This window comes from Genypterus blacodes, unplaced genomic scaffold, assembly GCF_046128005.1.
Source record: "Genypterus blacodes isolate CSIRO-AG114 ecotype Tasmania unplaced genomic scaffold, CSIRO-AGI_Gbla_v1 ptg000028l_1, whole genome shotgun sequence".
NCBI classification, from domain to species: domain Eukaryota; kingdom Metazoa; phylum Chordata; class Actinopteri; order Ophidiiformes; family Ophidiidae; genus Genypterus; species Genypterus blacodes.
In genome coordinates, this window is record NW_027466841.1 from 2,337,084 (window position 1) to 2,464,886 (window position 127,803).

A 127,803-nucleotide genomic window follows, 5' to 3' on the forward strand; every position below is an offset into this window, starting at 1 on the left:
TCAGACCCAACACTAGCCAATCAGACCTTCTTCTTCTACCCAGTTACCTTTCAGCCGTGTAACTCTCCCTCCTCCTTCCTGCCCTTTTTTCTTCGTTCTTACCTGGCTGCTGGTATTTTTTTCCTCTGCCTGGGACAAGATTGGTGTCAGCAACACTCCTTTGCTTGGACCAATTCTTGTGGATTTCTTCTGTGGTGCCCCTTCTGCCTTCTGCCCAGCCCCGGCATGCAGATGGCTCTGGCGCAAACAGTCGTGGCAGCGGGAGGGGTCGAAGATGTTGGGCTGGAACTTAGGGCAGATGGGCTCATCGCTGCAGAGAGCCATGGTGTGTCTGGAGGGGAAACTTGCCCACTCATTGCATCCTGATGAGAAAACTGAGACAGTGGGGCAAGAGGCAGGAAACTCCTATAATGAGGTCTATGAAGCACACATGACATTTATGTTCAGCTACATGTGGTATTGATTTTCTTATCAGCTGAGCAGAGGCACAGAAGGTGTGTCACTGCAGGAGTTGTCAGGTGTAAGTACTGAGCAGTTGCTTACAATGAACAGTAAAAAGGATCTTAAATTAACATGGTTCATGCACAATCTACAGTGGAACAGTTAAAGTAGGTGTTAACTAATCACACTAAAGTACAATGAAACACAAGTGAGAGCACTGCTACACAGTATAATTACCACCAACCATTCGGTGTGAGCAAATTCAGCAGCCATGAGTCATCACTGCCTCTAGCAACTGACTACATGTAACTAAAGCTATTAATACAAAGGGAAAGTGAAAAAGTAAAAATGACCATATCTGTGCTGATTGAAAATATAGAGAAATTCTTAACACTACCTGACAAGAGAAACTCCTCGTCGTCAGCTCCACTCCACACAGTTCAACCACTTATTAGAGGATGAACTGTCCATTAGACCCCCACCAGGCACGTGCCTCTCCCCCTGCTCTCTGTCCCCTCAAGCTGCTAAAGCCCCAAATCAATCTGATTGGCTGCTCTGACAATGTGTGAAACTAAAGCACTCAGAACCGCCATGGTGGCCCTCATTCAACACTAAAGAGGCCTTGAAGCAAAAGACGCAGCCAGAGCCAATATGAAGTCAGTGGCACGTCTGCCTCTCTGCTGGGCATTTGTATTAAATATCATGGGCTTTAGAAAGCGAAATGAAGCACTGATGCTAGTGACAGCTGCCACTGGCTCAGTTTAACGTAAATAAATAAACAGAGCAGAGCTGTGGGTGTGACCATACACATACTCAACACAATGCTATGAGGAAACGCAGGGCTAGAGCATGAATGTCCTGATGATCGAGACAGGATGTGGACTACTGTTTCCTATTAAACAACAAAGAGAGACAAACACAGACACACAGACAGCTGGGTGGATGGACTGCAACATGAGGTCATTCAGCATTGTTGCACCATTTTAATCAAAGATCATTAAAATATGAAATACCCAAAAAAATACATTATTATTATTTGCTATGACAAGATACACAAATCTGACAACCAACTGCAGCGACTGTGGAAATTCTGATGTCGTGACTGAGTCCATATCAACCTTTCAGCCATACTCAGGGGCATAAAGGAACAGGTGATCTATGCGCATGTGTTATTTAGATAAAAGAATCCCAAGTTGTTCACTCCTGATGATGCACCTTCTTCCCTGACTGTCGCCGTCTCTGCCACTTGCTGGTCCTGCCGGCTCTGCTCTTACGCTCTCCCGCAGAGGAACTCTTGTCTGTCTGACGTCCGTGTCCTCCTCGGCCTTCTTGCTTCCCTTTCCTTTTCCTCTTACTGGTGTAAGTGCTGAGCGAAGCCGTTAGGGAGCGGATCCTACAGTGGTGGGGGGGGGGAGGAAGAACAATGCAGCTGGATGAGTGAGGCTGGAGGACGGAAACATTAAACTAAACCAAGAAGTGATAAACGTTACAGTAGGTAAGACATAAATTATTGTCACACATCCATGTTATGTCCAATCAGTGCAGAGCCCATGATGGGAGGAGTCCAGTGGACACTACAGCAGAAAGGAGAAATCCACTCACTTTGCCTTAAGCACGACATTGGGCATGTAATGAGCAGAGTGGAGTTCTGGGGCTCCGTCATGTGTAGTTTCAATGTGTACAAAGAGAAACGTTCACTAGACATTCTCTGGATTTTTTTTAAATTGGCACCTCTGTTTTCTACCCCCTTGTCACTTTTCTTGTGATGCAATGTCTGAGCCAATCAGAGCATCATACGCCCATCCGACCCTATTGAGGGTGGAGAGCAGACATCCAACCAAGCAGCCACTTGTCTGCGATTCAGCCCAATTGCTGTTTTTCACAATGGAAAAACGGCAATTGGCTACAGTCCCTTCATTAAGGATCTGTGTGTGTGTGTGTGTGTGTGTAGGGTATTGTATGATGAACAGCTTACTTCTTGTTCATGATGGGATTTCCAGCTTTCCTTGGCATTGGCGTTTTGTTCTCTTCTTCATCTCCTTTTTCTTCAGCCTCCCCCTCACTGTTTTTATTAAGCTTGAAAGCAGAGTTTGTTCAATCAATATTACTGTACCTACAGTACTATATTGTACATATAGTATATTGGCATTCAAACATAGAAACAAATCAACGCTATTTCATCTGCCATGTCTGCGGATTAAAGCTTTACCTGATTGGACGCAGGTTTAAGGAGGTGAGCTCCTGTGAGATCAAGCTCACTGATGGTTGTCACGGTGACGGTGTGGTTGGGGTGATCATACTGCAGAGATTCAGTGATACCTGTAACTGCGTCTTCCAGATCATCTTCATGTTCCTCTGATGAAGGGAGAGAAAGTCCATGATTAGTATCACTTCTGAGAACAAGAACCTCCATGAACAGCATCGCCATTTAAACTCACCGAGAGCATCTGTCCTCTCCTTCAGCATCTTTATGTACTCCTTATGCCTCTGAAAGGAGAGCAGCAAACATGAGTGGACCGTTTCCACACACACACACACACACACACTCACACTGTTCAGTTTGTGGATGAAGACCTGCTGTTCTTACCTCCACTCTAACTCTGATTTGCTCGTCCTTGATCTTCTTTCTAATTTCTGCCACAGCCGTCTTCCTCCTTTCCACCTTTCGCTTGTGGAAGCCAGTGAGGTAATCCCTGAAGAAGCAAACCAGAAAGAAACTTCAGGGTTGTGCTTAAAGCAATTAAAACAATTAACCCATTAAAGTGGCAATTATAACAAAATCATAATTTGTGTAATCTATCAAGTAAAAATCTCATAACTGCTGCTGTTGCGCTTTTGTTTTGCAGACAGACACCCTTGAGTTTTAACTGTTATTCAAACAAAACACAACATTCTGGGCTTTGGTTATGATTTTCGAGGACATTCTAAAATCTTAGATATCATGCAATAAACGATGACTTCATACAATTATGCCATAATAATGTGTTGTCTTTGTAATGGCCAGGTGAGAGTGTATGAAAATATGAGGTGAGCAGGGTTTGCTTTAACATATGTTACGCATTCATTGTCCTTTTATTATTCACAACAGAAATAGAAGAATACACACAGCTAAGGACACATGGACTCAACGGTAGAACTAACATGTGAGTTTGTCTCCGTGCTTCTCTGCGGTTCCTTTAGTCAAAGACATTTAACACATTTAAAGAAAATTACAGACTTGTTTTATACAACGTTATACTTTATTTATGGATAGATAGGTGTCTCTAGAATAATTAAAATGACGTATTCTGATGCTGGATTAATACGTGCTAACGCTAAAAGCTAAATGATACTTGTTTGATGAAGGCAACGATATTTGTTGACAGAGTCACTTACTGTCGGTCTTCATCGTTAAACGACACGGTGCATTTATTTTCCCTTTTCTTCGACCCTGGTTTGAATTTTGCCTTTTTCGACATGTTGTTATTTTTCGTATTTTTCATGCTGTACACGTGAGTTGTTCCTTTTTCCGGCGTCCTCAGACTATTTGTGCACCGTTCAAATCCGTCCGGCTAGAAACAACTGTAACAATGTACAATACTCAAATAACACTTCCTGTTAACCGAAATAGTTCAGACCAATGTGTTTGTATTTGTTCGATAGTTGTTCACAGAGCACATGAGGTCACGTTTGACTGTCAAATATATTCGCGGTTGTTGCTGTTAGATGTTACTGCTGCTTACAAACTACTGATACCAAATATGCCATTAATCACACAGGCGTGTCCAGTGTGTCTGAGTGTATGTGAAAGAGGAAAATAGATACAACCTTGTTATTCAATTTACACCTTTATACGAGGCCACGTGTTCACTTAAGATTATCTCCGTTTTGATGTCGGTTATCCCTCATTTTTAGCTTTCTATTTTATACATTAACAGAACAGCTGTTTTCATTAAAAAAAAAATTTAAAAATCCAGAAAATGACAAGACAAAATTGAGGAGATGATAAAAATCTTTTGTAACATTATCATAACAGCAAAAACGTCTTCATCTGATGGCTGCTTGTTCATCTCATCTCAGTTGTTCCAGTCTTGCTAAACATCTATGATGATAAGATGGTTCAAAGACTCTTTATGTGACAGACTGGGTTGAACTGGAAGATGACATTCACACATAATTGCTTGGGTATCTTTGAAGTACCAAATATGGTATTTGATGTGAAGAACCAATGAGAGAGCAGTCCTGAATTGGTAAGCTAACTTGTTTAATGCAGTCTTCAGTCATTCAACAAAATATACATCTTCCTGTTTAAAATTCACCCGCTTAGTTTCTGACTGTAGGCTGCCTCGCTATATTTAAAAAAAACTGACAAAATAGCTCATAAAAAGAGCACATTTAATGTTATGAAGCATTAAATAATATAAGCAGAGCACAAAAACAGGAATGACACAAGTTGCATACATCATGTGTAAGTTACAAGACAATTACATATGAAAAGCAAATTGGACAAGGACTCAATGATATCACTCCTCCATCATGAAGATCCAAACAAGATAAAACATTCAGATATATTTTTTACACAACCTCATCAAGGCAATTCTGCTTGAGAGCTTCCCATCATATAACAACATTTTCAAGAAATATCAATCCTCACTATTTATCACGAGTGGCAAAGTATGAGCAGGGCATTTTCACTTCTATAAACACAGATGAAGAGAAAGTCACACCTGTACTCCTCTTCCTCTCAGGCATAGGTTAAGTGTACCCTGTTCACTCTACATGAGACCACTGTTTCTATCTATGTACAACGTATATGCAATCATACTATGTGTTTGTATAAAATGAACCCTAAGTGTGTGTGCATTTGTGCGCGTGTGTGAAGGAATTCAATCGTTTGTTTTACTTTCTAATTGATCAGGAGGAGCATGCTCGCATTACCTGTGACATTGAGGAAGTGCTGCACTGCTGCTGCTGCCTAAAGCCTCTATAAGCACGTTATTGTTGGAATGACACTTGAACCATAACTTAATGGTCCCTTGACTTCACTTAAGGATAAGTGACACGGTGCTTATGTATCCAATGTTGTTCAGTACAATGTTGTCATTGTACAGTGAGTGAGGTAGATAATAGACACTACTCAGCACTGTACATTTCAGGGCAAGCTAGTCCATCTGCATCCTTCAGTACAGCTTCAACTTACAAGACCTCAGCTGTTTACGCTTGGATGCTCTGAAGCCCTTTTTTGCAGCCTGCATTGTTAATGGGGCATCAGTGTAGCACTGCTGAGTACAATAATGATTGTACAACTTTGTATCCTACTCCAAATGAATGCAACACATCATTGCATTATCTTAAACAGCCATACGATAATGGTCCCTTTTCCTTTGGGGGCCTATGTAACCTGTATTTCCCTGTAGTGTAGCAATATTAAAAACAAAGCTGTAAGCCAGCAGTACACCCTAAATGTCCAGCAGGTGGCTGAGTTCCACTATGACAATGCAACAAAGCAATGGATTCATGCATAGCCCTCAAATTTTTGGCTTCCCTGTAGTTTTCACTGTAGCCTTTATGTGAGCATACCACCTGTGGCTGCAGAATCCTGTGATTGGATGTTAAGTGTGGCAGTGAGATGGAAATGCTATGAATTACAACCTCTGATCAGTATGTGTTGAAGATTTATAAATAAATTTAGATTTTGTGTTGTTGGTGACAGTGTCAGTAACCTTGTCCCTCTTTGTATCCATCATCTCAAATCTTTGAATCAGGGAACTATGTGCATTGCAAGTAGCCCTAAAATATGATGTACGTGTGTTTGGGTTTGTTCAGTGTGGCTCTTTAGGAGGCAGCTATCGTCGTGCCACCGCTGAGGCGCAGCAGGATCTGCTGACAGTCCTGCAGGGACCGACGGTCTCCCACCCGTTCCAAGGTGCGCTTGGCCTCGGCTAGCAGGCGGGCGCGGTGCCCAGGTGGGGTTAGCAGGGGCATGGGCAGGTGGCGGCAAGCCAGCAAGATGGCATGAGCCCGTTCTCTCTCCCCAAGGATGCACTCACCTTCTGATGAAAGCAGTGGCAAACAGAAAGGGGGGAGACAAAGGTAAAAAAATATGCAGATTAGTGGCGAGTGTGTTTGTGTGTACTACACACTACTCCAGGTGTATTCTGGTGTTCACTTTATAATGGGATTGATTCATCCATACCCGCAGTGTAGGCATTGTTTGTCCTGCGTCGGAGGCTGTAATCCAGCAGCTGGTGTGTCCTTGTAGGACTTGCCCCAGCCATCAGTCTCACTGTGGTCTCATGAAGAAACACCTGGATTAAAAAAAAATAATCAATGTGTTTTAATAAGTGCAGACATATTGATCCCATTCAGATGCACTTGGCACTGGACTGGACCGTCTATTTCACTTCAAAATGATAAATGATTGCACATCAAGACAAGTGGAATGTGGACACTCACTGCAGTTTTACTTCAACGTCGATTTCACTGATGTCATTAATTAATCCATATAGCTCTGTATACAATGAGTGTACCTCTGAGTGCAGGTGTACTTCTTGTAACATATCTGACAATGTACCTTGTGTTGCGCCTGCCTATAGCACTGTCCAAGCCTTCTGAGTGCACTTAGGTCCCTCTGGAAACCGGCCAACTGTGATCCAGGTGCAGGGCCAGGTTCTCCATTGCTTCCGCCTCCCCGCTGCCATAGGCTGGTCCTGATGGTCAGCAGGAGGTCACACACCAGGAGCTCCACCCCCTTGGAGGACAAGAGTGATGGTGATTTAAGAGCTGTTTGGTCCATTCACATTCAGAAGACTGGTAAGTACATACAACGCAAAAAGGCTATTTATTCCCCTCTCTGAATCATCATGAGGACTCACCATGCACAAGGGGAGGCATGAGGGTTTGTGCATTGCCAATAAGGCAGAAGGCAAAGGCTGACCGCAGGCTATGAAAACTGGCATTACAGCATGGACATGGAATGTCACATCTCTGGTTGGAAAGAGCATCTGCATGAGGTCGATACTTGGCCTCTCCTTACCTGAAGTTGGCCAGGGTGAGAGGTGCCTCTATGTCAAGTATCGGTTTGGAGTACTCAGCCTTGGTGTCCTAGAGGGGCTTCTACTACAGTCTAAGTGGTCCATGTTCCAAACCTCCCGCAAGGGGATGAACTTAATTAACACAAATATTACAGTGTGCCGGAGAAAGGAACACAAGAAAAGAACTTCTGAGCCCAACTGACATTTTCTCCCTTATCCCAAGATGAGCCAATGCCAGGGTGCTGGAAGGAAGGCAGATTGTGGAACCTCAGCGCAAAGGAAAGTTCACTCCCACAACAAGCCATAAATGGTCAATGCAAATGAGTCAATGTAAGCAGTTTGGATGAGGACCTAAAAGACGACTAAGGTGCAGCACAATAACCCAACAATCTTGATTAAAAAAGGTCACCATCAAAAACACTGTAAATATGGCATCTGAAGAAGATTTATGGGTGTGAAGATCCGTGTCGATGGAAGTGGTGGAGTGTGTAGCAGGTGTGTGCAGAATGAAGAGGCCTCTGTACTGTACTGCAGACACATTGCACTGGGCTTCAGGATCATGCAATGCAACTACAATGCACCACAGCCACCTCCTGCCACCCACACCCACGCACACACGCAGACACACTCAGACAAACATATAAGTACATGCACACACACACAGTACAGTTACATGCACATTAAAACTTACTGACTGGCTGACTTGCTTTGCATGTAAATGACTTACTTTTTCACAATTCCAGTTTCCTCTTGTAAGCTGCTTAAACAACAAATCATGTACATAAGTACATGTTCTTAGTCTACCTTGTTAAGCCAGTTCCCAGACGGTGCTAGCGGCAGTGAGATGCTTGAGCACAGGTAGTTGCTGGCTCTGTCGCACTGTGACAGGCAAGCAACAGCATTCTCTCCCTTCATAGGGGACAGGCTCATCTGGACCGCTTTACAGAGCAGCAACACGGCCTTAGGCAGAGGATGGCTGAGACAGAGGAGTGAAGAAAAATACAGTGATGAGTGTGTAATCATCATTTATCCTTTCACTTTAAGTGATACTTTTCATATTAAAACTGAATTAAATGGCATGAAATGGTTGCTTACTGAGAATCAACCAAGTATGTATCGAAATCAAAGTTGCCAAGTTTATTTGCCTACACTTACTCAAGTGTGTGTAGAGTCCTCGGCATTCTCTCTGCCTCTGCCAACAGCAACCTGACAGTTGTGTCATCACCTTGCAGCCAATGGACAGCAGCCTTCAAGACCACCGCCCACCAACGGCTCACTGGATCTCCAACTGGCAGAAAGAAATGAGGGAAAAGATGAAGAATTAAGACTATAGTCACACTAGACTTTACTGTGTGTGTGTGTTAAGACCCCCATCTCTCCAGAAAAGTGTTTGTCTGTCTGAGTGACAGTAGTAACTCAGACAGACCATCTGGTTTATCTTCACTCAACACAAGAAAGAAATTCCAATCAAATCTCAGCCCCAGACATCCCATGTGACTCAGCTTTCTAGTGATCAAACAGGGAGTGCCCGAAAATGCCATCCATACCTGGGGTGGTGGTATGATTGGGAGGAGCAGAAAAGGGAGGAGGAGGAGAGGGAGAGTCCTCTGTGCAGCTGTTCAACAACTGAAGGAAGTCCAGGGCACTAGAAAACTCTCTGTTGGAAAATGAAATGGACAGTGAGAGAGAGATACCGAAAAATACATCAAAATACACTCAAGGGGTTTATTGATGTGAAGCAACCATTCATTCACTCCATACTAAAGCACATCAGCACTTCTTGATAGTAAAGAGCTTTCAATCTGCCCTCCGACAGGCTGCAGACTCCCGTCTTACCCAGAGTTGTGTTTGTGTTTGCCTGCCTCGGAGTCGCTCTGTGGCTGGATGAGTGTGTGGACTGCTCTTTCCAACAGCTTACGGCAGAAACAGCGGTGCAGCTGGGCAATGGGGTCCGCTGGATAACAAATAAGGGGGGGAGCAGTAAAGAAAATGACGTATACGTGGAAGATTTGTTTTCAATGTGGCAATACAACGCAAAAAGCTCTAGGGCAGCACCAATCCAGAAAATCCAAAATTATCTGTATTAATATTGTAGGCATCTCCAGCAGGCCTCCCAAATATTTTTTTATGGTTTGGGGGGCCTTTAGTTTATAGAATCAATATGTGGATTGAATGAGGACTACATACCTGGGTCTCTCTTAGAAGTATACACTTCCTCACTGCTCTCAGACCTCACAGACCAATCACAGCTTAAGAAAAACTGCCTCCCCAAAGGTGTGAAAAGCCAACGCAGGTAGTCGGGGATCGGCTTGGTCTCTGATTGGTTGGCCACACTCTCAGCACAACTCAACAGGTAACCCTGCAGCCAATGAGATCAAAGTGTGAATGACTGCAAAGACAGATGGGAGAGATACTGAGGACAACACACAGAATATGGACAATGTAAGAGACTAACGGAGAGGCAGGAGAGGTGGTGGCCCAGCACTGTGCGCAGGGCGGTCGCTGCTGTCACATAGATCTGGGAAAGCTGGGGGGAGGGCATCTTCCCCATAGCGCTCTCACTGAGGTTGACTGCGCTCATAGACAGAGACAAAGCCCACAGGCTGCTACGCTGAGGAAGCTTCCCTAAAGAGAGAGAGACAGAGCATGTTTTAACATCCTGCTGTAATACCGTATGATGAAGATGAAGGGGAAATGTATGTGTCACATCAGCAAGTCATTACAGAAGAAAAGCAGTGGAAATAATGGTTCATAAAAAAATATCAAAACAATCATAATAAAGTAACCAAAGAACCAAGAACCAATTTGCCTTTGTTACTTCAAGAAAAAATAAATAATGACAAGATGTGAGGCAAAAAAGCAGCTGTCCCTGGAAGTCCCCTTAAACTTCAGAGAAAATTGTTGAAAAGAATCAAATCTGAAAGCCCTGTTGTCTGGCCTTGCAGTTTTTCATACTAATAGTAATACTACGACCCTCTCTGTCATTCATAAATTTTTCCATTGATTATAGAGGAGGATCCACTGGTAGACAGGCTGATATGGACTACAGACAGGCTTTGGGCTTTAAATTCCATAATAGAAACAACAGATTTTTTATTTCTACCAATTATTATTTCATTTCAGTTCAGCTTTTATGCCTCACACTTTGAAACCATACGTTGGTTTTAGTTTTTATCACCTGTGAGTTGCAGCTGGCTCAGGCGGTGGTAAACCAGAGCTGCATCCCTTGCACTCGTTCCGGCCTCCTCGCCCTCATGCTTCCCTCTGACTTGGTGGACCAGCCAGCCCAGAGGGGTGGGACGATGTAAGGAGTAGCGAATTAGATTCCACGTCAGGGAGCAGATCAGGTCTAGTTTAGTTGACGGGAGAGCTCGGGTCAAGACTGACAGGCAGGTCTCTAAGCTGGCCAGGGCTGCTGCGTAATCCCCCTGCAGGGAACAAGACAGTGCCGATAATAAAGCAGTGAGTGTTAAGCATTCAGCAGAGCATAACGGCAAAGATAAGAGGGGATGTGGTCTGAACAATTTTTGAAGAGAGAACAATAAAAATCCCCTCACACACAGAAAAAGCTATAAAAGTGAGACATCAAAATAGTGAGAATCAAAACAAATAGGTCAATGCTCTTAAGTGAGGAGAGATCACATCCAATTCTCTTGGCACATCTAGAACTTGAAAAACTGAATTTCACAGGAAAAACATTCTTAGTAGATGCTTACTTGTCAGTGCCTTTGTTGTATAATATGTGTTCTCTTCTTTTCAGGTGCCGTCTGTACTCACCCTCTTGAGATCCAGGTCGGCTTGTTTGCGATGCCTCCAGAAGGAAACAGATTTTGGGGAGTGAAGAGGTGTCACCGGTTCCCACAAGTAGAGCACTCTGACGAAGCCCCACACTGCTCCCACACCACTCAGCACCCACACCATCACCCAGGGCAACAAACACCTCAGCCAGGATGCTGGAGGGCATGAAGGGATAAACACAGGGACGGGCAGAGACCTCAATTACAGTTTCACCTTTGATAATATTAGTTGCCTGTGAGAAATAAACCAATAAAGAAAAGCAGTTGTTTTGGCCTTGCTCACCAATGTCCTGTGTGTGGCCTGGGAACCAGACCAGCACTCTGGATGGCCCGTGGCCCCCACCAACGTTATGGTTCCCGGCGTCCTCAGAGCCCAGCAGTGATGGTAGTGGGTTCAAGGACAGGCACAGGAAGGTTAAAGCACACAGCAGCAAGCGAGAGCGATCCATCACCCCAACAGAGGAGGGAGAATCTGGCTCGCTCTTTACCTGCGAGAGAGTGAGAGAGAGAGAGAGATTAGATACAGATTAATACATTAAGACTTCATTACAGATCCAACCACATAGCAAAGAAGAGCAATGTAGGAATCGAAACTTACACTTACATCATGACTCTATATGGATATACTGTATATTATACAAATGCATCCAGACTATTCCGATTACCTGATCATGCTCCATTAAGGGGCTGCCTGGCTCTGAGTCAACACAGTAAGGAGAGAACTGGTGAGGGGAACCAGAGTCTGAGGCGGGAGGTGACATCATCACCCCCTCTGGTTTAAGCTCCATATCTTCAGACAAAGTCACAGGCTCTGAAACATACAATAAGCTCTTACTACACGCTCCAGTTTACCACAGGTCAGATTTGGAGGACAGCAAAGAAAAGCTGCATACTGTTCTTGTGGTTGGCCATCTTAAGGGCTAGGTTCTCCTGTCGTAGTTTCGTGTTGACCTGTTGCAAGTGCCTGATGTAGTCAATGGCTTTCCTAAGCACTCCCGATTTATGCATCTAAAAGCACAGGAAGGAGGGAAACGTGAGGATTCTATTCAAGATACTAGTACCAGAATTAAAACAGTTTTTAAAAAATGGATGTTAAACACTATCCCTTAACCATTCATGTTTGAAATTCCCGGTATTAAAAACACTGACCTTTGCGTCATTGCCCATGACCAGGTCTCTGAGCTCCACAATCTTATCATTGATGGAGGAACGGTATCTTTTCTCAATGATATTGTGGGTGGTCCTCCTCTCGCCCTCCTTCATCACCCCTCCTGGGCCTATCAATCCCCCTGATAGTTGGCTCTGCTCCATGAGAGATCGAGTCATGTTTGAACAGTGGGAGGAGCCTTGCTGGAGCTGCTTGATTGGCAGCTTGTCTCCGCCTCCCATCACAACAGGAACTGTGGTGAGGATGTTGCTGCTCATCAATGTCTGTGTGTGTGGGGGGGACAGAAATCAGAATTGAAATCAGGATAGATTTGTGGGACCTCTCAGTAATGTTTTGAGTGACCAATACCACATACTGGGACTTGCAGAGCTGTGTTCTGGATAGGTGTGGTTAAGGTCGTAATCCCTGTGGGGCTCGGCATGGTCGACAGAACCTGCGTGCCGTCTGGCTTCAACGTTGTCAGGACTAGTGAGTCTGTCTTGAGAATCTGAGGCTGCTGGACCAGAACCTTAGAGAAAGACACCTAACCGTCACCCAGAGGTTTATAAATCACGTGGTGTAGTATGGGCATTGGAGTATGCTGGTTCAACATGAAGGTGCTTTACAATCTAAAATTGCATGGCATGCAAAGACATCGCTTTTGCTAAAAAATCTGTCTGCAGATTGATCAGAAAATATTAGCAGTGGCTGTCAGAAAGCAACAATAAGGTTATTTATACTTGTTGGACTTGCTGTTGCACAGTGTGGACTGTGGTGGGCGTGGATAAAGTCTGGATGGTCTGACCGGATGGGGTTAGGACTCGCTGGTGCTGAATGGTCATTGGTTGCAGCTGTGGTGATGTCATTATACTCTGCATCTGTGGTTGGAGAACTGGGAATACGAGTGTAACGCAAATTTATTACACACGCAAAATCCATTCACAAATCCACTTTGTGTCTTAATATTCCCTTATCACCTTGAAAACTAGGGGCAGGGCTATGGTGGCAGATGACGGGGTTCTGGAAGAATCGATTGCCATTGGAGGTAATCATCACAGTTTGGGCTGCCTGGGTCTGGATGGGCATCGGCGTCTGGCTGTGGGTCTGAACCAATGTGTGAACTGGGAAGCTCTGGGTTTGCATGGGGATCGCCTGGGTGTGCATCTGCAAGATAAAAAAAAAAGTACTCAACATGCATTTTTCCTAGAGAGAACATTAAGATTTGTGGCAGTTGAAACACAAGTGAATGATACCTGGATGGTGGGCTGGACTGTCTGTTGGGGCTGGGGCTGGATGGCTTGCATCACCTGAGGCCTAGGCTGTAGAAGAGGAGGGCTACGGGTGACCAGCTGCTGCACAGTGGGGGTGTTAATGACTGTGGGGGTCTGGGCAGGGGACAGAGACTGTGGAGACAGTGTCTGGGGGGAGCTGAGCAATCCAGAACTCTGGAAGACAGCAGGGCCCAACGTCTGGGGGGTTTGTGGGGTCTGAGTGACAGGTTGCGGGTTGATGTTGGTGTTGGTAGTGCCACTCTGCATGGAGCCTGCCGACTCCTCAAACAAGTCTGGGAATTCCCCTGCTTGGTTGCTGACAAACTGGAGCATCTCTGAGAAGATTGGGAAGATTGAGATAGCATTTATTCATTTAGGCTTATCAAGATAAAATATGGTAAAAACAGCAGCAAGACAAAAGTAATTACAAGAGACTGAAGCCTTTGACTGGTGATAAGCGATGACCCGATCTCTTACTGATACTGATAGGTTCAACCAATGTGTCAAACAGCTTGCAGCCTTGAACTTTCCCTTACTGCACCACAGATCAAGGCCACACACACCTAACACACAACAGACCTAGTTATTATTTTTGTGAAATTTTTATGATTGATTTATGATTTTGCTGCAGTCATTTCCTGAATTTTAGGGTTTTGGATTTTGTTTTTTTCCCTTAATCACAACTTTAACAGTTTTAACTCATCTTCACAGTTTCTATAGCTCTCCTTGACAGACAATATGCATAAAACAATCTCTATTATTCTTGTGTCACTGTGCCTAACAATTTCTTACACATTATCAACATTCCAAACTTCATCTAGTGATCACAGTTCCGGCTTCGCTCGCAGTCATAGCAGTACTTATTGAAAGGTGAATACAAATGCGAACTAGTCAGAAAAGCAATTATAACACCTGCTCACCATCACACTGCGGCAATTCATACTTCTGCCGTGTTTACATTGCAGGTTAGGTCAGCATGAGGTGTCGTATTTCTATTGCGTCCATGCCATCAATGCAAGGGGAAGTATAGATAGTTTCACAACGTCACAAAGTTGAGGTTGGTGGTGAAAAGGCCTTAAATAAACTTACTTCCTCATTGTTCCTCCTCACAGGCTTCTCATCTGTGCCAACAATGCTAAGACGTCAACATTTGTACACTTATTTTTTGCCCAATATACTTAAATTAGTTACATAATTACTATTTGGTGTTGTCGTTAACTGATCCTTATTTTCTGTCTGTTGTCATATTTCAGGGGCCACAGGCTGTCAATCAATGGACACAGAATCCGTTGCTAAGAAAAGAAGGTAATCCCTGTTAGACTGTTTACATTATGTAGGTGATCCTGTACTGCAGAGTGACTTGAGACACCTTTAACATGCCACAACTTACTAAACGTATATATACTGTATATTCAAACATTTTAAATTATTTCCCCCCCCCCCCCCCCCCCCAAAAAAAATTGTAAAAATAAAATAATTGTGACAGCCCAACAAATGCCACAAAATGCAGTCGCATCAGTGCCCCTCTACAGCTTCCTGGGGGGGGGGCACACTGTTCATGAGACACAGGGACAAAGCAGCCCTACTCTGAGCCTCTACTGCCTCCAACATGCCTGAACAAATCAATGAAGCTTCCTTAACTGCTCAGAGCAAAGAAAATAGGTTGTGTAACCAAAGTAGCTGCAGGTGCTAAGGGAATAACAGACAAAGGGACAAAATTCTGTTCTTATTTTACAAAAGATGTTATCTGTGTTTTCAGAAACTGCCACATGTGTCTTCAGTCATTGGCCCCGCTGAATAACATTGACCTGTGCATTGGGTCTGGAGCAAAGAGAGACTCAGTGAAGCATAACAGACTATGTGTAGTCTGTCTTTTGTCCCCTTGGCTCCCCTGTGAACTCAGCCACCATTTCTCTCTCACACATACTGTCATAACGATTAAGGGAAACTGATTCCCCCCAAATGCACCCCATGAAAAAAGAATGGATGTTAGATATGCCAGGTGCAGGTAGATATTTAACTGTTACAATACTCTGCAGCATTACAAATACCAGACATTAATGCTTGGGTGCTTGGTATTCCCAACTATGCCAAACAGCTCAACACAACAGTGCATCAGCGTGGTCTGTTGACTGAGCATTTGCTAACATGCCATTCTAACTTCAATCTGAGAGGAGTGGATTTCTATCTATTCTCTCTATTCATTCACTGAGCGCTACTCAGCCAAAAACAATTCACAAAGCTGTTCCACAAAAAAAAGTTTTTATAAAGCTATAAACAATTAGTCCACAAAAACATTCCTCATCAAGATGAGCAACAGGGGGGTTGGGCTACTCGACAACAATGTTTACAGCAATAACCCATTTCAGCCGCAGAGGAAAGTCACTCAAGTCACATCCTACGCGCACGCACCTCAGGTGATGTTCATGTAGACACACACCCATCCCAACTTCATGACCTCAGAACTTCACTTACTTTTCCACTGAAACTCCTTATTTACACCCAGCGATGGCCGAAATGAAAACTTAAGTCTAAAACTATCTATCTGGCAAATCCAAACGTTGTAATTAACACATTGTGTGGCGATACCGTAATAATATGCAGACTTAAATGACTGAAAACAGACATCACTGACAACACCATACAGTACTGAATCGAACTATGACACACTTTAATGTTGATACAGTAAGTTCACAAACAAACACTGTTAGCAGTCACACTAACCATCGATGTCTCCCAGGGTAAACTCGTCCCCCAGCTCCGCTAAAGTCGGGTCCATGTTGGCCATGGTGTTGATGTACTCCCCGGTGTCCATCCTGTCTGTCATCGCCTCGCCTCCCGGCTGTCACCGGAGGCTCGCACGAGCAAAGAAACCGCCCCGCAGGTTATTCTACAGCGCCTTGGATATGGTAATCTTATCAAGAAGCGTGTTGTTTGACTATGCAATAACAGAACAACGCCAGTGCCTCTAGAGAGGCAGAGCTATATCCGGATAAACTCATCCACACCGATTTAAGACGCCATCTTGTCTTACGCTCATTACGTCATTCACAAACAGACCCTGTGGTTCAAAGCGAGCTCTGATTGGCCCTCACCTGACCGTTGTTGTCATGAGACCAGTCACCGTCGTCCAATGAAAAGGTAGCGTCTACCATGGTCTGATAGTACGTCAACCATCAGAAGCTTCGGTGTCATTTGAATAAACCGTGCCCCCATTTTTGTGAACACAACACAAATGGTCCCACCTGAAACAGTCCTGAAAAAGCTGAATAATTTTCTAAAATGTAGGTAATAGAAGAAAATTGAAATTGCTACAAGAATAAAGTAAGAATAATTTTTTAGTTTAGTTTGAGTTAGGTAACTTCTACAAAGTTGAAGGATAACTTACACGTGTACACTTTCAAGCATAGATTTACTTATTTGGTGCAGAATAGTAAGAAGTAAAAATTGCCCCTTTCAGAATTGAACTCTTGTTTACACCTGTTTTCCTGATATCATTTGCTGTCTGTGTTTGTTAAGGATTGCAATTGTACTATTGCACAATGCTCAAAACCTTAAGTTAACATTTAATCATCACAGGACAGCACCAAATTAGTTCAACTTCATCTGTCCATTTAGGAAGCTCAAGTGCTTGTGAGTCAATTCCACCTGCTTTGGTGCAAATGAAAGTGACAACAGGGGCAACGGAGAGGCAAAAGGAAGAAAGTCAAAAGAAGTTTGTGGAGGGGGAATCTCTCTTTGAAACCTTCCCTTTTACCTTATACATTACATTAACCCTACATATTTCCACTCAGCCCCTTTATAAGACTAAACTCTCCTCTCCTCTGTCCATCTCTCCACCAAAAGACAACCCTCCTCTAGAGCCCCCTGGAGGCTCCTTCCTTGCCATCGCCGCTGTCCAACGCCCTACCTCCAGTCCTTTTATTTCCTACTTGTTCTCCCACCTCTGCTTGCTCTTGCTCCTTCTTACTCCATTCATAAATAATGTGGTCCAGGGAGAGACGGAGACATACATTTGGCAACTTCAACATGGGTCTGCTCCACACTGAGGTGAGTGTCCCCAAAACCACGTGTGTCAACTACTGTGATTCCTCTCCTCCTCCTCAATGTGACAGTTTGACCATCCTTCTCGACCTCAATGAACTCAGAGCTCCCTTGCTCACAACTGAGTGAGAGCCAACACTAATCTGTGACAGAAAATTTCTGTCAAAGATAGTGTTTGCAGAAGCACGCTTGACAGATCGAATCTTTCCAGACAGAACCAGACTTCTGCACTCCATCTGGTGTCATAGCCATCACCTCACTCATCATATCTCTGAGCTCCTGCTGGAAAGAAATACACCATAAAGTTGTATTTACGGACGCTTATTGGGTGACAAGTTGAATAGTCTAGACAGTATTGTATAAAAACAAGACATTCGCTACAATACATCCTCTGACTGTGGCTAATACAAGCACACACACACACACACACACACACACACACACACTAACAATTTTGTTATTAGAGTCACTTTATTTCATTAAATTTAACAAAACTGCTTCATTTTGCAGCAATGGTAGTCTTTTTATGAATATACATAAAGTTTTATAACAGTCATAATACTATTTCACCAATTATCCCAATTTTATAGAATCCATTCAAATTTCCAGCTAAACATAAAAAAAAGACTACCTAGAAAACTAAATTCACCCTAAAGAAGAAGTTGGTTGACATACATCATATTTCTGGTGATTCTAACTTACTCTATTATGAGTTAATGGTCATGAAGGGGAAAAACAACCACATATGTAAAAGACAATTTCACTAAGGGCCCTGTTTGATAAATTATGGATTATTTAAAGACATACAAAATGAACAACATACAGTATACTGCATATATTCTCACAAATCAAACATACATCCAAATGTTCTGAAATGAGAAAGGAAATCTAATTACTTGTGAACATACTTCTGAGTTCAAAGAAGGAAATAAAAATAAATAAATGGATAAAAATTCATTTACATATTCAAGCTTTTCCTATTCAGATGTCTTTTGATAAGGTGATGTCAACTCCACATTTGGCAAACCACATGTATGGGGTTCAAATACTATAATTTAGACCTAATACAGTGGGGTTTTGCAGTGTTTTGAAACAAATTAAATATACTAAAATCACTTATATTCCAAAGTACATTTAATCCTTAAATTATCAAAAATTAATTTTCCCTTATCAAATCCCATTGTTATAGGACTTTACTTTTTTCAATATTGTATTTCACTGTTATAATACAACACTTCACAGAGGCCTTTGTGAGAAACTGACCACAACCTCCAGTAACACTTCATTTCATCTCCTCTCAGTTCTCCAGGGAAACCGAGGTGTGGCGCTATAGCTCAGTGCGAGAACGGGAGATACGAGGACCCTTCCTGATTTCTTTCCGCTTCTCTTCCTTTCTCCTCCTCTTCTCCTCCTCCCTCAGGATCTTCTGGAAAGCCTCAGCAGTGTGAAGCACCTGAAGGAGATGAGAAGACGGATGAGAGGTGAAACGTCTTCAAGCCTTAAGCAGCAAGTCCAGTTGCCTAAGATTTACTTTCCTTGGACACTGGACCATTAAAAGGATTGCAAGATGACAAATCTTATTTTATCGTTATTTGTGATTACTTGGGTGTTTAAGCACAATGGCTAAGTCAATACCAGAGGTTACAGTGCTGCAAGATTTACATGATTTACATAGTTGCGCCCACCAGCTTGCAGAGGTATTCACAGACATTTTCAATCTGTCACTGTCCCAGGCCACCTTACCCACCTGCCTCAAGTCTGCCGTAATCATCCCAGTGCCCAAACAGAGTAACATCACTTGTTTGAATGATTACGGACCAGTAGCACTCACTCCCATCATCACAAAATGTTTTGAAAAAGTGGTCCTACAACACATTAAATCCAGTCTCCCTGACAACTTCGACCAGCATCAATACGCCTACAGAGCACACTGATCCACAGAGGACGCCATTGCCCTTACCCTCCACACAGCACTCACGCACCTTGACAAGAATGGGACATATGTGAGAATGCTTTTTATTGACTACAACTCAGCCTTTTATACCATCATTCCCAGCAGGCTGGTCAACAAACTGCTTGGCGTTGGTTTCGATAGCTCCCTTTGTATGTGGATTAAAGACTTTCTTTCCAACCGCACACAGACAGTCAAATTTGGTTCACAGCTGTGTCCTCAGTCCAATGCTGTATTCACTCTACACCTTTGACTGTATTTCCACACACCCAACTACCACAATAATCAAACAGGAAAAATAATTGGACTTCCCCTGCCCTCTCTGGAGGACATTTTTAAGACTTGTTGTCTCCGCAGGGCCAACACCATCCTGAAAGATGCATCCCACCCTTGTAACTCCCTGTTCTGTCTGTTACCCTCTGGAAGGCGATACAGATCACTGAACACGCGCACCACCAGACTGAAGAACAGCTTTGTAAGGGCCATAAATGAGCTAAACAAAATCAAACATTAGACAAATTAGTACCCCAAAAGTCAATTGCAATATTGGGACAAATTGGGACACATTGGGACATGTTGGGCATCTTCAGCTATGATGTCATGTGATGTCATATGGGGCAAGGGACATGTAATGTCATTTGGGGTGTGATGTTGTGATGTCATGATGTCATATGGTATATCGTGATGTCATGTGGGATGTCATGTGATGTCATATGTGATGTCATGATGTCATGTGTGATGTCGCGATGTCATGTGATGTCATATGTCATAATGTGATGTCATGGGATGTCATATGTCATATGTCATGTGTGATGTTATGTGATGTCGTGATGTCATATGGGATGTCGAGACATGTCATATGAGACATCTTGAGCTATTGGGACATCTTGAGCTGTGGGACTACTTATGTTTTAACGTATGAATGGAACTGTGTGTTGTTTATTTATAGCTATTTATTATTTATTTGTAGTTGTTTATTTATAGTTTGTTGCTGTTATTTATTACTGTTCAAAGATTCAGGCACAGCACAAATGCATTTTGTTGTATTATCATATACAATGACAATAAAAGCTGTTCTATTCTATTCTATTCTATTCTATGATAATGCAACAGGGGAAACCTGTGTATGTGTGTTTTTACAGCAACATTGGAACTTTCATTTTACTCACGTCGTCTCTCTCTGTGCGGTACGGGTTAATGAAGTCTGAGGATTTCTCTGTTATTCCCAGTTCCTGTGACATCTGAGGAACAAGGAGGCAGGTAACAGAACAGAGGAGGAGGAGGAGGAAATACAATTATTTTCCAAACAGAGACAGAATGTCACATTGTCACTGACACTTATTCATGCATTGTGATTGGCAGGCAGCAACCAACAAAGTAAATTTCCCCCAGTATTTGTGTTTCTACACAGTTCAGATATTTTACTGAGGCACAATAAGGTACACATAAAGTCAGATTAGTAGAGTCTGGATTGCATATTTTCAGGCTTCTTGAAATCCACTATAAAATGTATTTGGCACACTGCTAAAGTATAAATATACCTGTTACATATTTGTGTTTCTTCAAGTGTTACATTTATACAACTGCACCTTCCAGCATTGTTTTGTTGACTTTTATGGGGTTTTCATGTCTCCATACACATTGGATTCTGCATATATATTATACAAGGCATCAGTGACTTGTGGGAGTATTGTCTCTGATATGAATTACTAGTGGCAATGAGGACAGGGTAGGTGATTGTGATGCGTAAAGAACAGTGTAGAACAAACATTACAAAAATAGCTTTAAAATGGGCCAGTAGCTGCAGAATAGAATCATGTTTGTACTCTTCTCTTAAAATCCCACTAAAATGTGCTGTACACTGAAGGTTGGCCTAACAGTCTTACGAGCGTGAGGACGTGTTGGTGGGCTCCTCCGGTGAAAACCCCTGTCTGGTTGCAGAAGTTCAACCCCCAGCGCAGGAGTCCCCCCCAGTCAGTGTTCCGATCGTAGTAGTGGTGGACAATACGGGGAAAACGCAACGCCACATCGCCAAAAAACGCTGTGTTCTCCACCACGTGAGAATAAGCTGCAGAGTCAGAGCATAAAGACAAACACGGATGTAATTAAATAACAGAGGAGAAAAGGGAGAAGACCAAATATGTTGACAGATAGAACACATACAGTAGAAAATCTCACAAGATATTTACAGTATATACACACAAAATATTTGTTTGGAAATGGTTACTGACAGGTGCTGAAGCCATGAATGAGGAGAGAGACAGGTGGCAGAACACAAGATGAGGAAATGAGACATTAGAAAAGAGGTTGGTAAATCAAGTGGTTATCATTGAAGAAGAGAGAGAGAGTGTGTGAGAGAAAAATGATGAAAAAATTAAATTAGACCTTCTTTAATCTTATCGTCCATAGGAAAAGGGTCTTCAGGCTGCATGTTGGCTGAAACCAGGATTTGCCTCGAGTCCTCCAGCACCTTGAGAGAGGGGAGATCAATATGTTTGCATCACTATATGCAATGAAATATAAATGTCAGTTGTTAGGGTAAAGGTAAAACCGTATAAATACCATTAATACATGGACACAAGCCCACTCCAGTAGTCCAAAACATGCAGGCTAACTGAACTGGAGACTCTGAAAGGTGTGTGAGAATGGGTTTGTCCCCCTGTGACTTTGCAGTGGATGAGCTCACTAGAGTATGCCTATAATTTATCCGATATGTTGTACAGAATTTTTCTAACGCTCAAGTTCAGAGATTTCACACTTTCATGCTGAATGTGCAGAGAACTATTTCAAGATTAAACAGTCAGTGCTTTCACCTACCCTCTCTCTCACACACACATGTACACTATAGAAATGTTGACATGATTCTTAGCTTGGGTTGGCTATGTTTGTTGTCTTTAAGAAGCACACATACACATAGATACTTTAACTGTCCTGTGGGAAACAGCAACACAAAGCCGTCATCTTAATGGAACAGCACTGAGCAGCTGAGTCAGAATTTATATTCAAATGAAGGTGAAGAATCACGCGGATGAATGAAATCGCTGGATTGGAAGCATCCAAGTTTCTGTTGGGGCCTAAGAACCTTCTTAAACTTTAATCTACTGAGAGCGCCGCAATTTAAGATCTCAGAAATAACTGTTGCTCATACTATTTTCTGACACCAACTGTATGTGGGGAGTTTTGCTGTTGTCCACAGGCCAAAGCTGCAAGACACATTGACACACACGCACACACACAACCTTAAAGAGGCCTTTGAGCATGATGTCTATGATCTTGTACTGCTGGTTGATGTCATTCAGCTCCACTAGATTCTTCAGGGCATTCAGCTGATCCTTCCTCTTGGTCTCAAACAGCCGCTTGTCTGACAAGTGGAGGTCAGGAGGATACACTCTTCACGGAAATGCACACTCACGGCCATTAAAACACAAAGTTCACTCTCCAAAATTGCATAAATGGCATGGACACGTAATACACACACACACGGCCATGGATTTCTTCACACTACACCTGACAAACAAAAGGATACAGATCTCAAGGTTGGTGTCATGTCTCGGCCGGTGTGTGTCTGCTGAGCTGAGGGCAGCAGCTGACAGAGCCAGGAGCACCACACACACACTCCTCATGGTCAGCAGGGGGCAGCACAGAGGCACTTTTCTGAACATCAAAGCTGTCAAAGAACACATTTGGAGGATTAGAATGCAAGTGAAACTCTCGCTGTATGAATATAAATTCAAGTTGAATGAGTCCCCTAGAGAATTTATTTCACACTAGAGGGGAAAAGAACATTCACCTAGACATCCATTCATTCCTTATGTCAGACCTCTTTTCTGAACATCAAAGCTAACACAAGAAGGGATGTAAAAGAAAAACATTAGACTTAAACACAGTCACACGGCATCAAATCATTTAAATTCATTCAGGTTACAGGAAAGAGTGCAGATTAATTCCTCATTAAAACAGAACGATCACACCTCTCATTCCTGTTCACTTTCATCTGAAGATTAGGGAAAAAACACATCACTGAAATTGATTTGTGATTCACAGAGAACTTGATGATAAAAGGCTCCCTTCTGAGATAGAATATGTAACCTACAGAAACATGCTGGGATATGTGATCAACACGGAACAATCAGGGGGGGGAAGCAGGCATGAGGAACGAGGATGTTCCCTTTAAGAAAAGATCTGATGTCACACGAAAACCCCCAGGGGAACCGTGCCGGCCACTCTCTGTCTCTCGCTTCCCCCTTCTTGGTCACTCCGTCCACAGCTGTGATCTTCAATGTTTTCATTCATTCTTTCGCCCGAGGGTATTTTCTGTATACATTTGAAAGGTCGAGATGAATTGAGAGGATAAATATGGCAGCTGCAGTAAAGCCTCTTTAAATGAACATTTAATGAAAGTCTTCTGCAAAAAACAAACAGACAAACAACGCAGGCGATATGGAGGAGGGAGGAGACGCCAATAAAAATCTACACATCATTCATTCCTAACTTAGAAACGCCTTCATCAATGAATTTAATCGATCTGATCTAAACTCGCTGCCTTTTCCTACATTTGGAGGATTAGAACGCAAGTGAAACTCTCGCTGTATGAATATAAATTCAAGTTGAATGAGTCCCCTAGAGAATTTCTTTCACACTAGAGGGGAAAAGAACATTCACCTAGACATCCATTCATTCCTTATGTCAGATCTTGATGGCATGGATCATCTCTCATCTCTCTTCCTCTCTCTTAGAAGCTTTTTATTCATACAGATAGTTGTTACAAGAGATGATTTAAGCAGTCAAAGCTTCCAATATGACAGTTTGAAAGACTGAAAGTAAGACGGAAGCTGACAACCTTCCTCTGTAGTTGCAGCTGCATTGATCTCAACTGCTGCTTCTGAGTGGTCGCTGAAAATCAAACCATGGCTGTGACTAACTTTTTTACACCGTCAGCGGAAACAAGTGCTCCTGAAGGCAGCTGAGCAAAGACAATGTTCGATTAAGACCAATTTGCAGATTCTGAGAACATGTTTTGGAACTCTTCCCAGCTTTCTGAGAAATGCAGCCCTAAATATCCTTAAGTGCCGAGTCCAAAGCCACATTATTTCTAGATAACACCCAAGGCGGGCAGGGGCAGGGGGGGGCGTCTGATGTTCCCATTCGCTTCCAAAAAGACAGCCCACTGACACAGTTTCATGCAGCCAACAAATACTGTATACCCAGCATTGGCTTACATTTCCACCTGATAGTTTTAAAAGCCTATGATAGAATGTCAATCATGTCTTATATGGCAACACAAAATTGCGACTCCAAATGCTTCCATTAAGTGTAAGCAGGCGTTGGAGTATCTCAGTAAGGCTCTCGTGTTATGAGATCAGATTACATGTCTTCCTTTAACAAAATTACTGCAAGCATTTACAGTGCTGATATGATACTGTGGCAGGTGACAGATATGTTTGTTTCAACTGCCTTTTAAACATAACAACAGACCCCTGACCTGCTGTTCACTGGGCTCAGTAAGGCTTGTGGCTATGACAGCGTTGAGGATGGCATCCCTGTCTGCACCATTGTTACCTCACACTCTCTCACACACACACACACACACACACACACACACACACACACACACACACACACACACACACACACACACACACACACACACACACACACACACACACACACACACACACACACACACACACACACACACACACACACACACACACACACCAGCTCGATGCCACATGCAAGAACATGTAGCATTAATACATCACAGCTGCACTTCTCCTCTCCCTGAGGGAATCTGTGGTTGGATCGATTTCCCTCCAGCAGGCTAACGGATGTTTCAGTATTCACGGTGGGTGAGCCTGCACCTCTGATTGTCCGTTACAGTGGCACTCAAGTTAGGCAAGGAGGCATCTCTGCCAACGGGAGGTCTTAAGGCAGAGTAGTTCCTCTTGAAGCTGTCTGAAGCCTGCATAAATCTCTCCCGCATGAATTTCTGCCAGCAAAATTCACCTGTGGCCGAGAGGATGGCGTTTGAATTCCCTTTGTAGGAGTTCAGGCTCTAAGCTTTGTTAAATAGCTTCCATGTCTGATCATATTGCAGACACATGAAGTCAGCTTGGTCTGTGGCTTAAATCCGTGTGGTACAAAAACATTCAGTTAATATTCAGATACTGGCATTCTGGCAATATAATCAATTCTGGCCAAAAGCAAGATGAAACTGATGCTTAAATCAACATATTTGCATATTAAACACCCCGATCTGTCAAACGTGACATTAATTCATTGGGGCAAAACTTACAGAAAAGCACACTCCTGATATTCCAGAGAAACCCAGATGCTTAACACCCAGGTGGATTGTGCAGCAGGACTGAATCAAGATGCCCTCAGGCTGGAAACCTGCCGCGGGGAGCTTGAGGTAAGAGGGACATCATCATGTCTCTGGTTACATGTGTGGCTCTCTGCCTCCCTCATCATCCATACAGAGGCAGACACGGAGCTGCGTGACGGTGCTGATCACGGTCAGTCATATGGTCATTCAATTAATAAGATGCTTAAATGACTGCGTGTCCACTACCTGACCCTGATTATCCTCAGCCAAAGACTATATGCAATCACCGTAGTTCATTTAACACCATCGACAACTCCACCTATGACAATGTCCGTGTGATAATCACGCAGCTAAGCTTTACGATGGAGAAGAATACATCACAAGGTTTTCTATCGGGAGTCCTGAAGAGATTCGTCTAAGAGATTGACAAATATTTTAAGTTGCACGTCAACATATCTACTACGCTTGTCATGGGATCCATCAACACAGCTGATCCGACCGATACATCGCCGGAAATCACATCCACAAAGTCGCCGATCACTCACCGCGTTGTAGCGAGAAACGGCAACGAATACCGGCAACGATTAAGAAGTGCAGTCTAACCTTTATCTCCCCACGAAACTGTTGAAGGTCCCGGTCGCCGTGGAGGAAGACTAGACGTGTAACATCCCTCGTAAATCCTCAGGTGACAAAAGTACGGAGGGGGAAACGTTCCTGCTTGCGCCGCTCCACTCCTCCAGCGCCACGACGGCACCGGTAGGCTGCCACGGACGAATGACAGCGAGCGGCGGTAAACACGGAGGTTTCCACACGGAGGGTTTAGAGAGTCACACCAACACAGCCTGGAGGTCCTTTCCGTTTCCCCCAACGCGTTTCCTCACTGATCGGCCCCAAAACCTTTTAAAATGGATGCCAAAACACGGCTCAATATACAGTAAATACATCCTATAACATTACCTCGGGGACGAGAGAATCGCTATGTAAAATAATAACAGCAATAATAATAACAATAATAACCCAACCACCAACAGAAATAACAATACTAATAATATTACTAATTATTATTGAGTATTGAGTATTTGCTGGAGTAGATTTGACAGCTTTAGATGGAATAATTTGTTAATGGCCAACTGCTTGTTGGACACAATGCATTATTTTCTGAGGACAGAAATTATGCTGAGAGGACGCTGATTCCTTAGTTTGAGGGAAGATAACGGCCAATTTAAAATCACGGATGACCGATAAGAGGGTTTTCTAATAAGGTTCACAGGTTTACTTTGTCATAGAGGAAAGGAAGGAGAGAAGCAAGATCATTATTCAAAACAGACCCCCAGATCACACCAAAACAGTGGTATCTAGTTAATTGATGACACACAAGATAAAAAGGTATGGTGGACAAATACCTCCCTTCCTTTTGAGATTGGAAAGTTAATTATTGCTTTACTATGTATGATCTTTACCCATTCATCTTGGATTTGAGTAATTAATTCCTCGTTTTCGGCAGTCGAGGTTGAGTGGCGGGGACATCATGTTGATGCCTCATAAATCATAATGCCTCGTACATTTACCACAATTACATGCACTATGCACAAATGTAATGTGTTGTACTTTCACCAAATTCATCCATATTCAGCAGACAATTTCTCAAATAATGTTTTAGTCCTGATGTGATGTCCATTCCTATTTTTTTATTTTTATTTATCATAATGGATAAAAGGCAATTTTGTTTAGTGAAGGATTTTTGTTTCCACTTACATACGAGCAAAATGATTTTCCATGGTATTTCTTACATGATGCTGATTTACCTCATGCTTATTACTGAGTGAAGATCATAATATACCCAACATTCATTTATTTCAGCCTGTATTTTTAACAAGACTAATTACAAATAAGAATACAGAAATGCTCCAGGAGCCAGATTACACAGGAAAACACGTGGAGGTGCAAGGAATAGAGCATGACCCTCTAGTCAAATGAATGAAACAACAATGTGTCAAACGTTTGACATAATCTAATCTAAATGATTTTCTAAAACATATGTATCGGCCTTCCAGAGAATCCGCCTGCTGCTTTCACTGTGAAGTCAGATAGACAGATGGACATGTCCCCCACACATCTGTGGAAATGGATTAGGGAGAAACAAAGCAAAATGAGACAGGAGGTCAGTGTGTGAGTGAGACACAGACGAAAAGTACTATTGTGTGGCTGTTGGGGTGGGTCTGGTTAGTCTGATCGACTGACACAAGTTGCTGGCGATAAATCAATCAAGAGGCTTCATGTGCATGTATAATATATGTGATACATTTGCCAGATATCTTTGCCAACGAGGGAAGCATAAATTGAAGGATACAGGATGTTATTAGGCAAACTATGGCTGAAGCTCTCTGTGGATTGCTGTGAGTTGAGGGACAGCAAGATCTTCTTCATCCTACACCAGAGCTCCTGTGATGGTGGTGGTTGTACGACACCACTTTGGATCTGATAGAAATAAAGACGGACACATCTTTATGTTGAGGTTTACAGGCCAAGAGTCAAGCAGGTGTGGAGAGAATTGAGTTAGAAAAAGAAGCTGAATTTGGACTTACTCATAATTTGGAACTTACTCATAATTTAAGAAGAAGAATAACAAGAACCTTTTTATTATCCCATAACTGTGTGAGGAGCTGCCTAAGGGCCTGAGATGTTTCCTGGCTGAGCTCCTTCACTCCCCTCCTTTCCACTGCCTCCATTAACTGGAGAAGCTCAGTCTCCCACAACACCACTGCATTGTCCTGCCACAGCAGCTGCAGAGGACAAAAACACACACAGATACACATGCTCAAATTCATACAATCATAAAAAGTATATGAACAAACAAATGCTCATGCCCATAGTTACACTGGCCTATAGACTAGGCTTGTCACCGTCATAAGCCAATTCATCTGCTGACAATTTCAATTATTGCTGCTGCTGGAATGATCGCACAACAATAATGAAGAGAAGGAGAGAAAAGGCTCTCTATGTGCTTTGGTGAGTTAGTATTTGTCATATATTAACAGGCACTAATGATCCACATTTCTTATCATTTCCATAAAAATGTTATACTTGCAATATCAATACTTTATTACTACACAGTACGTTGTCTAAGAAATTATTTATAATTTGAATAGAGTGTGCATTTCTTCAGGTGAGTGTACGTGTACAACAACTTACAAGTGTGACAAGTGTGAGAGTGGCAGGGTGCAGAAGGCAGCCCTCTCCTGAGCTGAGCAGAGAGTACAGGAGGAATCGATTCCATGGTTGACACATTATGTGCTGGGCTAAACACACAAGCACAGACACACAGACACACACACACACACACACACACACACACACACACCACCAAAGCACAGGGAAGGAAAGTGACAAGTAAGCCTGCCTTAATTAACTAACTAACTAACTATTTATCTATTATTCATTGAATATAAGTCCTCTGATGGAGGAAAAAAAGAGAATTCATTAGGTGAATGGTTAATTACACACATAAACTTTCTGTGCCTGGTACCTGTAATGGGATGTCTTCTGTGCAAGAAGCTCAGCAGGGAGGCCAGGCAATTGACAGAGGCTCTGAGGATCAGCTCATGCTTCTGAAGAGATGGTGAAACATAAGAAATGGTCAAAGATAAGGATAGAAAATAAGGTGGAACGGGAAATCACATGGGAGAAACTGAGCTAAAGTTACACTCATTTCCGTCAGTGGCAGTGCCTGGTGTCTGAAAATACTTAAGTGGGCCAAGAGGATCTATACATGATTGTGAAGGGTAACACTGTAAGCCTGAGGCAGACGGAGACAGAGATGAACAGAGGGAGGGGATTAGAAAGTAAGGGAGGTAAGAGACAGAAAGGACAGATGTGATGAGCATAGAGGAGGAGATGAAGATGAAAGACAGCAATTAGACAAAATGGGAGGAATGGGTTAAGCTGGAGGAGAGAATGACAAAGGAGCAAAATGGCATACTCAATTCCCAATTACCTGATTGCTCCTTTGTCTGTATATTTGTGTCCTGTTTATTTTTAGAATCGAAAATTAAAACTGAAAATTACACTGGAACCAATCGGACATTGGTTCCATTGTTTGTGACACACACAAAATCCCCAGAAGTACAAGAACCTTCATAATGAGTCCACAGAGAGCAGCTGTGAGGCGGTGGGCCCCTCGGGATCCAAGTGGGTACAAAGCACCGTCTGGGACCTCCAGGGGTCTGGGCCCAACCATGGAAGAACTGGTGGTCACACACAACACTGCAGATACCAGGTCAACATCGAGGAGAGCCTGCAGCATCTTCAGGGAGCTGACTTGAAGGAGAGAGAGACGGGATAGGAAGAGGGAATGACTAATGTGGAGTTGTGCTGCCTAAACACAGAATCCCAAGAGAAGCAAGAAGCAAACACGTATACACAACATAGAGAAACAAGTGAATGTTAGGAGCAATACTCAAAGAGCTATGGGAGAGAGAGAAGAAAATCAAAATGGCTAAACCAAGTGTGTGAGGTAGTGAGAGAGAGGGTCACAGAGAGGATAGCAACACAGAGGGACAAAACACTAGACACAGATAAAGAGAGAAACAGGGCAAAGCTGCCGACCAATTGACTTGCACTTATTTCATATATACACACTGAGATTAGTGTTGTTAGAAGGAGGAATCAATTAGTGAGAGAGAGAGAGAGAGAGAGAGAGAGAGAGAGAGAGAGAGAGGGAGAGAGAGAGAGAGCTCATACAACTCTGGCATCCCACTTATCCAGACAGAAACCCAGAGAGAGATGAGCAGCAGGGAAGATCAATCAGCCAGTGGTGCAATGGGATGTGGGCTACTTTATAAAATGAAAGTGTGTGAAATGCTCACCAGAGGCACAGATGACTTCGGGATGTGTTTCATGCCACCAGAGTCAAAGTAAACTGAACTAAGAGGAACCAAAGTACTCGTGCCTGTATTGATAAACTGTATTATACAGTATATATAATATTATGGTATCTAGAAAGCACTTGCCTACATCCGTAACTGGAATTAAACTGGAGGGTAAAATGAAGCAGCTATTCAAAAGGTAACCAAGAAATGAAATGTGTGTTACCGAGCAAGAGACTGTCTGTGTTTCTTTTCTGAAAAAGCAGCCCCTGCAGGGCTCTGTCCAGACTCCAACTGATGTTCTTGTGGACCTTGAATAATGGAGAAGTGGGAAACACCAAGCATGAGGAGAGAATCCAGAGAATAATGGAACCAATACCAAAAAACAGTCCAGAGAACAGAGGGCTTTGTTCAATAGCACAGAGAAACACTACTTTGTGCTGGATGAATTCAACTGTTATTTATTCTGCACCCCCTTCAGAATCTATATTCTATGTTTTGTACCCTTGACTGAGCCTTGACCTTGTGACCGTGTCTTTTCCAAAGGTGTTACAAGAAAGTTGAGCTGTGGGTACCTGAGCGGAATGTATACGCTGCAAAGTAATGAGGGACGACAAGAGGAGATGGCAGCAGCACACCAGGGCTGAGGGAGGGCGGGGTGATGGAACGACGGATGGCATGGAGGAGGAAGAGGAGGAGAGGACCGTCTGCAGCTGCTCCATCAGTCCACAGTTCGAAAGCAGCGACGTAATGGCTGAGGAGAGGCACACACACACACACACTTTTTGCAATGAAAAGCTGCTTGTGCAACATATCTTACCTACATCTTGCTCATTTGTTATTTTATTGTATGCATATTAGAGCTTTTTCTGATCAATTACGAGTTAAATAATAGTTCTATCACATCTCCTTCTGCTTACAAAGATTCAAGTTGTATTTTTGTTTGATTATTTGTTGTGAATGTATTAATGGGGATTATGCAGTACATGAGTGGGCATTTGTGTGTGTATGCCTGTATGTCTGTGTGTTTGTGTGATCTTAAGATGATAAAGCATCCCTGAGCGTTTGTTTGTGTTTGTGCACATGTCTGTAAAGCTCATAAGACTTGACATGCACATGTCCGTGTTCCGTGTGTGTTTGGATGTGTGCATGCATACATTTGCAAACACACGTCTGCAAGAGCCGTCAGGACTGAGCTGCAGTGTGTGCAGCATCTATGTAGCGGTGTGCAGCAGGTGTCAGCTTGTATGGTTATTATTTCTATCTCTGTGCTACATGCTTGTCAAGGTCGGCCTCCCACCTACCTGTCAAAACATGATCAGACAGAGAAAGAGAGCGAACGTGATGTACTGAGACTGAAGGATGGTAGTGGGTAAAAAGGATGGAGATGACAGAGAGAGAGAAAGAGAGAGAGGAAGAGTGAGAGAGATAGGAACATGTGACTAACCTCTGTCGGTGCAATGTGCAGGAGACTGACTCAGGCAGCAGTATAGGTAGTTGAAGGCAGGCAATAGGCTCTCTGTGTCGGTGGGTTTCAACTTTCCTGCTATATTACTCACTTACACACACGCACACGCACACACACACACACACAAACAAACCCGCACACGCATTCACTTTGATGTCTGATGGTTTCCTGTCTTTGATACTTTGTCTGCATTGCTGTCAAGTACAATTGATTTACTTTATTTTAAAGAGATGTTGAAATGTGATGCGTTAGATAGATACAATTATATGGGATGAGCATTGCCATTTACTGTCAGGCACATCGTGTCTCCCACAGGTCTATAAAGGCTGAATCTTAAGAACAATGGACAATGGCACATGCAGCAATGGAAAATACAAATGACTAACAAGACAGAACAGAGGTGGTGTCTCAGTGTAGTTTCATGTTGTTGTCTTTAATGTAGCATTTCCATGCCCGTGTCAATGATACTGGAAGAGAGACTGTACCTTTGTGAGCATTAGAGCAGAAGGCAGAATGCATTATGTTGTGTGTATATCTATATTGTGGTATTTCAGTGTCAACCTGTATTACTGTATTAAAGAAGCAGGATCATGTCTAAAAGTATTTGACATCCACACTGAGCTTTGTGTATATTCTAATTGATTGGTGTGGGGAGGAGAGTCATGATCTGTACAACTATCAGGCAACAACGTTTGATACCGTGAGCTCACCATGGTAGAGCAGCTTGAAGTGCAGTCCGTCTACATCGCTGTCATCGGAGGAGTAGGACAGTGGGTCATTGGCCTGCATTACCCAAAGAAGCTTCAGCACCAGAGGCAGGGGATTCACTACTCAGCAGAGAGAGAGAGGGAGCGAGGGAGAGAGAGAGAGAGAGAGCAAGAGAGCAAGAGAGAGAGAGACATTTAAAAATAAGACCTGTAAAAAGACTGAGAGAAATTTCCTGAAATGTATATATGTGGGAGAGACAAAAAGATGTAGTGCAGGTAAGACGACCAAACCTTTTGCCTGAATTTGAGCATTTTGTTTTGTTTCATTATTCAGGGTTAAACCCAATGTCCCTAGAGTGGTAGGGTGAAGGGAGAGAATGGAGAGAGACAGAAAGACGAGATATCTATACGCTCTGCTCACAGCTATAGTGCATAACATTAAACACTCACCTTGGGATGCTGTTGCATTAGAGGCTAATATAAAGCATATATTAATGCAAATTATAGCGCAATGAACTGGAATATGTGTGGGGATAATGGTCTGTAATCCCCACAGGGCCCAGAACGGGCCTATCCTTATTATAGACGCCTACCTGTCTACCTCTATAATGGAACTCTCCTAACCGTCCCTCTGTTTGGCAGTGGCTTAATGACACTGTTTTTCCTAAAACTTGAGTAAATTAAATAGGCAATGAGTGGACATGATAAATGTAGTAGTTTGTTTATTGCTGTCATTTTTGTGTAATTGTACTTTTCACTCCCAATAAGCCAGGATGGCGTGTGCATGTTGGCGTGGCTGGGTTCCTGTTTTACATTTATTTATCTTTTGCCATGTTTAAAAAAAATCTTGAATGTATAACCACATAAAAATATGTTTAAACTTTTCATTTTACTGGATTTCTTCACGCAAAAGACTAATATGTTTATTTTTTTTTGTGTGTTATAACATTAATTTAATCACTGTAACACGATGTGCAATCAATAGCAGTGTGTTTCAGTTTGCTTTTCATATCATCCTGATTTTGGGCAGATTATATGGGCAGTTGCTGGTTTTAAAGGGAAAGACTAAAAATATTGGAAATATTCCCAGAAAGCTGAACACCAGATGATCCTGGCAACTTCAGATGTGCAGACTGGTTGAGGCTGATTTTAATCATCTGAATATGGCACCTAGAAATGGAGATACATGCCAGCACAGCTAAACACTAACTTGCCAACTCTGAATCAGGCTCGAAGAGAGCTGGTGCTTGATAGTGGCCAATGTCTCTTACCTTCTGCATTGTGTCCCTGTCCTAGCTCATGGCTGTGCTCTGCATTGAGCCTCTGTACTGCCCAGAGTAAGGCCGGCTTGAGCTGGGCACACAGGTCTGCCTCATAGCTCCTTTGATCACGCAGAAACACTTCCAGCACTCCCAGAGCCCGCTCTGCTAGGGGAGCTTCTCTTTTGTACACCATATTCTACAGTCACAAAGCCAGACGCACAGAGACAATGTTTATCACACCTGACTCAAATGCACCAGGGTGTCAATGCAGATGAATTGGAACCTTGTTTCAAGACACGTTAGACAAATACTTAGTCAAGTCCAAGTCCCTGTTCTTAGTCTTCTTACCAGAAGAGTCAATATGACAGCTGGGTATTTCTCTCTCAGAGTGAGTATCTCCATTGCTTCTGAGTCTGCTTCCTGATTCAGCTTTTCTTCTGCAAGGCTTTCTCTCTTCTCTCCTTTGTCCTGCGTGGCCTGAATGGGTCACAAGTGACTCTGGTTTCCATATAGGAGACTTCATGGAGGACTAACTATTAGTAGTAGTTTGTAGTTAGTAACTAAATGTCAATCAGTGAAGAAAGTGCAACTGAAGTGACTCTCACCAGAGTCTGCTCTTCTTCTTTGTGCTGTATATGCTTGGTCAGCCAGAGTTCTAAGACCAGCGAACCAAATCTCTCCACTAGCTCTGGGTAGCGAAAGATAAAGTGGAGCAGTGGAGGGTGGTGAATGTAGAGGGAGGAAAAGTTTTGGCAGGAGGACAGGGCCTTGCAGATGCAGTTCAAAGGAGCCTGGAATGGGTTTGACAAATCACTTTCTTTCAAAAACAGTATAAATGTAAAGGAAAAGACAAAAATGACTGACGAAACCCCTTCAGTTACAGGAGAAAGCCTTGTGTAATATACCTGTTCCAGGTCGGGGCACTTTTCCTGTGTGACTGACAGCAGGTAGAGGGCAGACCGGAGCACAGGCTGAGGCAGGGGACACTCGCCATGATCCTGCACTGAACGCAACAGCCACACTATACTGGCGAACACAGTCTGTTCTGGGAGGAGCCTGGAGAACGAGGACACACAGACATGCACGCATGAATGCATACACAGATACACAATAGGCCCACAACAAACACACCAGAGCAGACACAATGGCCAATCAAGTAGACCAACATGTGAAAAGAAGTGCTGGGGAATATATTCACTACTGCTGCACATGTGTGTATCTATGTGTGTCTACGGTGTGTTACCTGTCGCCGTTATGCAGTGCAAGGTGTAACATTATGACCACACAGTACTGAGTGGCCCTGGGTGTGGAATAGTCACACAGGTAGAGCCCTGGGTCCTCACACAGCAGAGAGGGCCAGTCAGACACACGGTAACACAGAGACGGAAGGCTGCATTGCAGAAGATTCTCCACCTCAGCATCTGATTCATGAGAAAAGAAAACAACAAAAACAGGAATGGAAAAGCAGTGAAGGGAAGATAGCAATAGGAACGGAACGGGGATAAATATCTCAGGACATTTGTAGATGAAAAAGAGAGAGATGATGTATAAAACAATGATGAATAAAACAAAGCCAAGATGCAGCAGATGGGGCCCTTGTAAATGTGTTTATGTAAATTCGCTGAAGTATGGAAAAAATTGTGGATGAACTCATGTTTTGTTTTTATTGTGCAGTGTGAGCTCTTCCTCTCAGGGGTCTGAAGAGACAACAAGAAAGAGATGACAAGAGAAGAAGAAATAAGAATGGAGTCACTAAGCCTTAGCTGAAACCTAAACCAGCCAAACCATACGCAGTACATGAGGTAGACTCAGGAGAGCAAGTAAGAGAATGATGAAGCACAGGGAATGATAACACACACAAGACAAATAAGGATCACAGAACCATGACAACACCGAGACTATAAAGCCAGTCCAGGGTCTGTGAGGAGAGAGGAGAGAGGGATAAAGGAAATCAAAAGAAAAATAAATCTTATACTGTATATAAGAAATATAAACAGATGGGGACAGAGATAAATACAAACAGGAACAAAAGGGGGAGAGAGCAGTCTGGTGATCCAGCAGAAGGAGAGTAAGGAATAAACACTCCGTCAGACAGCGGAGAAGACTGAAAAGAGGAAAGTCCATAATGAGAAGGACACCAGGCTACTAATTAAGCAGCTATCTCTTGGGACCTGGAAGGAAAGTGAAGCAGCAGGGAGGATGGACAAAGTTTGAAACATAGATTGTCAAAAAGAATACTAACAATGATTTTCTACCAGGAAAAGGAAGCTAAATCATTCAAACCTGAAGTTATATACTTTTCATACAAAATGCCACTCAATTTGTCTGAACAACTGAAAATGTCCCTGTTTATACAAAACAAAGTCATCTGTAACGACAGCTCACCTCAGCACTTTTAACAGAGTTGAATAGATGGCAGCATGCAACATTTCAAAGAAGTCGAAAGTAACAACTGGGTTTTTACTGGGCCATTACTGCATATAATTATGCATGGGTGTGGGGAGTGTGTGGGTTTATGTGTGTGTGTGTGTGTGTGTGTGTTTTCATTTGCATACCATGTTTGTAGAAGCAAGTGGCGGGATCTGAATGGTAAAGCAGACACATACTGAGTTTCTGTAGAAAACCACAGCAAGACGAATTTAGATTTGGGTTCCTGGAAGTAATAACGGTAACAGAGAAAAAGACATGAGGGTAGGCATAGTGTCAACACCTTGGGCAGTGCATATCAACTGTCAATATAGTGATGATATCAAAGACACAACAGGATGTACCTTAATTGAGTGCTTTCAGATATAAACACACACAATGCACTGCACAGTTTCATAACAGCTCAGAGCAGAGGGTCTTACAGTAAACCAAGACACATAAATGCAAACACAGGGTTTTGTATGCACCTCTTGAGTGACTCAAACAGGGAATGGTAATAGCAACTCATACTTATTGGACCCCCTGGTTTAGTACACACACATACTGCTACCTGAAGCATGAAACTCTGAAATGTGTGTGTTGGTGCCCTAAGCTTATCCAGTTACCTGTTTCCTGCACAGAGGAGAGCTTTGTCTTCCAGAGCGAGGCGGTAGAAGCCAGAGGAGGCTGGTGAAAAGGAGGAAGGAGGGAGGAGGAAGCACAATAGACAGGTGTAAGAGAGGGAAAAATTCCTTTGTAAAATAAAAGAGACAGAAACAAGTTCTGAGACATCTTCTAAAACTATACAGTGGATGATTAGGAAAATGCAGCAACTGCAGGCACACCTTTAGCCTCCAGTCTAGTTTCAGTGACTATCAATAAATAAATGAACTATTGCTCTTTACGTGTATTTTGCAGAGACATGTGTCTAGTGTGTTTGTAAGTTGTAAGAAGTAAGTCGTAAGTCGCTTTGGATAAAAGCTTCTGCTAAATGACCGTAATGTAATGTAATGTAAGTGTGCTTGTAAGTTTCCAAAAGTTTCCATATTTTTTAAGCTTCATTTGTAAAACAACCTTGGACTCTAACCCTAGAGTTTGGTTAGAAACACATTTGGCCAGTAGGGGAGTACATTTGTTGATTCATTCATTTCTGGCAACTCACCTAGCTTAGATGCAAAGATGGGCATGTGAGAGGGAACAAGGGTGAATTGGGAAGACAGGATGCAATAGAAGCACTGCAGTATCTCGGCACTGGAATCACGCTCACATATCCTCTATGCACAAGGAAAGACATAAACGTCACAGGCAAATAACTAACCCCAAATTGTAAATAACACTTCAGGGAACTACGGTATAGGTTTTGATAAATAAACTCAATGTCCATGTATAAACAAAACTAATGAGCACAGAGGCAGTATGGTTCTTAATAAAGTCATTTAGCAGAACTATCAGAGAAAGTTATTACTGCCGCCTACTTCCTTCACGTTTTTGTTTCGCATTCAGGCCCTGTAAAATCAGAGAGTGCATTGGTGTGTGTTTGAGTGTGGGTGTCCTGTTCTCACAAAGACAGTAGGTATGCAGACAGCGTCACAGCAGTGCAGAACACACCAACATAGAGACTCCACTGAGTCTTGTGCAAGGCCATGTTTAGACAGGGATGTGAATGCATTTTCCTTCAGAAGAGGTTCTGATGCACACTGCTCAGCCAACCTTGGGCATAAACAAAAAACATTAATGCCCACACAAACACACACAAAAAGGTAACCAGATCCCCACATGCTCACAGCACAGATGTACCATGTAGTATGCCATAAAAGCAACAGATAACAGATAAATAAAGCACACATAAAGCAACCACAAATCTTCTCTTTCAACAAAACATCAGCTTTTTTTACTCTATTTATAACTTGTTAAGTTGGCTATTTCTTAGGCACAGCATTGACAACCTTACAATGGGACTGAGCCCTTTTGCTCAAACTGTTGTGGTTCAGTTTATTCAACATTAGAACTACAGTGATCCTATTTAACTACTTGATTGAGTGACGGGTCAATGTGCTGACCTGCAGGCAGCCTGAAAGCAGAGCAAGGCATGGAGGAGAAATCCTTTGGCCATGGAAGCCTGGCTGTTGTGGTGTGACCTTTTCAAGCTGCCCTGGGGAAGAAGACATGGGAGGAAGGAATAGAAATAAAAGACATCACAGTAGAAAGTAACAATGTCTGCCTGTGTGTTCTTAGGCAATTAAAACTAAATTTAGCTAATATGGGGGGCGTGAAAAACTTCTGATCTATGCAAGGTCTGGCTCGTAAGAAAAAGTTTGGGAACCACTGGGCTAGGTCAACAATTGTATACATGTATGTGTAGGCTAAGAGACTAAGATGCCTTGTTTTGGTCAAATATTAAGTCATCATGCCATGGTGACTTCCTAACGACGAGGCCTGTGGTGAATTTGTCTGATCCACAATGGCTCGAAACAATACACACTTACAATGCTGCGCTGATGAGCAGAGGAGTGTTGGGGAAGCTGAGAGCATCTGTTAGCAACGGCCTCTAACAGCACTTCTATCTCCCTGTACTGGACAGGGTTGGGCTGGTGGTTCAGTCTGGACAATGTAGAGAAGCATTAGGATTTGCAAGAAGACATCAATTAGATTAAAATGAAATTCATTCATTCATTGCATTTATTGACAGAATATAGCTAAAGGGTGGTGAAGAGGAGTCAAAGGCACAGAGAGAGGGAAATGATATAAAATATTAAGAGAGAGAGAGCGAGAGAGAGAGAGAGAGAGAGTGTGTGTGTGTGTGTGTGTGTGTGTGTGTTTGTGTGTGTGTGTGTGTGTGTTTGTGTGTGTGTGTGTGTGTGTGTGTGTGTGTGAGGGGACTGAACTGAACTGAATGATGACTTTGCCTCTGGGGAACAAATTGTGTGTTTTCATTTGCATTTATTTATCTTGTCCTATATCACACATGCACACCAGACAGGACTTTATTGAGGAGTTGCCTTACTTGATGTAACAAATCAACAATCAGGAGAAAGTAACCTCAGGATATGGCTGTACACATGTCCTCGAACAATATTAGTGTCATTTATCTATAGTGAGCATGTGTGTGTGTGTGTGTGTGTGTGTGTGTCATGCTGATACAGTATGTATCTTAAAAAAAGGTGTTTATTGCATTATGCTAAAAGTGTTTAAAATGTTTTCTGTATCGCTCAGTATTTGTGTTCTTGTGTAACTTTGTATTTGAAAGCAAATAAAGGTTTTGGAGATGAGTGTGCGTGCAAGCATGCGTGCAAGCAAGTGTACGCATACCGGAGAAGGGCAGACGCAGCGTTGGAAGCCTGTGTGGCCACAAGCAGGCAGGAGGCTGAGACACCGGCTACCACAGCCTCAGACACTGCTGCAAAGCCTGGACCACTAGGAAACAGATGCACATCTGGGGGCTGCCTGTACACACACACACACACACACACACACACACATACACAGACCTCGGATTTGTAAGACTCTTGTGCCAACTTGTGGCACCTGTTCACTGAAAAAATCAATGCAATTAGAAAAGACATCAAAAAATGTAGCGTAAAATATATTCCAAGCCCTTTACCCTCTAATAATTGTTGAACATTAAAGCTAAATATAAAGCGGAGTAATAGTCTTGTCCACCAAATGAGTGAGTGAGAATGGTCTATTTAGCTGATGTGGCTTTTTAACACGTCTAAAAGCCTGTCTTAACTTTGTTATCAGCCAAATCTGTCAGTGGTGTCCCAATACTGGAGGACACTGCTGAATTGCTATCAAAGTGCCATCTCTCTCCCTCTCATCTCCAGACACCCTTTTCTGTCCATTGCAGGTCTGGGAATACATAATAAACACATAGTGCTGACCTACAGGCATTACAAATATCACCAACATTTTTTTCCGATACTTGACACACCCCCACAACAGCTGTGGCCAGAGATATGGTGTTGCCACAACAAGACTTGCAGAGACTTGCATAGAGCAACTTAAACAACACATGCGTGCATGTAAACATCCACTCTAACACACACACACAGACACACGCATACAGTAATCACACACAGACTAGTGATGGTTCAACAAACACACAAAGTCAGCCAAACATTTGCATATGTGCACAGATGTCCACCCACACATACACAAATGCTCCTGCACACAGGCCGTGCACTGTGAGCAACACTGGCAAAGTTAGGACTCCTGTCATCTGCACACACACTTCTGCTTGCTCAGCACTTTGGAGCTAGTTCTTTGGTCTAGCTAGTATTATACCATTCCACTCAGTGTGAAAGCACAAATTCCCCTTGCTATTTGAAATCTCTTATCCCTTGTATTGTTGCTATGTGATGGGTGAAACCGTTCATTAAAATGATGTCAACCTTGCAGAGAGTGAATTCTTAGCCTTGTTATGTATTCTCATCTACTGGCCAGCAGACAGTTAATTAAATTCTAATTAAAGATCCCATTGCACAATGTAATATCATTTACAGAAGGTCCCTGCACAGTATGTAGCTATTGATATAATTTAGTTAGTATTAATCTCAATTGATTATAATGCTAGACTTATTATCACTCAATATTACCACTGTTATCTAGTACAGTAGTTGCTGTCTGTTTGTTTCAACAGAACAATTACAGAGGGAATTTATCATATTGCTGCTCAGACTTGCTGGTGCATGTCTGATATCTCTGGCAAAACTGGATCACACACATCTGGAAAGGAAATCCTAATTTAATTCACTTTCTCTCTAATCTTTCTCTCTCACCTATCCAGTATGACAGTGAGCAGCAGTAGACCTTGTTTCTGCACTTCCAGATTCGCCAGTTGCAGAGCCTCCTTCACGCTGCGCACCAGGGACTCAATACCTTAAACACAGGCACACACACACACACACACACACACACACACACACACACACACACACACACACACACACACACACACACACACACAAACACACACACACATACACACACACAGATGAGCAAGCTACCAGGTCATTTCTATGTGTGCGGAAACTCCAAACAGATCGAATAGCATTGTGATGCTCTCTGTAAGCCTTCCTTGTTCCGCTGCTTCCCATTGCCGTCTGTTTTCCATGTTACGTTCACCTCTAGGTGAAACGTCTTCAAGCCTTTACTAGCAAGTCCAGTTGCCTAAGATGAACTTTCCTTGGACACCATGACCTGGATGACTTTGCCTTAAGCTTGAATTTTAGTGTCCTATCCTTAGCTAGACCTTAACAACTCCACCATATACAGTATAGTCACCCAGCTAAAATTATGATAACTGTTATATCTACATACATTCCAAAAAATACATCACAAAATCACAAATGCACCCATTTAGTTAAGTTTTCTCATCTGACTGTCCTCTCACCATAGACAGCGTGACACTGGGAGAAGAAGAGCGGGTCCTCTGTCAGCAGCAGCAGACAACTGTAAACAGACCAAAGCAGGACCTCACTCCTGCTACTGGCCAGACACTCAAAAAGGAACTCTGGTGGGACAGACACAGAAAGAATAGGAGAAGGAGATAAATGGTAGGACAATTACAGGTATGAAGACAGAAGTAAATGCAGAAGAAAATGCAACAAATGTAGATGTAAAGATAGACTAAGATAGTGTCAAATGGTATTTGTGGAGAAGGGAACAGCTTGTGTGTATGTGTACCAGGTACATCAGCCAGGATGAATGGAGAAGAGTACTGACTGGGGGAATGGGTCAGGACAGACTCTATACACTGAACACTGGCCACCTGCACCACCTCTTCGCCACTCAGTAGCAGCTGGAAAACACATAAATAGATCTATTTAAACAGTGTAGGGCTTTACCAATGTTTACGGAACCATAGTTGGCTGGTGATTGCTGATTCCTACTGTCTGGCCCTTCTGTAGGCCAACTCTACTCTGAGCTGCAGTGTGTTTATGAACACGTCAAAGGCTGTCACATATCAGCACAGAGAGCCTACATGAATGTCAGCATATGTAGCTAGGGGCTGATATTTTGACAGATGATTAAAGTCATCAGAATTCATACTGCTATGCCATTAAATGAAAAATCTGGCAACAATATTGAAGCCTTTATTTTTTTATCCTCTTGAATTTTTGTTCAAATAATTTGTCTTTTCACATCTTTAATCATGTTTGCATCTGCAATCGCTTGACATTTGTTGAACTCTCAATTAAAGTTCACCTAAATTGTGTCAAGATCTAATATACTGTCAACTCACAAATGAATGTATGAATATAAAATATTACAAATGCATCATTTAAATACAATGGGGATCATTCTATTACATGTACAACTGTATCCCTCGGGATAAACAAGTTTTATCTTATCTTAATCAGTAATAGAAAACCGCAAGCGCTATGCAGAAAGGACATTAGTTGACATTTGAATAAACAGGAAGAGAAGTTTTATTTCAGCTGTTCAGGAAATAGCCCTTGGTGGAGCTCGGGGTTTGGTGCTGCACTATACAGATTCACAAGGGAACTGAATAACACAAATATAGTTTGCAATACACATGGAGTGTAAGACAGACAAGTGCTCACTGCAGCCTACGCACACTCACAAACCAAGAAGTAGCTCTGCAACAGAACTCTTTGAAATCACTGCATGAAATAAATATTTCGCTGAGTAACTGTCAGCAATTCTTCCAGTGAAAAACCTCATTCAAAGGCACATCCATCCAGGATTTGAATATAATGATTGGGAGTGGGAGCAGAATGTACAAACTAACCTTTTTCAATATGAGGGGCAGAGGTCTGTGATCTGAGGACTGTGGCTCTTTGTTCTGGCTGGGGCTCTGGTCGTTATTGTTGTGGAGGCTCTGGTCTGTATTGCACATGATCTGATTGTAAGGGCTGTTCATCAGAACTGAAGCTGCCTCTTCCAACTGCAGAAGCTGCCTCAGCAGGCCTAACAGATCAATGATACGGTGTGAAATTACATTCTGGCTCCAATGTGTATATTCTAAAAATACAAGGATTTTCCCCACTGGTATAAGATGAATGGCCAACATTAGTTAGCCATTAGGGGTGCTGTTATATAGAACTGCATTGTACTGAACTGTGTTAACTGTGTTTGTATATTTATTGAAAGAAGAATCTGAAGATATAAAAGAGCATGACAAAAACACAAAGAAAAACATTTTGGAGATTTTCTTTATGCATAGGGAGGGAAAATAATAATGAGAACAAGGATATGTACCAGATGTGAAAAGTGAAAAATAAACAAAGCAACAGCCAGTTATGATGCTATCAAGGGTGGCTGAAATGATATCAACGCAGTTAGTATAATGATATTATAGGTATAAAGTTTCCTTGGTGACATCATTTACCATTCCAGGTAGAGTCAGGTAAAACAAAAGTGGACATGCAGTAATAACAAACAAAAAATAAGGAATCTCCAGCCACCCGGGGAGGGGGAAGAGGGGCACCGACAGCCACAGAACGAATCATGAACACAACAAGCCGTGGCAAGAAGATAAAGAGAAAAAATGAAAAAGGAAAGAGGTAACGAAAAAGAAAAAGAAAAGGAAAAAAAGAAATGACTATATCTACTATTTTATCCACCTTATGTATGTCAATGGTAGGAGTTAATAGTAGAAACACCTTTCAATAGAACAGTCTTATATAATTGCACCTCTCCCTCTCCATATCGCTCTTTATCACTCTGGCCCCCACATTAGAGCATTTTGGCACAGTACACTTGTGCTAAAGTGCAGTGGAGGAAGAACACATCCTTATATAAATTCTTCACTTCCACAACATTCCCTTAAATGCAGGCTCACTAACAGGAATAAAACAGGAAGAAACTACCAAAAGGGGCACAGAAGTCTCTCAGAGCTTGTAACAGCCTTGTGTAACAGTATGACAAAAAGCAGATCAATCTAATGAATAAAAAAAGGAAAATACAGAATGAAAAGGGGGAACAGAATGAATAAGTGATGGGATTACATTGTATTATATTGTGTTGTGCACTCTCCCTCTGTCTCTGTCTGTCTTCCTTGACCGATGTTTTTACATGTTATATTCTATTGCATGACTGTGTGTGTTTTCAGGTATTTGTTAGAAATCTTTGAATTGGAATTGGAATTACTTCCTTTTTTCCTTGTACATTAATGGTTTTCTCAGGAGTTTTTCCTCATCTTACTGGAGAGCTTTGGGCTTTTTTCCCCTTTTTCTTAGCTCAGTCAGTAAAGCCCTTTGAGTCACTACATAAACAGCACCTATGCACATAAACAATACCTATGCAAAGAAACGTGAGTTGCGCAAAATCTTATCTTGTCTAAAATAATGGCGATATGCAGCATGTATTCTATTTCTCACCCAGGCAGTTGAAGATGAGCTGAGGAGATCCAGCAATGGCCAACGTCTGCAGTAACAGGATACAGACTTTGTCCCTAATAGTGATGGGAATGGACTGGGCCGCCAACCCCCCAGCTGTCTCAAATAGCCTCTGCCACAGATAGAGGATTGATGCTTTCACTCCAGCATCTGGATACAGCAGGGCCAAGCACAAGCACTCCAGCATAGGTACTGAGTCAGACGGGAAAGAAAGGGTTTAAAATAGATACAGCAAACTGAATCGTTGCAAGAACTAAAAATGGAGTATAGACATACATATATATAGAAATCACGTCCTTGAACAACAGAGAGTGCAACAACAGGAAAGGAAAATTGATGGGACATGTGGGAACAGAGGGATTAACAGTTTTTAGTGCAGAACAGTGATGGAGGAGGAAGGCAAGAGTAAGAAAGCAAAAGAAAGAGAGGTTATAGTGAGACAGGAGATACATTTGACAGAATCAAAATATGAGGTGACGAGATGATTCAGGTTTATGGAGAGAATAAAGGACGGATAGCTAAATAAGGGAGAGAAGACCTACGGACAGACAATGCAAACAGAAGGAACACAGGAGGAAAGAGATGAGGAAGAGGATCAGAAAATAAGAATTGAATAAGTATGTGAGGAAAACAAAAGCCTTAGTGACAAGCCTTTGTTTCTTTCTCAGTCAAAACAACTTCCATCTTGCTTTGCTACCTCACTGTGACACTGTCCTCAGTTAGGACCTGAGAACAAGACATCAACTCTCTGGAGATGGAGGATAGCAAAGGGGGATGGGGGGGTGTAGGTAAAGCGAAGGGAGGAGATAACCTGGTAGATGGACAGGCAGACAGAGTCAAAGGAGGAGATAAGGAGCTCTGGGCTCTTGTTGTCATTGTGGTGCTGTTGTCATTATTCCAAACAGCCCCAGAGACTTGATGAGTGACAGGCTTCAGACAGGGCAGACCGTCAATAGAGGCAGCCCACATGTTACATCAGCACCGCAAAAACCCACCACTACCTGCTGCTGCTCAAGGAAGCTTGTAAAACCCATGGACACACATGGAAGGACGACATACACAGAATAATGAGATGCTTATTAGGCAGAAGGCTCATATTCGCTCGCGGCAATCAGTCATGATACAAACGTTGTGATTCAAGGTGCCGACTGGGGTCAAACATAAAGGCTCACCAAGCACATCAAACACACATAAATGCTCAACTCTTTGCTTTTGGAAGACAGTACGAATCTGCTTAATAACCCTGGGATGAGATTGGGTGTCTGATGCAGAATCTCACCATACTGAGCCACGAGGGTCTGCGTCAGATTGGGCACAGCTTCAACCAGCCTTCCAAGGAAGTTGAAGGTAGGCAGAAACTCCCTCACACTGAAATGGGCACTCAGCTAGATAGACATAGGCATAGACAAAAAAAAGTATCAAAACAAATCCAATGACAACAGATGTACGATATTCAGTTGCATGTCTGGGTGAGTTTCTGCTATGGGTTCAAAATGTGGGCAGTACAAACTATACAGTATGATGTCCAACAATGCATGCATTAAATGATTGCTATTCTGTAATGAAGTGATTGCAGTATGGACTTTTCCAGTACATCTTCCCCCAAAGGTGAAACAACATCAGCATTTCACACTGACATGCTGTCTGTTAACCAAACAACCCTGAGTGTTTATGTTGGTTACACAAGGACTGGTACACAACAAGTTGTTGAGCAAGTTTGTGCGTCTGAGTGTGTAGATGAGCAGGTGTGTCTATTTTTCCATGGATGTACACGTGTGTCTCACCTGTGTGTGTATCTCATCCAAAACATAGAGTATGTTTTGCTCATTCTGGAGCTCCAGAAGCAGCTCAACCAGCACTGATGCATTCACACAAACAGACATATATGTACATACACACAAACACATGCATGTACAAGCACAAACAGGGGGGGAAAGCAAAAGCATTGTTTATTAGACACTAAGCAGATTCAATATTTAATCTGTAATCCAACAGCTTCATTTTCCAATTAAAACCTTCTGTTCATTCAGACTTTGAATCAAGTGAATTATTAATCTAATCAAATACTATAATAATATAAACTATTCTATCTGTGCACCTTCTGTTTATTGGATTTCCTACTCTGAAACAAAAATTATAAAGAGGGATCACCTCACCTTGGATGACCTTTTCCAGAGTGGCTGGATCCTCCACAGTGCGAAGCATCCCTAGTACCAGAACATTAATATCTGGCTACATTTACAAAGTATATTGAAGTATATTGAAAGTAAATTGCTCCCGGGCGCCTGCAAGGGCGAGGGCAGCCCCCCTCACTTCACATCTCTCCACAATTCGCTGTATACAGACCTTGTTTGCATGGGGGTGTTGCATGTGTGTGTTTCTGTCTGTGTACAACAACAATGTGCATACAACTGAGTGAGGAAAAGAATTTCCCTTTCTTTCTTCTTTCTATACATAACCCCTATGTAAATTACAGAACATTAGTTTCTAGGGAGATAAATGTATGGAAAAATTAATATTGCCTTGAAAAAAAAAGATGGTTTGAAAGTAATGATAAGAAGTATGGGAGGTAGCCCGAAAGGATGAATAATAATTGTGCATGCTCTTAGATAAGAATAATTTCTCATCTAAGGGCATGCACAATGAGAGATTTTGCCCATTTACCGTTTTGTTACACACCCAATCACTGCATTAATTTGATTAGCGCTCTAATGGCATAGGCTTAATAACAGTCTTGCTATTACACTGTAACTCCAAAACCGGCTGCGGTCTAACCACAGCACGTATAGAATATGAGGGATATAGAGACACTTTAAGATACGTAGGGTGACTATTCACGCCAGCCCTTGTCTGACATGCATAAATAATTTTAGTCTCTCTACCATGTGGATGAAAGTGCAGTCATGTACTAGATCTTATACCCTGTTAATACCCTGCAAGGTTTTATTTTATACTAAATAGATTAAATGAGGGATGATTGCTTTTTGGTTCACACCGCAGTTTTACCTGTTGGGCAAAGAAACACTTAAGAAAAGAGAGGAGAGGAACATTTCACACACGGATGTCACCAAGTACAGTAAATGTAAGTGTCTCTCACTCAATACAGAGGCTGTGAGATGAAGGGAGACGCTGTGGTCCTGCTGCAGCAGTTCCTTCAGGGCCCCAGGACAACATCTCAGCACCCAACTGATTCTAGTGAGAGTCACACACTTCCTCACAGACTGTGCACACACACACACACACACACACACACACACACACACACACACACACACACAAAGAGAGGGGGGGGCTGACATGGTGGAAACTTTTAAACTTGGCACAAAATGACAACCACAGTTACCAAGTAAATATTTACAAGTGGTGAGGTATGAGAAAAGCTAGTGACAGAGCAGAAGCCATAACGAGCTTATCATGGTTTTGACTCACCGCAACATGGCAGCTCTCCATCATGTCGATGACGCAGGTGACACACAGGAGCATCCCGCCCCCCTGTGCTGGGCCCAGACGGCCGCCCCATCTCGATTCGTGACCGGAATGGGTCTTGTCATAAATAATATCCCCGCTCGTCATTTTGTTCCAGTTTCACCTTTGGGTAAGAGAGACCGTGACATGTCAAACAAGTTGGAGGCTTTGTAATGAAGACTAAAATGACTACTAACCTTCTACGGTTAGCTTGACAGTACATTTATTTAGCCTCTTTGTACCGTCACATAAACGGAAGTCGGAAACTACGTTATATATTTATATTTAACTTATTTATTTTTAAGATTGTAATAAATACTCTCGTTGTATTGTTATATCATGACGTCAGATTGAATTTGAAAAAATAATAATACTTAATTTAACAAATTGCTAAAAACTTTTTGAAACTTTTCTATTACAATTTTAATTATTTCATTTGAAGACAATGGCTGTACTTATATATAGCACTTTTCTCCGAAGAACTTTAATCAATTAAAGAACCTTCCAATCTCGAACCAATCTACCATCCCGAGCCGAGCAACGCCACAAGAATCTTTCATTTGCAGTGACATGGGCCTCACTTATCTTTAGTGCTTTGTTGCTGTTTCTTTAAGCACCAGATTATCTGCTGAGGAATGTCATCACCGAAAAATGTGTTGTCTGTTGTTTGTTGCATGAGTGTGTTTTACTGTATCATTTAGCTGTGTAGGCCAGAATTTAGTTATCACCATGACAACAAAAGATTAGGCGAGTGTGGGGGCGAGCATCCACCACCACACACATATCAATTTATAATCTTAAAAATTAGACATTCAAATAGATGCATGGCATAAAAATGTGTCAAGTCAGTCACCTCAGTAACTGAAACCTCACTGACAATGAGGTATAAAATATTTGTTTCTCCATTTCTGCTTGGACCGGGGCTAACTTCATACCTCTCTAAGTTAAAAGAGAGCGGAGTATCCCTTCCAACTTCTCAGGTGGAAACTATATCTTATCTTATCTAACAAACTTTATTTTAAAACTATCTCACATATCTTACATTTTCATGCAGCGTTGGAGGTTTGCTCTCTGCTAAGTTGGCTTGACATCACTCAGACCACTTCCCCTGTAATAATATTATTTTATCATTATACGTCAACATGCCGCAGTTGCTGTTGAGTGACCCCAAATATAGCCCTATACGCACCTTCTCTGCACTTCAACACTTGTCACATCAGTCAGCTAGATTTGTTATAGCGGTTGTAACTGACATATTCTAGACCATGATTTTGAAAGAGCACGTTTCTTGGTAATGATCCTGATGACAAACAAGCTGCTTCACCCCTCAGCAACAAAAGATAAGGTATTATTTTAACTTTAAGCCTTTTGTTAATATTTTACTAAAGAATCCATAGAGATATGCCATATAGAGCTGGGCGCATACTCATTTTAGGTGGACAGCTGAGATAAGTACTGAATCCATAGGTTTACAGTACTAATATCCTATCACTTGGACATAGTGACACAAAAACATACAGAAAAACACAACAGTGTATGAGATCACATTAAATATTTGTATTAATTTGGCATCTGCATATGAAAATACGTTTGGTGTGGCTTTTGTAAGTGCAAAGTTTGGATGGCAAGTGTGTGTTTGTGTGTTTGTGGGACGATGGAGGGAGGGAAGGAGGGGGGAGGGCGGGCAGCGCTCTCATTTCCAAGGCCCGTTCAGGTGTGCTTCGTCCGCGGAGGTGAAAAGTTGTGAAGTCGATGCCATTGTTTATTTTCGGATAGTTTCGGCATCATTGATGGTCAAAAAAACACGGAGGAAAGACCGAGCGACGTAAAAGCAGCGGATCACGGTAAGAGAACAACGTTTTGTACAGCCTGCACGTCCTCAACTGGAGGTGAAAGGAGTGCGGTGTGTCCGTTACTGTCTAGCCTTGTAGTTGTTGGATTCACCTGTGATATCTGTCTATTTCTCTGGAATACGTGTTATTTACGTGAAGTAATTGTTGCAAATAAGTTCAGATAATTTCGTTGTTTAATTAGACGTTATTATTTGTACTTTGAAAACGTTCAAGGAAAGATAACTGAAACGATTAGCTCTTATATAATGTAAATGATCGCCTGTTATCCGCCAGCTATAGTTCTTAGATTTTTATCTTCTGCACTAAGTAGCTATTTGATCATAAATAATCCAAAGGAAACACCTACAGCATTTGACTGAAACGATGTTTGATTTGAAAGTCTTGAAATGTATGTGCATTAATTGAAATGAATGTTCACGATTACAGCATATTACTGCCCGTGGAGTACAATCATAATCAGTGGTAATGATTCTAAGTAAAGCTTAAGATGAGAGTTGCAGCATTTAGCAGAACCACAGAGTGCTTGTGTGCACAATACTGTCAAATGCAGCCTGAGCCTGTTGGTATTTAAGAAGATATGAACAAACCGTCACTACAATCTGAGATACAGCACCCTGCATGCATAACTACTATTCTTTTCATGACTGTTACAGTATCATCACAGTTTGCAAATATACATTTCTACTTAATCTCTCCTCTTCAAGTATTTTGGATTGTTTCATCTGCCTCATACCTCCAAAAAGGCTAACACTGAGCTAATCACCTCTCTGAACTGTCACATCAGCCCCTCGTCTCAACTGATAAAAGATATGATAAACAAGACATTGTTGGAACAATTCTACTGATAACATTGTATGGTACTACCCTCATACCCCACCTACTCATACAAACAGCGTCAGGCAATGTATTGTGTAACTGAAACATCCAGCGTTATTGTGGTAGAAACCCTCATATCACCTAACACCAACCAGGGGAGTATCACTGTCATGCGAGGGCAGCAAACAGGAACAACCTTTTAGAGATGAAATTCAAATGTGATCCTTTCATTTGGATGAGAAAGAAGTGATGAGAGACGTGGTGTGATGGGAACTGAAATGACACTTAAATGACCAGGAAATGACTGTGAAGAGAGGAGAGAAGATTTGGCAATTGAGGAGGAGGACCAGCAGGATGCGTTTTGCACATGAGAGTTTCCCACACAAAAAAGACTGATTACGATGAAAGGGCAATGGAAGTGACAATCAGACATCATTACTATACTGGTAATGATCGATATAAAAAAAAAAATGGAGACTTGATTCTGATGTATAGCTGATACAGAGAGAGAATAGAGAGGCACAGTCTTGAGGCTTCCAGGAATTTTTCATCTGCTGTGTACAGGCATTGTAACTTTTTTATCCTGTTATCCACCCACACTCAGCACGACTCAGCATAGGCCAACACACTCACTCACTCACTCACTCACTCACTCACTCACGCACTCACTCACTCACTCACTCACTCACTCACTCCTTCAAGTCAATTGCTTTGTACTATATACATTTTTGGGTGGGAGTCCTAATCTTCTGTCCATAACCAATTCTTCAACCCACTCTCCCACCCGTCTCCATTTCTTCATCATTACCTATTGCCATACTCTCTCTTTCAGTGCTCCTCTCCTCTCCCTGTCATGTCTGTGTCCGCGAGGGACCCGCCCCAACGCCGCCGCTCCCTTGGTCCTGTCTCACCCAAACGCATGTATAGGAACCTGTCTGTCAGACTGAGGGGCGGAGATCCATCTGTCACTGGAGTAACCAACTTGCCCAAACACTTCAGCAAGTCTGCAGATGCTGTAAGATATTTGTTAGAGGGAGTTTTGTTATTACTGATTCTATGTCACTATGGATGTCTGATCGCTGGCAGACTGCTGCCAAAAAAGGGTTGGATGTGTGGTTTGACTTATGTGTCCTGTTTTACTGTCAACCATCTTCCACTTTCTTCTTAAAACATCCAACCTCCTCATTAGTACAAGAGCCTTTGGGAGGCAGTGGAAAATGAAGACACTTTGGCTGTACAAAGCCTGCTGTCCAGAAGTCACACTAACTCTGGAGGAGGAGGAGGAGGAGGAGGAGGCGGCGGCGTATGGGAGAAGAGGGGAGAGAAGAAAGAGAAGAACTGGGAGAAAGACAGAGAGAAGGGGTTGAACAGGGTGAGCGAACAGGGCCTGGTACCCCTGGATGTGGCTGCCCTTACCCACAACTCCCCTCTTCTCCATGTGTTGACAAAGGCTGGAGCCAGGCATAACCCTGTTTGTAAGTCTTCAGTTTTAAACTACTCTATGGAGATGACTGATTAATCTGCTTGCAACAGTTTTACCCAAAATGTGTAAAAAAAAAGAAAAAAAGAAAAAAAGCAGTTCATATTATTTTATTCTGATGGGGGTGATTGGATATTTAGATTCTGTCCCATTTTCTCATCTTTCTTCTTCTTCTCACTTTTCCTCCAATGTATTTCTTGTCAGTGCGCTGGCCAGCAGAATGGGTGATGAAGTTGGATGCTCTGGTGGCGTTGGCAGGTAAACACTTGGAGGATATGCAGAAGGAGCTGATGAAGAAAGCCGGTCCGGGGCCCCAGGGCCACGCCGATGTCCACAGACATATCCACCTCTGGAGCCTCAGGCTGCAACTGTACTGCCGGATGAGGGAGAACTTCCAAAACACAGGTGAGTGGTCCTAGGTCATTTGTCATTGTAAACAGAAACTACTCTAACTCTTGTGTTTTCCATTTGTCCCACAGACCTGCCTGGCCCTCCCAGTTATGTGTCCATAATGGTGATCAGCTCATCCTCTCTGTTTGTGACCATCAAAGAGCCCGATAGCAGCACCATTGGGCTAATTACCCGCTACAGAGGTAGGCAGTGACTGGCTTGACATACGGTCTGTCTGTCTGTCTGTCTGTCTGTCTGTCTGTCTGTGTGCATGTCTGTGCGTGTGCGTGCATATGTGAGCGTGTGTGTGTGTTTTACAGGAATAATAGAAACACAGATAGAGACATGATGGATGAATATTAAATTGATTGAAGAATTGCTGTGTTTGGTCCAAATTTAACAAAGTCTAACACATTACTCAGCCTGGTAGGTATGCTAATCCTTCATTTATGAGTGTATTTTGGACACCCAGTTTTCCCAGTTGTTCTCTCAATGGGGGTTTTGAGTAAATCCAGAGGAGGATATGAGATTGTGAGATTGTTTTGTATTTACAGTGGAATGGAGCACCTCAGCCGGCTTCAAACGCATCCTTGGGTCAGCCCAAGTTACGGAGACCAAGAACCCCTCCTTTATCATCACACAACTCACAGTGGTAAAACACACACACCCACACTTATGCAAACTTACACATTAATGAATACACCTAAAAACCACAGATAAAAACACCTACACAGAAATATACACAGAAATAACCCTAAGGGTGGCTGGCTACATGTTATCATGGACAGACACATGTGTACACACACACAAATTGTATTCTCCTACCAAATGACTGTAAGCTGTATTTATTTCTTACCACGCCATCCTCCATACTCCACTTACTAAAGCGTACACTTAGCTTTCCCAACCATTCACTCAGATGAATTAATAATGCTTAACGTAAGCTGTTTCAATGCAGGGTGATAATTTGGTCGTTTGATGCTTCTCCCATTGCAGGGAGTACATTACTTTGTTAGAGTGAGTGCCTACAATGTGAAGGGATGGGGCCCACCACAGTGTTCTACTCCAGACAGTGCTGCCCCCTCCAGTGAGTATGCTGAACTGCAGACTATCATGAGTGTGGATATCTTTGTTGTATGCTTGGATTGCTTGTTTTTCTCTCAGGTTGGAGAGAGTGCATTGGTGTGAAGTCACAGCTTAGAAACCACGGGGGCTTAGTGAGGAAACTGCTGGAAGATGCCAGGGAACCACATTACGGGGGATTTAGTATTGGTAATGCAAAGCCTCATGCATGTCTCATCTGTGTTCACAACAGAGAAATCTTGCTCATTGAATGTGCTCTGGCAGATAAAGTCATTTTCATTCCACACTTTTCTCCTCTCCACAGAGAGCTCTAAGCCCCAGAGTCCCAACAAGCGTCTGTCCATGTCTAGAGGCATCAAACAATTGTTCCAGTCTGCCACCAAGTTTGTTCGCCTCCTACAGAGGTAGCACTCCATCTATCTTACCTGTCCCACTCTGCCTTGTGGGTATGACAAACAGATTAAAGTAATCGAGGCAACTGCAGAATTCAACACCATAAATTATTCAAAAGTGTATTTTAAAGTTACAGTTATTTGGAAAAAAACAACAGAAGTCACATTAAATCAATGACAAGATGGGAGAAAAGAAGGTTCTTATGAACAGGATGAGTCTGGTGCAAAAACAAACTGAAAAAACTGAACATGTACTGTATTCTGTATTCTGTATATATATTGATTCGGAAAATGCACTTAAGGCACTTGCAAATGTTAAGGATGATTCAAAGAATGCACCAAAGTGACTGAAAATGGGTTCATACTGATTTGGATTTCGTTATACTTTGTGATTATTGTTTTGTTCATTTTGTCTCTTTTATAACAATCTGTTCAGGGGTGTCTACTTGGCAACTGTGTTCTACCACAAGGAAAACATCCTGGTTACTGCTGAAGGTCAGCTCCCGTTGGTGGAGATCCAATGCTGCTCCACCTACATCACCCAGGACTTCCTTTGGTTTGCTAAGGTTTCCAGCCAATTAAACATATGCCTTGAAAATATATATATATTGTTTTGACAATCTGATTTGGATGTTTTGGTATGTAATATTCCGTACAATTTCTTCTTTAACAAATAGGTGAACATGACATATTTTTCTTGTAGTTGTCCTGTGCATGGCAGCAGGTGCCTTGGCTGCAGCAGGCTCTTTCCGCGGCTCATTCATCTCCCTCCTCACTCCTCCAGAACAGACATAACATTTTAAGAGCTTTTTCCCAGCTGCAGGTAGGAAGTAAGAAGCTTATCTTGTATGATAGGAAGCCTCAAATTGCTTAATTATATTTATAATGACCTCTTTACATCTCCTCTAAGCCCTATTCTTCGAACAATTGCCTCACTTGGTTATCAGGCTGTCATGTGTGCCAGACTATCACTTTTTTTTTTTGCAATTTGTTTTTATTGAAGCAGATATTGTACATGACATTGTGCATACAGGTTAAAGGGAATTTTGGAGATCATTTTTTATATAGAAAAAGGGGAAAGAGGAGAGAGAGAGATAGAGAGAAGGGAGGCAGGTTGTGATATCCCTACTATTGTTGTTGAACTTTATACATACATAGACCCTGAGGTAAAATACAAGTGGGCTGGATTTGCAATGAAGTCATAGGGTACATACAGAACTTACAGGATGATGTCAAACAGCAATGTAGTTTAGAACAAATCGCATCATAGGTTGTGATAGAGAGAGAGAGAGAGAGAGATAGGGGACCAGACTATCACTAATTGCATTAATCAGCTATATCCTCTCTTATTTATTCATCCTATCTTTCTCCATTTTCACTGGTTTCAGTCATCCCTGGGGACAGTGGACCTTGGGCAGGTGCACTATGAACCTTTGAAGGATCGCCAGGGAAATGTGCTTCTTGTGACTCTGAGGGAGTTCGAAAACCCTCCCAGGTGAGAAGGAGTCTTTTGTTCTCTTTCAGAAAGCTCAGACCACACAGTCAAACAAGAAGCTTGGACTGAATGCGTACATTTCAACCAGAAAAAAAAGCACTTTCGCAGTCATACATGTGCATGAAGGTGGTGAAGGAAGCTCCCTACACCAAATGCATTCCTTAATCTGCATCTTAAAATCTGCAGCCCCACTGACTCAAAATTAAGCACACGTCTTTCTTAATTGTCAGTCATGAGAAGGTTTGATTGCTGAATTGATTGATTTTTGGAAATCTAGCCCACCTTTGTTAGAGGTTGTTGGAGATGATTTTTCTGGTTTGCAATGCCATATTTTTAATTGACCTGTTGGCTCTATTCTACTATAAGCCCTCCTGACCCTCCCCTCCACTGGATGCCCCTATCCCGTCTGGAAAAGAACCGCAGCAGAACTCTACTGCCAGAGCCCACTGCTATGGACATACTCAATGAGCAGCTCAAGGTCAAGAGTTTGTGTGGCTTTGCATGTGTGTGTGCAGGAGAGGGATGATCTGGCATGACAAACAACAGCTGCACTGAACAGAACTTTATTGTGTGTAGTGCATAGTGATTTAATGTATTGAATTGCCTGACTTGTTAAATTAACTCATGGAAATGATCTTGCAAGTATTCAAATTAATTGAGCAAACCCAAACAAATTACCCAAACAGATTAAAAACAAAATTAGCTCTGTCATCATGGCTTTTTTCATATGTGTATCACATTTCCTTGTTCTCATTAATCTTTTTTTCTTCCCCTCTGTGTATAAAAACTCCAAATCTCCAAAATGTTTCATAACTGCATGCTCATCCAGGAGAAGCTGTCATTCCATCGCCACAGCATTCAGTGGGCCCAGCCAGGTCTGTACGTGGGAATCCTGAAACTGTGCAGCACAGTGGACCAGATCAGGGTTCTGGTTCCGCAGAGACTGCCTAACCTCCTGTGCCACGCAAGGGTCAAACACAATGCCCATGTGACCAGGTAACGCAGTTAAGAACAGCATGAAGTAGTAAATTAAACTAGAATAACATACCAGTTCATTTACTTTAGATCATCAACCACAAATCATGTATTGTTTACGTTGCTGCTGACCATGTTACAAATCACAAACTTGTAAATCACAAGCTTGTCCCAGCTTCCAGGCAGACAGCAGTCCACTGTAAGAATGAAAAACAACTTTCAGAGACTTGCATTACTTGCTCTAGATGTTAACATTTTAAAGCTATGCTGTCATTGAATATTAACTTCTTTATTGGTGTCTTCAGGGGGCATCCATATCTTGAGGATTGAGTCAGCTGTTCAGTTTATGTGCCATCTAGGAGACATTATTGAACAATGGCAGATGTCTTGAAAAAAGTAAAGCTGCCAGTTTCCCAGATGTTGGACTTTCCCACAAGCCCATGAAGGCACCACCAAGCTGTTTAAAACTGTAGTCAGTTTTGTCATAACTTGACAATGTGATGTTCATTATGATAGATTACTTTTTTTCAACCAGTTCAAGCTGGCAGGAACCGGAGCCAGAAGAGGGAATGAATTTAAACTACAGCAATTGCGTTCGATTTGTAGATAATGGGCAAGAACTTGCAAAACAGCAGGCATGGTCTTATAGAGTTTACGGTACAGATTTATTTTAACGACACCATTGCTGTGTTTACAGGGAAGAGTGGGCTTGGCTCCAGAGTCATGTGTTCACCACAGCCAGTAGCAGCAATCTGAATCTGTTGGGTAGTGATGATGAGAGCCTGATGGAAAACAGCGGCCTGGTGGAGTTCATCAGGTCTCTGAGAGCAGCAGTCACGTATCTCCTGACAAAGCTTAACATCCCCCTTTACAGGGTAAAAACCTTTTCACACAGCATATTCCCCTCTTACATTACTTTGTATCATTAGGAAAGAGTTTATTCTAACCATGCTTGGTTTGTCTGGATTTATTTTAGAATTTATATGAATTTATAGCAATACTTAAGGTTGAATGAAATAGTCTCCAACATATATGATATATTTCCAAAACAACACATTACAAATCTGGATGTGCTCTTGCTGTCTCTCAGGCTTATCAATACGGTGTTTACACCCGTGAGCTGCTACAGTTTGGAGAAAAGGTGTCTATTCTGCTGCTGCTGCCTCCCAGTGAGGACTTCAGTTCAAGCTACTGGCCTCTGGTGGGAACCAAGGAACCTAGTCTCACAATGCCCCTGCAGATATTTGAGCTTGGTAGGTAGAGGTTTGTAGTCCTGTTTTTAACAGAGATTGACAAAGTGTCTCTGGGACTTTCATATCCTTACATTTCCCACACTAACATTGACATAACCTCAGAGACTAAAGATTTTTTCTTGGCTTTAACATAGTGATTTGTTTTTCCTCCTATCTGTCTCATAACCAGTTCACTTCTGGACGTATGAACAAGACTTCCTATCACAGTACTGCCAGGCCTGGGTGAGGCTGGAACTGGACACTCATCTGGCCCAGCAGGCCCTGCGGGAGGCATTAGACACAAAGGAGGTGCAAGAGGCCCGAGAGCGCCTGAACTGTGTCACAGAGCTGTCACACGTAAGATCATAAAACGGGATTGATCGAGCAGTGGGCACACAGGTCACACAGAGCTTTGAAGACCAATCAGCAGTGTTTTACTTTGTACCTCTTTCTAGCTGTGGTGCAAAGAGCCTAGAAACCTCCTTCTGTTAATACATCACTCTTCTGGTTTTCTTCTAAATGTAGCGTCTTGATGTGGTGTGGCGGGATGCCAGGTGGATTATGGATTGTCTGCAGTGTGTTCGGTCTAAACAGTGGGTGGGAGCCGTGCCACTTGGCCTGGTGATGGGAGGGGACCCACCTCCACGTCCTGAAGGGGAGGCAGAGGAGGAGAATTTCATTGCCCGACTGATGTCGCCTCATCGAATGCTCTCACAGAGAGCTATGAGAGGTAAACTGTGGATATACTCTATATTAAAGCATCTACTATTGTCATCAACACAGTTTTGAAGGGTGAGAAGGTATATTTCCACAACATTATAGTAAATTCTCAGGATACAGTGAGTTTGAAGACATCCATCTAGCCATCCATTTTCCAAGATTTATCTGTATCCTAGGTATAGCCTAGGTATCCTTCTTCTTGCCCATTTTCCCCACTCTTTTAGAGGGAATCCTAAGATATGCTCAGTTTGTTGGCACTTTTGTTCTATCTGGGTTAAATCTTTGCTTGTGTTGTATCAAAACCTAATATGTAAAATGTAATATTTCTACTTTCCCCCTCTCCTCTCCTTCCAGAGGGCTTAGTCACTGCGATACCACAGAATACCGTCACTACCAACACGTCCACTCCAGCAGGACTCATGGTTGTCCCTGAAGAGACTCCCGTGGTTTTAATGGAGGGTGTTGCAAAGGGAGGATACCCTGTAGACATGACTGCACAGTCAACTATTGACTTGACTAGCATTGGCCAATCAGAGTTAGCATGTGCAAGCTCTTTACTCAGTGCGGGACTCGAACCTGGTGCTGCAGCTGCACAGCTAGGAGCTGCATATACAGTTTTGGATGTACAGGAGCCCTTCGGTGAGGAACAGGACCTTCAAGCTTGCATCACTGAGGTAATCCAGCCAATGGAGATGGCAGAGTTGGCGGACATTTTACCGACGCTGACTCTAACAGAGGAGGAGATCCCCAATGACCCATCAACATCATCCGTAATAAATATGCTTGAGAGTTTGGGACTGGGAATTGGTGAAAACTCTGCATTCTTTGATTTAGGGAATTCAAACGTGGTCAATAGAACCGAGGGCCTGTCACACTTTAAATTCAGTCACAATGACAGCAGTGGTCTGATGGCAGAGCTCAATTTTGGAGGGGCACAGAATAATGTGTCACATGGACAAGATACGTCTTTCCCTGACACAAATCTGAATGTCACGCCTGTATTTAACTGGAATTTCCCCCCAGTAAATGCAGAGTCACAGCAAGGTCCTAGTAAGGGGAATTGTTTTCCTGCCAGAAGCCAGGTGGAGTGGGAGAGACCTCCTCACAGCTCATCCTGATATCTTCTCAAGTCTACCGTAATAAAGGAGTCAGCAGGCTGGCAGGCAGTGGACAGCAACACAGCGATCACAGACAGAGTTGGCATTCATCCCACATGACGCTAAGGAATTAAGTACTACATGTCTTTTAAGAATTATGCACTGGATGTGGAAAATGAAAGAAAAAGACAAAAAGACATTCATATACATCCTTGACATATTTCCGGACCTGTGTTTATGATTCCATCAGTCACTACAGTTTAGAGCTATAGCCAAAAAACTCCAGTTAATGTGGAGAACTATGAAGAAACTAATTGCATATTGAGCTCATTTTGTACATCAAGATACTTTTCTGCATGTAAACATGTATTACTGGATTGGTTCTTATACCGGGTGTAACTAATGGGTGAATAGCTGTGATTTGATTTGGTTTACACTTTTGAACAGCTTTTAACAGCTGGATAGTAGCTAGTTTATAAAAGAAATGTTCTGATCAGATCTGTACCAAAATGTATCCCTGGGGAATATTTTTAAATTACTTTTTTACTTTAAGGTGATTCCATGTGGCCATAGCGGGGCAACATCTCTCCAAAATAGCTAAATGTGCATTTTAATTAATATTTGTAGAGCATCACATTACAAAACCCTTATTTTTCAAGAAAATAATAAGGCCTTTTCCTGTCCTTTTAAAATCTGTGGTGGACATTGTCTCTTATTAGGTCATAGATTGGCAATTGAAGCAAGAGATTGCGCGTCGGAAAGCAGAGACGCTATAAAAACATTGATCAAGTCGGTGTAGGTGGGAGAGAGTTATAGTGACGTAAAATGATTGGTCACTTTTTTGCATAACATGTCCGTCTGTGGGCCAAAGTTGAGTTTATAAGTTGCGCTCTCTGAGTCTGTTTTGTTACAGTGTCTGCTTCAAAATGACGCAAATATTGCAAATCGATTCCATATGTTATTGAGCTCGATTTGAGTGCCAACTTACTTGCTGCAGTGAACTCTACTAATGAACTAACCACAGAGCTTACTATCTGACCTTGAAAAACTAATAAAGAATGAAACAAAAGACAAAGAAAACTTAAAACACTTTTGTTGTTTGGTCTGTGTCCAGAAGGTCAAGCTCATTAACCAAGTCTATCGTCACTAATCAAACATGGAGAGCTCAGCCGAATCTCCTCCCGCAAAGACGACTCCATGGAAAATATAGATTCCGCTCTGCTGGATCTGACTGATGCATTAATACCCACCTACCTGACACAAATCCAAGACACCAAGCCTGAGGTGATTGGTGGAATACTGTCAGAACTGATATGCCAAACTTTGAGAGAAAAGCTTAAAAACAAGGCCAAAATGCTAGGATGCATGGCCATAGTTATTGGTGCAAACTCAAACCCACAATAGTGAAAAGAAAGCCCTCAAAAAGTAACTGAGGAAATGGAAAACACAAACCTGTCCATATGTGCAGGACACACCTCTCCAGGGAAAAGGATAAATAGGGACACAATGTCCAGAATGACAGAATGTGTCTGATATGAGGCAACAGTTTCTTGTGTAGCCCTGCTTTTGTGTTTATTTTGTAAAATACAACAAGTTCATTTTTGATTTCTTAGTACAATAAATCTCATTATTTGAACTTATTTTTGCCTTTGGACATTCATTTCCTGCACGGCAAGATAGTAAGAGAACCTCAGATCAGTCACCAAGAGACAATGACATCATGCATATGGATGCAAACAGCTCCTCACAGGTTCATCCACGGAACTGGTTGACAATCTGAGGACTGAAGAACAGTGAGGATAGAGGACAAAGGCAATTCTTAAGCCCTTTTATGGGCCCTATAATAATTCTGGGATAACCTTTTCGGGCAGTTCTGGTGATTTTCAGTATTCACACATGCAACTAATTTACATGCTGAGATAATGCCTCCTTGCGACTTTTGTTCTTATTCAAACATGCCACCAAAAAATAAACAGAATGAGAAGAAACAGCCGGGAGAGGAGTTGTTTTTGTTCCCTGCCATTGCTCTTATATTTAATCTTCAACGAGGGACACATGTTTTTTGTGATCTAATTGTATCAGAACGCCACATTTGAAACAGTAAAAAGGACATTACAAGAGAGTCGAATCATCTATACGACAATATCTAGTGCAGCTGGCATCGGCCCAATTTGCACAATTCCTAGACCTGGTCTCTATAGAAATATATAATCAAATATATCAGTCAAACATATAATCAATAGAAAAAACTATTGTTGATTGTTGATTGTCAAGTCAAGACAACTTTATTTATATAGCCAAATATCACATACAATGTCTCAAAACGCTTTACAAGCCCACAACAACAGGGAATTCCCGGCCCAACTCAAAAGCTTGGGGGAAAAACCCAAGAGAAAACTTTAATGTATAAGGAAAAAAGGAAGATAGCTTGGGAGAGGCAATTCCAAGAGAGACCACCCTCCACCAACGTACAGGTGTGCAACAAGAACTTCCAGTGGAATTATACATTTGGGTACATTTGTAAATAACTTGATAATAATAATAATAATAATAATAATAACGTAATTTACATTTGTCAAGCAGTTTATTCTCTGAAGAAAGTTCCTGAGTCATCGGGACACTTTACAGAGGACACAGGTGGTAGGTGCACCACAGTTTGAGAACCATGTTGTTTACTGTTTCTCTAAAAATGAGGTTCCAAGTGTTCTCCATAAAGACATTGACAGCTGGGTGTAGGTCAGATCAATGGATGACGAAACTGGAAACATCTTGTCCATCAGAAGTCTTAGCCAGAAGGGAGATGGGGAGGACAGAAAGAAAAAGAAAGCAACTGATGAAAAGAGTTGTTTTCAGGTGTTGCCTGAGGCTCCGCCCACTAGCCCCCCGTCCCCTCCCCGCCTCATGTCCCCGCGGGTCCAAGCTCTGGCAGGCGGGCTGGGGGCGGGCTGCTGGTCCAGAGTCGCACAGCTACACACACACTCACACACACAGAACGAGAGAGAGAGAGAAAGAGAGAGAGAGAGAGGGAGTGCAGCAAATATTAAACATTGAGTCGAGAAGCTGCGCGTTTCCTGTCTACAAATCGGAGCTTCAGTCTGTCTTTCTGCCCGGGACACTCAATTGATTTTCTGGCTTGATTATTCGACTTCCAAGTGGAATCACGGGCGTCTGTGCTGAGACAGGATGTCGGAACTGTCCGTGAATGACCACCTCGAAGGCATATTATCAGATTTTGAAGGTATGTAGGCTCTCAGATTGAATTACTTTACTGTTGGAGAGGAGTTTTGTTGTCGTGTAATAAAACTAAATGTGTGAGTTTGCAGCTGCAGGCTCTTATAACTTCAGATCTGCTTCTAGAGAGCGACTGGACTCATTTTCTTCTACATTTACTTTCATTTGACAAAAAACATTTGATGGTTGCTGTAAAAAGACTAATTTGTTGCAGTCTCATTCATAGAATGTAAAATATGTGAAAGTGTATCGCCAAAACGGTCATTTGTATTCTACGGAACAATCAGAGCTGTGTCTTCTGCAGTTAAAGTTGAGTGAAAATTGAGCTGAAGGAATTTTGATCCTTTATTTCAGGTTCTTAAACTGTGATGTGAGTACTGCCAGTGGTACAAGTGCTCTGGAAATGTGGTGTGTGGTTCTCGTGGCAAGAATAAAAAAAAATTGTTCTTTAGTTAATTGCATTTACATGGTCAGATTGTACATGGCTGGAATTAATGCTTTATCTGATGATGAGGTGAAGCCATTCAGTGAGGAAATTCATGTGGATTTGTTTTATGATGATTTTGAAGTTTGAAGTTTAATGTGCATATACAGCAAACATGCCCCTGTCAGGCTTTCCAGTAAGTTACTCTCAGAGTTGGAGGCTTGCTGGTGAGGTAGTGGTTCGATCTTTTAGTTTGCTCAGAGGTGGAACTTAGTGGTAAGTATTTCTTTCTCTTTCTTAGAATGCAGTTACAGATACAGTTCAGTGCTCTTGTGTCCAGAATTCTGACATCAGGACCCAAATCTAGCAGCTTATATCTATAAACTGGAACAGATGGACTTTTTCATGTTGGTGACTCATTTCTGTTCACCAGCAGTTGCTATGGAATGAGCAGTGAATCTCAAGCATTTGGTTCGTCGCATCTGCTTTGCGACTAACAAGGGGAGATTAAGGACATCATTTTTGATTTTTAATCAAATCACAGCAGCTACAAGATTGCTGCCCTCCATGTTTGCAGGGTTTGTGTTTACCACAAGATGAGACACTGCATGAGATGAGGCATGCAACTCCTCTTCTTTGCAGTTAATGTTGCTTCCTAGGAGATTTATGTCACCATACATACCATTTTCATGCAATGGCAGAGATTAATGTTTATGCCAGACATCGTCATTGAACGTATGGTATCAGAATTGCTGTTAAAACTTGTATTTTACTTGTATTCTGGCAACTATCGGCCTGGACCACCTCCTTCAGTCTGACTAAGCTTAGCCTGATAAAGGTTTTAGCACAGCATGCGTTTACGTGGTAATATCTTCATATAATGAGAATGCTGTCATAAGATTTCCACGTGACACACATTGTAACCTTTCCCTCCATACTTATATTCACCAGTAATGTTAAGCAGCTTTCTGTCACCTGTGATGAAATCTGTGATCTATGTGGCATTAATCACATGATCAATGTATTGAGGCCTCATTTATAAAACAATGCATGGAATCCCAACTAAAACACTGCACAGGCTGAAAACAGCGAAATGACATTAAACAGACAGAAATGCACGTACTTGTGTAAGGTGGAGATGAGTAAAAAATGTAGTTTATGTCGGCAGAAGCAGGTGGGCTGTAGGATAATAAATTATTTTATGAAGTTGAGTGAAATCAGCATAGAGTTGAGAGAGAATGTTGCAGTTTCTAAGTATGACCAAATAATACGCAGCAGAAATTCTTCATAGATTTGTGTGGAATCTGGAGGACCTGGGCGATGGTGCTGGTCTCTTTAGATTCAGGAGGGTTTGTGTTTTCTCTCATAACACTGCACCATTTCAGCTTCTCTGGGCTCACACACCATGGGCACCTCTACCCTGCTCTGCTGTACTCTGAGGGTTTGGAAGCAGACTGAGGAGTGTGTAAGAGGAAGATATATATACGACTATATGCAGTGAATCCAAATAATACATTCACTCCTTTGAATTGAAGTTATTTGTCTTATTTTAAATGGCTTTGCTTGTGGAGAGGAGCCCGTGTTGTGTTAATCTACAGACATTCTATCATTAGCACACATACATTCTGTGTGGATGTTTGTTGTGCCATTCAGGCTCTGAGTCAAAATATTGAGACTGTGGAATTTCAGTGACGAATCACTGTGAAATCTGGCGTCATCCCCTGCCTGTCTATCGGTATTGCAAGATCCTCCTGTCTTCAAAATGTATATATGCATGTGTCAGAGTTGCCACACCTGTGCGCACATTCTCACATAACGTTTGTTTTTTGTCTTTTGTCCAACGTGTGTGTAGAGAGTGGCGTACACAAGTTTCAAGCCCCATTTTGTGCATACGCAATGGTTAACAATGAGGCCCCAGGTGATCCATCATGGCCTGGGAGACCCTACAGGGATAGTACAACAAAAGCCGCCCTCTCTCGTCTCACCCTTACTATCATTTTACATTCCTCTATTTAGACAGGTGTTGATCTGTGCTTCCAGACAAATTAGTGTAACCTTCAGCCCCAGTCCGCTCTCACTGCTGCTTTTGCACAACGGTGAGAGTGAGCTTGTCACCTCAACACACTGCTACATGATGATTCAAAGGTCAAACTGCTTGGCTTTGTTTCCCTTCAAGTTGCTCACACACATACACACTTACACCTACTTAACACATACAGTTTACATCATAGCTGTTGCAAAGTTAACTTGAAATACAGAAAAGTTATGGAAAATGGTTGTAAAGTAGTTGGCAGAAAATATTGGCAACAAATAGTTTGTACTTTCAGTCTGTTGCACTACACACATTTAGAAGTGTCTTTATGAGTATATATGAGTAATCCCATTGAGACAGAGATCGTACAAAGATTGAACACAAACCCTTCCCTCGGACTCGGACAGAGACCGAAGGCCACTGGGGCCTTTGGGTGACATGGGAGATTAGAGAGGGTCAGGAGTGTCCCTGCCCAGGCCTGTCACATGCTGGTACTGCACTTCAGCAGGGCCCGACCACTACCAAGATCAGAGAGGTCCCATGACTTACTGACCCAGTGACCACACACATACACGCGAGTAACCACACGCACGCACGCACACACACAGGCATGTAGAGCTCATTGTTTTTGCTCATAACAAGTGGCGTTCCATCAAAAGTGCTGGTCCCCCTCTAGCATTCCAACCTGCATTAGTGCAGTGAACCAGGACCTGTAGGAGGTGTCTAAGGGTTTTCTCTTCAAAAGCCGCTCTATTCTATTCTGTTCCTTTTCACAAACACAACATTCAATTTGATTTATGACAAATTAAATATGGCAATATACATAACCACACACACTCTGGCTTGACCTTTCTTACAAGTGTTTCCACTTAATGATGCTCAATTCCACTCAGGCTGTTGAGCCTGTGATCATAAACAAACACACACGCTCAGTGTGGCTTGCTGCCAAGCCATTCTTCCATAATGGATCCAGATTTGGCAGATTGAAGCGCTCAGACATGTTGGGAGCAGTCAGTCTCTTAAATCGCACCTTCCTAATGAACCAATGAGATGGCAGAAAAAAACCATTACTGCAGGGGAAGTATAAACGATCTCATATAAAAACATTCATCTCATTTCATTCATCATGTTTTCATTTTTAAGAAGTGAAACAACACTACAAAGGAAGTCATCATCATGAAAACTGCACAGTAATAATAACACTTAACACAGTAATAATAACACTTAACACAATAATAACACCATTAGGTTCATTCTGTGTCTGCAAAATGGGTGATGAATGCAACCCAAATGTTTGAGATGCAGCTATGTACCAGGAAATTCTGCACAATTGATTGATTGATTTTCAAATTCAATTCAAAGAGCAATTTGGCCATACCATTTCTACATCTCACTGTGAGGAGTGCTCCGCGTGGTCGGCAAGAGTGTGCAGTGATTCAAATCCATAAGTACAGTATATACATTTGAAAAACATTCACTTTTAGCATTGAATCTTTTTGTGGCAAGATCTATACCATCAGCATGCAACTACAAATACGATGCCTGCATTACAAGCTGTGTTAGGGCTGCCTGTGTTGGGGGGGGGTATTCTCCAAGGCAGAGGAGGATTTCCGTGAGAACAGATGCTGCCTTGCTTCAATAAGTTTGGACAGTCCACTCTTTCTTTCGAACAACAACAAACTGTTAACGGAGGCTTATGGCATTGTCGGAAATATGTGGTTGAGGTTCCACCAGCCGAGAAGTGCATCTGTCACAGCTGGGAATACATGCTACTCTTCTTGCTATTCCCAATGAGGAATGACATCACATCACAGGCAGCAAATGCAGGAAAGTCTGCCAATAATAATGGCTATGAGTTCCCAACTGTTTTTTTGTGAGGCAAAAAGATAAAATATTTGCAAATATAACAATATTCTCAATGCAATGGAAAATATCTGGATTTTTTTTCTGGCATGTCTGTAAGATAATTTATTTCATACATTTTATGTGCTTCTTCTTGTTTGTTTTCATACAACATGTATGTAGCAAATAGCAATGTGATGTAAGCACTAGTTCGTGTGTGTGTTTGGGGTTTATTAGTCCTCGGGCACTGTGTTATTTTCAGCGTTACAGCATTGCAAATGGCTGCTTCGGAATTTGTCTTCCAGATGTGATTTTAGTACCTGGAAGTTGTTTAAATGCATGTCTATGTGTTTGTGTGTATATGCATGTGTGTGTGATTGCTAGAAAGAGAGAGAGTTTGCAAGATCTTATGGCTATAAATGTTGATATACTGTGGCTGTTGATTTGAAGGAATTTCCGTTTTGGTGCATGTGTGTGAGCGCATTCTCTCTCATCTGTCAGAGAGCTGTACCTATATGGAATGTTTGGAGAGGCAGGACGATGGAGCTGGACATGCCTAGACTCAGCCTCCCTTCGTTGTGTGTCCACAGGCCAGACTGGGATTCCCAATGGTTTCCAATTCATCCCACCTCACTGCCCCATACCTCATCAGTCATCATAGAGAAGATTTAGTTTGTTTGTAGAGAACCAAGGAATTCTGACGTCATTATATGTCATCCCATCCCAAACGTATTGGGCCACCTACACATTACACCGACAGGAGCTTTTATGACTCAATCCATAGACATTAATATGGAGTTGGTCCCCCCTTTGCTACTAGTGTGCCTGTGGGAAGTTTTGCCCATTCATCCAGAAGAGCATTTGTAAGGTCACTGGTGTTGGACCAGAGGGCCTGGCTCGCAATCTCAGTTCTAGTTCATCCCAAAGGTGTTGGGTGGGGTTGAGGTCAGGGCTCTGTGGGGGCCAGTCAAGTTCCTCCAGACCAAACTCACCCAACCATGCCTTTATGGAGCTTGCTTTGTGCACGGGGGCACATTCATGCTGGAACAGAAGCTCCAGGCAAACAGTTTGTGTGCTGATGTTAATACCAGAGGAGGTTTGGAACTCTGCAGTTATTGAGTCAGCAGAGCCTTAGCGACTTTTACGCACTATGCACCTCAGCACTCGCCGACCTCGCTTTGTAACTTTATGTGGTCTGGTGGTTGGCTACACTGACCATGCAGCTAAATGCCACAGCTCCACCAACCTTTACCTGCAGCTATTTAGATCCATCACACAGCCAGACAGCAGAGTGGAGCAGGGGAGAGACACTGAGACAGAGATGTAACCTTGTGTACGAGTATTGATGTAATTTGCCTCAGGCAAGCACTAATAATAAACGATTCCACCAAAATTCCAAACATTTTTGTGGTTGGCTGATGCATTACCACCACAGTTGTGATTGGTTTTCATGCCTCGTTTCATCGTCAAGCATAGGAGTGAACAGGAACTGTCGCAAATCTCCTCTTTAGTAGCTCTGTGGGACCACCATACATACAGGTCCAGTGCTTGGCTGGGCTAAGGAAGAAGAGTAGCCCACTCAACAAGTGGCATGGCTTGTCATCACTGTTGTACTGTTGAATGTTTATGTAGGAGGAACAACTTAGTGTTGAATTCTGCTTATTTCCTCTGCCTCTCCATCTGTGTCTCAAAAATATGCGAGCTGAGTGTAGGTGCCGGTATAAGTAAGAGTTTGTGTTTTATAAAATAGAAATTTTGAATGGGAAGTATTGTGTGAATTTGGAACTCTGTTTTCTATGTAAGCAATGTTATGAATGAGGTCCTAACTCTACCGTCTCTTGCCTTGGTGAAGGGCATTCACATAAAACACATTTTTGATGGTGGAGTAATCCCACGCAGACATGGGGAGAACTGACATACTCCACACCAGGGCTGCCACAGGATTCAAACTGAACTTTTTAGGCCAGAGCTATACTTTTGCGACTTCTGCTGTAACTGGACACTGCTGTGTTTTAACATTTAATTAAACCACATTCCTATCTGTAAATATGTCAGACGCCGATCTATTGCGCAGTGTGTCCAAGGGACTCCAGAAAGTTGCATAATCAGAACTACCGCTGTTTTCACAGCTGTCCACAAACGCGTCCACTCGGGAGTATATTCCAGCCTTAACTGTGAGGCAACTGTTCTGACTGTGCTTATACCATGGCCAACAGCCAAAGACCCCCACATCTTGTTTATTCATACTTAACCTTGAAAGTTAAAGTATGAATAAAAAAAATGTTCAACCTTGTAATCAAGTAACTATTCCAAAGGCATAACACAGATCATGGTGGAACGACTCTTACATGAATACAAAGCTTGTACATGAGCTGGCCTTTTCCAGGGAAACAACCTCAGAAAAACAGGAAGTGCTGCATTTTACCTCCACATTTTGTTTGGAATAGTACGTAGAAGGCAAGGGATGTTTGCTAAAATGTCCTTGCATCAGGGAATCTTCTCTTTTCGGACTGCTGTAAGGACATTTGGTTTTCATATGGACATGATCACACACACACACACACACACACACACACACACACACACACACACACACACACACACACACACACACACACACACACACACACACACACACACACACACACACACGTGATATGAGCGAACAGAACTGGAAGCCAGTTGTTCTGTGCTGTGGAGACCTGGCGCCCTGCCAAATCTGCAACAACTGCAGCTCTTCACTTTACACACGTTGGTGTGCGCCAGAGGAAGAAGGCGTGGACGCAGCTTGGTAACTCTCATGCAGCACCATAAAGTCTGTATGTTTATAGTGAAAACTGAGGACAATTAGACATAGAAATGGAATTATGAACATCTTTGGTGCATTATTAGAGGCATATTGCGAGCTGCTGTAAGAACATATTTTCATAAATGACAGTGAGCAGGAAACAGGACAAATCAAAGCGAAAACGTCAAAATACAAAACAATGCCCAGTCTTACACCATTAAAATGTTGTTTAATGTGAAGTAACACCAGAAGTCATGTTAAAAACCTCACCATGAAGACAAACGACGATGTCTGAATAAATGGACTTACAATCGCGTCATCTAGGTCTGTTACTCTGAGTATGTTCATAATGATTTGTGTCAATGCCAATCTATTTATAGTGTTAATATGACAGCCGCAAAAACATTTATCGTGTGTAATAGTAATTTTAAGATTTATGTGATCATTATGAGTCAGACATATGACTGTTTGTCTGGATGTGTGTGAATTTGTATTTGTGTGTTGGAAACAGAGAGAGAGAGCATCTCTTAATCAGAGTGAGGAATCATTGTATGGGTCTAGACAACACCAAGAGTTAGAGTGGAGCCAAACATAGATGACACACACACACACACACACACACACACTCGCGCGCACACATACACACACCCTTAAAACAGCTTGTAGTTGGGCCCTCCACCATAATTATTTCCTGTGTTTGACAGGGTGCCAGCAATTACCTGATACCACTTATCTGTTGGATGGAGGGCAGGTCCACACTTGTAGCCCTAGCATAGTTTGCACTGCCCCACCCATTCCTACACAAACACACACACACACACACACACACACACACACACACACACACACACACACACACACACACACACACACACACACACACACACACACACACACAACCCCCCCTCCCCGCCCCCCAGCCTGCCCGGAGCCTACAATGAGCCATCAGCTTGGCCTGGTAAGCAGCTGAATGAAGTAAGGTGTGTGTATAGGTAGATGTGAGATACAGTATACAGGTATCAAACACTATCTGTAGTCTAAAAGGTGGATGTTAAAAGACACCCAGTGTATGTGTGTATGTGTGAGAGGTCATTGATCCGGTCATACAGCACATGGAGGTTGTGTTTGGGTGTTTAAGACATGAATGCAAAGCTCAAGTTGTAGTGATTGAGGCTTTTTTGATGATCTTTGTGCAAGGCCCTCTTTTTCTGTCTTTTGGATACCATTTATTAGTGCTAATATATAATGACTGGATATGCCACTGGTGAGGGTCTGTGGGCACAGCTCCAATTGTCTTGTTGAACTTCCTACCACATTAACACTCTTGATGGTAGAGTGTCTGAGTTTGTGCGTGCCACACTTTTATTAGAGATGTAACTTGTAACTAGATTCCTGAGACTGTGAATTTAGGTCATATCATTGGCTACAAATTTCCAGTAAAAAAAGAAACAAAAGCTCAGGTAACATGCACCTCTTGACAAGCTGTGGCATGGAGTGTGATGAAAGGAACTCCGGTTTTAAGGAGTTTCACAGAACCTTTCCAAGCGGTCGTTGGGCAAGGGCAGGTTGCACCCTGGACATGTCTCCAGTCTGTCGAAGGGCTATCCCACAGACACAGACAACTCATGCACAGTCACGACGCAGTCACACGTATGAGCAACTTAGAGTTTCCAATTCACCTAAGCTAAATGTTATTAAGGTAGGAGGAAACCTGAACACTCACGCTGACGCAGGGAGAACTCCAGGTGTTGAATTTAAACCCACCAAGCCACAGTTCAGCCTCTTTACGTCATCGTATATTTTTATATTTTCTGTCTAATTTGCTGAGATAGCCTATTCATAGCATAGTGTTTTGCATGTCAGGCCACCCTGGTTGGTTTAATTAATTTAATTATTATTTTTTTTATTAATATGAAAGTTGCACCCATTACGTTATTCAGTTGACTGCACTTCCTACACACACCGCACACCTGACATTTTTGTCATTAGTACATGCTCTCATCTCAGAATTGAAGTGGTATTAAACAAATACTTATATGCACATTTCACAAAATGAGCTGTGAATCCTCAGCTATCGCTTATAACTGCATAACTCCCAGTAACGCAACCAAACCCCCACCCCTACCTTCGAGTGGGGTGAGTCATGTTGCAACAGTTGGGTTGGTAATAAAAACCCCACTGGACGGCCTAACTTCAGTGCTGACCTCAATCCAACCTTTGTGTTTGCAGCAGAAAGGAATTGTGTGTGGTGTGTGTGTGTGGAACAAATGAGGGGACATTGTTGTCATACAAAGGCAACTGGCCAGATCTTTCAGGACCCAGAGAGAAAGAAGGAGGAAGAGATTCAACATGATCTTGTGAGCAGACATTCTTGTTTGTTTACACACACACAAAATCCAACTTAGCCTCAAATTTATATTAGAATTCCATAATCACAATTTTACACTCTTATCAGCTAGGTAAAACGAAGGTTTGGACTCAATCGCAAGGCCACAACTGAAATGGCACTGAGGGGCACAGAGCACAGAGACAAAAAACGGGATTGTAAACGGGGAACATATCTATGTTTCCAATCCAATCCATAGAGCCAAACCAGAACAGGAGAAACTTGGAAACAAAAAACAGACTGGAACCAGGGAACAAGCGACGTGGAACAGGCAAGGTTAAACGTTACATATTGGCCAGAGGCAAAAACATGGGCTACACTACGAGTAACTAGGAAATGAAGGTCAGGTGAGGGGAACATGGAACATAGTGAAACTAAACAGACACAGGTGAAACCAATGAGTAACAATCAAGGGCAGGAAGTAAAGACAGAGGAATCATAAAGTGAGGCGATTACAAAATAAAACATGAAACTGACAACTTCTTGGCATGTCTTCTACTGGTCCTCCGAATGAATACAGCTAAAGTAATTCCTTCACTAGCCATGTGGTTGGGATTTGGTCATAATTGAAAATATATTAATTGCTTTTGTTTTCTCCTGCCCCACCTGCAGCCCTGAAGAGATCCTTTGACATTGAAGATGTGAATGACATCCCATCCTTCTCCTCCGCTTCCACTGTGTCTCCCCCAATCTCTCCATCTTCATCCCACCTCATCCTCAACCATACCAAAGCCAATGAAGGACAGGGGGGTGGTGGCCAGTCTCCTTCTTTAGCTTTCAAGAGCAACAACAGCCTGAGTTCTTCGGCATACCATTCCCGCAGCAGCCTGAGCTCCAATCCCAGCCCAGTGCTTAGGTCCAGTGCTCTCGTTGGCAGCCTGTCATTCAACCGTGGCACCATGAGCAAGCCAGCTATCAACAACAATGGCACCTCAGTCACAAGAGCTTCATCTTTCCAGAACAGATTTAACCCCAATGGCTACACATCCCCCATGCCAAGTAGTGACAATGACAGCCTTCACAGCTCCTCATCAAGCTTGGAGTACTCTGGGGGGGTTGGGGGAGCCTGGGCTCTCACCAAGCTGGGGACCTATCTGAGTTCTCCACCTCCAGTCGAATACCAAGCCCAGCCCCAGCTCCAGCACCTGAAAGGCGGAGTCAGGCTTGGAAGCAAACACAGCCTGAAGAAGTTCTCCTCCCATGGGAGTGTCTTCCATTCTGAATTGGACCAGGGACCAAGAATGAAGCTTGGAGGTGTTCCTGAACCGCGGGAGGTTAGCCATGGGTCCATGCCCAGCCTAGATCTTCAAATTTGTGATGAAGGAGGAAGGATTGTCGGTATGGAAAGTGGTGCAGGCAGGATGACTCCAGGGTTGAGGTATTGTGGCGCTAATGCCAACTGGAATGGTCCCACTGATAATGCCAGTTCCTTTGGGGTGGAGGACTACTGTGTTTACAGCAACCATTGCCAGCAACAACAGCCCCACGTCTTACAGGTGGCTCAGCCCAAGGCCAAAGAAGTGCCTCGTCTCAACAAGTTTCCCTTGGACCTGGACAACATTGTGAGCAAAAACGTGAGCCCTTCTCATACAAAGGCTAATAGAGAAGTCCTGAGCCCCAACACCATAAAGCCTCCTCCCGGGGGCACAGGAGGCCTCCATCACCCGACCTCCCCGTCATCTACCGCAGCAAGCCTCTCAGCCTCCCTCAGCAGCTTGGAAAGTTCTTCTGATATACTCCTGTCCTTCCAAGAGCCCTTTTTGCCTTACTCCCAACATTCTTCATCTCCTTCTGAGGGATGCATCCCTGTCTCAGAAGTGAGTGGCTCTCCAGGGCCCATTTCACCAGCCCAGACTCCTCCCCTGGAGCTTCTCTCAGGGTCCCAAGTTATCCAGGCGGTCACCAACCCTTATAACCCTTACAGCTCTTCCAGCATCTCCAACCCCAGAGCTGCTACGCCTCTAAATGACGACCCAGGTGATGCCAAAGAAAGTGTGGGATCTATGTTACAGAGGATTGCCTCTTTCTCCAGGCCTGTTGTCACTGACAGCACCCCAGCAGTTGTGACCCATCCTCCCATAGCTCAAAGCAATGGTGTGTCATCTGCAATTGGGTGTCATATTAAAGCTTCACCCATTGCATTGAGGCTTGGGGAAAAGAAACAGAAAGGTAGGACTTTATGTGTGTATGTGTGTGTTTTGTCTGTGTGTTTGTGGGTACCCTCAAATTTCAGTTTTTTTTTAAATGGTACGAATCAATAGGCTTTACGGAGGACAGCACATAAGTATGGAATGTTGTACAGTATAAGTATAGTATAGTATAGAACAGTACATTGCTGTCTTGTTGATGCTGTAAATAACAGGCTAATGTGGCTGTTCACAGTAAAATGATTGTTTTGCTGTGCCCTGGGCCCAGAGCTTTGCTTCAAAGCTGGTTTGTTTTGCATGAAAACAAAACGGGGGGCCTTTTCCTCTACTCCCTTCCTCTGTACTTAGAGAAAGAGAAACAGAGGAAAATGAATGTAAAAAATAATGCCACCCAGGAAAAGTTTCAGGGAATGTGAAGAGTGAAGTGAAAGACTGTTCATTTCCAATCCATAATTCCTTGAACTGAAGAGTTTACTGAGGGTTTCAGCTCTCTGCCCCCTCTCCCACCCCCTCAGTTTATTCCCTCTTCATATCTTTATCTCCTCATCTCCTCTCTCTCAAAGCTTTCTTATCTCTCCATTTCTCCATATTTCTTCAGTTCTGCATTCCTCTCTCCTCTCCCTCTTTCCCACCCTCTCTTAAATTCCCAGGTACATGCTTTTTGTGTTTTCTGCTATTATGTCTCTTTTGTCATGCCAAGGCTTGCCTGGATCACTCGCTCTTTCTTATTCTCTTTTAAGTGATGGTGATTTAGGGATTTGTGTAGCGGATATAAAAAACGACTGTTGTGAACTGGAATCTTGTTTATTTCTGAAAGTCAAGGTGAAGGTCATTTACAATAAATACATTTTACATTTTTACATTAAAGAAATGTCATCAGAACTAATTAAGCAAAGCCATGGGATTTAAATCATTTATGTGTTAATCAGAGTTGTGACTGAAGGTTTGGACGGGCCACAGAAGATTTTCAAATTTCAGATTGGGCCATTCTTATGTTTGGAAATGGGATCTACACTATTACTTTAATGTTACCTGCATAATTGAAATCACATATGTACTGTATATCACATATTTGACAGGTAGGATGCTGTATATAATATGTTGCCTTTTAATATCTAAAATGTTATACAGATACAGTAGGATAAAGCAGCCCACAAAAATGGTGTAGTGCTGACCGACTGTTTAAGAGCTAACATACTGCTTGTAGATATTTTTCTTTTAATCCATGATGAGCAGGAGTTTGTGTTTCTGATGGACAATCTTTTGTCTATGTCTTCATTGTAAAATGTTTCATTGGGTAGAAGATGATTCAAACAATGAGTTAGTAAGTGGGTAAAAATGGACAAAAAGATGAAGGAAACTGCCCATCAGAACTGTTTTTAAGGGAACTTCCTTGCTGCTGTTGTTTGTTGCTCTTTCAACCTGCTGGTTTGTCCTTCCCTTCGGGTCATTACGGTCCTGTTTCCTGTCCCGTTGTTTGGTGCACAGCCCTGAAATGCACTTCCTGCCCCAGATAAGATTAGCTGTCCCAGAGTGTTTAGGCTGACTTGTCACTTACACATCAGGCCAAAGTGGGCTGAAGCTCATATTCAAACTCACAAAAACATATATAGTATGTATCTTACTACCACTATACAGCACAATTTCCTTTGACTAATTCTAGCCTTAAACAAGACCCATGTAGAAGTAAAGTCTGCACAAAAATGACCTTGTATTTGAAAATGTCCTCCCAAGAACACACACTTCACGCACACACACACGTCTTTAATGGCAACTTCAGCACAATCAGAGGGAGCAGGAGGGCCAACGACTGAATGGTGCTTGTAGCTCATAGATCAGAGACGGCAGCAGAGGGAATATGAGTGAGAGGTAAAGGAACAGTGAGAGGTAAAACAAACGGCCAGGAGTGAACGAGTGCACACTAAAGCCTAGCACCATAAATCAGCCAGTGGTGGATTAGAGGCTTTAAAGTGGATCATCACTTCAAAACACTGCTGTGGTATTGAGTCCGCAAATTCCCAAATACTATAAAAAGTTACAGTCATAAGTTTACATGTCATTCATACATTACCTGATGTTTTCAAGGTAGTTTCACAGTTGCTTGGGTGTTTTTGATGGAAGGTTATCAGCGATGGCAACTGTCACAAGCACCCTTTCAATCACCTACCAACACCAAAGCGACCACAATAAACCAGTGCAGCAGTACATTGGTGGTATTGGTTTGTTTTGCTCCATCACCTTGTTTGACAGTCCCACTGGTTTAAACCTAATTCCAATCAATCAATAAGACCTTAGTACTGACCATAATCCTCTAACGACTACTTACTCACAAACTTGCAACCACCATAAAGACCATAACTACCACTTGTCAACCAATACAGTAGGTAAGGCTCGCAACTTACCAACACAAGTGGCATCCAAGGTGAAGCAAAAGTGTGTGTTGACAGGAACATCTATTAAAACTCATAAAGGTGTTTTGGGCAGTTGGGTTTGCCTTACTACTGTAGGTGTTTGTTACTTGGTGGTAATGTTGCTCACTAGGTGCTAGGTTTGTTCCTGTCATCATTGCCTGTTGCTGTGGTTTGTAACCAGTTTCTATGGAGTACTATGCATTTACAGTTGACAGAGTGTTAGTGTCAGCCGCAGTAGTTTACTGACCCTAGTTTAAATGAACAGATGGTGAATCAGAGGGGAGAGCGTCAACATCTGATGAGGCTGTGAAATAACACTTTCTTTTGAATTAATATTGAATAATGGAAACCATCTGTTCAAGTAGTGAGATAAAGAGATGGATGGGATGTGGACAACCTTCATAACTCCAAAAGGTAATCACATGAACCAGTACAGGTCCCCCGTGCCTCTATAGCACATAAAGACAAGGAAATCCTCCTCCCTTCTTTTCTTCTGTTCTGTTCAGGGATCTCATATTTCACATATATTTGTTGTGTTGCTGTGCGACTGTTAGACAGCAGGTACATATTTCAGCGTAGTTCCAATTTAGTTAGAGAGAATGTTCTTGTCTTGGAAGGGTCAAAAAAACACACAGACCTTATCATGGATGTCATTCTCACTCACTCCCCTCATGCATGAAGTGAGAGGGGCGTTGTCTTGGAAGACACATACAGTCCTGTGTGTGTGTGTGTGTGTGTGTGTGTGTGTGTGTGTGTGTGTGTGTGTGTGTGTTTGGTAAATGGGTAGCAGGCGCCTGCAGCAGTGCTTGCCATAGATTTGTTTCTAATCTGTTGGGGTGTTTTAACATGGCTGCCCTTTGGGTTCTCCATGAAAGCGAAGAATCTTGAAAATAATCTTGTCACACCTCACATCTTAGCAGCTGCTTGTTAGAGTGCAGACTGAAGGCCATCTTATGCTTCTCTGCTTCTCCCTGTTGGAGTGCCATCTTAGATAATCCCCCCAATGCTCATGTGCAAACAAATGTCAGATATTGACAGGCACTGGTCGACCCAGACCTGTTGTAAAATTACCAAAGCTGACAAAGCTCCCTCTTCTGTAAGCCAACTCATAGATGACATTATAGAAATCTAAAACACTCATTTTCCATGAATGTGCAAGTAGTCTGTGATGCAATGCACAGAATCACAAATGTTGTAGCAAGATATGCAGGCAGGATTCGGCAGGAACAGCAACATCTACTGGATCGTACGCATATGCTTTTTTAATTCCCTTATTTCATCATTATTTATGCTTTTATGTAGTTTTTACTGTATTGATGTGCATTTGGATTTCTGTATGACTGAATTTAGATTTTATGTTCTGATTTTCTCAAGTGAATTCTCCAAGCTTGTTGAGAGCCAGCATTCATAAACCTTCAGAGCTGAAGCAGACAGGGGTGTAGCAAAGGAAAAGGAAAGAAGACCGAGATGGAAAGGTAGAAATATCTGAGGAAGGGAACTATGACTGAAGTGAAAGGGAAAAAGGAGTGTTTAAATTGCTGCTAGACATCTCACCATCTCTCGGCACAGGGGGAGTTATGTTCTTTCACGCATTGGCAAGATGTCTTGGCAGCCTCAAAACCATCTTTACCTCCTCATAACTGCAAAATCTGATTTAATATGGAATGGAGAACATGATGATTTATGATCTTGTCCAGTGCTGCATTTATCCTTGACATCCAACAAACTGGCTTGGAGGGAATATTAATAGTGTGTCACACTGACTGAATTTATACACCTCATAAATATATGTTTTCCTCCCACTCAGAGCCTGTTTGTGTTCAGAGCAGGGTTAGCTGCTGCAATGCCACAATGCAAAACTGTTACAAATGAAAGTCTTGGATTATAAATTGAATGTGATAGTAAACAGGTAATTCCGGTATCATGTAGTCACACACTGTATTTAGAGTGAAGAAAAGAAACAAACAAATAAGAAAAGCAGGCAGGACACACTGAGTGAAAAAGAAGGAAATTATTGACTATTTGTCTCAAAAGAAAGATATGAATCAGCGACCTAAAGCCTGCAGCTGTGCGGCTGGAGGTGCAGCCATCCCACTCACTTTTAAAAAGCAGTTATTTCCCAACATAAACTTTAAAAGAAAAATGACATTTTACTTCCAGCTTACTGCATACAAGCTTCTCTGTGCACTTCATTACAACAGAGGATACAATATCTCCAAACTCTTTATTCTCCTGTGCACAGGGTCTTGCAGGGACCTGTAATTACTGCCTTTTTTCATTGTGTTGGTACAGTGTGAGAGTCGAGGGACCTCTGGAAAATGGGGCACCAGGCAGGTGTCAGGTTCATTTGTTAACCGAAAAGCAGAGATACCATCTGAACCTGTGGTGTTGCTGACATTGATCTGCTTAAATACCCTTTAGACTGATTTAGGGTCAATCGCAAATCTATCAACATCATCAGTAGCAATACCATCAAGCACCATGTTACATTCAGCAGAGAAGTCATACATGTCTAACTGCTAAACAATCATTCAGCTCATTTAGGCCGAGTATGGATGTTAACATTACCGTAGTACCTGGTATCACATTTCATGTACTGTTCAAACAATGCAGTGTTTAAGTTACAATGGTTAAAATCTCCTATGATGAAAATCAGGGTATTTGGGCTGGGGTTTTGTTTTGTTTTGGGGTTTGTTTCTTCATTTTGCAATGTTTTTGCCCCTCTGAGTTGATGAGAATGCAGCAACAATAGGTCTGGTAGTTTCACTCGTAACAAAATGTACCAGAACACATCAGGGTTTTATTCAGCTGGGTTTGGTGCGGAACCACCCTGACTGACTCATAATGCTGAATGTGTTTGTTTATCTGTGTTGCCCCTGTGGTTGACATGTAGGGGCTGTCCTGCATTTCACCCAAAGCATGCTGGAATATGCTGCAGCCTCCCTGTGCCAGTGAACAGGAACATGCAGGCTTGGCATAATGACTTGGTTGTTAAAATATGTCAAGTGTCAGCTTTGGTTACATATCGCACACGCACATCTAAACAAAGATGAATACCACACACTCCTAAACACACATTTGTTGTCAGCACATTTGGGAACCATCATCCTGGGATGTGAATGCAGAATAATACATGATTTGTCATTAATCAGCAGCTGCCCTGAAGAAGACATAAATCTGTGACCTGTGAGGAGACATCAGATAAACATCACACACTCTTCACCTTTCAGTCATGATAGTCTATCTTAACTACCATCTCTGACATTGCTCTCTGGGGTGAGATTAGGGCAAGTGTGTTTTTTCACCACTTGGGGGCAGCAATGAAGCGTTGTAGAGTCATCATAGTCTTGTAGTTTTGCAGAAACACATTACGATTCACCTTAAATCAAAATCTTATTTGTGTACAGAAAAAAAAGATAGAGAGAGAGCCTTCTAACCTGAAACACTTAATTTTGCAGTACCAAAGAGCAAAAACCACGATGTCAGATGAAAAGTTAGAATACTCAGAGTTCCACCATTCATTGACTTGCTCAATCTGAAACAGTGCAGTTTTTTGAGAATGGGCTTCATTTTAGCATCTTGTTGGTGGTAATTTCAGGTTTTCTGACGTATGTGGTTATGTATTGCATAAATGGTGTTGCTGGAAAATACACAAATATGTTTTAATCCAGATATGAACAGATTTAAATTGCAATGTGAGCTATTTGTCGCTATTTTAACAAGTGAACAGAAGATGTCCAGCCTTATCTTTTGTGTGGGACAGTTTTCAGCTTCTCCAGTCTTGGGAAGGTGAGCTGAAAAATAAATTAATAAACCAGCTAATACTGACAACCTTGTACAACTTTACAAAGGAGAATTCGTTGAGCACTGCATGTTTCCTGATTGCAACCATGATTCATATCTTTATTATTATTCTGTTTCCTGTTACTCCACAGCTTAAAGACGTGTAGTGGGGGCTGTTTTGTGCGATGCTGCATGTAGATAGCATGTCTATCTGATCTCTCCGCTCCACTTAGGTTAATATGCTCAGAGCAGATGAGCGTGGTAAGGTCTTGAGGGGTCGTGAGAGAAAGAGAGTGATAGAGAGTCATTGGTATTTCACTGGCTGCAGCCTGTTCTTCTGTTTTTGCATGTTGACACTCGCTTGGAAGCTCACACTACATTCCTCTCTGCTAACTGCTGTGTGTCAGCTCTTTATTATAAATTAAATTTGTTTTATTTTTTGATCATCTACTTCCTCAAAACCCAGTGCCACCTGAGGGCTGGAACATCGCTCAGATATTGTGTGAATTCATTTATTCTGCGTAGCCACTTATCCTCTTTGGTGGTGGGGTTCTGGAGCCTATGCCAGCAGTCATAGGGCGAGAGGCAGTGTTCAACCTGGATAGGTCCACAGCCTCTCGCAGGGCAGGCTGTGAATTTTTTTAATAATATTATCTCTAGATGGTGAAATCGCTCTTGCAATCATGCTTTGAGAGACATTGTTCTTAAACTGTTGGCAAATTCGCTCACTTTCTTACACAAATTGGTGAAACTTGAACCAAATTCCCCCTCTTACAAATACATTGCCTCTGTCCCAATTGTTTTGGAACCCTGCGCTGGTATCAAATTTAGAAAGAGTGTGTATTTACAAAAAACAGGCAAACATCAGTTGAAGCATAAATTGTCTTTTATTTGTGTTGTTTTCAATTTGGTATAAGTAAAAGACAAACCACTGCTTTGTCTTTTTATTTGCATTTTGCACACTGTCTCTGGGGGTTGGTAAACACAGATTGGTATTTCCCAATTTCTAACACTACTCCATGTAGCAACAATAAAGGATTGTGATGTCAGTGTAGCTCTGATGACACGGAGAGAGAGAGAGAGAGAGAGAGAGAGAGAGAGAGAGAGAGAGAGAGAGAGAGAGAGAGAGAGAGAGAGAGAGAGAGAGAGAGAGAGAGAGAGAGAGAGAGAGAGAGAGAGAGAGAGAGAGAGAGAGAGAGAGAGAGAGAGAGAGAGAGAGAGAGAGAGAGAGAGAGAGAGAGAGAGAGAGAGAGAGAGAGAGAGAGAGAGAGAGAGAGAGAGAGAGAGAGAGAGAGAGAGAGAGAGAGAGAGATCCCCACAGAAAATCACTCCCTGCTTCCACAGCCTCCTTTGTAGTAACCAGTATCGATCCCTGACATAGAAAATTGCCTATTGCCGCCACAGCTGGTGTGCATCATATTGAGTTGAAATTTGTGCATCCATTGGTGAATTGACATTTCCGTGTTAATATCAACAATATCTAATTGCCATTGGAAACGCAATATACAGGATTTAGCTTTTCGTGTTTTCTCTGTGATTGGTGGAAGAATAAGAAATAACCAACCAAGCCACAACGGTCTTGAATTATTCTTCCCATTTTAGTATGATACCATTGTCATTTGTAATGTTTAATGAGTATTACTAAGCGTTTGCGTTCCACTGTACTGCATTCCCTGGCTATAGCACGCTGTCATGTATAAAACTGCTTTTTTTGCTGTAGAGAGTCTTACAGACAGTTGGAAATCTAATGAGGAAACAGCTTCACCCACAGTCAGGAAATGCATCATCCTCTGACACACACACACACACACACACACACACACACACACACACACACACACACAGTGCCACGCCCCTCCACACACAGGCAATGATATGATATCCTGGTTGCATATTACTGTGTTACTGCTGACTGCCGTGTCTTCAGACCAGGTAGAGATCAGCTCTATTTCTTTCTCTCGCTCTCTCTCCGTCTGTCTCTCTGTCTCTCGGTCTGTGTTCAAACACAGCAAACGCACCCTCACTAACTTGTTTGATTTCATGAGGAGTTTCAGTCTGCTTGTATTGTTGATTGTTAGACTATCAGACTAAAACATTTCTAGTTTGAACAAGTGATAACTAGTTTTCATGCTTGTCAGCTGTGTGTGTATTTGGTTTCTTGGCTCAAGGAACAGGGTGTAGAATCAGGGTGTGAAAATTAGTAATTTATCTACCACTGAGTGATAAGTACATCAGTAGTGAAGGTTAACTTCGTTCCATATAATTAGATTACATGCAATTCTGAATAGCTAACTGAGAGGGTTTGTTTTATCCTTTGATTTGTATTGGTAATAATTAAGGTTTTAGTATGGGGATGTTTGGGTGGATTTTGGAGAGGTGCTTGACAACAACACTGGTGGTCACAGAGGTGTCAACCAAGTCAAAGGTGAAGTTTTAAGTCAAGACAGCTGTGTATCATCACTTGTGGAAAGCTGAACAGATAAGATAAGATGATCCTATGATGTATATTTGTATTAAAGAAAGCATTTGACATGACGGTGCGCAAACAGTTACGGGACATTTTGGAGATTGTTTTTGATACAGAAAGAGGGGATAAAATAGAGAAAGACAGAGAAAAGAAAGAGGGTTGTGCATTTATTATTATCATTGTTGTTTTACTTTTTTACAAAGCGAGGCAGAGAGCCAGAGAGAGAGAGACAGAGAGGGAGAGAAAGGAGAACTGAGATCCTGAGGCCAAGGAGAGGGCAACAGCAGAGACCCACGGCAGGGGAAGGTTGTGTAGGAATGACACTGTGGTGTGGACGCCAAGTCCTGGATGACATCAGTGAAGTTGCTGGACGATCTCATAGGCACAGTTTATACAGGACGATGCACTCAAACAGCAGTGCATCATAGGCCGTGGTGGAGAAAAGAAAGAAGAAAAAAAGGGTAGAAGGGGACACGAGGTGGGAGAGAGGAGAAAAACAAAAAGAGAAGATATTCCACCCAAAGACCTGACCCACCCATACATTCACACAACCCTGTCCTGGCCCGCCTGCAATAAACAAACTGTTTGGTGTTCAGGTTATCAGTCATTGGTCCGGCATAGCCTGTAGATCTGTGAAGTAGGAAAGAAATGGTTGCCATCTCCGATAGAACTTAACAGTGTGTCCCCTAATGTTTTCTCGAGTTTAAGAAAAACATCAGAGAGCTGAGATAATCCTGCAGACGATTTCAATATATTAACCAGAAAAGAGAGATTACAAAACTCTCCTAGCTTTACGTGTAATTGTCAATAATGTTGTCCATACAAAGCGACAACAGCGACTTTTTGGTACAGGTTGGTGGAGCGTATAGGGATTGGATGGTTCCTGGTTCGATTTTGGGCTCCTAGGTAGCAGGTCCTGAACAAGACACTGAACCCCGACTGCTCTTCACGTGCAGGTTGTGGCCTAGTATGGTGTGTCCCTACCATCAGTGTGAGGTGTAATTGTAGGGTGATGAAATTTGGAAGTAGAGAAATGAATCACATGATAATTCAGTTGATTGGTTTAATAGGACAGATCTAATATCATCAAGCTTTGTCTCCACCTGGATCTATGCTTCTGCAAAGGTTCACATTCACAGGCCTACGCAGTAAACAGTGTTATGGGTGTTAAACAATTGTTGCTTGTCTGTTGCTTACGTACTGTTGTGCGGGCCTCCCAAAGTTTCAACAACGAAACAAACGCAACCTTTTCGGAGTTGCCCTCCAACCCGCTCGCCTACGTGCTGATGGAGAAGCATAAGTGAGCCTTCAGCCTGTCAGCACAGCAAACAGCCACAGTGGAAATGCCCGGGACAGTGAAGGGAGTTGGGGAGGGGGGGAGCGTAGCCCCTCTCCTTTGTGGAAGCTCCTTACATCATTTGCATTTGAATTGATCCTGGAGCTGCTTTTAGCCACTGCCTCCCACCACCATCACGCTCTCTTGCTCTCTCTCGCTCCTTCTTCTTCTGCTTCTCTCTCCCCCTCTCTCTCTCTCTCTCTCGCCACTCCTTACACCAGGGACATGCAGAAATTGAGAGGAGGCGTTCAGTGAGGGAAAGAAACACCGAAAAGGGAAAGAAGTAGCCTGCAACACCATCACTGTGCAGAAAAAGGAGTTTTAACAACCAGAAAGTGAGTTTTACTGCCTCATCTTTGCAGAAGGGCTTTCAGAGCCAAACAGGGAGCCAAACAACTGGGTTCTGTGAATGAGAGAAGGTAGGAATTCGCTTTTTTTGTCTGGATATCAGCGGGCCACGCTCAATCTCCTTGATTAATGAGAGCTGACAGGACAGGTCCATTTTGGTGGTCAGAGTGGAGGCAGTGGAGGTGGGCTGTTGTTAGGCCTCAGCTTGAAGTCGCTGCAGACGTTTTGTTGGGACAGAAATGGGTCCAAAGTGAATGTTATGTGTATTTGCTGCTTTCTCAGCTTTCCAAACATCCCAGCATACTGCATACACATTGATCTTTACCGTTTTATATGCTCATTTCTTATTTACTTGAACACACATTAGCACACATTCACCCATGTGGTTCTCAGCTGTGAACTGGAAGGACATTTTGGGACTTAGAGCTGCTTGTTGGTGAAGAAGTTGATCTTTTTCAGCTGTATGATAGAACTTGTTACAGTGTGTCATAATCAGTGAATGGTTTTATATCTTTCATATCAGGTCAGCATTAGTGTAGTATAACTGTATGTGTGTGTGTGTGTGAAGGAGAGAGAGAACGAGTTAGAGTTATTGTTTGTAGTTGCTTCCTATAGTGTGCAAGAGGAAGTCTGTTATCACATGACAAATTCTGAAAGTTAGGAGCAACAACAGCGGCTGCCTGACAGTTATATTGGGCTGTTTTCACAGTGCATTATTTACTATATGGAAGCAGGTCGTCTCTGTCAAGCGCAATCATCCAGTTTTTGCGCACATACATACATAAAAGGGGGAGGGGTGGTCATCTTATATTCAAAATATGGATTAGACATACAAGTGAAACTAAAATGAAAGTAAAATAGTAGACAAGCGTATTTCCCAAAAATGTTATAGGATATAACTCTACTGTTAGTATTGAACATACATCTATTACTAAACAGGAAGTATGGCAACATCTACAAACCTGCATGGGCTCCAAAACATTTATTGTGTTTGTACAAGAAGTTTATTATTCTTTATTTGAATATCAAACAAAGAGCTACATTTTTGATACTGTGCTATTGACATATAGGACTACACTTTATTGTGGTTATATCTGTCTCTTCCTCTCCCTCCCTCCCTCGTCTCGGTCTTGCATGTTATTTCCTAATGCATGACTGTGTTTACTGCTTGTAGCGTTTGACAACTCCGCAGCAGTCTATCGTTACAGCAGTCAACAAGACGGTTAGTATTCCCGGGAGAACAAACACAGACGCCACCGTCTGGTAACTTACGAAGACTCTTTATTAGCGCATACACACAGCATAAATAGAGCACGTAGGCACACCCGTCATAACATCACATGGCATCACAACATAACATAACGTCACTGTGTATGCCACTCAACATGGCTTTGCCACTCATACTATCAGATATGTTTAACACTACTCGTCATGCTTTATTGTACTTTTGTATAATCCCACTGGAAGTTGGCATTGCACACCCAGCCGTTTGTGGAGAGGGAATCTCTCTTGTAATTGCCTCTCCTGGGGGATCTACCGTTTTTCCTTATACATCATGGTTTTCCTCGTCTTCCTAGAGAGCTTTTGCGGGGGGGGGGGGGGCAGGAATTTTCCCGTTGAGACATTGTATGTGATATTGGGCTATACAAATAAAATTAACTTGACTTGTTATTCAAAGCTGGTCAAAAGGCTTTTAACAAATGTTTATGAATGACAGAAAACAGTAGCATGACACTAAAGCTAACTGTGACTGTCATGAATATGGTCCTTAGTTCTGGCTTCAAAAAAATGTGTGTCGTCCTTCAGACAGCCAAATCCGTCTGTTCTCCTCTCTGATCTTTTCCTGTGTCTTCCCACAGAAACAGCTGGAGGGCTGGCAACAGACATACCCACCACCATGGAGGGGAGAGAGGAGGAGAGAAGCATTCTGGGAGAAGAGAATGGAGGAGAGAGCAAGAGTGAAGGAGAGCCAGTCTGCTCTAATGGCCAGGATTCTATGAAAGAAGAAGAGGGGGACTGTATTGATGTAAAAACGGAGAAGGAGGAAGGAGAGAAGGGAATGGAGGAGTGGAGGCAGACGAAAGAGGTGGAGGTAGAGGCAGAGGTGAATATGGAGGTGCATCAGTCTGCAGGCCTGCCAATGAGCATCATTCAGGGCAGTGATCTGTTTGGTTATGTGGGAATTGAGTCAGTTCTGGACCAGATGAGACGCAAGACCATGAAGTCCGGCTTTGAGTTCAACATCATGGTAGTGGGTGAGTCTCTCTCTATCTTTCTCTCATGCTCTTGAAACCAATCAGTTACAGTTGCAATGAGAAGTATTCTTGCAATTACTCAGTCTCAAGTGATTACCTGATAAACTCACAAGCTTACATGTATTTGGCATGTAGCTGATTCTCTTTCACTATATGTCGTTTCTTTAAGTCAAACTCATCATTCTGCTGCCAGAGTGTGTTTTATAAATGGATCAAATGATTATTATCACTGAATTAATCCCAATTCTGCCTTTTTTTCACATTATGATGTAATTCCAGCTTCATAAACTACTGACAAAAAAACTATTTCCAATGTTTTGTTTGACCAATGAGCTGAGAGATTGTACTCACATGACTTTTATATATATATTTTGGTCAACAGTAAATGCAGCATCACAATAATTGAGTGAGCATATAGAGATCTTATCAGTGCTACTTTCCTATTATTTTACTGGCACATCAGTACATCCTCAGAGTTTAATACATTGGCACAAAATAGACAAAAATCCTCCATAAATTAGCCTCTCTGTGTGTGTGTGTGTGCAGGCCAAAGCGGACTGGGAAAGTCGACCTTGGTCAACACGCTGTTCAAGTCCAAAGTCAGTCGGAAAACCTGCACCCCCAACTATGAAGAGAAAATCTCCAGAACAGTCAAACTTCATTCCGTCAGCCACTGTGAGTCCACACACACACACACACACACACACACACACACACACACACACACACACACACACACACACACACACACACACACACACACACACACACACACACACACACAAACACAAACACACACAAGCACGCACTCGCATCAGTACTGTACAGGAGATGTATTATGATTGCTGTAGTTGTGATGTGGTCCATTTGTCTTTTAGTGAATGCGACACAATTGCAGCTGGACGTATGTGTGGATGTGATTCCCAGTTTTACCTTGAATGTTGGCAAAATATTGGCATCAACAAGGGCCAGCACAGTTTCAGCTGGGGTGTGTTGGGGTTGTTTTATACTCTCAATCTTCCTTATTCCTCTTCTTGGCTTTTTTTTCTTCAGGCCAGTGTCAACAAGAGGTCATGACCTATGCTGTTCTTAGTTCCTTTCTGACTTTCACTTCTTGGCTCTGACTGCTCTCATAAATCTTTTTTTTTGTTTTTGTGGTAGGTTTCTGCATCATGTGGTGTCCCTACTTACTTACCCTTACTGGGAACTTCAGTTACCTACAGACTAAATAAACCAGATATGAATTTTACAATGTGCTGTATTATCAACAGATATTACTATATTATCATGTATTAGCATGATATGTAGTTACTGCAGCAGTAGATGCATTTGTGATCATTGTACAGTAATGGTGGCTGCCTACATAGTGAGTTGCCTACGTCGACAGGGTAGTTGGGTTATTGGGACACCGTATGTTGCTACAAGTAGGTCACAAATTGTAATTCACAACTTTTTAGACAGGGATTTAAACTGGGATTTTATTTGCGACATTTAAACTTGTTTAACATCTTAACTCCTACATTGGTAAATATGCTTTAAGCAAAACGGTATAGAGTCATTTTAAAGACTTAAGATAAATTACAAGGACCTTTTCACATTACTAACTTACGGGTTTATTAGACATTATTCATACTTGCTCAACCACTCATTATCAAGATTACACACACACACACTTTCAAGATCACACATACACGCTATCAAGATCACACATCAAGCTGAAGCCCATGACATACTTTCCACATCCGTGTGGGTGCGAGTTTCGGTGACTAAAAATATATTGTCACATGTTTTTATGTGAAGCACGTTGAGTCTCCCTCCTATATGAAATATGGTATATAAATAAAGGTGCCTTGGGTTCTACTTTCCTTTCTTCTAATATCTTGGATCTTATTTGCCATCATTTGTGTGACACTGGCTCCGTCCAGTGTCTGGTCTCTTCATTTTTGTTCGCTCACCTCACAGACACACATGTATTTGTCCTTCTCTGGATAATGTATCTGGATTGCGATGACATGTCAATGCAACGTATAAACGCGGTAAATGTGGCCTCCAAATTTTACATCCAGCCAAACACAGCTGCTGCAGCTGCTCATGCTCTGCGCTTCATTTGGCTGCTGTGTGAACGGGTCAAATCTGACTTGTTGATTGACACAGTTAGCGGAATCATAGTGATTCGTTTCCAGATGCTTGTAATGCATACGCTTGAAGAGAGTGTGTGTGCTTACTCAACAATGGCAGTGGCCCCAGATGATAGTCTTGAGACTAAACACACACACACACACACACACACCCACACACACCCACACACACACACACACACGAGTGCATACACGTGAGCACTGAATGAGTCATGTAAAACGCAGATATATGCTTGTGTGCTTATTATATATGATATTATACATCATTACTTTTTGTATCACATTGTGCTGTAAAGTGCCACACAAAAATAAGTTACATCTAAATTAATCAGCTTTCCAAACAAACAACACAAACGCCATATTGACTCTCAAATTAGGTTTTTAACAGGTTATTGACTTTTTTTGTACAAACGTTTGTACTTATAAGTCAAAATATCACACGGCTTGTTGAACACTGCTCACTGGACCCTCTCCGGTGAGACGAGGAGCCATAGGACGTATGAAATGATGTATCTTCTAGGACCTTTTCACCAGCCCGTGTATTTGTCTTTAGTCAAGTTTACGGGGGCTCTTTAATGTTATTGTTAAATCCCACCCCTGTTTGTCTCCATCCAGTGATCGAAGAGAAGGGGGTGAAGTTGAAGCTGACAGTGGTTGACACTCCAGGCTTTGGAGACAAGATCAACAATGAGAACTGGTGAGTTAATGAACTACATAAAGCTACAGTGTCTGCAGATAATAGAGAGATAATAAAGGAGTCCTGATCCACAGGAGAATCTCAAAACCACAGAGGTGTGGTCAATATGAAAAGCAAGAGGTCAGGGACGTGTCAGTTTAAAGACTTTGTCTGGTTGTGTGGCATGGAAGAGTAAATGTTGTTATGTTTGTAACGATGGATCAAGTGAGACACAAAGGTTTGCTCACTCTCCTGTGTTGCTGCTGTCCAGCTGTGAGCCCATCATGAAGTACATCAATGAGCAGTATGAGAAATACCTGAGAGAGGAGCTGCACATCAACCGCAAGAGAAGGATACCAGACACCAGAGTCCACTGCTGCATCTACTTCCTGCCACCCACTGGACACAGGTCAGCCTTTCCTTGCCTGTCACACACTATGGTCACAAATAACACAGAGATCTGGCTTGGATAATTTATCTAAGAAAGAAATTCAAGACAACCTTTCAACAAAAGTCACGAGGGAACATTGGTCAGAAATGTCTTAGGGTGATAGAAACAGGAAAGACTTTCTTATGCTCGGATACAATTGAACAACACGATTAAACAACATGGAACAAGACACAACTGGGGTCCATTGTTGACCAGAGCTAGCCTAAGTCCCATGTGTATCTTAGAAATTATGAATCCGGTCTCGTTTGGCGTGAGCCTGGGGGCTTCATTGGGTTCTGACACAGTCAGTGTTGAGCTCATTCACACACATTCTAATGAGATACAGCAAAGCAAGTGCAAAACAGTTACATTTGAAAAGTGTATATACATTTGTCTTGTGTGTAATATTTTTGTTCAAATCGTGATAGTTCTGATTCGTGATGAAAAAAGAAGGTAACTGTGGTGATAAAGACAGTCTCATTAGATACCGAGGTGTGAAATCTTGCGTGTGTGTGTGCAGGTTACGCCCCATTGATGTTGAGTTTATGAAGGGATTGGGCAATATAGTGAGCATTGTACCCGTCATTGCCAAGGCGGACACATTCACCATTGAGGAGAGGCTGCAGTTCAAAGAAAGGGTGAGGGAACACACACACTCACACATACATGGCTTTTCTGCTTGTGCTACATAAACAAAAATTCAATTTCTTGTTTTGGAAAATGACTGCCTCAAGTGTGTCAACTATTTGTTTGACCTGTGTTTGACCTGTTAACCTTTGACAGATAAAGTATGACCTGGCTGCCAATGGGATTCGTGTTTACCCCCAGAAAGAATATGACGAGGATCCTGAAGAACGCATCCTCAATGACAGGATCAGGGTAACGCTCACTCACACCAAACAATCCTCGAAGCTCTTTTAAAAACAAGAGGCAAGTTAAGTTGGTTTAACATTAGATGCTGTACTTTTTTGGCCCCAATGGTAATTCAAAGCAATTATGAATGTTTAAGGAAAAGTACGATGCATAAGAATACTTCAATTTCCACAACTATCTATAAGATTTGTTTGAAAAGTTAGAAAATCCCTCCAGTATGACTGTACTGTACTTCGCTCATCTAAAATGATTTGAAAGTTGCACTGACGTTCTGTTTCCAGGAAAGCATCCCATTTGCAGTTGTGGGGACTGACAAGGAGCACCAAGTGAACGGGAACAAGGTGCTGGGCCGCAAAACAAAGTGGGGAATCATTGAAGGTGAGAACATCTTCTATTTACAGTCTCTTTATCTATAACATTGTAACATCATTTCTTTGTTGGTTGCTGTTCCAGCTGCAATATTTTCACAACACAATGGCTCTTTTTACACCTTACATTATCCAGATACATTAGCCTGATCTAGATCCCCTTACGGGACTTCATACATATGCGGTCAGCCAGATGTTTGCTTCTGACCAATCAGTGACATTTGGGTCTTGCAAGCTTCGCCCACCAGCAGTTCCTGAACTATCAGAAGTACCCTGGAATAGGAACTATATGTTTTGTTTGTTAACTTTAAGTTCCTGAAAAGGTGAAAGGGACAATAGATATGTGTTTTCCTAACCCTGCTTCTGAAAATGTGACACACAAACACACTATCAAGACAATGTTGCTGGACGTTGACATTGTATTTTAATGTCTGAATTTTCCATTCTGCTAAGACAAAGAAACAAACAAAGATTAGCATGTCAAAGTGAAAACAGGGATGTAGTGGAATCAGCACGTAAATGAGAAGTAGATAATGTGAAAGCTGAAGTGGACAGCAGATCTGAAAAACAACTGTAATGCTTTCCTGTAAGTGGTTTAGTTTTATTATTAACCGGGACTGTTTTGGTCAGGTTGCATTACTTAGTAACACGCCGCATGAAAAAGTTATCAAAAATGTTTAGAATATTATTTGCACAAGTGTCTATTGTAATTATATAAATTCAAACACAGACTTGAAATATGGTATAACCAAATAAGATAATATGCCAAATGTTCTAATTCAACTTGTAATTCTAATGAATTACTCTAACTAAAGTTTAAGTTATAATGTGTGTATTCAGTGTACATAGAAGTAAAAAAGAAGCTTTTGAAAGTCAGAGGTAAAATAATCTCATCTTCTCTTTCCGCAGTTGAAAACATTGCTCACTGTGAGTTTGCCAATCTGAGGGATCTACTCATCAGGTCAGTCTGACTCTCTCAAGGGAAATTGCTTTTTTTGAAAACCTCTTTTTAGATTCTGAGAATTCTTTGCAGCAAGGGTGTGGACTTGGACTTGGACATAATCAAAAAAGACTTCTAACTTGACTTTGACTCCTGCCTTTTGACTTGGAAACATTTTGTATCTTTTCCAAACAAAATAGCAAAAATTACACAACTTACAATATCATTATATAAAAACAACACTTTTTGGAATTTAACTTGACTAATTATTATTCTGGTGTTAAACACATTACTTTTTTCAGGACTTCTGTGACTTCCCTGCCTTTTACTTGGGCTTTGACTTTCAGTGACTTGGTCCCACCAGCGGCATGAAGGTTATAAAGTAATTAAATGGACATGGATAGGAGTAATACAGTGTGTTTGATTGACTGGTGAGTGTGTGTTATGCTCCAATACCTGCTTGGCTCGGATCATCATTGTTGTAGGTTCCTGCTTGTCCTGTGTGTTAGATTACCGATGTGAACTGACATTTCTTCCATTTTATTTTATTTTACATCAAAACAATGTATTGCCCCCAACAATAAATGGCGGTACTGATATTTATCTTGCGATGCCCATGTAAAAACAGGATAAGCTACGATGAGCGATGGACAAGAAAGCACAAGAAAGAGGGCAGACCTCCACCACGGCTGATTTTGTTGTGCTCTAGAATTTGCCATAATACCCAAAACATACATTTCTATCTACATGTGACTTTATGGATCTGAATCGTTGGATGTCACCTCTGTCTTTATAAGACATTATATTAGTAGTTTTGGAGATAATGTTGTGGATGGACCCCTGAAGCTATTGAAGATACAATCAAACTGTTTTTACTTCAATGAATCAGCTGGATCTCATCTAGAGTATGGTGGTAGTTGCATGTTGCAGCCCTATTTGGCACTCAGCTCGGTCTAGATAAAAATAGCTCTTATCTGAAAATGACTTGTCTGACCACCAAATCCAGACCGCAGTGAACCAGATCCAACGGTAGCGAGTGTTTTCTTGGTCTCTGCTACCATTTAGTGGTAACCCAGTGTAAACATAGGACAAGCAGTTTGCATGTGATTGTGTATGGCTACAAAATAAATTAAAAAGGTCTGCATTGTCTCAAAATTCAAGGTAATGTTCCTTGGACAACAACCCACATCTCCACAAGATATCATTTAAAAAAAATAGTTATCTTGCTGAAACCTACATCTGCACACACACGCATGCATGCATGCATGCGCGCACACAAACCTCCTTGATGGAGGTAATTGACATTTACATGCGAAATGTCATCATGAATACGATTATCAAGTTAAGATGATAGAGTTTTGTGCATGGCACCTCTGGCCTTTACTTACCTGGGAATTAAGATTACCTGTCAATCAAACAGTGTGGTGATGTGTTGTGTTGGTGTGTGATGTGTTGATGTAGCATCCTTGAGGCAGAATGAAGGGTTTCTGGAGATCTAAAAAGAATTCTCAAGTTCTTAATCCTTTTTTTTGTGTTCTTGGCAAAGGTCCCACCTGCAGGACCTGAAAGACGTCACTCACAACATTCACTATGAGACATACCGGGTACGACGGCTCAACGAAAGCAACATGAACTTCAGTGGAGTGGGGCTTCCCTCCTGGTTGCAGGAGAAGGGAACCACCGATAAGAGCGAATCAGATAGTCACCTGTGAACCAGCTGCTTCCTGCATCTGTTGACAGAAAACCGATGTTCCTCATCTTCCCATCAGAATGAGAGGGTGGAAAAAGGAAACAGTTGTTTTTTTACATGAAATGAGTTGGAGAAAGGACTTTAATATTTTTCTTTTTCCTTTTTGGGACCCATTAGTGGACTATTTTTTAATCGAATATTCTGTTGAATCTTTTAGACAAGACATCAGGAGTGCATTAAATCACCAGACATGGATATGTTCTGAGGATAATTTCATATATACAGTATATGTTTTGGATGGAAAATACAGGGCAGGCAGCAGGATGTGGCATAGGGAGAGAATTTACCAGTCAACCAACCAACAGTAAGTAAATCTGACAGAGTAAATCTGAAATTGAAAAATGTTCATACAGGACAATGAAAAGAAGCTGCCCTGTTCATTAGAGATAGGAGAGAATATTTGCTTTAAAGCGCTTTATTTGCCTTTTTCATCATGCTTTAAGCCATCTGGTTCCATTCTAATGTAGATCCTCATTCCTAATCCATCTATGAAAAATGATCAAATTTGAGCTGACTTGCTGACAGGTATGACTGATTGTGTGTAGGATATACAGTATATTGCAAATCATTAGTCGGACATGTTTTGTTGCTCAGTTGACACAGCTGACCTTCAGTGCTAACTTCCATTAACACACATAATTGTAGTTGCACCGACATCTGCTTTGGTTGGATGTTTGCACCTTTTTAAACAACATTATATGTTCCTCAAGGTGAGGGATCATACTTTGTCATCATGTGATCATTTAAGAGTATTAAGTGTAAGGAAGATGTCAAGATGCAGATGATACAAGTATACATATACAAGTGTGTCTATACAGTATATGCTTGATTTCATTACACCTGTAATGAGCACTGAGAAAGCTGTGCTGGACTTCAGCCTCATCAATCGACAAACTGTCAACAGATGTAACTTATTGGGTTAAAATGACATACACACACACACACCAGTCCATTTGAGGTTGTATGGCCTTTGTTTGCTTTTGTGACAGCCTGTTATGTAGCCACAAAAATTCCTGTCCAAAGTCAGGGCTAAGACACACCTACTTCACCGCCATTAAGTGCCTCTCATTCTTAGTGAAACTGTCCACCCTCCTGCAGTTGTACCCTCGAGTGTGCGGTCCAGAGTCTGCCTCCAAGTGCATAGAGTCTAGACTGTGGAGTCAGCATATTGCAATATAGCATCTATGTTTAGTTTGGGCCTGTTCTCTGTTTCTGGCTATACTGCTGTCTGACTGCAGAGAAGACACTGAGGGAAGAAAGAACACACATCCTTTGTTTCAACAATAAAGGGTACCTGATCATAAAACAAAAATGTTTCCTTCTGGAGCAAACTGACATCCACAGTGCCTCACACACAGCCTGTCACACTGCCACCCCGTGCTTGTTATACTAACAGTTCTCACGTGATTGTTGCCATTGCTTTTATATAGTGCATGTGATACACACCAATGTTAACACTGTTGATTTATAATTAAATACATGACACTTTCTCAGTCATGTGTGAAGTCATTGTCACCGCTATAAAAGAGGTTCTGCATTCATCTGTCTGAGATTCAGCAGGATATCTCCAAATGTAAGAGATTTCAATTAAATTTTGTAGATATGTGAGACTACCAGGAATTCTGTGCATGTCTTTTAATACTGCAATAAGAAGAGACCACTGTTCATAGAAAAAAATTCAGTCATATGTTTCCTATGATGCAACATAAACGGGTGCGATTTAGGTCAGATACAGGTATTGGTCCACAGCCTCCAACACATAACCTCCACCAAAGAGGTCAGATAGATCTAACATAAGTGTTGTTTTTTCCGCAGGGCCTGCCTGGTGATGTTAGTCTGGGAAGTAATCTGTATAATTTCATCAATGAGAGATGGAGACATAATTGAGGGAATGTTGGGCCTTCAGCGAATGAATCCCCCTCTATCTGAAACATGCTTTTACTTCTGACCACACCCCTCTATGTGATGTCACCGCGGTTGTAATTTGGCGCTCTCCTGGTTTAGATCTTAGTTTACAAATAGGTTCCATTTTGTCTCGTTAAATGATACCAAATCGCATCTCTCCTCACTAAAGTTTGGCATTCCACAGGGCTCTGTGCTCGGCCCATTTTCTTTTATTTGTAATTTTGAAATGTCATTTTTCTCTTTTTGCATTCATTTCCATACCTATGCGGACGACAATCAGCTATATGTCTCCATTGATAATTCAGGGCTCTCCAACCTGGAGACCTGCGTTATAGCTTGTTCAAAACACTGCAGCTAACTAAGTCAGAGGATGGGGCATAGCAGCTGATTCTCTCTTTCTCTGCTCTTGACTGTCCCACTGTCTAATAGTTTTTGGGCATACATGCTTTCTCCTGTCCTCCTCCTGACCATCTCTCTGGCCCGTGGGACCAGCGTACCCTGAGTGTTGTTTTCCACCTCTGTTTTCCAGTTTCCCTCTGTTGGGACCTGATTATTTGATTTCATTTAGCAGTTTGTTGCAGCAGTTTAAATGCAACTGTGCTGTTTTGGATGATTTAGACAAACAGTCTCATCACAGCATTCTCACTCTTTATTAGTGCTTAAGCATGGCACCATGTACGGTAGTACCATTCCACCAATAACGCCCTGAACTACACTTAGCGCACTTCTTTGTATCTGTTTACAACTTGCACAATCATTATGACACTGCTCAAGGGAGTTGTCCAACACCATTAGCAAGCAGGTTAACACATGTCTTAGTCAAGATATCTCACTGGCCATATGATTACAGTGAATCAAGAACAGATTGTTCTCTAAGCTGTATACACAAAGTACCTGTCTCAGTCATGAAAACATACAGCCATCATCTACTCTCACGATGATAACAGCCTGGTCATGATTCTTTGTATCGCATTATCACGCTACTTAACTACTGCAATGTTCTCTTCTCTGGCTTGAGCACCACTTCTTTGAAAATAACTGTGTCCAAACATTGCAACACAAGTCGGAACTAAGAAATTTCAACAGATCACTGCAGTCCGAGCTTGGCTACACTGTCTTCCTATCAATGCCAAGACAGATTTTAAGGTCTTACTTCTAACATCTAAAATATTACATGGCCTGGCTCTGTTATACCTTAACTAACCCTAAATATTCCTGCACATACTCCAAGGTCTCAGCAGGCGGTCCTGCTCACTGCTCGCTATCCCAAAAAGGAGATAGAGCTTTCTCATACCGCAAGCCTTTTCTTTGGTTTAGGATTAAATCAGCTCAGTTTAGCTTTATTTTAGTCTTAGTTGGTCAGTGGTAGTTTGAGTGTAGGCCAGGGGATGGAACAGAGCAGCACAGCTGTCATACTGTATTACATCACTTGGTGTACATGCCTTATCCTGTGATCTGACACAGGACAGGGTATGTAACTCGGAGGCATGTACCCCCAGATGGTCCTTCAGTCGAAACCAAACGACAACTGCCGACTATAACATTATCAGTGATGTTTGTTAACTTACGTTGTGCTTTTCAACTGCTGGAACTGACTGATGATAGATGTAGACCAAAGATTACATGGTAACTGTGCCTTTTTATACAGTTGTACTTGAGAAACAAATCTCTGCTATCCAAGCAACATAGAAGTCAGCTTCACTTCCCCTTAGCGGTGCCTCCTGCTTGGTTGTGATTTCATCCATGGGACAGCACCAGAGAAGCTTACTGGTTGGCCAGAGTGCCTGCATGGTGGAGACGGTTACTGATAGCAAATAGCGTGTCACGTTATTTGACCTCCCACGTGTCAAATCGTCTTAGGGGAAGCCTGACTCCTGCAGGTGGTGACATGAAGTGCCCATCTTCAGCTGACAGTGGGGGCCAGGCAGTGAGGAAGGAACATTAAATCAGACTGGAGGAAAACTGCCACATTATCATTTCTGTGATATGTGCTTTTTGTTTGATATTTGTGTTTGCAGATGCTTGTTTCTATAGCATTGGGTTGTTTTTTGTTCATGCACTTTCCCCCTTTCCGTGGCTGTCCAGGGCTGCTTCAACAATATTAGTAATATCACATTTGGCACAGTGTACACTCAGGACATCCTGTGTTTTCTAACTTTTTAGCCATAATTTATATTTAGGTGATTAATCTACATTGTAACAAGGGAGCGAGTGTTCACTGATCATCTAGTCTTGCAAATAACACAAGAGTTAAGTTCCTGTTTCTCCAAAACATTTGGGATAATTCACTATTTTCCAAAACATTTCCAGGCCTGGCAAGCACATTTTGATATGCATGACTTTTGCAGGATTTTAATGGTGACACAAACGCTAAATGGCCTAAATGTAAGGAAACACAATACGTTAACGATCTTCAGAATTGCTCATTAATACATTTCCACATCTTCCCAGATTGCATCATCACATCAGACAGCTCGGCCTTTGTCCTCTTATTGGTTTGAAACGTTGACCACAGACTTCTGAGTTTTTTCTCATGCTATTATGCATTTAGTAGCCACATGATGTGTCACTGCTGTTTATCACTCATTGTTAATAACAGACTGACAAGCATAACAAAATAGACACAAAGTTGCACAGAGGAAAATTTACTAATTTATCATTTCCAGTCACTGTTGATGATGTTAACGATCAATACTGTCTAAAAGGGTGACATTAAATGTTTAGTGAGTTGGTATTTGATATTTCACTTGGGGGGGGGAAGGGGTCAAAATAAATACATAAATAAAAATCAGTGCATAAACTCTCAAATGAATTCCACAAAACAAAATTTTAAAATAGCTCTTCAACAAATATAGACACAAATTCATTTAAATAAATTAATAGATTAAAATAATAAATATGTTCTTGTACAATAAACAAGCTTGTAAAAAGGCAGAGCACAACCGGTCAGGCGTGTACAGTACAGAAACCGTCTGTCAGTCAGCCGATGTTTCTACACCACTGCCGACACGTTTGGCACAATCAAATACTGGCCAATGCAGAGATCACACAGAGGTCACACAGAGGCAACAAGCAGCTCGCTGGCTTCCTGTTGGGCTCATCTCTTTTTACTGTGAGTGTGTAACCAGAACAACAAAACTATACTGTTACCATGCGTTCCTTTATACTGTATATGGGAAAATGTACTACTTTTCCTTCTTCCAAGGCAAACTCATGGATGCATTTTTGCATGTTGCACCTTCACTTAATTCGTGGATACCTTTGGGATTTGTAAAAAAAAAAAAAGTTAAAATTATTATATGATTGTGTATCAGTCTTTACTCCACCCTGCCAATACAATCCTTCTCCTTACACTGGTTTTCCTACGTACAGCTCGCGCTCTTCACTGAGGTGAACCTGGTTGCACTGATGTTGATCCTACATGTATCTACACATACAGCATATCATTACGGGAGACACCAATGGTCCTCATCACTGTGCACGTTACCAAAATGTTGGCAGGCTTTCCCTTATGTTTCCCTTTTTGAATTGGGCTTCCTTGTGTACCCAGCTTTTCTCGCTCTCACTCATAAGGTTATCTTCAATGGGATTTGTCATAATGTACAGATAATTCAAAGAACACAGATAAGTCCTGGCCATGGTCATACTTATAATAATCCTGTGCCGGTGTTTCCTTATTGGAGAAGTCGATGCTAAAGTGTTGATGTTCTTCCACATCTTTCCTTAAGACGCAGCAGGATAACAGACTGCTCTGTCATTTGCACTTTTTGCAATTGTAACTGTAATTACTTTTCAATTGTTTTCATTTTTCACTTTTCTTTTTCCCAAAGTTGTCAGTTGTACACCAGCCATTAGTCTTTTGTGCTAATTGGACCCAAAGACATCCAGCGATTGAGCTACGCTGAGCTAAATGCATTGTTCAAACTGAGCACAGAGACATAATGCAGCATCCATGAGTGTGTCTGAATTTGGATAAGAGAAAAAAAAAATCTCAGAAAGTGATTTATCTTCTCAAAGCTGAAACATGCTGACAGCCAAAAACCAAAGTATGCACAAGGCTTGTCCTGCTTATAACACTCATGTAAGCTATACCCGTTGAATGATAACAAAATGTTTCTGTGCAGTACAGCAGATATACTTTGGAATATGGACAGAACACTACAGAAACATGGTTCAGCTTTTCATAAAAACACTCTCAAAGAGAGCGAGTGGAAACAGGAAGTGGTGGTAGGGGTGTCACACAGGATGCATTGGCACTTTCAGAACCACACATGTTGAAATGCTAATAAACATTATGGGGGTAATTCATAAAAGGGCAACTACACAGTGCCATGCTGACTTAATGCTACATCATCCTCTGGCATCTGCACACACAAGTTGTCATTTCTGGGGGCAAAATTCTGTGGCAGCCCATTCCTCCAATCACTTGTGCTCACAGATCGTAACGGATCAATTCAACGGTGTTGCTGTTGTTGCCTAAACTGCTTTAACTTGATATGTAGCTTTTGTAGTAAACTGTAGCCTAATTGTGTCGATTCCAGCCTAACATGTATTGCAGCAAAGAACAAAAGTTGATTCCTTCTGCCATATGTTGATCTAAGTGGATAACTAACACATTTTTTTATTTTTTCCAAGCTGAAATCCTGAAACGCCTTCTTTGAAACGGAGGAGGAGAAATAAGGCAGAACATTTGGACCAATGGACCTGAAACAAGTCACTCTCCTCTTCTGGTATTTGTGTGTTTTATGCACAGCTTAACCAACATGCAAATACCGTAGACTGGTAAAAGAAAAAAGCTGAACGAGGGAACATGTTTGCGTGACCCAATTTGCCCTTAACAACACCTTCAATGTGGCACGTTCTGAATTACCCCCAGTGTGTTTCAACATTTAAAAAGTGGAAACATATGAAGAATTCACTCTAAAACAATTTTAAAAATTCACTCGTATAAAGCAAATTTCGCTTTTCTATATTTGATATCAGCCACCAAGTGTAATCAAGGTCGTACTGTCACTTTAAGCTTCTCAGTGGCTCTTAAGAAGCTCTTACAGATTTTCCCATTTCACTTCCTGCTTATTTCTGCTGTGTTGCCTCAGAAATTCAAATCTCTGGTAAAAACAAAACGTTCACAGTTTTACAACAGGTTCTCCACCACATCTGAAAATGACATAATATATGTATCAAAAATGGAGAGGAAAAGAAAACAAACCAATGACCGAATCAAGCGTGCAACTCCAAGACGGAAAAAACCCCAATGTAAACAGTTCTTTTTCGCATTTTTTTCTTTTCTTTTTTTGATTTTTGATAAGACAGAGAAATGGAAAAAGGTGGCGGTATCCAGAAAAGCCTGGAAACCCGTGAGTGCATGACCCACAATGCACACACACACACACAGAGAAAAAGAGAGGACTTCCATCCGTCATTCACTTCCTGGTCTGCCTCGTATTTTTTTTCTCTCCCATAGTTTTTTTCTGCTGCCAGCCTGTTTCCCTCTAAATAATAGATAATTTAAGCAACACCATCTGAGAAAAAAAACAGCAGCTATATTATACAGAGTGGTGGAAATATCAATGTTAGTACTAATGGTATTACATAGTTTCACTTACCATATACAGTATGTTTGTGTGTGTATGTGTGTATGTGTGTGTGTGTATGTGTGTGTGTATGTGTGTATGTTTACAGTGTATGATCACGTGTGTGAGTTCCAACGTGTCAGCTCAAACACAGAACTCTATTCTTTCCTTTTGTCTAACTCCTCGATGCTGAATCCAGATCTGTGCAAGTCTCCCTTTAATTGCCCGTAACTCCAAAAATCTCTTCCAAAAAAAGACTTTTGATGCTGAAACAGAAACGCAACCTGCTTCTCAGTTGAGATGTCACACCGAGCTTTTCTTAAATGCAACACCATCTCGTCATCCTCTGGACCTGGTACATAACATCATGCCTCCCTGCCTGCCTGTCTGTCTGTCCGCCTAGTGATCATCTGCTGTATGGAGGGTTTGGAGGACGGCAGGAAATAAAGATATTAGAGGAGGAGCAGTTAAGTCACATTTCTTCTTGCTCAGATTTGAAAAAAAAAAAAAACGGAAAGAGAAGGAAGAAGGTTGAAGTGTGATGGTCGATCATTTGGTGTGTCAGAGGGTCAGGTAGGCCAGCGGTCTTATTCGATGACCATGCAGTGGGGCAGGTGCTGGGAGTAGTACTTGAAGAGCTCAGCGGTGGCTCCAGGGCAGTTGGTCAGCTCCAACTCCTCCAGCTCCTGCAGCTGGATCAGGCCTGACAGACCGGTGGTGGTCAGCAGGGGGCAGCCTAGAGTGACAAAGTGGAAAGATCAACATTTCAGTTCAAACATTCAGCTGGTTTCTTTTCTCAAAGTGTGGGGCGTCGGTAACTCAAGAGCCCCCTGATAGTATGTTAGATAGCTCTGAACATTTCTGCAATTAATTAGTAGTCTTTTAATTCATCAAGGCAGTTTGTCTGTTGTGTTTAATTTGTTAGATGCTCATATCTGTGTATTTTCACATTGCAGTGGCTGTTAAATTCACAAACAGGATTTTCAGTTGTATTACAACAAGTAAAGGTGCTCTTGTTGATGATGATGATGATGTGGAGATGTGCAGCTACATCCTTTTGGAGGTATAGTCAACATAGTGTGCTTCTAAGTTTGTTGTAGGTCAAGCAACTTTGTCCACAACAAATAAACAAGTAGTCATTTTCTCCTCAAGTACTGATGGATGTCTTCAATCGGAGCCCTAAAAACAAAAACCTGTGGATAGAATTTAACTAGCAGATAAAATTGGAGGAAAAGTTTATACCTGCGAGAGACAGAAGACGAAGACTCCTCATTCCAAACAAATGCTGCAGTCCAAAGTCCTGCACCTGCACGTACACACACACACACACACACACACACACACACACACACACACACACACACAAACGCACAAACACAGAAAAGGGTTTGTAATTGACATGTTTATATATTTATATTTATTTTTACCACAGATTTCACATTGACCACATTTATTCACATACAACCAATTCTGCCATTCAACTACAACTGTATATTCTAAGATGTAACTTGTACACACAGGGGACATTTTGTTCAGACCCAGGGCAGAAAATGAGACACAGGAGCAGCCATTATTCTTGTCTCTTGGTTATATTTATGGAAAACCATCTATGTGAATGAACTATCTTCTATCTCTACTCTATAAACTATGCTATTAAGGCAATATGCTTAAATAGCATCCATTTGTTTACTGATTGGCTACTGAATAATAAATGAAAGGGGTGTGTGTGTGTGTGTGTGTGTGTGTGTGTGTGTGTGTGTGTGTGTGTGTGTGTGTGTGTGTGTGTGTGTGTGTGTGTGTGTGTGTGTGTGTGTGTGTGCGCGTGCGCGTGTGTTACCTGACAGCACCAGCGTAGATACAGGCTTCTTAATGAGGACATGGTGGACAAGTAGCCCAAACCAGTGTCTGTGATCCTCACACACCTGAAAAAGGGGACAGCAGACTTCAGTTAAAGCTCGCCACATATCACTGCTGCGTACTACGACACAACGTCACAAACAGTTAGGAGAGAAACTCAAAACCGACAGATTTATAGTCTGAGAGAGAGAAGCCTTGTATTTGCCCTCTCTGTAAATACTCTCTGTATATACTCTAATAAGTTGCACAAAACGCACATCACAGTTCTCATTGATTGATCTTGTTGATTAAAAGTATTTGGACTGCTGTTGACTGTTTGTGTTGGCAGAGTTGTGCGAGTTTAGTCACACTGATTTTCAATCCACATGCTCCAGGCCATAACAACGCTGATTGTCACTCACACACGGTAAATGCCATAATAACGCTGCATCCCAGTGGACAGTGTGAAGGAGGGATGAGGTGCAGCTGATCGTGTTTCAAACATGACTGCTGCGATAATAGTTGTGATCAAACATGGTTACTGATCTTTTAAGCATTTGTACTGGATTTCTTGTGAGTAACTTGCCCTGGCTTGGTGTCTATTACATGCCAAAATCCCTTTAGGGGCTCTGTAATCCACTTTACTGCATCACCAGAGGAAACAAATCCCGTCACAGTTAAATTGCACTCCGTATAGTCGCTTTTGCCTCCGTTATATAATTCATTGCAGTTAAGCCAGTAGTTTTATAATTTCAAAGTTCAGTCGGTGATCATGTTGGCACAGAACCTGTATCACTTCATAGAAAGATAACACTTTGGTAACAACACTTAGAGATACATTGTTCACTCTACAGTATGTCTCTGCATTTTCAGTCTGTGTTCTTGTTGCTAAAACAGGAAACATTTGCAAGTAGAATTTATGCATACGTACACAGTTTTAAACTTAGCTCAGCAGAAACACCGTCCTCATCATTACATTAGAGTTCTGCTCCTCACAGAGTGATTTATTTTCAACTACTTCCCATCTGCAGCATGGCAATGTTTTATAATGACAACACTCTGCAGGGACACTGGAACTTTCCTCCATGTTATTCCTGTAGCACTCCAGTTAGCACTTAGTTTGGCCCCGATAGATGATAACTTCTAATAAGGCATTTTATGTAAAGCCACATATACTCCACACCTTATATTGCCATGTCATCTGTATTTGGATTTATTATCACACACATATTGCTTTGCTTTTTGCATTGCTTTCGTTTTCAGTAAGACAAATGCATCAAGGTGCTACTTGGATTCATCCTGAAAATACAGTTTTTGACACTCATTTTGTATCTATATTTGACATCTTCTATGTAACTCCTGCTTCCCCATATTTATATGCACATCAAAACTTTAATTCTGGTCTGATTAAATAGTTTTTCAAACATTGTGTAAATGCAATTGTGACAGCCTTGTGGCCTATATTGTGCCGGCATGTTCATGTGTTTCAGGTAGGCAGGGCTCTCAATGAACTGTAACTAGGAGCACCTGGGCCCAAATCATCCTGGAAGCCTTGTAACACCCCTGTCCCTCTCCATGCACTCTGTTTGGAAGTGTGCTTGCTGATAAATGGTGACTTCCTTTGCGAAACTATTGACTCTCCTTCTGTTTTGTCCCGGCATTTGAGTCGGCCGTGACATAATGATCAGATAGAAATAATTAAAGTTAGAAGATTATGTGATTATACATTCCTTACTCAGGCATGTGAACAATTCATTATTTTAATAAGAATCAGAGTGCTCCACAGAAGCTTATCAGGATTTCCCTTTCATATTTTGTCCACGTACACAGCTGCTACACAGCTGGCACATGGCACATTTTCAAGGTCTTTCTGACTGTGGAGAAAATAATTATTAACTTAAAATGCCTTTTGGACACACACCCAACTATTTCTTTCTCATCAGAGCCAGATAAACGTGAAACAAAAGACTGCTCAGCTAATATTAGTCCTTTTAAGCTTGGGCTGCGTTCCAAGAGTTTCAAACCAATTTCAAAAGAGCCATAGTCCAGGGCCGTCAATGGCTGATGAGCTGGAATCATCTTTTCTGTGAGTCATTCATGATTCAATCAAACATCTTTCATTTGATCAGGCCTAATCTCTCCATATGTGTATGTGAAACACAGCCAATTAATATTCTTCACATTTCTTTACTGATTTCACTAAATAAGCATTCAGTGGTTATGATGTCCTAAATGCAAAAACTCACCCATGATAACAATTGATGTGTGTGCGTTTATATTCACAAGCAACATCACATCCTGCCAAAACCCTGTCACCTGATTTGCTTTTTGCTTTTTGATGACGCTGCTGTTACCATGGCTACCCTAAGCCCCCTTCAAGGGAGCGGGTCAACATACACTGTGGGCAACGTGAGGTTATTATAACACCAGAATTCCCCCAAAGAAAGTCAACATAGCGTGGGCCGGATATCTCGACTGGTCTGGCTCCATAACACTAGAGGAGTCTCTGGGACCTTTGCTGGGGGAGCATTAAGGGCCTTGCAGCAATATGGGAGAATGGTAGGCAGGCATCCATGCCATGGGGGCTTAGCCAGTCCAAGCTGTCCTGATAAGCTCCTGAGCCTCCTCAGAAGAGGCCTCCATCAATGAGTGGTCCTGGTCATCATGGTTAGGAGGTGCATGAACCAGTGGGAGGGAGGCAGCGCTCCAACCAGGTCCACATTACCTTGCTCAAACATTCTTTCCGAAACAAAGAAATGTGCCAGGGGGGCCTTGTTGTGTCAGTGCACCTTAGAACGTTGGCACAACACACAGGTCAAAACAAACTTGGTTGCCACCAACCTTTGAGACGGCTTTTGGCTTAGGTGTGACAGACCGTAAACAGAGTCAAAAACATGCCATCTCTGCATAGGAGTGTGTTGCCAGCATTGTCAAAAGCAATCTGCTCCACCCACAGTCCTGTGACAGCCGTCCTCAATGCCTAAACGCCCGGGTCCCAAACATGATCCGCTGCCATACAGGCATAGGCTAGCCCCAAGTGGACAGCCAGGAAAAACATATCCGCCTCCTCGGCCCGACAGTTTGTGATGATGGTGTTGGTAAGAACAGCCTATACTTGAGAAGGCAGCTGTAGAAACAATTCCTTCAATAGACAATCCAGCTTGTAGCTTCCCAGGAAAGCAAGCATTTTATTCATTAGTTCTGATTGCTTGCTGTCGCTGAGGCTGTGCAGAGAGAAAATCCAAATCTTTGAACACATTTTTTCTGTTCCAACGGCTGCTCGAGGAGGCATACCATTCTGCCTGCTGTTAAGCTGCTGAGGGTCACGACAACAAAACAATTCCTTGTTGTTTTTGCAGCAATGTCTCTGAGTGCAAATCACAAAAACTAACCCAGTGCTTGCATCTCACAGAACTCCAACAGCACAAGCAGAACTGCATTCGTACCCTTGTTTACCTCTTGGAATTGAGTCAGGGTCAACCATGTAGCAGTCCCTTACAAGACCAGTAAACTTATCTTATGTATTATACACCTTTGTCCGTTTATTTTCTCGAGCAACATCACATCCTGCCAAAACCTTGTCACTGCTTTTGTACCAGATGACACTGCTGTTACCATGACTACCCTAAGCTCTCTTAAAGGGAGCAAGTCAACTTACACTGTGAGCAGAATGAGGTTATTATAAGACAGGAAATCACAACAACAGTTAGTGCCTACACACCCCATTAACACGCTTAGGTCCCTATGTGCATGTAGTGTCTATGCCAATATTACTTAAAGACAGCAACATATTGTAGCTGCATTGTTGGGCTGGCAACACTTCCACAGTGCTCAAAACAACAATGGCAAGCTTGTACTATAAGTAGAAATTAACTTAACTTTATTACACAGATCCGCAGAGTAGCAGAAAAGGCCTTATGGGAGCTTGTGAGAGGTGTGGGTGTACGCAAGAGAAACGTGCGAAAAATTAATGTGCAGGCACAAGATAAAGGTGATTACCAGCCAACTTCATACCCTGAGTGCATCTCTAAAGCAAAGTCCTTCTCACACAAAAACACAAATAGACGCCGACCTGTCCAGCACCAATTCCTCCAGTTTATGCAGGTCGCAGGCGATGTATTCCAGAGCCATGTCCGTGATCCGAGGGCACCAGGACAGGTCCAGACTGCGCAGCTTACGCAGGTTCTCTGCCACCAGTTCCACACCATCATCAGTGATCTTGGAGCAGCCGGAGAGGCTGAGGGAGGTCAGGTTGGGAAGGCTGTGTACCATGTTGACAACACCGTGATTGGTGATCTCCCAGCAGGAGTGAAGTCGCAGTGTGTGGGTGGTGTAGCCCTGTGGGGGGAAGGCACCTTTAGTTAGCTCAGCATGTTCATATACACTATAGTCCCATTCGCACATGCATTATGTGCTAGCATAATGCTGGGTTGGTTCCAGCATGGGGTCAAGTTTGATGCTGATAATGCTTGATGACAAACCCAATCATGTGTCTTACCAGTAGGAGATCAGGGGTTGGTTTCTCTTGTTTTGTTGTCCTACCTGTTTGGCTGTGAAGTAGGCCATGGCTGTGTCAGTGACATGGTAGGCCTGCAGGCTCAGTTCTGACAGGTTGGGCAGGAGCTGAGAGATGGCAGCAATGGCATCATCTGCCACATTGATGCAGTCACTGACACTTAGCGAGGTTAGCCGAGCGTTCAGACTGGACCACAAGCCGGCCTCTGTGAAGTCGTTGCAGCCTGAGAGCTCCAGGTGCATCAGGCCCTGCATCTGCTCCAACATGACCTGCAACATAAAGGCCACTGGGTTGAATGACTAACACAGTTGTGAAAATGTTCCTATGGAAAGTAAACGAAAATAAAGTAAACATTCAACTACTGTGTGCTTCAACAAAGCTCTGAACTGAGCAAAGCTACTTGATGGCCTTGACTGTACTGTGGAACTGGATTTCTCAGGGTTGGTCCACTCAGATTTTTTTCTCTCACAAACTTTGCTTCTAAAAAAATGGTTATTTTCACAAATATAACAACTAAAGATGGTATGGACAAAAACAGATTTCACAGTCATTGAGAATGGAATAATGGCTGCACCTGGTGTCAGGTAAAGTGGAACAGAAAAGATGGAGACCGAGACCTCGAGACCAAAACACATCACTGAAAAAAAATCTGTTGAATTTACTTAATTTCTATATGGACATTGGTTGCACATGATCACAATGCGCTCCATTAACATGATTTTCTCCTTTGGGTTTACGTATTTTTTTGTCGACCAAAATGTTTACTTCATGTCAATACTATTTAAAACATCATGTTGACTCAACAGAATAAAAAAAAAAATCCAGGAATGTCAGTGACATCGAGTAGCCCTGGGAGCTTAACTAACTGCCCAAAGCTCTGACACTGATAATAGAGCAGCCAGCACCCCATATTCCTGCAGCACCCCCAACAATATACAGGAAAAGGGTGAGGACAAAAAGCTTTAAGACATTCAATGATGCAAAGTAGTTAATCAATTAAAATAATTAATTAATGAAATAGTCACATAAGAAACAGGGTTAAAAAAACTTGAAATAATAGGTTTTTTTATCACTTGCCTACTTCTTCTTAGAAAAGCTATGAACTAGTTACATACAACAACAGTTACTTTCTTCATTTTCCTTTAGTTTTTAAATGCAACAGTCTTTGACAGGTAAGCATCCAGATCATACAGCCAACAATTCCAGCAGCTCCATGGCAACCAACCACTCTGCCCAGAATAGCAGCCTAGCCTAGGAGGTAAGATGAGCCAGTCGAGGGACTCTCAGCACTCACTATGCCTCTTTTGTTCCCAGCAATGAAAAATAATAGATATTAAGAAAAGAGATGCGGCCACAATGAAACAGCAAAATTGTTGCTTCTTCAAATGTTCTGCCAGCGCTAAGTAACACAGTGGCTAAACACCCCAAAGTGGGCACTGCAGTGCTGTGGTACAGATGGTTGGAGGGGCATTGCAAATAACTTGTAAAAAAACTTGTCTTCATGCCATCCACTTCAGATATGAGGAAAAGATGCAACTAAAGAGGAACCAACCGGTGATGGTTTTAGAGAAATAAAAATCGTCAGTCCTTATCATCATCTGGAGCTTACTGGTGATGTCAAAAATGGATCAGCTGTCAGTGTGTTTGGAGCTGCCCTGTAGCTGCTCTGTCTGTGCCTTAATTACCAAATGACAATAAGAGTTGCAGCTTTAAGCATTTCATTTCTCTCAGACATTTCTACAAATTGAGCTAATGCAAACAATAGCTGAGGTTGGCTGCTCCATGTGCATTGTAGCTACCGGCTCTTTAATATTATACATACACACAGTTTACATTCTGTTATATTTACACACAACCTACCTAGGATGATGTGTCACATTCTCTTAGTCATCTCAGTCATCCCAGTCAGAAGACAAATAGGAGAGTTGACACATCATTTGTCTGCTGTTTACCTGTTGTGTTGATGTCAGGGCTGGTATCCCTACAGCTTGACAAACCAACAAACTTTTGATTGCACCAGTTTCGGTTCCAGAGCTATTGGCAAAATTCTAACTCTTCCTGTTATAGCACCACCATCAGATTGATTATTTTCTAATATAACAACTGCGTGCACATGTCCACCATCTTTGTTGACAATACTGATACTTGATGAGACCCAGTACTTACTACATAACAACAATGAGCCACAACTGTAATTTCTGCTTATTATCCACCAAAGCCAGTTTCTGTGTCTATGAGGTCACAAATAGGCATAGTGGGATATGTCACAAGGGTCTAGGTTCTTCACATGTTCTATGTCGACAAAGTAGATCTCAGTGATATTTTCCAGACTAGAATCTTGTGAAAAAACTCACTTCACAAAATGCTGTCGGATCATGGCTATCGGATGATCACTTCACAGTTGTAAAATCACTTTTTGTCAAATCATACTAAGAGGTCAGCCAGTTCTCACTTCTATAGCACTACTTCTATGACAGAATTTCCCTTTTGATTCCAGAGGACACATCATTTATCTAAACATTATAATCTTTACGTTTGAGAGGAAGAAGCAGCAAACTAATCCAGTGAATCCTTGTCCTAGAGGGCATTGTGACTCACCTCCAAGCCAGCATCTGTGATGGTGGACCGTTTGAGACTAACAGAGCGAACACCTTTCTTGGATAGTGGGTAGTTGTCGATGAACTCACAAATGTCCAGGTCTGATACACCCACTAAGCAGAAACACTGGAAGCCACGCAGGGCGAAAGCCTGCAGACTGACAAACTCCTTCTCCCCATTGGGCAGCAGTGTATATAGCTCCTTGGCATGCAAGATGGGTGTCACACCCTCCCAGAACTTCGGTTGGTATAGCACTTTGCGCCATGTCTTGCATACTTGTGCCAGCACACATTTTTCAGCTGTGGTGAAATACCAGAGTAGCCTGTTGAGCAGCTTCTCATCCAGAACAAGCTGGCGCTCTAGTACCATGGGTTTTGGGAGATTGAGGGGGGGTAGCTGGCGTAGAGATGGCTTCAGGCCCACCAATGCTTTCCCAGCTTCAATATCAGGGCCCAGGAGGGAGGCAGCTGAGTGGGGAATGCCGGGGGCATCCAGGTGGTGATGGTGGTGGTAGGGTAGGGAAGACGGAGGAGGAGGCAGGATAGAGGGCACAGAGGAGGACTGGCACAAGCGGTTCTTGGCAGCAGGTGTGCCCTTGGTAATACTGGCACTGCCGAGGCCATTCGGCTGGCTAGGTGGCAATTTCACCATACCGTTGCGAGTTACGCAGGGAGACTTCAGCTCGCTAGGGGTGGACATGTTCAACATTGGGAACCTGGAGAAACAGAGACAAAAAATGATCAATTTAATGTCAAAACACTGAAAAGATCAACAAAGCCTGAGACAGCTGAGACTGTAGTCTTAACAAACTAGGAGTGCGTGCACACGCTCTCTTTTTCTGTTTCAAACAAACAGGGCTTCATCCTTCCAAACGTTTCCTTTTTGATTTGGGCAACATGATTGAGTGTCCTATATTTAAATCAACAAAACAAATGTACACATGTTAACAGTATGCAACTGCATAAACCACAATTATGTTGTACAAAATTTATTCAGAAATTAAGCTGAGAACTGAGGACTCAAATTGACCATCCCCAGTCCCCCTGTTTGTTGAAATGATTTCAGTCATATAGATTGGTGTCTGATCTGTGACTGTGTACAGCATTTTGGTAGGCAAAAAGAAATATCTCAATTTATGTTGTTAGGGTAAACGTTCACTGTCCATTGTCTTGGTTCCTTTCTTAAAGGTCTACACAAATCTTTCTGTCAAGCAATTTGTAGCAGGGTAAGTAAGGTGCAGATGTGTAGTGCTTCTTTCCATTTTTCTTCATAAAACTTCCTTAGACACAAATTGTCGCCCCAATAAGGTCCATACAACTGAAATAGTCTTTTCAGATGTGTTTGATTTCATTTTGATGACCTTTGGCCATTTGAAGTGTGCATCAACTGCAATCAAGAACATTGAGTCCATGAGTGGTCAAGTAAAGTCGATGTGTACTCATTGCCATGGTGATGAGGGCCATTCCTAAGGATGAATTCTGGACTCTTTGGCATCCAGGGCACCCTTTTGCAAGATCCTCAATGTGTTTATCAATTCCCAGCCACTACACAAAGCCACAGCCTATACTTTTCAGTATTATTTCAGTATTACAGTATTTACTGTATCCAAGTGTCGCACAACTTATCCCGGCACACTGATAACTGCTCCCTTCTTGCTGAGAATTGAAGGAAAATCATGTCACCATGTGCAGGCCATCCTTTTACAGTGATGGCATATACCTTTGACAATGTGTGGTTATGTGTATGTTTTATGCACGTTTCTCTCTCATTGTGTTAGTCACAGGAAGCTGTTCCACAATTGTTGGTAAGAGATAGAGGAAAAGTTTGCTACAACCAGACAAGATGGTAGGCAGCTGGTGCCGTCACATGTAAGGGAGTACCGATGAATATAATGTGCTTCATGTAATGTGTTATTTACAGAACAAAGATTATCAGATTGACATTCTAAGACTGTAAATGAATGACTTGCGATGTTGACTTATTAGGAAATTCGGGTACAGGATTACATGCTTTTAAAAGTCTGCTAGCATAATGTCAAAACAAGCAGCAGATTAGACCCTGTGCACATCATACTGCATGCTGTCATTAGTTATTCATTGTCACTAATTACCTTGGTGACTGGTGGACATTATGCTGTGAATCCCCGCAGCATTACAACAACATATGATTACAGTTGATGGGACAAGGAAAGGGCAACCGCCGATATGTCCCATTATTCTGACATCCCAATAGTCGAAAAATGTCCCATTGAACCTCATGCATCACCGCATATTAACAAAAGAAAACAACTATCTATGTCCTTTTGTAGTTTTAGTTGCCACAAGCTGTTAGCTATTAGCCATTAGCTGATAGCTAAGAGATGGACGGTGGCTAACTTAGCGCAATAGCACTCTTGTTCATCTAAGCAGTTTGTCTCTGTACAAGTTTTTCAACAATATTTTGTGCCTTTTTCATTTTTTGTTTATAGAGCGCTACATAAGTGCTACATCAGAAGCATAACACCATACTCTGAGGCAATCTTACAGCTATCTAGAAGGCATGCGCTGAAGAAAACAGTAGCAAGAAGCTAAACATTAAAAGTATGTGAAAACCCTACAGCGCAGTAAAGAAATCCCAGTCCCAGTCCCCAGTCTCAGCACCATATTGTCTGAATGGAGTGTGTTGCAGCCTGTTGTGAGTGATCTCACACACTCTCTCTTACATAATAAGGCTTTTTACACTACCCCCCATTGCCAGAGGGCTCCACTTTAACACCTGTGCACACCTTTACTCAGATAATGTACACGTCAACGTATTGTGTACAAGTGCTTCAAAGCATCAACAACATTCAACGTGACAATATTTTACACCATTTCATGTTTCGCCCCTGTTGGTTCCTTGTTGATGCCCCCTTGGAAGAAGACGAGCAGCTCTGGTACATGAACCACACACACAAACAAAATGTATCTTCGTCCCCAGTGCATAGAATTGGCAGCTGCATATTAAATGGAGATACTGGTCAACATACAGCATAATATGTGTTTAGCATTCCCACGTGTTCAGTTACGAGTGCACGACACAGGACCCAGCTGCAGGCTGCTCAACATCCTCCACTTCTATCCTCATGCCTTCACATTTAAGGTTTCATCTTCATTATGTCCATAAATGTAAACTCAAAATCAACAATTTACATTTAACTCGAAAGCTGCAGAAATATCTCAGGTTAATCTTATTGGCCTTAAAATTTCATGAAAATGATTGAAAGATTTACAACTCTCAGGGAGAAGGTAGTTATTAAGGCTGTAACAATGTCCAAAAAGTGACAGCTGTTAATGACAGGTCCTCCAGTTGGAAGTGCATGGAAATATCTTTGGAGATTCTTCTTCAAACACCCTAGCAGACAGAAACTTCACCCGCAAACAATCTGAAAACCTCATTACACATTACACATTTCAAGTGCTTCATCACAAAGAACATTCTCCACATGTTCTGTGTGAACACATGTGACAGTGGCACAAAAACACAGATATACTTTGCCCTCATACTAGGACATTGATGTTCTAATGAGGGACACAGCCCACTGAGACAGGGCACAATCGAAAGACACAATGGGGATGTGTCACTTGCAGTCTAGCAGCGCACTGGTATAATGAGTAGCAGAGATTGTGTTTTGCAGCATGGAGCAGGTCTACCAGCCCAAGTTGCAGGGTGCACTAGTATTTTGGTTGCCCACCCACATGAACTTTTAAACTCCACAACCTGTTTAATTCATATGACTGGTAGGATCGTTTTACTTTCTGTATACATTCTTCCACTAACATAAATGTATTAACAGTATTAATACATTGCAATGTGGTATTTATGGATATTTATGGGGTCTTACCCTAATCAGCCTGCATTTATAGATACCCTCTCTTTCTGGGTCAATAACCTAGAGCTGAATTAAGGTTCTTCCGGCCAATTTTTTTTCCATCTTTTATTTTGGTTAAATAGCAGAATACATTCATGCATCTGTGGAGATCTGGCCCAAGAGAAAAGATCGATTTTGAGGAGGATTTAAAATGTGGGGCGACACAGGGGTTAACAAAAGGATATTTAATCACTGAAAACACACACAGAAACAGAACACACTCGAGACATTGGGGTGGGGGTGTGTGTGCGTGTGTGTGTGGGGGGGGGACCCAATAGAGGAGCAAAAATATGATCAGGGAATACAGGGAAAACTAAAGCCAATTCACAGAGCAGCAGAGCAAAAACAAGGCTTAACCTCAACACAGGGGGTACATGAAGACAAAGACAAATCCAGACTGAATGTGGAGATCACTTATAGAAACCAGGGACAATGAGCAGAAGTAGGAAACGAAGAACTTAGACAAAACCAGGGAAGCAAGAACAAAAGCAGGAAACGACCAGGAGCGAAGAAGGACAAATGCCGGAAACAACCAGGACCAATGCAGGAAACAACCAGGAGCGAACCAGGACAAATGCAGGGAACAACCAGGAGCAGAGCAGGACAAATGCAGGGAACAAGCAAGAGTGAAGCAGGACAAATGCAGGAAACAACCAGGAGTGAAGCAAGACAAATGCAGGGAACAACCAGGAGTGAAGCAAGACAAGTGCAGGGAACAACCAGGACAAATGCAGGGAACAACCAGGAGCGAAGCAGGACAAATGCAGGGAACAACCAGGAGCGAAGCAGGACAAAAGCAGGGAACAACCAGGACAAAAACAGGACGGAGTCGACAAGAGGTGAGGGAGTGACGAAGGCTAGATACACACTGGGCTGAGGTGAGGACAATAGCAGAGGTGGAAACAATCAGGTAAGAAGACAGGAACAAGAGGGCAGGAAGTATAGCCACGGAAAACAAAGACAAAATAATACTACAAAATAACACAGGAAACCAACGCAAGAAAAACACAAAAACGCAGCATCATAACAGCATGAGTGAGCTCAGTGAGTGAGTGCACACACAACCAAACACATTTCTTTTCTCTGCTGATGAACTACTTTATCAATATAGTCATTTGAATGTGACGGATATGTCTGCAGTTTTAGTGATTTAGTGATGAAATTGTGGCCAACTAGTTCATTAATCTAATTAAACATTTAATAATACACCACTAGTTCGGGGGGAAGGAAAATCTAACCTCTGTTCTCTCAATCTGCCTGGTTATTACTGTTTTGCTGTTTGTGAAACTTGATTTAACTGTTACAGACAGGACACACTTATAAAGTCATCAAAAAATTCAAAATATCTATTTCCTCATCTAAAACACCATGTTTCCCCCCCTTCTGTCATCAGTCTGTCTGTCATCAGTCTGTCTTGATGATTAACTGAATTCTGCTCTTCTTATGTGATTAAAACACTTTTTCCTCTGTGAAACTGACATGGAAGAGGCAGAGGATTTTTTAAAATATTTTCATTTAAATCTTTCCAAGCTGATTTAACATCCTCTAGTTTTGGTGTTGTATTTGTAGTGCCATATATATACTACAGATGTTTGTTTCACACACAAGGACATCAGCGTCTTCTCAATGAGAAATGCTCTAGACTGCTGTCTGATGTTTCCCTCACCTCAATGAAAGAGCACCATGGCTGTTGAGCTTGGTTTCAACTCCTGACCGTAACACACCCACTGATATTGCATGATAATGTATTCATCTAAACACACCGATTTCCAAGTGCGCTTAGCTTGTGTCTATGTGAAAAGAAAAGTGTGTTTCTCCAAGCTAATCCATGTGAGCATGGATTTAATTGTGAATTCAGGAGTAATTACATACAGCTGGGACATATTCATGATATGATTCAAGCTACTGGGCGGCAGTAGCTCAGTCCATAGGGATTCAGCTTGGGAACCAGAGGGTCGCCGGTTCGAGTCCGGTATGGACCAAGTAAGCAGACTGGTAGCTGGTGAGTTGCCAGTTTGCCTCCAGAGCACTGCCGAGGTGCACGTGAGCAAGGTACTGAACCCCCAACGGCTCCATGGGCGCCGTATAATGGCTGCCCTGCACCCCCTCTGTAATGCATGTGTTTGTGTGTGTGTGATATGAGGGGGTGCAAGATAAGTTTCAGTTGCATGCGATTTGCCTTGAATTGCATTGAATTGAATGATGAGTGATAAAGTATCTTAATTGGAAGTTTGGAAAAACGCGTCTGCTAAATGACTGTAAATTTAAAAATATAAAGTCCACCAACAACTTCAAGATGTCAACCCCACCTTGTTTCCCTGCTCGTTCTTGCTAATATAGTTAATTTGAATTGCGATTTGCAACTCGGAATCAATGTTTACCTTCACATGCAATATGGACAGTGACAGCCCATGTTAAAAATGTTGTTTTATAAATAGATTTATAACTATCTATAATCTATTCTATTGAGCAAGGAGGCAGGGTGGGCTCTTTTAGCATCATGACCTGCCCCCTGAGATCTAATCACAATACTACTCAGGAAAACATTGATAACTAATATTAGGTGCTTGCTGCTCCAGAGCTACCATCAGGGGTAGAATCTGCATGTGTTTTGGGTACAAACAGTAACTTTTCTCCTTCCCAACACTTCAATTTGCCTGGTACCCCAGTGGATAGTCTGGGTTATTGTCTTTATTTTGGGGAACCTGGAAGTCCCCTTGATTGTTTGTTATTTGTTTATAGTGTTCATTTGTCATCCCAAATGATTTTTTTTATAAACCCTGTCCTGTCCCCGAGTGACAGGGTTTATGACAAAAAAAGTAACAAGACCATGTGTCAAACATAATATTCTATTTATCTAATTTGAACTCCAGAATGCATTAATGCACATTCCCACCTGCTCACAGCCAGGACCTGCGAACTTATGCTCTAAACCAGTCAGACACCATAACTATCACCCCTATCATTAACCTCCACTCCTTCCACCCACAATTTCAAACATTTAAAAATAAGCTTTCATACTTATTTGTATTGTCATTATTTTTGCGCCGGAATTCCTAAGAATGCCACACGGGTCACCTGTGTGTAATGGTGGCAGGTTGTCAGGAGAATCCTGAAATATCCAATAGAACAGTAAGCAACATGAGAGACACAAGGGACAGCAGAACAGGTGTGGAGGAAAGAGGAACATGAGGAGGGGATCCATCCATCCATCTTTTCCCCAAATTTAGCTTTGTATTTGCAGCGAAAAAATATGTACTCTTCCGAATAACTTATGAGCCTAAATATAAAATGCTCTATGAAATAGTGCCACAGGCTCCTGCATATATCCACAATTTTTCTTGGCTCGTGGCCAAACTATCCACCACTAAAATAAGGTGTATAGTAGCAGAGATATCCTACTAATTAACAGCCAAGGAGATAAAACATCAGATTAATTAGGGAAGACACTGATGGAAAATAACTTGAATTGGTGCTGCAAAGTGTACAAATGCAAGACAAACTAAACAAATCTGACATTACCAGCTGCTCTCTATGTGCATGGTGCAGTATTCTATTTGCTGTTATTGTCCAAAACAAGCTACCAAAACTGTTAAGATGTGGATGTTTTCTTACTTCTACTTCTTTCTTGCTTTATCATAGGTCACAAAAAAGCTGTGTCACAAAGAACAATACTTTGAATAGTGATAATGTCCTCGGGTGCCAATGTAACACACAAGTTCTCAACTAATTGAAGAGTAGGAGCCTGCCCTGACTTCATTACAGAGAATGCCCACCTTTTTTATTCTAATAATGGCCATATTTACTAAATGCTTTAAACTTTTTATCGTTCCCTCAGTTCTTCAGTTTTTGCTGGGTATTTAGCAAAACAAATGAAGTAAATAAGCTTGACAGTAGTGCACAGAACAAAAGCTTGTGTGTGTGTATTGTCCTATTACTTCTGATTCTATGTATGATTCTGTACAGATGTCAAATGCATTTTGAATAAAGCTCGATTTGATTGGACTTCACACACAAATTACGAGTTGTCTTCATGTTGTTACTGTATACTGTTGATCAAATCACCTGTGATCAATACTTAAGACTTAGTACTATCCTTTATATTGTTTTAGTTGCAATCCCGACAGCGTGAAATACACGGAATAAGCAAGTAAGAAGCGTACATAAATGTCTTTCTTCTGCCGAGAATCTGTAGCCTGATAAAGAATATCCTTAGGCAATGTAAGCGTATTGTGGGGCTATCGAACTATCCTTGAAGGTCTCATACGGGAAAACCCCCTCAAGATACATCAAGGGGATCCTGCAGGAACGGTGATGCTATTTTCCGAGCAAGGTGATTGGTCAAGAGGCGGTGTTTTATATTTCAGCCTGACTCAACTCGAACTAATACTGCTATGGAACAGAATTGCTGTGGAGCGTGGAGTGCGATCAGAAGTGAATGGCCTTTGTGACCCTGAAAAACATTGCTGAATAACCCTTAATTGTGCTTAAGGGTACAGGCCCATGGCTGGGAATCAAACCCAGGACTTTCTTGCTGTGAGGCAAAAGTGCTAGCTACTGAGCCACCTGCTAGTGAGCATCTATGCTAATACCAGGTAATTCTGTTAAATCTTATCCCATCATCAAATGCTACCAAACCAATGTAAGCATTCTTAGTATATATGACATGCATGCATTAAGTTAAGGTTAAGGTTACATGTCTGTTGTGGCCTTGTTCAGGTTCAAGAGCTGTTTGTTCTTGGTGGGTGTGAAAAGATGCATGTGCAGAGAAAGGGAAATACAATGACAATTACCACAGGTTTAAACAATAACCACGAATCTACTCAACTTTCAGTTGTATAATATACCATGGGGGGGGGGGTCATTAAGTACCACTGATGGTAGGCCAGTCACAGTTTGAGAAACGTTGTGGGAACTTAATGGCAGATTGTAGAACTTAAATGAGATGTCACTGGAGGTAAGAATGAATGGGAAGTCGAAGATGAAGAAGTTAAACCTGCGTTAAGAATCCAATGATTTAGAAACACGGGTGCCCAGCATGCACTGCGTGCAGAGCTGAAAGAGAGCATGCTGGGTGGAAGAACTAAAAGAAGATCTGCTGCATAAGTGAAACCAAAACGGTTGCGTCACGGAGAGACGCTGACGTCGCGGTGTTTTGTTAATAATACGCAGTTCGATGCGGCTAATCAGTCCCATCTCCTAAAAGCCCCGGGCGAGCACACATAGACCCGGGACCCCCAATTAGGTCAGTGTACAGACCTGGTCCCACCGCAAGTGCTGATGCTGCTGCTGCTGCTGCTGCCCCTGCGGTCCTCCATCACACACACTCACTGCTGCACACACCGACACACAGCAGAACACAGCCTCCACACCGGCCCGCCTCCCAGCATCCCTTACCTCTCGCATCCAGCTGGATTCGGGCTTTAATCCATGATCAACGCGCTGCATCCGCTGCCTCACGATCACGTTTCTCCAGTGCTGCGGCGCACACAGGCCCAAATAAATAATTATTTCCTACCGGTAGGCGAGAGATGCGCCTACCATACCATACGCCATCGATTGTTTCCCCCAAAAAAAAGAAAGAAAAAAAAAAACATCCGTGGTTAAATCAGCAAAAATGAAGCACAAAGACCAACGATCATCGGCCCGATTTGCAAAAAAACTGGCAAATCTGGACAAATCTGGTAATCTGGGCTGTTTTCAATCTGCGAGTCCTCCTCCACCACAGAGCCGCCCTCTGTCTCCTCCACACATACACTCTCTCACACACACAAACACTGTGTCATTTAAAGAGATAGCACAGGGCAACTGGAACAGCACAAAGCCGCTCTGGACACTTATGTAACCACAACAGCCGCTTCACACGCACACACACTGTAAATGATGGGCAGTTCACTAACATTAAGGTTTGGATTTTGGGGAAGAATATGAAATTTATTTCAATAACTTAATATGGTTTATCTTCTTTGTCTATAACATTATATTGTATAACGATTTTCAAACAAAAAACTCCTCTAAACCTGAAAGTAGATTTAAGTTCTTGTCAGTATTATTACCCAAAGCTTCACCACTTCATCATATTGTTCTCCTCCTGCCCTCAGCTTCATGTATCCCTGAAAATACATTCAATTGTTAAACGCCTGTATGGTCTAGATATTGGAAACACTCTGATTGCAAATTACTCTTTTAAATAGTGTAAGTGCCACAGAATAAATTGTGAATGTTGACAAAACGGTCAAAATCCAAATAATAAATTCTCAATAGAAGAAAATTATAACTTTCAACTTTACAACATCAACACTTGAACCGTTCACAAGTCATTGTCTTTACATTTTTAGAACACTGGACAGATACATGAAAGAAGAGATAATGATGATTAAAAAAATGTCTCCTCGACTGTGCACATTGAAATTGAAGATAACTTTTTTTCCATCAAAGCAGAGCACTTTTGTCCACAGAAACCTAAAGTCATTCTCCTCCTCTGAGTAATGGTGAGCCAGCAGATCCTACTGTATGCATTGTGGTCCCACAAAGCTGATGAAGAGGAGATTTGCTGCATTTCAGTTTGCTCCTATATCGTAATACTATGAAACAAGTTATGACAACCAATCACAAATATGCTGATAATGTGTCGGCCAACCACTAAAATGTTTGGAATTTTGGTGGAATAATGGTTTTTGGCTAGTGCAAATAAAATCAAGTGTGTAGTTTTTGTTGTGAAAAAATTAAAAGTATGGGAACAATAAGTCAAACACACCCTTCCATGCATTGTGTGTGTTTATGAAGTAAAGATTCTATAACAATATTCAGAAAAGCACAAATAGTAGGTTTTAACTACAATACATTTGTTTTCCTTTGAACCACAAAACAGTTTTACGTTTATTTTTCATGGATTATTATTCTACAGTAGTAGCGGTGTAAATCAGTTTGCTGCTTGCACAAAGTTGCCCTATAACGTGAAGTTGCTGAGAGAATGATGTGGAGTGATAGATGCAGGTTGTTGTCAGGAAATATAGTAGATAAAGATTATTTATTCTACAAGGTGTCACCCTATTTATAGCGTGCGTTACCATATTTATAGTTTAAGACAGTTATATTTGGAAATCCACAAGATACATTAAGCCTTTAATGTTGTGTGCTTAACTTACATCTTTGCTCTGTTGAAGTAATAACACAAGGGATCAGACAGTTTCTATTGTACGTACTCTGGACCTGGGAAGTGTGAGCAAATATTTCTAAAGTACTCCAACTTATAAAAAAAACAATTGCAGTGACATATTTTAGAAGTAATTTTCTTGAAAATCATTAAATGTTATATGATATTGTAGCATGTCATTTGAACCCTCCCATGGCTGAGAGAGAATACAGTATGTGCTTCAATCTAAACTCAGAAATCCACTTGAAAGAGCATAAATTAATCACAGTGAATATTGAAGTAGTCAGTAAAGTTATTTTTATTAGTAAATGCAAGATTGTCACATGATATGTTACCGGTTCACATCAGAAGGAACATTGAATGACTTGAATGAGTCAACAGCTTAAACACAACAAAGCTTCTTCTGTCGTTTGGCCCTGTTATGGGCACAGCAAACAGACAATGACATCATGGCTCTCTCTCTTGTCTCTTGCTCTGTTTCTGATAGGTGATTGAGCACGCCTATGAATCTCTCTCTCTCTCTCTATCTCTCTCTCTCTCTCTCTCTCTCTCTCTCTCTCTGCGTGGGAGTCCAGAGAGGCAGGCAGCGCCAGAGCATTCTATTTATAGAGGGCCGCCTGCTCAGCCTCCCACCCTCTTCACCACAAAGACACCCACATACATTCACAGTGAGCATCCATGGTTAGCACACATACAAGCTCAACACAGAGGTTCGTAAACCATAATGTGCAATGCACACAATAGAACAGAGCTCAAATTCAGGCAGTACATGTACAAAACACAAGAATGAATACAGGCATAAAAATGGAGGATGGAAATCTGAGACAACACAGATACAAAAATCATGTATGCACACATTCATACATTGTGGGATTAATAATGCATGAGAGGGAGGTGCTCAACCTCAAACTGAAGCTGCAAAATAAGGGCCAAATAAATTGTACAATCAACATATTTTAAAGAACCTTCACAGTAAATGAATTTCTGAGTAAAACCCTCTATTTTAACTTAACGTCACTTACACTACTTACGAGTGAAATACTATATTTACAACTATATAGTGTAAACCTAATACATCATACTCTTATGTCTTCTGTTCTTTTCTTCTGTTTCTTTTTTGTTGAATGTTTTATTGAAGAACATGGCAATGAGAATGCAATTATGAGACATTTTGGAGATTGTTTTTATACACAGGGAGAGGAAGAAAAGAAAAAGAAAGAGAAAAAGGAAATTTGCTCCATTAAGACTTTAAAGAGAGCGTTGAAAACTGACAAAACTGATTTTAGACATGAACATGTGTAGTAGACTTGCAGGAGACTAGCAGGAGCTTGTTTGCATCATCACAAGTAGGGTTTAACTCTGGTCTAATTTTGGACAACCAATGACCAATGAAGTCGGTGCACTATCTTGAATTAGACAACCGCATGTCTTTGACATATAGATGATGAAGAATTCTTCGGATAATTTGCATCTGAGATCTGTTCATTTAAATCCTATTCCCATTTGTTTTTAGGTGATCTAAAGTTGTCAAATTAAATTGTTTGAGAAGGGTGTATATGCTACCAATATTCTGCATTAAATAATTTCTCAAATGGAAAATACAGTCTAACAGAGATGAAGGGAGATATAAAGGAAAATGCAAGGTTATAAAGTTTCACCATTGTAGATATCTAAAAGAAATTGGGACCTTGGGTTACCAAATCTGTTTACTAATTGTTCAAAAGATGCAAGGCGGATTGCCAAGACAAAGTCTCGCCTCTGCAATATGCATGTGCGTGTATATATGCCTTAAGTCACTTTTTTTAATGTTTATTTTATAACCAGCTATTTTGCCCAAATTCTTAAATATGTCTAGTAGTCAGACAGAGGATCTGACAAGTACAGCAGTAAATCATCCGCATACAGTGATACTTTACTTCACTATAAACCTCCCCTGCCAATTCCTTTATTATAATATCCTGTTAAATAGCGATGGTAAACAGGAAGAGAGACAAATGCGCTTTTGCATGGCAGCATGACCCTGCAACCCTGGGTTTTCCATTAGACTTTCTCGTGCAAAGCCTCTACTAGTCAACCTGCAACCTCTTTCTCCAGACGCAAAACTTCCTTCCATTCCTTTTGAAACTGAAGCAGTGGAGCTCAATTCGGGTTCCTCTGCAACTCCCACAATACAAACAGTCTATCTCCTCATCCTACCTTCCATGTTCATTCTTCTTCCTCTGATTAGCCAGCTCCAACCTGCTGGTTAATCATTTCAACAACCACTGTCTGTCTTCACTTTAGTGCCCTTTGGAGCTATAGGGCTATATCATAATTTCAGAGTTCTGTTCTGTGTATTAATATTCATTTGACACCGAACCTCACATCCAATGTGGTCTATTCTCAACATCTCACAACAGACTGAGAAGGAAACGGAAGTAAGTCAGAGTTAATATAATAGAACTACAGGTAGCACTTTGGGAGGAACTCAATCAACTGTCTTCTCTGTCTTGGAAATGATTTTCTGTTGACAAATTGAAGAATTTAATCTTTGTGTTTATTCTCAGAATCAATAAGAGGTCACTTAAGTGGGTCTGGTCAGCATGAACTGCTGATTAGAACAGACAATGGTAGAAGGACACAGTAAAATTTATGTGCAGCATTCACAAAGGTAGGGTGGGTTCACCAGCTGGTGGTGAGGTCAGGGAGTGACTGAATGGAATGTGTATCTGCAGTATCTAGTAGTTTGTGACTACATTTGTAACAGGAGATGTTTGCATGAACTTTGTATATATTTGGTTAGTCCTCCATAAATTGTATATCTGTGTAGGAACATTTAGTCATACAAGTTTATGCATTGAATCACTATTATTATCACCCCTACCTACACCACAACATTACAATGGTTCTACATAGATATTCTTAAGCTTAGTACATAGATATGCACAATCGCTTAAATATGTAACCTATGTGATTATACAGGTAAAAACAAACTGAAGCAACATGTCCCATAGTACGTTGCACTCTAGCCAATCAAATCAAAGAACAAACACAAGAATGTATGTGCATGCACATGTGTGTATTATTTCATTTTGCACGTTTACGATTTTCATATTACAGTGAAAAAATGCTATACATTTTTTAAATAATGCTATTACTGTGTGCGAAATGCAGAAAAATGAATACACACAGCCCAACTCACTACAGTATGTACACTTGTCCAAGACCACACACTGCAGTGCAGATGACTCAGCCACTAGCGTTGCCATGGAAACACTGCCTCTTTACAATCAGTCTCTTAGTAACTGTGCGGTTGCAGAGGAAGGGACGTGTGTGTGTGTAAATGTTGTGACACTCAGTGTCTACTTGATGACTACTTGATGTAACTGACTAGTTCATCCAACAGTTGCTAAATTTAGAGCAATATTTTGCAAAGAACGTTTCAGTGCAGTTTCTCTGCATATAATGCATTTGGGTTCCCAGGATGATTTGTCAGATTTTTTCATTCTGTGCAGAAATCACATTTCCAAAAGATGAATTACCAAGATCAAAGACAAAGGAAATGTGGGAAATATCCAGACTTTTGCTTTCTGTCTCAATCTATCATTCCGCCATGTAACATGTTGGTTGTCATTTACTTGTTTGTTTGTTTCTATTTCAGCAGCCACTGACATCTAAAGTAAGACAAGGCCAAAGGTGTCTGTGTTGATTTAGGCAGATGAACTTGTTGGTGCTGGGTCACGGGGGCATGTCTATTGCTAGCCAGTTTAACACTCTTGAGACCAAAAACAGACTAAACCCTTGAGACTAAACTCCTTCATTACACTGGTACCTGAGTACAAACATTCCATTTTCAGTTTTTTGTGGACAATGTTAATCAATGAATGGACCTTTTTGCAACGCCCTGCGTGTATATCTTTCAGCTACTTCACGTGATGGGGCATTATAACTCAAGCAGCAAACTGAGAAAAAAAGACAGGTTTCAGGCCAACCAGTAGGCTCTCCCTGAGGTCAAAATGTCAAATGGAGAATAAAATAAAGGATGGAGTTGTCTGGCAGAATACTCAACTCTTCTTACAAGCTGTTACACTAAAGTTTGCAGTTCAACAGAGCTGTACAAATTATATTTACACCTGGATAGGTGTGACTGAGATCTTATCTGAACCAGTTCATATCCACATGTGGTGTGGCATGTCAGAATGCAAGCTGAGTGTTTCTGCGAGACTTCTTTACCTGATAACATATCTCATACTGCCTCAGGTCTCAGCTCTGGCTGTCAATATATTTTATACTTTATCAGAGTTTATCTGAGCAGACTCTAACAACGATCGACGAACAACTCTAATCCAGATTCAGAGTAAAACTTCCTTTAAAGATCTTTTCTCACGTCAACAGATGTAGAGAATTGTGCTCGGTTAGCAGAGGTCTGAAAACAGAGCACATCACAGCTTAAAAGCTCTCTGTTAGCTGTGTTGGCGGTATATGATGTTGCCATACCACCCCACTCAGCATGCTCCATTCATTCTGTTTTTGTGTCATTCACCCAACCCTACCTCCTAGCCCACTGTAGGCTCCTCCTCCACACACGGCCCTGTGTGTTTTGATATATTGACGTCAGGGCTGACGCACAGCAGCCTGGAGAGGCTGGTTTCATCAAAGGCCTCTGTGCTCATGCCTGAAGTGAGGTATTTTTATCCAACAGGGTGAGACACACAGAGAAAATGGGAGAGAATTGACGGATGGGTGAGAGTGGGTGGGTGGGAAAGCATCATGTGGTCACCATTCTCTGCCTGCGACACAAAAGGAAACAGTGGCTCACATGTCAGAACGTGAGTGACAGTAGCTTGTGACAATAAATGGTTAATTACACTACAACTACCAGGGTTACGTCAGTTTATAAGAACATAGGCATTTTAACAGTCAATCATGCATTCATTGTGCAATTATGTATAATTATATCATATGGGATTTATGGTTTGGATTAAATATGTCTTCATATGAGCGACTTCTCCAAGAACTGTTATTGATCGTTGCTTCAACTGCACATGAAATATGTATGGGGTCATGACATGGGGTCATGAGTAGTTTAAAAAAGGCATTTTTTTAAAGTGCGTGCGTGTTTGCATATTGTCATGTATGTATGAGGCATCTGGTCCATTGACCTCTGCACGGGGTCTTTGTAATAATGTCTCGAGGTTTTATGTGTTGTCTCATGATACGTTTTTAAGAGGCGGAACCCATGATCGCTCTTCCAGACCATAACCCTCCCAATCGACAAGGTATTGGAAGCCCCTGCCCCTCCGCCGTACATCCAGCTGGTGTGAGACTGAGAATGCAGGGTGGTGTGGCTTGAGGGGACAAGGCACTGGTGGAAATAGGTTTTAACTGGGAAACGAGAGATGAATCCTTATGGAAGCTGGCAGTTTGAGATTAATAGCAGAGGGGTTGATGGTCTTCTCAACAACACACGGTAAAATGGGGTGCAAGCTTCCTGGAATAAGTTCTGAGGGGATGGTCCCAGTATACAACCAAACCTTCAGACCAGGCTGATAAACAGGGGCAGGAATCCGGTGATGATCTGCCAGACATTTGTTTTACTCAGAAGTACACAGAAGCACAGTGCAAGCCTTCATCCAAATCTTGTGACTTTGACTGGGGATGAAACCCA

The 127,803-nt window shown here is 42.0% G+C and overlaps 7 protein-coding genes across 15 annotated transcripts; 2 read left to right on the plus strand and 5 right to left on the minus strand.

Moving 5' to 3' along the window:
- Positions 1-1,382: 1,382 nt before the first annotated feature.
- On the minus strand, positions 1,383-3,985 carry nol12 (nucleolar protein 12). The gene is made up of 6 exons (XM_076144187.1): positions 3,817-3,985; positions 3,029-3,134; positions 2,880-2,928; positions 2,651-2,796; positions 2,417-2,517; positions 1,383-1,834 (listed from the first exon to the last, which is right to left on the minus strand). Exons 1-6 carry the CDS (start codon positions 3,921-3,923, stop codon positions 1,639-1,641), a joined length of 705 nt encoding a protein of 234 aa, XP_076000302.1. The 5' UTR covers positions 3,924-3,985; the 3' UTR covers positions 1,383-1,638.
- Positions 3,986-4,798: 813 nt separating this feature from the next.
- srebf2 (sterol regulatory element binding transcription factor 2) lies at positions 4,799-16,719 on the minus strand. 2 transcript variants are annotated; one of them, XM_076144093.1, is made up of 20 exons: positions 16,394-16,719; positions 13,652-14,004; positions 13,376-13,562; positions 13,139-13,290; positions 12,775-12,927; positions 12,401-12,682; positions 12,145-12,259; positions 11,917-12,062; positions 11,535-11,739; positions 11,232-11,407; positions 10,633-10,882; positions 9,910-10,079; positions 9,642-9,813; positions 9,291-9,408; positions 9,002-9,111; positions 8,610-8,742; positions 8,259-8,430; positions 6,995-7,171; positions 6,617-6,728; positions 4,799-6,473 (listed from the first exon to the last, which is right to left on the minus strand). In XM_076144093.1, exons 1-20 carry the CDS (start codon positions 16,494-16,496, stop codon positions 6,256-6,258), a joined length of 3,504 nt encoding a protein of 1,167 aa, XP_076000208.1. In that variant the 5' UTR covers positions 16,497-16,719; the 3' UTR covers positions 4,799-6,255. The 2 variants fall into 2 exon arrangements, with proteins under 2 accessions (XP_076000208.1, XP_076000207.1); XM_076144092.1 differs by having other exon boundaries at positions 12,775-12,942.
- A 1,446-nt stretch (positions 16,720-18,165) lies between these two features.
- On the minus strand, positions 18,166-26,752 carry ccdc134 (coiled-coil domain containing 134). Of its 3 annotated transcripts, XM_076144198.1 has the most exons (8): positions 26,593-26,752; positions 23,455-23,504; positions 23,191-23,331; positions 22,904-23,025; positions 22,050-22,134; positions 21,551-21,732; positions 20,834-20,905; positions 18,166-19,166 (listed from the first exon to the last, which is right to left on the minus strand). In XM_076144198.1, the coding sequence occupies exons 2-8, from the start codon at positions 23,468-23,470 to the stop codon at positions 19,041-19,043; spliced, it is 744 nt and encodes a 247-aa protein (XP_076000313.1). In that variant the 5' UTR covers positions 23,471-23,504; positions 26,593-26,752; the 3' UTR covers positions 18,166-19,040. The 3 variants fall into 3 exon arrangements, with proteins under 3 accessions (XP_076000313.1, XP_076000315.1, XP_076000314.1); XM_076144200.1 differs by lacking the exon at positions 23,455-23,504 and having other exon boundaries at positions 26,535-26,751; XM_076144199.1 differs by lacking the exon at positions 23,455-23,504 and having other exon boundaries at positions 26,593-26,750.
- A 120-nt stretch (positions 26,753-26,872) lies between these two features.
- On the minus strand, positions 26,873-48,633 carry mei1 (meiotic double-stranded break formation protein 1). Its single transcript, XM_076144196.1, has 32 exons — positions 48,490-48,633; positions 48,158-48,281; positions 47,217-47,267; positions 46,845-46,918; positions 46,340-46,445; positions 45,043-45,252; positions 43,452-43,630; positions 42,383-42,497; positions 42,090-42,209; positions 41,476-41,575; positions 40,007-40,141; positions 39,184-39,298; positions 38,758-38,849; positions 38,260-38,407; positions 37,860-37,971; positions 37,324-37,384; positions 36,847-36,944; positions 35,535-35,712; positions 35,197-35,347; positions 34,897-35,082; positions 34,640-34,768; positions 34,301-34,487; positions 33,033-33,152; positions 32,302-32,412; positions 31,430-31,608; positions 31,081-31,165; positions 30,122-30,306; positions 29,516-29,597; positions 29,182-29,288; positions 28,623-28,772; positions 28,340-28,467; positions 26,873-28,105 (listed from the first exon to the last, which is right to left on the minus strand). The coding sequence occupies exons 1-32, from the start codon at positions 48,631-48,633 to the stop codon at positions 28,018-28,020; spliced, it is 4,050 nt and encodes a 1,349-aa protein (XP_076000311.1). The 3' UTR covers positions 26,873-28,017.
- Positions 48,634-49,751: 1,118 nt separating this feature from the next.
- LOC142993551 (ankyrin repeat and fibronectin type-III domain-containing protein 1) lies at positions 49,752-62,026 on the plus strand. Its single transcript, XM_076144326.1, has 20 exons — positions 49,752-49,870; positions 50,302-50,369; positions 52,027-52,209; positions 52,384-52,669; positions 52,879-53,079; positions 53,154-53,267; positions 53,619-53,716; positions 54,061-54,151; positions 54,229-54,336; positions 54,452-54,551; positions 54,976-55,105; positions 55,243-55,362; positions 55,928-56,034; positions 56,401-56,512; positions 56,864-57,030; positions 57,707-57,884; positions 58,100-58,262; positions 58,432-58,598; positions 58,767-58,971; positions 59,316-62,026. Exons 3-20 carry the CDS (start codon positions 52,048-52,050, stop codon positions 60,077-60,079), a joined length of 3,273 nt encoding a protein of 1,090 aa, XP_076000441.1. The 5' UTR covers positions 49,752-49,870; positions 50,302-50,369; positions 52,027-52,047; the 3' UTR covers positions 60,080-62,026.
- A 1,006-nt stretch (positions 62,027-63,032) lies between these two features.
- septin12 (septin 12) lies at positions 63,033-96,296 on the plus strand. 6 transcript variants are annotated; one of them, XM_076144080.1, is made up of 11 exons: positions 63,033-63,296; positions 73,374-74,930; positions 87,113-87,508; positions 88,055-88,183; positions 90,262-90,343; positions 90,594-90,731; positions 91,273-91,390; positions 91,536-91,631; positions 91,907-92,003; positions 92,903-92,954; positions 94,480-96,296. In XM_076144080.1, exons 1-11 carry the CDS (start codon positions 63,242-63,244, stop codon positions 94,643-94,645), a joined length of 2,886 nt encoding a protein of 961 aa, XP_076000195.1. In that variant the 5' UTR covers positions 63,033-63,241; the 3' UTR covers positions 94,646-96,296. The 6 variants fall into 6 exon arrangements, with proteins under 6 accessions (XP_076000195.1, XP_076000198.1, XP_076000197.1 ...); XM_076144082.1 differs by lacking the exons at positions 63,033-63,296; positions 73,374-74,930 and adding exons at positions 83,018-83,034; positions 85,268-85,324; XM_076144083.1 differs by lacking the exons at positions 63,033-63,296; positions 73,374-74,930 and adding an exon at positions 82,929-83,034.
- Positions 96,297-98,712: 2,416 nt separating this feature from the next.
- fbxl16 (F-box and leucine-rich repeat protein 16) lies at positions 98,713-120,740 on the minus strand. Its single transcript, XM_076144400.1, has 7 exons — positions 120,398-120,740; positions 111,112-111,826; positions 108,540-108,782; positions 108,070-108,335; positions 103,999-104,083; positions 103,404-103,467; positions 98,713-102,897 (listed from the first exon to the last, which is right to left on the minus strand). Exons 2-7 carry the CDS (start codon positions 111,817-111,819, stop codon positions 102,749-102,751), a joined length of 1,515 nt encoding a protein of 504 aa, XP_076000515.1. The 5' UTR covers positions 111,820-111,826; positions 120,398-120,740; the 3' UTR covers positions 98,713-102,748.
- Between the last annotated feature and the right edge of the window lie 7,063 nt (positions 120,741-127,803).

Excerpts from the sequence above, each read along its gene's own strand:
- srebf2 (XM_076144092.1), bottom strand. The coding sequence starts at position 16,496 with ATGACAGACAGGATGGACACCGGGGAGTACATCAACACCATGGCCAAC. Across the intron at positions 14,005-16,393 it reads TACCCTGGGAGACATCGATG|AGATGCTCCAGTTTGTCAGC; the intron begins GTTAGTGTGACT and ends CAATCTTCTCAG. Across the intron at positions 12,063-12,144 it reads GATGGCCAACCACAAGAACA|AGCCTGTGACTTTGTCTGAA; the intron begins GTATGCAGCTTT and ends TGTATGTTTCAG.
- mei1 (XM_076144196.1), bottom strand. The coding sequence starts at position 48,633 with ATGACGAGCGGGGATATTATTTATGACAAGACCCATTCCGGTCACGAA. Across the intron at positions 46,446-46,844 it reads TGGATGAGATACACACACAG|CTGAGTGCCCATTTCAGTGT; the intron begins GTGAGACACACG and ends ATGTCTATCTAG. Across the intron at positions 35,083-35,196 it reads AGTGCCCCGACCTGGAACAG|GCTCCTTTGAACTGCATCTG; the intron begins GTATATTACACA and ends AACCCATTCCAG.
- LOC142993551 (XM_076144326.1), top strand. The coding sequence starts at position 52,048 with ATGTCTGTGTCCGCGAGGGACCCGCCCCAACGCCGCCGCTCCCTTGGT. Across the intron at positions 53,080-53,153 it reads GGAGAACTTCCAAAACACAG|ACCTGCCTGGCCCTCCCAGT; the intron begins GTGAGTGGTCCT and ends TTTGTCCCACAG. Across the intron at positions 58,599-58,766 it reads GTGTCACAGAGCTGTCACAC|CGTCTTGATGTGGTGTGGCG; the intron begins GTAAGATCATAA and ends TTCTAAATGTAG.
- septin12 (XM_076144080.1), top strand. The coding sequence starts at position 63,242 with ATGTCGGAACTGTCCGTGAATGACCACCTCGAAGGCATATTATCAGAT. Across the intron at positions 88,184-90,261 it reads ACTTCATTCCGTCAGCCACT|TGATCGAAGAGAAGGGGGTG; the intron begins GTGAGTCCACAC and ends GTCTCCATCCAG. Across the intron at positions 92,004-92,902 it reads AAAGTGGGGAATCATTGAAG|TTGAAAACATTGCTCACTGT; the intron begins GTGAGAACATCT and ends CTCTTTCCGCAG.
- ccdc134 (XM_076144198.1), bottom strand. Across the intron at positions 23,026-23,190 it reads TGACACCAACCTTGAGATCT|ACAAGCGGCTGTTTGAGACC; the intron begins GTATCCTTTTGT and ends TCCACTTGTCAG. Across the intron at positions 20,906-21,550 it reads ACCAACACGTCCTCACGCTC|ATGTCACAGGAACTGGGAAT; the intron begins GTAAGACTGTTA and ends CTTGTTCCTCAG.
- fbxl16 (XM_076144400.1), bottom strand. The coding sequence starts at position 111,819 with ATGTTGAACATGTCCACCCCTAGCGAGCTGAAGTCTCCCTGCGTAACT. Across the intron at positions 108,783-111,111 it reads TCACAGATGCTGGCTTGGAG|GTCATGTTGGAGCAGATGCA; the intron begins GTGAGTCACAAT and ends TTTATGTTGCAG. Across the intron at positions 102,898-103,403 it reads TCGTCTTCTGTCTCTCGCAG|GCTGCCCCCTGCTGACCACC; the intron begins GTATAAACTTTT and ends TTGTCACTCTAG.
- nol12 (XM_076144187.1), bottom strand. The coding sequence starts at position 3,923 with ATGAAAAATACGAAAAATAACAACATGTCGAAAAAGGCAAAATTCAAA. Across the intron at positions 2,518-2,650 it reads TTAAACCTGCGTCCAATCAG|CTTAATAAAAACAGTGAGGG; the intron begins GTAAAGCTTTAA and ends TCTGCTTTCAAG. Across the intron at positions 1,835-2,416 it reads AATCCCATCATGAACAAGAA|GATCCGCTCCCTAACGGCTT; the intron begins GTAAGCTGTTCA and ends CCACCACTGTAG.